The sequence below is a fragment of the Patella vulgata genome, chromosome 8, assembly GCF_932274485.2.
Source record: "Patella vulgata chromosome 8, xgPatVulg1.2, whole genome shotgun sequence".
Taxonomy (NCBI): Eukaryota; Metazoa; Mollusca; class Gastropoda; family Patellidae; genus Patella; species Patella vulgata.
The window spans coordinates 16858277-16980172 of record NC_065886.2 but is presented as its reverse complement, the minus strand read 5'-3'; the positions used below and the strand labels follow the sequence as shown (position 1 = coordinate 16980172).

The window sequence follows — 121896 nt, the reverse complement described above, 5'->3', positions numbered from 1 at the left end:
TAGCTTTTGGGCCTAGAAATTGGCACAAATGGGTCGAAACACATATAATAATGTAATATGAATTTATATAAACTTTTTTACATTCAATCGTTTCCGTTTTACTGTGACTTGTCATCAGTTATGTTCGGCGAAATACGCCAGAAGTATCAACGGAAAGACAGTTTCTAGCGTCCGGTTATTCCAGTCAACACCGATAGTATATTTTGCGCATGCTCTCCAAATAAGAATATGGCATCACCGTTTGACATGACTTGTGGAATATGTCTAGCCTCATTCTTCGAGCAACTTGTTACAAATGGCGCTGAAACGCATTATGGTACACGATTCGTGTACCAATGGTAAAATGTTTATTTTGTCTTAAATATTGGATATCAGAAGCCCATCTTTTCCAGGTAAGACCACAACACCAATGCTGATTTAAATTTTAAAAAAAATTGTGTTTTCATTGTCGAAGATTTTGGATGATATTGAGTTTCATCACTTCCACGGGAATCAAAACGTATCGAAATGGACTAATGGATTAAGATTCATAACTTATAAAAACAATGTAAAACGGTGTCTAGCGCCTCTCCAGAGCAGTCACCCTGCTTTATGCGCTACATTTTATTTAGAGCAACCAATTCTACTACCTTAGTTATATTCTCATGATGACGTAGTATAAACATACCACATTGAATATTCAGTTTAAAACCAGACACTATCAGGTCCAAAAATTATTCATATTGATAAGTTAAGTTCTAACCATTTCACATATTTGATGCCTTAGATAGATATAGATCACCCGGTGGAAGCCGACGTTATAATTTTTACGTCATATAGCCAGCGGTGGTGTAGCACCATAGGTCCTTTGTCTGACGTGGAGAGCGGGCGTAAATGTTGGAAAACCGGTCGCCACATCCTACGTACGACCCATGCATCTTTTCTTACTACATATTTTCTGTAGACTTGTGATCGTCTAGAATTTGTCTCTAGCTGTCTTTACTTCTGCTTCACGTTGTGTATTTACTTCTTACAGTTTCTTAAGACGTCTGTCTTACCAGGAATAACAATGCAACAGTTTGCTTCTACATATTTTATATATATATATAACTGAATACAGGTATACAAGCATAATAGATAACGATACTAGCTAAAACCATTTCTCTACCCTAGCCAGCCCCGCGGCTGTCTAGGAACTCAGATGTAAGCTCTCTGGAACCTAATAGAAGCCTGGCGAATTCTCACCAGTATCCTAATTTTGTATCTACTGGTTTTGGACATTCAATTATCCAATTGGTCAAATATGATGTAAATAATTATAGAGATTGGTTAATTGAGCCCAATGACGTCGACAACCCACCCTTATATGGTGGAATGGAATTTTACTGAAGAATATTCTCATGAGATATCTGTTAGTATGTTGTTGACATAGAACCAGTTATGTTATGGCTCTACAAGTGTTTTGATATCACAATATGTCATTCAAACCCTAAGTTGATTTAAATATTTTAAGTACATATCACATATTATGCGAATATGTTATTTCTCGAGCAAAAATTCTACTAAAAGTATTACAGTGGATCCAAAAGAGGAACAGGAGTACCACTCTAGTGAAAACCTTTAGGTATATGGTAGAGAAATGTATAATTTTTGGAGGCGGTTAGATTTATAGCAATACTTGACACTTGACAGCCATGGCTAAATGAAATGAAATGAAATGGAGTTTAACGTCCTACTGTTCTGCTCCTAACCTGGGCTAATGAAGACGGGCATACGCCATACAGTGTGCTATGAGGGAAATTTTGCCCGGACAGCGGCACTACGGCCTACTCTTATATCGAATTTCAACTGCCAAGGGATCTTTTACGTGCACGCCAATGTGTACACGGGACCTCGGTTTTTCGTCCCATCCGAACGACTAGACAGCTTTCCTTGTCAGCCCCTCCGTCCTGCATCACTGACAAGGGAGAACCACGCCGGAAAATCTGGATGAACTTTCTCGGCCAATGAAGGGATCGAACACCCGACCTCCAGGCTAGCGAGCTAGCGTCTTACCCACTTAGCCACGTGATCCCCCAGCCATGGCTAAAGGGCAAATTGTATATACCTACATAGATGTTAAGAGGGGCTAATCTTCTTTAGATTTGGCCAAAATAAAATATTGAATTTGATTCACCTGATGTGTTATTAATGATTGGTAATCTTTACACAATTCAATTTATGTTTCTAAAGATTGAATCTTAGTTTACTATGTGGACAAAAACACAACACTGGCTTAAGCTTTTTATACATCCAATAAAATAAATCAGTACATACAACCACGTGACATGTTTGACATAAATAGGTTACCAATCAGAAATTTATAACAAGATAGTTAGTCATCATGGTGTTAATAGAACATGTATTGGGGACTGCCCAGAAAACTCGACGTTTCTAGGTAAATAGTTGACACCTAGAAAACTATACTTGTGATTTTTCCCAAATGGCACCCGGTGGAATATATACTCCAAGAAGCGATATCAAACGCTTGAAACCCGGTTGACAACTATTCTAGACCGCCCATAATTAGATAGGAAATACTAACCGGCACTATTATATATCTAATCATAATATAGGAATACTACTTACAGCAGCCACTATAATTATAATACAGGAAAGAATTATAAAGATCTACTATCCAACGTTGAATATTCTTGCTGTATAAGTATAATCACAGGAAACACAGTGGGGTTTAATATTTATATATCTATTGTATGAAAATATAGGAACAAATTATAAAGATTGGCAACAAGATGTTATTTGTATAGGTAATATTGTAACATCTACAAAGATATTTGGAATTAATAATTTCAGTATGTTAAAGTACAATAGTATGATTATAATGTAGGAAAAGACCGCAGGGGTCCACAGCTGTTATTGTTAAATATATTCTTGGTAACTTCGATATATCAGGCATCTCGATGGTAAGGGAAGCAACTTTTGTCTCTTGCCATTGTATAACGTCCGCTCCTCCTGGCGATGTTCCTAAACTGACTTCATAATACAGGTTCTTCCATGGGGACGTAAATAAATCTCTCCATGACATTTCCATAGATTTACCATCAAATGATCGGGCAATTAATAATTTTGAACCCGCTGAAATATATAGAATAGTAATAATAGTAACTTTATTCATTCAGAATATACCATTCAATATAAACCAGTAGTCACACTGCACAGTTCATTCAAATAATATTAAGAAAATGAGCATATTTCTAAAAACAGGGCCAAAACATCCGGTTAAACGCGCTATCGTTGCAAATTTACAGCTGAATAGTTGAACTAAAGTTTTTTCGAACTCCACTTCATAAACGAAATTAAAGATGCTCAAACGAAATCCAATTTCTGACATAATCCAATAAAAAAGTAAAGACTTTTTGTAACCCGTGGATAATTTTACACATCATAGATCAAATTTGAAATTTTTCTATTGGCAGAATGACTTATACAAACCTTGTAAAATTGGAGGTTGTGCTACAGATGATATTACTGTTGATATAGAATTGTCTTGTCTTCCTAATACATTAATAGTAGAAACACTAACATTATAGTTAGAGTTAGGTTGTAGTGATAAACTTCTTAATTTAGCCTGGTTATAACCGATCTCTGAAACTCGAACTTCCTTATCTAATTTATAACCTGGACCATACACCGATACCTGGTAATAAAAGAACATAAATCTAATACTTGTAACGACCAATGTAAATCGTGTAAAGAAGACAATCATTTTCACAGAGGATTACAAAATTTTTCCAATAACTCTGTAAATGATGACTGCTTTCAACACCTGACGTCACATCACACGGCGTCAATCATTGGCTCAATGGTGCGTGCATTGTTTACATAAGACATTTACACTAAATAGGACATATTTTTCAAAAACTTTATTTATTTTTCTAAAGCTTAAAACAGATGTTCAACAATTTCATTTGCAGAACAAAAAAGTTAATCTGTGGGGCCAATTAAGCAGCATCGATGTAGCAGCCTGGCTAATATCTACGGCTAATCAGTTTTTCAGTCAGGGTGCTTATTCTAAACCGAAACACTAACTCGTTTTATTATGAAAAAAGACACTGCTAATTCTTGGCGTTCAAATGTGCACAGATAAGATTAAAAGTCCATTTGTCTGGAATTTCTCATTTTCTTAAAAATTGAATACCTGTATAGACTTGGTACCAATTCTGGTATTTTCGAAATCCCATTTTAATCGTAAACTATTAGTCAATGGATAACAATTATCCTTCACCGGATATGCAGATACTCCATCTTGATGAATAGCGATTTGCCCCTCTGCTATGGTAGCCATTTTGTTTATAACCAGAAGAACGCCATCAGTAGTAGCTGTAGTTGGTAACCCAGCTTTATTATAACATCTTACAGTAGAATAAACTTGTTTAGAGTTCTGTATTTGATCAACGGGGAGTTCTACTTGAGCAAATGATTGTTTATCTGGTACAGGAGTAAATGGCTGTATATCAACACCGCCATGCGTTGAACCTAGTATGTAAAACAAATGAATAAAGGTGCCAATAATTAAATAACCCCCCGCCCCTGCTCAGCTACATAAATTTTTTGTAAATCAACACTTTTATGAGAAAAGTTTCTCGGCCGTGTGCTTTGTCCTTTATCGTCAGATGTGGGACAGGATGGGCACTTAAAGCACGAGATAATGATATAAACATTATGTGATATCACAATTAATGCTTTGCATCCATGAGATTGAATCACAATGTCATTGTATTAATTCATAATAAAAATTGACGTCAAACGAGGTGTTGAATTTCTCTGTTTAAAAAGCTTAATGTGTATGTATATACGCCCAAATGACGATAGAGACCATATGGTGGGGGGGATACATTGTCTCAGGAACCTGGCAAACCCCCTGCTGCAAAAATTCCTGGATCCGCCCCTGCCTACATGTTCTCTTGTTGATACAAATAGTAGATTGTATGTTGTAGAAATTAACAATAATTACAGCCAACCGTCGAATTAGGTTACATACATAGAGATACGGTATTTGTTATATGTTGTAATGCAAAATGAAATTGGATTTAACGTCCTACTGTTCTACATTTGGTGGGCTAATAAAGACGGGCATTCGCCATACAGTGGACCACGAGGGGAATCTCGTCTATAACCGATTAACAAATTACGTTATTCCAACGTTGAAAATAGTGAAGTATTACCTATAGCCCATTGACAATATTCTACTCCTGATTCTGGATCTCCTACTTTCCAGTTAACTGATATGAGTTTGGTTAGCTGGAAATTTACATCATCCTCTAAAATGATCAAAACATATTTAAATCAACAAAAGAGAAAGACAAACAAGAAACACTCGAGTTGATGCGAATTCGTCCTTCAGAGTTCTGATGACAAAGGTTACGTGGTTTTGATCAAATGTTAACTGTGACTGGCTTAGTAAACAGTAAAAAAAACTGTCATGTAATAAGCAAGTTTTAACCCTGAACTTGGTGTGGATAACCATTCTGATAATAACATAGGCTTCTGTCAATTTTATTTATATAGCTGATTTTTCATTGTGGTGGGCAGTAATATTTTCCATTAAAGTACCCCACAATCAACATTTAATTTCTTACCTATACCATCGTTCATCTCTGATATTATTGGTGGAGTCATATCGGCAACAATACTCTCTGATTGGCTGACAGTTGTTAGTCCGGCGCCATTGGTTGACATCACCGTCAAGTAAAGTAATGTATTATGGGCTAAATTTAGACCAGATGCTGTAGCTTGCTGATTTCTGCCAACACTTGTGAACGACTGAATCTGGGTTCCACCTTTCACAGTTCCTGAAATTAAAATGATTGTTTTGATTGAAAACCGTTGTCAAAACGATTTAGAAAATAAGAATGCTCCCTGGGTAATTTTCCAAAGTAATCAGTAAATATATTTGATACCAAAATCAACTGGATTGCTAAATAAAATCTACAAAAACAGGAAATGTATTGCTATAACTAAATACCTACATGATTTAAACACTATTGTATTACTTATAGTCACTGATATATTTACATACAGTAGTACATGTATTCAAGCTAAACTTACCTAGTGCCCACTGATAATCTGTAATAGGACTTTGATCATCTTTAAAATGCCAGGTAAGATGAAGAGATGACCAATAAGGTCTAAACACTGTATGATGTATTAAATGATTAGAATCACTTGTTATATCTATATAATTAACTTGTTGTACATATACATCATCTACAGCTAATATCATATGTAATTTATTTGTACCAATTCTTATCACTTCTCTTGCTTCTCTTGGATAGAATACATACGTAAATTTGTTCCATAATATTAATGGCTGTTGGTTGATGTCACATATCCCCCGACATCGTTCTGGGTCAAGGCTGAAAGTGTGAGTTTCCTGTCCGAATTGCACGAAACCTTCCACGTTGTGATGCTGAATGCTACCATCATGTGGATATCCGACATGTACTATAACATGATAAGCACTTTGGGTGTTTAAATCAAAAACTGTTTGTTGAATATGACCTTTCACTTTAATATAGGTTCCACCCTCTTTTGAAACGGAAGGTTGTGATTGGATGATTTTAATACACGAGGTGGAGTCAATATACCAAGGAGCTGGTGGTTGGTCATCACATTCCTTATTTGATTCTGTCACGTCTTCTTCAAATGATGGATTGGCGATGAGATTTTCTCCAATATAATCTATATCAACCGGTACTGGGGGCGTGATATCAATTGTAATACCACCAGACACTGATACATCAGATTTCAACCCACTTCCATCTACAGCATACACTTTATTATAAATTTTCATACCTATAACAATAAAATACAGTAATGGTATTTGTTACGGTGGGACTAATACTTTGATAATAATATATCACATTTGAAAACAAAACACTCAGAAATTCATTCTTTGGAAACAGATGGCTTGAGCCGTTATGGGATGGTCTTGAGGTATATTATATTTGAGGGGACTCTTTCCAAAGGCATTTGAAGAGATAAAAAAAACTGTTTTCATTATCTTGCACACTATACTACAGTAAGGGACCAGTATCACACGTGTCGGGGCAAGACAAAAATATGACGAGTGATATATCCCTACTGTAGTATAGATAATGTCACGATAATGACTGGATTTTTATTTAATACTTCAACTCTTCATCTAATCGAAATTGAGATTCGATTTTATTCAATTAATATGGAAAGTTTAGAATGCCTACCATGATTTAAAGGCGAGGTTAGGTTTACAGACACTCTAGTATTTAATCCTACATTCTTCCAGTCGTGTATATTACACTCTGTAGTACTAATACCAGTACCAATACACCAGTAATATTTAACTATACCAGTACCACTATCAGTAAAACCATACCACGATGATGATATAACTGTTGTAGAGTTTTGGTAATCTTTATCATAGATATCTGTACAATATGAAATAGTAAGAGACTGTATCCCCCAATTTATCATGGTTGTCTATAAAAAGCATGAAAAATAAAACTTATCACTGTTACCACTGTTTGTCGTGTATTTTGTACACGGTGAACAGTCCATTTGCTGATTACACCATTTTGCCTATACCGTTTATTTAGGACCTCGAATTTTGTCTAATGGTTTGGATTGTTCGTACTTGGTTTTATCTTATTATTATAACAAATCATGAAATTTCTTAGGGAAATGTCATGAAAATATGTATCAGATTTAAAAGATTAAAAAATTGAAATCGGCTAAAATAAGTCTATGAGTAGTGTTGGGTAATCTAAAGGTGGCCGCAACGTCCCCCCACCCCCAAGAACCCACAAATCTTTGAATAACACTGTTGATTGTAATTTTTCTTCTTGGAAAGAACATGACTTTTGTGCAAAGCGACCAAGATACCATGATCGTACGCAGACCAAGTTCAAGAAGCTGTAGGATTTAATAAAAATTTTACGGTGTTCTGTTTTTTGGGGGTGCCACTCTATATTCAATAATTTCAATAGTTTACTTACCATTACCATCATATATAATACCAGAAGTGGGAGTTGTATTGTCTATTAATATTCCATCACTATTGGCCCAGCTCAATAATCCTGCTTTATTATAAGCTAGTACAGTACTATAATATTCTCTATTCTCTTGTAGATTTAGATTAGTAGCTGTATATACACTAGTATTTCCAGGTACTCTTGTAGATGACTGATGAACGTTGTGGCCTACATTTCAGGAGAAAAAAAACCAAGACCGCTATTGATTACATTATTAAAGATGCAATATGTAAGATTTAGATAAATAGATAATGAAACAGCAATAAAAAAAATATATTGAAAATTGCAGTTCTCTATTTTGAGGGAAGTTGTCAGTGTTTGAGGTTTTGCTTAGAATAGCGTAGTCTCGATTTTTTTTTAATGTAACCATTGTTATCGTATTTCAAATCTTGACATTCCGATGGCCTAGAGAGTTGATTACGTGTTTTCTTGTGAATAAATTTCTAATAATTGATATAACATTTGAGGCCAAAATAAAGTTTTGCAATCTTTAAGACTAACTATACTTAATAATGAGATTGGTCGGGACTGGTTCAAAAATATCTTTAGGAATGGAAACATCAGTTTAAAAATGTTGTCATACAATTAATTAATACATGTTTCCGTGAAACATTTAATGTGATTATGTTAGTATTAAAACCCACCTTGTGGATGGGTGCTTATATAAGGCTTAAAATAATCGAATCCATGAATTCCTCCTCTAAATTTATTCTTCCAACCAACAATAATTTGATTGCTGGATGTTTGGTAATCTAAATCCTTAACACTTAATATAGTTTCTAATTCTTTTATCTGGATAAAAAAATAAAGAAATATCTCAAAATCAAATCAATAATACTATTTAAAATAAGTTAATCTAAACGGAAAAATAGTCGATATAATGACAGTTATAATTATTAAATAGCTTGGTGTTTTTAACTTATTTTTAAGTACTTACATCAGCTCCCGCTATGTGACTGACACTCGGAGCAGACATCAGTGGTGTAATACCAGGAGACTTAAATATCGCATATTGATTTGCATTATACCATACCCTCACAAATACACTATATGGCACAGACTTATCTAAAACTTTAGCTGTAATAAATAAAATAATATTACGAAATTACATGTACTAGAAACACGGTGGGACCTTAAGCCGATCTCTGTGACACACCTTTACAAGCAAGAAGATTTTTGTTTATAGAGCTTTGTACGTATGTTTCAATGTTTATAGTTGAATGTATTGATAAGGTATCCTACTGTGACTGAGTGAAGTTTGTGTGATTTGTTAATATTACATACTAATAAATATACAGTATTAATAATTGTTTCTTGAAAGAAATGAATAACATTTTTAAAAGGTATACCTGTAGGTAAAGTAATTATAGTTTCGGTATTTTCACCAACATCAAACCATGTCCTTTCTGTATCAGTGTCATATATTCCACTGGGTGAATTTTCACCGGAATGTCCGGCACTGCATTCATATCTAAAATACCATATGCTGAGTTTGAATTCAGGGTAATTGCTATGTAGTTAATAATGAACTAAACTGGTCTTGGCAGGCTGAAGCCTAGAGCACCATGATCTAGCGGGCCTGCGCCAAGTTGTATGATATTTTTGGTTTATTAAAGAGGTTTAATTTATCTTATAGATGAGAGGCCGTGTTGGTTTATTAAAGAGGTTTAATTTATCTAAGTTTAAATTACCTTATAGGAGAGATGCCTTGTGGGTTTATTATCCTCCATCTGGCAGCTAGAAAATTATCAGACGATGTGTAGTAAGACTGTGCAGCATCAGATGACATCAAATTAGTCATGTCTGTAACTTGGATAATGTTATTTGGATTCCCTGCAAGAATGAGTATAAATAAAACATTCAATCACATTGCGGATTGCATAAAATATACAAAAACATAGAAATACAGTAATAGGGTGGCATATAACATCTGGAATTACTTAAGGTAGACTAAACACGGTGGGCCATTACTGTGGCGAATGCCAAGGAAAAGCTGGCAGAAAAATTCACAAAGAATTAATTAATTAATATGAATAATTTTAAAGATACATTATGGGAGATTTGATAACGAGTTGGCAGTTTTCACTATAATAATTAAAAACTAGATAATGTAAAGGCAATTTGCTGAATTTCATTCAAATTGATCCACTATGAACCGAGAACTAAGCGTTTGAAATTTTCGCCTAGCCTCTCTCATCATTACTAAAGTCAGTACGATAAACAGCATAGACTCGATTATCCATTTAATCGTTAAATCGTGAACGAAAGTTATGCAGTAAATCGGCTCATAATCCACTTAAGATCACAGGCTAGCGATACCATCTTGAGTTGATTATGGTCTGGATCGGTTAATTAATGTCTAATTAATAATTTAGATAACATTTCAGGCCTAAAGAAAGACCTGCAATAGACAGATTTAGCTCTTGCATAATGTATGTTTAAATAAAGTTGATAGATATATACCTGTTGAGATGTCTCTACAGTTGTCAGCATCTGAACATGTTTTGTCTTGTGCAGCACAAACACAATGTCCAAGACAATTATACGGTTGACATCTCCTGGCTAAATCTAACATTCCTCCTTCTACAAGTTCAAATTCAGAATGAGCAGGTTGACTTTTTAATCCAACCTATGTCAAAAATAAAAATGAAATGATATGTAACATAAATAAAACGACTAGAAGTAAAACATATTGGTAGTTAATAGATACGGATACTGAAGTGGCAATTTTGCCTCAGTCTGATACATCCGATTTAGAGGTGTAATTTCTCTTGTTCTACTGTAGTACATATATGATATACTAGAAAATGATTAAATAGCAATAATTACCCCGTTAACAGCCCATACAGATATGAAAACAGAATTGCCCATATGAAGTGTCTTGGTAGTTATTGTAACTGATTGTACCACTCCTTCATCATTAAAATTATCTCCAGCCACATGTTGAAACGTGGTTTGTTGATAGCCCTGTTAAAACATTTTTTCATAAAAGAATTTCGTGAAGTAAAAAACAATATGTCATATTACCTAAGATTAATTGCAGACCGAAACCAAGCATTTTATTTATAAGATTTTGGGTGTTTGAATGCTGCTAATTTACGCCAAAAATTGTATTATGCTCAAGAATACCACATATTACCGTAATTAGAGATACTTGCCTCGTTGAGATCTGTAAAGAAAGGTTTGCTTCCAACACTGACTTTATACTCGGTTATACCAGTATGTAGATCGGCAAATCCCAACCATGCTAACTTAATAGACGTAGTAGACCAGTGGTTCCAGTTATTCCTATCTCTGTTTAAGTTAGCGGCGTGGTCAGTATCAATGGCAAACATACCTGAAACAACATTCACTAATTATTTCATTGGGGAAGATACACAATTTGTAATATGGTAAAACTTTAATTCTCCAAAATGACCAGAACAAAAGCAAAACGACATCGAGTTCAGATTTTTCATAATTATCAGATTACTTAGTCATTTTAAAGTGGAAAACAAATAAAAAAAAATGAAAATTAAAATTGCCTGTTTTCTTAGAGTACGTGGATTTATTTAGATCAAGAATGAGTTATCAGATATCATGACATTTGTTCTTATATAATGTTATATAACTATTAGCACTTTTAATCGATACAAACAATACACGTACCTCTGGTAGGTGGTGTAGAATCAACTGTTATATCATCTGTAACACTCGACAGACACAAACCAGCTAAATTACAACCAATCACTTTAACTTTATATTTACTCCCATCGTGTAGAGGTAGACCAGAAAATGTAAACTCTGTTACCACACTAGGAATCTGAAACAAAAATAGTAATATATTCTCTAAAACTAAAAGTATTACAACTATACAATTTAACTTCGTCACCGTTCGTTAGACAAACCCGTGAAACCACTGCATTTTTAAAATAGTAATCTATCCCTTAAAAGTTTTCCAACTATGCAATTTTACTCAGGCACTGTCCAGTGGACATCCTCGTAATGCCACTGTATTTTTCTAAATTACTGAATTCATTATAGGCATGCTTATTTTTTTATCAAAATGTTTCATTTTTCAAAAAACAAAATATGTTTAAAATTATCGATAGGACTTACCTCCATAGCTGAAGAATTAAAATCTCCCAATAAATGAGGTGAAATAGAAATGTATTGTCTTTCTATATCTGATTCATCATCAGTAAACTTCCATTCAATTTTAATACTAGATTTTGATATGGTAGTTGAAGGTAAAATAGAACTAAACGATGAGACGGGAACTGCCCTTTGTACTTCTACTGGTAATGTTGTATCGATCTTAAAACCATTTGATGTACCTTCGCTGTATAAACCTAATAATATAAAATCTAGGTGCAGTGGCGGCTTTGAAATACACAAATAATACAAACGATGATGATATAAATATAATAGTAATCCTATGCAATTTTACAAAAGAAAGATGTCGATTCGTCTACAATGAAGCCGGGTCTAGAGGACATGCCCTCATGTTTCTATATTCTATCCCGCAAAGGGGTAATAACTCTAACCAATTTTAGAAAGGGAACATATTTCGTGTACGAACCCTTTTACTACTTATATTGCGAATTTATACATTGGGTCCACAACAGTAATGCTTGTTCAAGTAAGATATAACTTAAATTATTGTTTTTGTAAGCATCATTAGCGTCATTAAAATAATTTGAGTCGTACCTGCTTTATTGTAACATCTAACAGTAATATAAATTCTAGTATCAATAGGCAATAGCTTATTATCAGGTAAATTAGATCTATAGGCCAGTTCGACCACTGGTAAATCTTGAGGGCTAAGTAACTCTTCGCCTCCAATGGTTGTTCCTACTCTCCATTCATATCTCGCTATACCAGATTGTGCATCTTTAAACCCATGCCATTTGGCACCAACAAAGTTTCTGAAATCAGGATGACAATCCTTAAAAATTGCACACAACACATTATATTAACTTATTCAGTAGTAGAATCTGATTCTGGAAGATAATAATTGCAACACTCTTATATAACCCTAACTGCTAAGAACCAATTTATAAATGTCAATCATCTAATTAAGATAAGTTCCCAGCTAAATCGTTCGGGCGATCGACAAGGGTGGTAGCATATGAGGTCATTTACAGGACAAATTGACGAAATTAAATATTGAATAGGCTTCTTCGTTTCACTAGTTTAAATGATGCATATCAACATCATACAGATAGGATTGTAACCTTTGTTAAATAGAATCTTCATATCAATAATGTAGGCATATAATATCAATTTTAAAACAATCAGTTGATAAATGTAGTCTTTAGAGTGTTCATAAGAAATTGTGGACGGACGGACGGGCGAACGGGGGCGATTGCAATATACGACCACAATATATGGCTTATTGTAAAATGCCTTCTAAGACAATATCTACTGCAGCGGTCCCATAGCAAAGGAGACTCGATAAACGTGATCCAATCATATTCGTGGATCCTCATGTCTATTTTATAGTTTGTTCTGAAAACTAAACAGACTTGATAATCGTGTTTCAATTACCTGGTTGCTTGGAATTCTACATCTAAATCTTTCGTTCCATCTAAAACTCGTCCCACGTCCGGTGGTGTCACGTCAATTATTACCCCGTCAGAAATGGCCGACGTACACATGTCAGCCATATTGCACCCTGTTACCATGGTGATATATTTTGTTCCAGGAGTAAATTTGGACGGTGGAAAAGTAAAATCTGAAATATGTATCGGTTTTTAAAATTTATTAAAAGATCTACTTAATTTATTTGAAAGAGAATAGTCCATATTTTTACAATAAAACTTAACTAAAATCTGAAATATCGGTTGTTACGACATCTACCTATTTTATTTTAAAGAAAATAGCCCCTATTTTTACAATAAAACTAAACCATATCATCAATAGTTCTATGACAGAAAAGTTGGATTGTGCTTTGTAATAATATTTTCCTTACGTGTAGATATTCCTGTTTTGATTTCTGGAATTATGTCATCACAATCATCACAGGTACCAACTTTAACAGTATAGTATTGCATGGATGAATGGGGATCGTGGAATCCTTGCCATCTAACAGAAAGTAGTGTTTGGTTAGTTATATAATCTACGTCATCTCCGGTATTGTTTGTATTAAGAATATCGATGACATGTCCTGTGGTAGGAGGAGTTGTGTCTACTGTCACTGGATGAGATATTAATGTAGTAGATAACCCTGCACCATTAATGGCCTGAAACACCACAATAGACAAGAGTTATTGTAAAATTGGTATATAGAATACAAAGATAACCAGCATATAGCATGAATTTGAAAAATTTTCTATTGGAAATTACATCAGATATAAGCATACCGTCTTAACGATTAGTGTCAATTTCTTTGAAATAATTAAGGGATAAATAATAAAGCACAATGTTTATTCCCAACTTATCTATAGTTACATCAAGCATAATTCATTAAACTTTTTTTCTATCTAAAAACGTAATGTAAAATTACAACAAGAGATATACCTGAACTGTTACGTAATAAACGTGTCCATCTTGCAATTTGTGTTCTAGGTTCGCTTCATCACAATCATTATCGGTTATCATATAAGCCCTAATGTTTTCATGACCTGGTCTAGTACCTATTGCCCACCGATACTGACTTATACCACTTTCGGTGTCTTTAAATGATCCACTCCAACTGTAAATAAATCAAATACAATGATGGCTCAGGCTCTTTAATACATTATTTACAATTAATTTCAACATCCTTGTGCTATGAGGGGAGACTTCCAACTGCCAAGGGATCTTTTACATGGGATCGAAACCAAGGCATTCCGATCTATAAATGATAAAAGGTATTGTACACGTGTCGAGGTAGGCTTACTATTTCACGCCTTCAAAAACACCGGTAACCAAATACTTTGGCTGGGGTTAATGGCTTTCATTTTATTTTGTTTACTAACACTAGATTCTATATAAACCTACCACGCAGACAATACATCATTTGACTGTATATATGTATTAGTAAATTGTATAGGTTTAGATGTAGTTTCTGGTGGACTATTATCAATTATGAAACCTTCAGATGAAACGGTTTTTGTCCTGTTTACAAAATCAATTGCTGAAAAAAACAACAAAAAAAACCAATAATAGCACTAAACAAGCAATAGTGGAGCCAGCTTATGGAACCAGGGGATGAAAGACATGGGTGAATTCTAACAAACGAGCAATGTTGCCAAGCGGGCAATAAAAAATCAATCTATTTTCTATTGAAGATTGGGGTGTGTAGGTTTATAATTAATTACACGACTTTAATACATGATTAACAAATTTAATCTAATGGTTTCTATTTGCTTTTATTTAAGTTATACATTTTTTATAGTTCTAATTGTGAAACAGAAACATGAATTTATACCTACCTTCTATAGTGACGTAATAAGTGTGGCCATTTTGTAAAGAAAGATGGTGTAATATTTTATGATTTATCAAACCAACGTTATGTTTAGTTACAATATCTTCACCTCCCTCTATAGAACCTTTATAAGTAAAAGAAAATTTACAGAATGTAAAGAACAGCATATTTACAGATTGACAATAAGGTATGTTCGTTCACTTTTAACTTGTTGATTCAGCGATCACTGTCGTATCCTTGAAACAAATTAACCTTACCGATATATAAATGATATTTTGATATTCCACTTGGATGAACAGTTTTTCCACCATTTTCTTCTACGTCAAGAAAACTATCCCAGTAAACAGCTACATCACTGTCGGATGACTGAAATAATATATTGGTTATTCATATAAAACTATCACAAAAACATTAATTCAGTACTGATGTAAAGTTTATTAAAGCAGCAATAATCAAATACTAGAAACAACCGATAGCTATATAGCATGTTATCCGAGGATGGAACCATTATCCCGAAACACTATGAATCGGGCTAACAGGGAATTACAAGGAATGAATGACGCACCAAATATTATACGTGTTCAAGTATGCTAGGATAGAGATAATGGGGATCGACTATATTTATATAGAACTATTTACCTGGTATTTAAAATCTTTCAAGTTCTCCACCCACACCCGACCACCATTTGGTGGAGTCAAATCAACAGTTACACCATCACTACATGCGTTTACTTCTTCCAAATCTTCCGTCCATTTTTCATGACCAGCAACAACAGCATCAGCATGGATACAGATATAATACCGCCTTCCGTGTTTTAAAGTATTTTGAGTTAATACATTGATGTATTCGTTTTCTGTGAAAAGAAATATAAAGAAATGCGGTAAAACTGGAGTCTTAATGATGAAGTCAACGAAGACTCCTTCAAAGTACGTGTTCATATTATAGTTGTTAGGCTTAAGGAAATGGCACAAGGAATCAATGGAATAAAGCCTTAATGACATTTGAAGATTACCGAAACTCCCTCACCGGTTTGTCCACACTTTATAACATCTGGATGTGAACAAGGATCTCTTATCATCATCTTCGGTTGAGTAAAATGTGTTAGAGTAGAGAATGCTGGGTCTTCCAGTAAACCCCAAGTATAGTTTCTATGTCTTAATGTGGGCCATACAGCTGATATAATATTTTTATAAGGTGTATAGTCCACATCTGGTTTAGACCAGACTGCGTTCTGATCCAGAGAAATTGATGTTCCTAGTTCATTTGTGTTGGGATCTGAAATACAAAACAAACAACATATTCAAATTATTCAAACGCTACTCATAAAAGGGTGGACATGTCTGCGATATCACCTCGGTGGAAGCGGACGTAAAATATAACTAACTAACAAAATGAAATGAAATGGGGTTTAGCGTCCTACTGTTCTGCTCCTAACCTGGGCTAATGAAGACGGGCATACGCCATACAGTGTGCTATGACGGAAATTTTGCCCGGACAGCGGCACTACGGCCTACTCTTATATCGAATTCCAACTACCAAGGGATCTTTTACGTGCACGCCAATGTGTACACGGGACCTCGGTTTTTCGTCCCATCCGAACGACTAGACAGCTTTCCTTGTCAGCCCCTCCGTCCTGCAACTAACTAACAACAACATAATTATTGGATCTGTCACAACTGCGAGTGTGTATGGGTGTGTGTGTGTGTGTGTGTGTGTGTGTGGGTGTGTGTGTGTGTGTGTGTGTGTGTTTATTTCAATTTCACGATATATTCAAAGAGTACTTGCCGTTATTTAATGGCTGTCCTATAGCATCTATAATAATAGCCGGTATAATTAATACCGGATCTACAGATGAACAGTTTTTAATATCCGACGATATTATTGTTGATAAACCAGCTTTATTAAATATTCGTACAGCCAATCTTCTGCATTCACTAAAATCAACTTCACCATCTAAATTAATTCTAAATTGAAACTAAGAAATAAAAAAATATTACATGAAATAGTTTGTCTTTATGGCACAATTTCGAACAAAGGTTCGCGTGGTTGCATAGTTATCATGTTGAAAAGAACCAATGTTTTTGCTTCAACGCAACATTTTGTGTGGTGCTTACCACCCCTTTTCTGTCTATTGGTTTGCCTAAAATCTGTAATCAAGTTTACTTTTTAGGGCATTTTCATAATGTATACAGCTGTAACAGATTTATAAAAACATACAGACAATCTTAAAATTTAGATTCTTACCATTGTCTCACTGATTTTCTGCACATTGTTTACTTTACTCCATTTAGTTAATAAATGACTATTGTGTTTATTATCTGTTATACTCCACATATATTTATCTATGGTAGACTCCACAGAACACACTTTATCTTCGGTATTACTCTTGTAAGTCAAGCTAACATCTAACTGAGATATGGAATAAAACATAAAATGATAACCGTATTATAATAAATCAAACCTTCATATCAGATTACATTTAGTAGCTCATTGGCAGATTTTAAGTTCATACCGTGTTAATTGTATACTTCGTTAGGTTATGCAGTCGCTGTGCTCATTAATGTGTTGGTACAACGTTACATTAACGTAAAGTTGATATCTGGGTGATTGTGTTATCATTCTGCCAGCAACAATTACTATAGTGAGCTGCAAATTAAATATTTGATTATATATAAATATTGGACATATAGAAAAAAACCACCTTAATTAGTTGGATTATATTATTTATATTTGAATTACCTGGGAACCATGCATCTTTTTGTGGAGTATATCTATATGTGGCATATCAGGTTTGCTCAACACTGTTACACCATTACTGACTACAGGTTGAGAACAAACTTCACCCGAACAGAACCTCACACTACTTCTATATGTTTTACAATAATCTAATGCTACTGGTTGGAAGATTTGACCAGAATTTGATAGAAACTTCTTATCTTCTACATTGTGCCATATATCCTCTGTTAAACAATGAATAATAATTTAATAATAACAACAATAACATTCTAATATCAGTTTGCCGTGCAAAGTTCTTTATTTTTATCAACCATACAATTTATGTAAATTTTAACAATCAAACGCTACTACTCTACAGATTCTATTTTTTTATTCTAATTATAAATATATCCAAATGCTATAGTCAACAATATCAACCCATACCAATGCATTATATTCATTTATTTCAAAGTAATTCAATCATTTATTTCAAAGTAATTTAACTATTTATTTCAAATTAATTCAATCATTTATTTACCTGTGTTTTTCTGTCTCATTTGTAACGTCCATTTAATATCAGGATACATATGTTTATATGCATTTGATATTGTCCAATGTGCCATGTAATAAGATGCTGATATTTGATAGTCAATATCCGACTCACAATCTGAGCTTGAATTCTGTGTCAGAAAAAAAATGGCCTATAATCTTATATAATTGAATTCATTATAGATAAGTACATGTATATGAAAAATGACAATACCAATAACTGTCAATAACTTATTCTTCACGAACATAATGTAACGTACAATTAAAAATAAGAATTACAAGGCCAATAAAATCAATATTGTACTATTCTTAGCTTACCAATAATAGGAAAATAGTTTACCTGCTGCGAATGGTGGTTTGGTAGCCAGGATAGTCTTTCTATGTTTGTTATTATTATAAAGTGAAACAAAAAGTAATATGGTATAAGGATAGGCATATCATGTGATGTTTCATTTGAAAAAAATTAAAACAGTGCAACTCGGATTACAATTAGGAGTAAAATAGCTTGATAGCCATATTATGATCATGCAGTGTACATTGTCAGCAGTACTTAACATCAAATGCAAGAGACATAAATGTGCCCCTTGCTGATATATTGTTGATGTCAATTATTTATATCTACGAGGGTAATTTGAATTTAATCATCAATACAGTATTTACGAGGTAATGTTTATTCTAAAAAATATGGTTCTGGGGTAATCTTTATTCGTAAACACTGTAATTATGAATAAAGCTGTTTATTAATTTACCCTTTTGCTGACAATCAGAGCCATCTTTTATCCGAACTTCATTATTCAGGTTAATATTTTTCTGAACTATAGTGATACCATTAGATGATGCCTTTGTTGTTCCAGCGTCACTCCTAGCTGTTACCGTTACAAAGTATGTCTATAAATAGTAACAGTATTAATATCGACAGGATAATACCAATACATATAAATGTTGATTTCTGTATTTGTGCACGGGTCTGAAAGGGGGTATCTATGGATAGAGCAATAAGGAGGGTTTCTTTTCTGAAAAACGAATATCTTGTAGCTTTTGTATACACATGTTGGATTAAAAGATCCCACATACCTTGTGCAGCTGTAAATTAAGCCCCAGAAACGTGTGCTGGGTCTTACTGTCAATGTTTTCATCTTTTATATCACTAACGAGTGGTTGGGAGCCAATACCAATACTGTATGTCACGTGCTCGGCCATATCATCAGATTCAAACCCAAACCATCTTGCTTTTAATTTACTGGTGGATAGTTGAAAATTATTGTCTTCTAACTCCTAAAGGGAACATTATATAACTATAAACAAATGTGTTCCAATAGCGAAATACAACCGCAGATGAAAGCCTACACGAATTTTAGGTATTTTGTATCAATACCAGCGCAAATGTTTACCATATGGTTGACTATTAACGTTATTTAGTCTATGAATGTGACAACGGATACACTTAGAAAGAGGGAAAGGTATTTTTTAATATCGGTTTAGTGGAATCTGAATACACTGCTTATAAATGGTTGAATATTGCCCAAAGAGTAGAGGGTTCCTTTAACCAGCTATATAGGTTGCAATGTTTGAGAAGGAGAAGAGTCCCTGGTCCAAGATGCCAAGCCTGATGTGATATTATATTTAATTTTAACCAAGCTACCCCACTGTCACAATACTACCAACTGTCCATAAACTGAGTGTTAAATTGTACGATAAACGTGATGACTTTGACTTTCCGATTGTTAACTTTCCATTTATTAGTAGTAACATTCCAATATCACCAGCTTATGGAGTGTTTGTGTCCCAGCTAATTCGTTACGCGAGAGCTTGTTCCTTTTATTCTGATTTTTTAAGTAGATCGAGGCATTTGTCATCTAAGCTTCAACTACAAGAATACTTGCGCGCTAAACTTATTAAAACCTTTAGAAAGTTTTATGGCCGTCATATTGATTTGATTGGTAAATATAACGTGTCTCTCTCGGCTATTATTCTAGATATATTTAATTGACACATATACTATTACTATCTCCCTGATAATATCTACTACATCGTTAACACACTTCATCGCGTGCATTTTGCATACCGATAGTTCATTGGCCAATCACTCTATTTTACCGACATTTCGCCTAATAGTTTGGATGCAGCTATGGCGGGTGTGGCGCCAGGCAGGGTAAGCTTACTCTTCCGGACACCTGTTACCACTGTTTGTCGTGTAATTTGTACACGAGGAGCAGGTTTTATTTTATTTATCCCAAAGATAGCATGACAATACCATTAGGTTATTGTGTGCATTAAACTATCTGTTCCATAGAAATGGACGCAGATGAGCCTTGCAAACGAGTCCGCCATAAGCATAATATATGAAAAATCTTACATTAACACCAAAGTCATCTGCCTCATCAGGTAGAACAACTTCCAATACAACTCCCTTGGCTGGTTTTCTGGTATTATGAATATATGGATTAGATGTGAACACCCTGTGTAATCCAACTATATTTTCTACTCTTATAGATACATAGTAGGTAAAGTTGTGATGTAAATCCCAATGAAGGTCGTCCATGGAAAAAACTGTACAGTTTGGTGGGTTAGCTAACATACAACTTCCGCCAGACGATAAGGAAGAATACGGATAGACGTCTTCAGTTCCCGGTGAACTACCTGTAAAATGAAATACTTCGCTTCTGTATATTCATGACAAAGAACAAACTTTCCGTTTTTCAGATCCAAATCCAATTATATGACTGCTATTCTCAAAGCAGAGTTCCGAATATCTTCCTTGATTGGCATTTAGTAATTGAATAGTTGCCAGATTTGACCCTATTCCCGAACACTATTAACTACTAATTAAAAAGTGTTATCTTCTTTAATAACTGGTTTTCGCGAAGGCGACACTCATACATAAACTTACCTACGGCTGCTGTAAAGGTAAGTTGCGTCGAGTCGGGATCAGATACAGTTGCTGCTGACCAATCGGCCTCCAATATCTTATCCTCAAATAGAACCAATACCTCACCACCAAGAGTAGGGGGAATAGTATGAACTAAGATCGGGCCCAATCCCTGGAAATAATTATAACATGTTTTATGGGTACCATAAGTCTTACCGAAATATTCTAACGTTTTAAACTTTTGTAGAAAAATAAACCGATATTTGATTAAAGTACTAAACTCATGAACAAGCGCCACCAACCTGAACAGTTTCCTTTCCAGCTTTGTTAATTGCCTTAATACTGATGTAGAATTCGGTTCCATCACTAAGTTGTGGGTGGTAACCACGGTACCAAGAATGGTGATGGGTTGATGTAAATGGTAAAATGTCAGGGGCAGAAACTGAACTTTCGGCAGATGCTAGACCAAATTCATAATTGTAAATTTCTGTATTCATCAAACTACCCTTAGCAGTCCAATTAACATATAACTGAAATAAAATTACTGTTTGTTATGTTCTTGTTTTGTTTTTAGATTAAGAACAATAAAAATGGGACTCAATCCGGTAAAGAGAACTTGATAAAGATTTTTTACTGCGTTACTAATTCTGATTTACTACAGACGTGACCAGAATGCCTCCCAATTCCGAAAATGATCACACATTTACCGGAATCAGCTGTATCTTCCCAGTGGAAATTGCTTGCACAGTATTGCCTATATGACATTGCATTATACCGATTGCTATTCGTCCAAAAATCAGATTGCGTCAATATTATCAATTAAGACTACAAATAATACAACGCACTGGCCCCTTCAACTCTACTGGTAGCCGAGTGGTTAATTTGGGCATGATAAACTCACAAATCTAAATAGTATATGTTATTGGGTTTATCTTTTAGTTATGGCTGACCTAATCGGAACAGAACAGTAGGGCGTTAATGACATGTTTTGTTTAGGAGAGTCCAAATTCTGAATTCACCTCTGAAAAAAATATACGTACATGAGAATGCATTGCAAGATACATCTTTGAAAAAAATACATCTGTCATTGGGTTTTCACCACAAAACATATTTGCTGGATATGCATGTATTGTACCATTGGAAAATCTCTCAATGGGAAAAAGATCAGTAACTTCGACCATTTTGGCCTTTCTCCTGAAATATATTGATCTATTCTGTTAAAATAGCATTCTCGTCATTTAATTTAGGAATACTTCGAGGTTAAAATTTATCGAAAAAACTCGTCCTATTTTAAGCTTCGTTTGGAATGAAACACTTTACTTTACCACATTTATAAAGATTTAGTAGCACTTTAATTATTTTTAGCTAAAATAGTTTAATTTGTTTACTTATTCTAATGTTTTGTAGATATAAATATGAAGATATTATCAGATTAGGCCTTTTGTCAGCTGAGAATTTGCATTAGTTGAAAAGGTATCCATGGGTTGGGTTACTATATAAAAGGATTTATTTTAATGAAATATATTAAAAATGTACAGAACGGTTACTACTGATGATATTGACAAAAGAAGGGGTGGATATATGAAACTATAAGAGACGAATGTAAAACGGAAATCTGCAATTGTAAATATTTTATTTACTATCTCAATTAATGAGATAACTTGTATGATAAATACATGGATACAAGATGTTTAACGTGATATTTTTAATATAAAAAAATGACTTCAATTAAACATTGCACTTACATACAAGCTGAATCTGGATCTTTAAGTAAATATTTGCGTCTTGTATTTGATATATAATATACTTGATTATTTTCTTTTATTAAACCACCTTTAATTCTAGCCCCTTCTATATCTATTTCACTTATAGTAGGTAATGTCCTATCTACAACCACTCCATCAGAACAAACTGGTATAGATACTTCTAAGGCTCGGTTATATGCTACCACGGTGATGTAATATTTACCATCAGACGGTGCTGTCCAAGACGCATGCGTAGATGTAGTCTGTTGAACATCCTAAGAGTATAATAGTATGAGATGAGCCCTTATAAATGTTTTATCATAAATCTTACCAAGGACAGATATATTGACTTTAAAAAAGATTCATTTTATTTGTTTCATTTCATTTGCGTAGAATTACCTGTCTAATTACAAGATTCAGTTGAAAATTATTGGCAGCCAGACAAGACGTGGAAAAACCATACTGATAAAATTTCACTCCACTCTCTCTATCAAAGAAACCTTCCCAGTGTGCAAATAGCTCCAAATCTGGCTGAAAGTCTACTTCCGGTGTACCATATTTACCGTCATGCACCATCCCTTGGTGCGGTGGACTAGTATCAATTGTAATCTAAAATTAAACGAGACTATAATGTAAATACACAGTTAATAATTGGTATATTTACCAGATGCAGCCCTGTATATCACCATGTGTTCATTAGCGGAGTCGGAGCAGAACAGTAGGACGTTTAATTCATCAGATGCGGCCCTGTATATCCCTACGTCTTCATTAGCCCAGTCGGAGTAGCACAGTAGGACGTTAAATCCCATTACATTATATATTATTTCTGTATACCCCTCTAAAGTAAATATTTTAGATTGTTAAATCAAACATAACAATGCGCCCTGGAAAATCAAATTATTCGAAATATATAAAGGCTCACCCTAAAAAGATAAATTTGCTGTCTTAATATATTGATAACAATTTTACACTGTTTAATTATCAAGCAAAAATAATAAATCCAAACAAATCTTGCATGCGAATCATTGTAGTGCATATTTGTGGTTAAGACTCCATTTTAAAAATCTAATACATGCCTGTTTAGTTAGAGTTGTTTCTAATTTAGCTTGGTTCATCACAGTAACCACAATACGATAATCATGATCATGTGTACCAGTATTTTTATTGTTTAAGATGCCTTCACCGGGTGTAGCAGTCGTAGGTGGTTTTATTTGAAAATGGCGATGATAACATGTACTAGTAGGAATGCAATAACAATTGGCTCCTCTGGCATTATTAGAATATTTACTTTGACATTCTTCAATGTTCTGAAAGATAAAATCAATACAGAGCAATGAGTAGTACTCATACGGCTTGTGCGCGAAGAGTTGTCTCCCCTGTTGCATTGTGAAGCCCTCGTCCCCTCTCTTTAACTAATATTCAAGTATTTTGAAATACAAAATGTAGTGTACTCGTTTTTGTTAGAAATGAATTTAAACAATTCACGATATTCACCCAGTTTCGCTATTGGTATATAAAACCTTTCTTTCATTGTCGTATACTCACCGATGTTTCGCCTTGTGGTGGAATACGCTGAGTTCCATGTTCTACTTCCGTTAAATGATCCAATATCTTCCATTGTACTGTTTCTATTCCACTATGATCATCATAGGCTACCCATTCTATGCTGTAAATCATATAACGGTATATACTATCACTATTACATAGCATATATAATTTCAATACATGTTTGTTTAAAGGAGCAAAATCGCTAATATTTGGGACCTAGAAATTGACAAAAATGGGTCTCAACGCATATAATAATGTAATATGAATATATACTATTCAAAAAAAGTAGGGGATATTTGATTTTGGGGGCATAATACTAAAATATGCAAATGACTACAAAAAAAGTCACTATAGAACCTAACAGAAGAAACATTTCTAGTTACATGTGACGCCCAAACGCACCAATAGCTACCGCATGGAATGCAGGTGATGCTTTGGGTCATCATGGGGGTCCAACCCAAGATTTGCACGACTCTGACTTTGAATGTTACAGTCATTGTGGCATTGAATTCCAGGGTGGAAACATCAGTTTAATTGTTTTAGTGACCAGAAAACAAATTTTGATATGCGTCGGCTTACCCAAAATGAAAGGTTACGTGCCCTTGGCATGCTACAGATCGGCACAACACAGGCGGTTGTGGCGCGGACGATGAATGCTTCTCAGTCTGTCATAAGCAGGTTATGGTCCAGATATCGTGATACACAATCTGTACAGGACAGACCACGCTCAGGTCGACCAAGGGCGACAACTCAAGCCCAGGATCGATTTATTCGTACCTTGGCCTTGAGAAATCGTGTCATCACAGCAAATCAGATCAGCGCTCGTCTTCAAACAGACACTGGTGTGAGAGTGAGTGGCCAGACGATTCGGAATCGACTGCATAGGGGTCACCTTCGCGCCCGACGTCCTCGCGTGATCCCTTGTTTGAGAGATCATCACATTCAGGCAAGACGTCGTTGGTGTAGGGATCGTCAACACTGGGATAATCGACGCTGGGGCAATGTGATGTTTTCAGATGAGTCTAGGTTCACTGTTGATTTTTTGGACAGACGTAGGAGGGTGTGGCGTCATCGAAACGAGCGCTTCCAAGACGTTAACGTCATCAGACATGATCGATTTGGGGGTGGTTCTGTTATGGTGTGGGGAGGCATCACTGTTGCTGGAAGAACGGCTTTACATGTTGTTGCAGGGCGTGTTACAGGCCAGTACTACCGGGACAACATCTTGGCAGTCCATGTTGTGCCGTTCGCACGACGTCATGGCCGCCGTTTCATCTTCCAGGATGACAACGCAAGATGTCACAGGGCCAGGATCGTTACAGGTTACCTCCAACAACAGAACATCACCACATTACCTTGGCCAGCACTGAGTCCCGACCTCTCCCCCATCGAGCATGTCTGGGACATGCTTGGACAGAGGTTACGTCAACGTCAACAACGTCCTGCCAATGTCCAAGAACTTGCTGCTGCGTTGCAACAGGAATGGGTCAATCTGGACCAAAATGACCTTAGACGTCTCATTAGGAGTATGCCACGTCGGATCAATGCTTGTTTGGCAAACAGAGGAGGATTTACCCGTTACTGACTTGGTTGTGATGCTGTGGTAACTTTGCTGTTTGACCCCGGGTATCATTTTACCCTTATAATGGTCAGTCTGTGCCTTACTTAGTCTAACGATCATTTGGAATAAATCGATGAATGTGAACTTCATTTCATTTTGTCATTTGTTTCTTCGTCAGTTTCATTAGGTGACTTTAATAACACTTAAAAATCAAATATCCCCTACTTTTTTTGAATAGTATATATAAACTGATTTAAATTCAATCATTTCTGTTTACTGTAATTTCTAATCAGTTATGTTCGGCGAAATAGGCCAGAAATCTCAATCGAATCGCAATCTCTAGCATCTGGTTATTCCAGTATTGTGGATGCTCTCCAGATAAGAATATGGTTTCACTGTTTGACATGACTTGTGGAATATGTGTAGCCTCGTTCTTCGAGTCCCTTGTTACAAATGGCCCTGAAAAGTATTATGGTACACGATTCGTGTACCAATGGTTTAAATTTTCCCAGTTATATCACAACATCAGTGTTGATTTAAATTGGCCAGTAATTCGTGTTTTCAATGTCGAAGACTTTGGATGATATTGAGTTAGAGACTTAGCTACTTTAATATATAATATAATTCCATCTTTGCTATTAACCGAGACATCTAAAACATACTGTTAATCATTCTTTGAGTTTGTCGATATGGCGTCAACTGTACAGATAAACTGGACAGATAAACTGAATGACAAAATACAAAATGTAAAGGAAGTATTCTACTTAGACATGTAAGGCAATTATTCTGTAATTACTATTAAGTAATTAAAGTTTGTAACCTCGTGTTGGTACCCCAAGGTAATAAATGACCCATACGTTAAATATATCGTAAATACTTAATCTGTTACTTACACCATTTTATCAAGTTCCTCAAACCCATGAACTGCTAGATTAACCTCATCACCTTTTGTTAACCATAGATTTTCAATAACAGGTGGAGAACTATCAAAATGGACGATCAACGATTCTTCCTTGTATTGAGACAAAATATCGTAAGCTCTGATAAAATATCGTAAAGTATCGCCATCTTTCAGGTCCGGTGTTATTGTCACTTGCTGTCCAAGTCCTAAATCTACGAATTCACTTTCAGAAGGCTGGTTAATCAAACTTCCTCCAGAGTGGTCCAGTTTGTACATGGTTTTAATAGTAACAATTCCTAAAAGATTAAATCCAAATTATCTAATATAATATCCAAATGTCAAAGCTAAGATCACACAACAGGCTGTAAAAATGGAACAACCCATTAGGCTTTTTTCATAAACTTTATATGTATTTGATATAATAACAGAACGTAGTCATCGAGGTCCAAACTGTGCGAATTGCACCTTATTTCGCCATACAAGATTACCCAAGGAAGCGGCTGCAGAAGTTGGTAAACTAACAGTCATACCTTAAAGCCATAATTAAACCCCTGTTACCTTGTACATTGCTGATTGTCTCTGTTGTTCTAGAACCATAATTATCATCATATTGAGACTCTACACCAGGTTCTGGTTTAACAGCTGCCAGAAAACGACCATTATGATGAACAGTGTTGATATATCTATTAGTCCAACAGATTGTAACAGAATTTAAATTAGTCTGCCATTTGTAATTGGTGGAATTAACAGCAGTTGTCACTCTCAGCATACTGCCAGACATTGTTGTTACAGCAGACGTGTCATCAAATATAACCAATCGTCTAGCCTTCTTATAATTCCCAGCTTTATCATAGGCGGATAAAATCATGGAATACACCGCGGGATCGGGGAATGTCACATCAACACTTTTCTGAAAGGATAAATTGTTTATGTTTCACAAGGACAAGTATACTAATCTACAAATACATCTTTATCTTCATATTCCAAAACCAAACATTTTAGTTTACACTTCATTTTGTAGTCCTATTTACTATGATTTTAAATATTTCGGTTTTTATGTTGTATTCGTAATCAGGGTTTATCTGACTTTGCTTTTATTGTATCTATTATTGCTTTTACAAAGTTCACACTCTCCCACAAACTTTCGTTTACCTACTTTTTTATAAATGATGTTGGTGATATGAATGAATTTAAGACTACTTTATTGGATGCCGGAAGCATTATTTTGTTATTGTAAATAGTGTATATGATACTCACTGACGTAGTTTTCGAGTCCGACTTCCTCGCCTTGACGCCAAGTTCATTACCAACACGATGAAGTTCAAACAGTTCATACTCGTATTCTTTAATCCCAGCATCTACATCCACCCAACCGTCCCATGAAAAGCGTTGAGTACGCTAGACAAAAAATAATTTATGATTAAATAGAAATGAATTGATTTAACGTCCTACTGGTTTGTTCCTGCTGGGCTAAGGAAGAGGGGATTAAATAGAAATAGTGGTATCGTATGCAGACTTTATTCTCATGTCGTGCCACTTGATACTATATAGCTGGGAATTGTATTTAAATAAAAGAAATATGTATTCAAAAAGACGTAGAAATATAATGGTTTGATTCCCATCAATCTAAATGACACTAGCCTGGGGGTTAAACTATTAAATGGCAAAAGTTCCACCAAATTGTTTAGAATCAGGTTATTCCGTACAACTTACTCTAAAGGGTGCATTTGAAGCTGTATTAAGAAGGATAATAAATATGTGGATGAGATAAAGTATCTCTATGCGGATTCACATTGATATCGACCTCCTCGGAAAATCAAGGCGTTTTTACTACTCTGAGTAGCCTCTACCCTACTCTCTGGTTGAGACTGGTGAACGCCAGTCACATGCCCAAATTCCCAAATGCTTCAAATTCTCTGAAAAATCTCAACATCACAAAGCATGTCTAGAGAACATCTTGATTGGGGTTACAATAAAATGATTTACACGTGGAATGAATTGTGATATACAATAATACGTGTCTTAGCTGGACAATATTCTATTCAAGGTCTACAATAATATTGGTCTAGAGTATATATGTACCTCTTTAGATAAGTCTACATCAGACAGCATATCTAGAGAACATCCTGACTTGGGTTTACAATGGTATGGATCTACAGTGTCAAACGTTATAGAAAATTTATTGGTTTGCGTCAATCCTTGCAGGTATGTAGTTTCCATCGAGCTTGTTTCTTTATTTTCAATCTTAACAAATCCACCATTGGCAACTGACATCGAAAACGAGAGTCTAAAATGTACAAAATGGTAAACTGTAAGCAATACAGCTTGTTTTAACTGCAGAATATCAAATACTGGCTGTTATATCTGTATAAATACATCTGTCAACAGTGTAAATTCATCAACCTTCCTTGAAGTTTAAAACGGAAATAATCTTAAACAGAGATTTTTGTCTGCGATATCACCTCGGTGGAAGCGGACGTAAAATACAACTAACCCATCATCATCAAACAGAGATGACAGTAACTTTATTCTCTATTGCATTCACAAGATTCAGCACATATAAATTTGTCTGACGATTATTATCAGAATTATTTCCAGCCTATTACATAAAAACAGTTTCGCACTTTAGACAGCACATCTTGGTACTTTACCCAAGCCTTCTAGCCTTTAGGGCAGATAATTGGGGTTTTACTGTCTACCCCCTTGAGCATAATAATTAATTGTATGGGAAGTAATGCGCATACACAGGATTATGTGCTTGTTATGTCAAAAAAATCAGACACATTTTTATTCTGTAGTTCACGTGTTTTGTAATATCATGCTAGTTTTTTTTACGAAAACTTACACGCATGCACAATATTATGTAATGTTTTTTCTTAAACAGATCGAATAATACTTTTATCGTCTCGTCCATATGTTTTGTGATATCATACGAGGTATTTACCAAAACTTACACATCTGTGTGATTAAATGGTAGAGATAACTGAGATAAATCTGTTAATGTCTGTTCACAGGTAAACACGCCTTGATTAGGATTACTTCTACTCTGTGTTCCACCACAAGGATGAGAAAGAATATTAACGACATCTGAAATAGAACAACGTATTCCAAGAACATATGAAGCAATCTGAGACTAGCATCAAGTAAATAAAAGTTGGTTTCAATCGAACGGTGTGTTGTTAAGAAATGCATTACTAAATAAGAAAATTAATGCAAATAAAAGCAAAGCGAATAAGAAATTACAGGTTTGTGTTGGATTAAGACGGTGGCGTGGGATGTATTTATGAATAAATATTATAAAGACCTTTACCCCTTTCCAGACGTAAACCCGCACTAATAATGCCAACTTTAGAATCGTTGACATACGCCTGTCGAGAAGGCACAATTGGTTGGTAATCTGCTGTAAATCTAAAGTGAATATTAACAGGATTAACCATATTAGTCCATACAGTATCTTGAACTGGTCCTATATTTGTATTTCCTGGTGCATCAATTTTACCACCATTATTAGCTGCTGCCAGACTTAGTATATTCTCTTTAATAGAAGGCTTTTCAGTTACTGAAATAGATAAATTGTCTAGTAACTGATTTACGTTTACGGTACTCAATAATAATATATAATAGGAATTTGTGACTAGTTTATTTATTAGTAACTTAGTAACTGTTCTTTGAATATATTTCGAATGCGTCACTGCTAATGTGAATGCCAATGCCGCGGATAACACGAGACCAAGTTGGGTGCTTGTGTAAATACCATTGCTGTATAATCGCAATATGCAATGTTGCAAAATAAACATGAACAAGCAGTTGTGAAGAGAAAAGGTTACTTTTACTGCTGTTGATTTTAAAAGAAAACGGCAGCGATACTTACTTTTATCGCATTTTGAACCTGTAAATCCTGATGTACATATACAATTTGATGCTAGTTCATTAGCACAGCTTCCAGGATAACATGGAGTACTGTCAGATCGCCAGGAACACGCCTCTGTAATAATAGAAAAGTAATTATACTGTTGACCTTAGGTTTATTAAATTCCTGAACCACATATATATAACGGCACATACAAACGTCAAACAAAAGTTAGTCAACTCCGTGATTCTATTATGTTCTTGAAGCCAGGTTGGCTAAGTGAGTAATACTCTGGCTGTCTAGCATGGAGGGTGCAGGCTCACTCCCGGTGTCGGCCCAGAAAGTTCATCGGGTTTCCGGCGTGGTTTCCCCTTCTCAGTGGTACAGGACAGAGGACCTGACAAGGCCAGCTGTCGAGTCGTTATGGTGGGACGAAATGCCGAAGTCCCATGTACACATTGGCGTACATGTAACAAATACCTTGGCAGTTTAAATTTGATATAAGGGTAGACCGTAGCGCCGCTGTCCGGACAAAATGTCCCGCGTGGCACACTGTATGGCATATCCGTCTTCATTTGCCCGGTGGAAGTAGAACAGTAACCCCCTTTCGTTTTATTTTTTCATTATGTTCTGGAACGTCTGCATCAAACACGACGACCGTCGCTACATATTGTGACACAATGGTTTGGACCTGGATTTCAGAAGCCGGAGACCCCTGGGTAGAAGATAACCTCTACACCACATGTCATCATCAGAGAATTTCGATTTATTTATTTCAAATTCATTGGTCGAATGTAAGTTGGCCACATATTATAGAATATTGATACCTGTACATTAAATACTAACTTGTACAACGTTTTTTATCACTGGAAACAACATAAGCTCTAAAGCCAGGTTTTTCATCTAGTACTCCTTCACATCTAGAACACATCTGGTTTGATGATGATGTACACGTTTCCAGGTCACAGTTTGCAATAGCTGAGCACACTATAAAATTTTAATAAAGGGAAGTTACTAAATCATACTACACTATCAAGGACAAACGTTAATAATTATTAAATGACTGATTACTATTGAATGTGGATGACTGTTTACAATATCTTTCAGAGTGGCTTACCCTTTTGTTTTTATACAATTTGTTGTGACATTTGGGTTTAGTGTATGAAAAGACAGTAGATATATAAACATTACTGACTATTGTAAAAGACACTCTCGCATTGCATTTGTTGATCAGAGTCAGGTTATCCACGCTCGTATCTTTCTAAGTCAATACCAACTTCATTTAGCATTTTAAAAAATACAAAAAAAACAATAAATGATAAACAAGAAATTTATAAATACGTACTCTCACACGTCGGCCCAGCTGAATAAAAACCACCTTTTGTGCAGTCACATGGTTCAGTACATGTACCATATATATATCTTTGAATACTACCATCACTATATATTATATGTGAGTTGCGGGGATAGCAATCACAAGCTGATGGGTCAATCTTGTTATCATATATAGCTAGAATATAAAATATACTCCGTTTAATGTGTAATAACCATATTGTAATACCAATGTCAGTTCCACATAATAGTTACTGGCCTTTCTCCTTATACACGTCATTTCTTGGTCTATGACATTTAGATTTTTTTGTCTCTGAGAAGTCATAATAATGTATATGCTGTGACGTTTTGTTCCTGGATGAGTTCACTTTTACGCGGACATTCCACCTCTAATTCATGGATATTCAGTAAAGGGAGAATAAGTATAAATAGACGAAAGGAATTCGCCTATCATGAAATCAGCGGGTATGGTTGCCGTTCTGAAATTCATAATATACCACCATCCTTTCTCTTACACCCCCCACCTTTCCATTAAGTGACCAGTCAATACACAACCTCCCTGCCCTTTAACCATCTAGACTTTCATTTTGTTCTTAAAATAACACATGAATTAAAAGACAAGCAAATTCAAAATATCAAATAAAAGAAAAACTCTTCTTATCAAAACATACATCATTTCCACGAATTAAGTAGTAAAAAAATCAAAATTTAAATAAATTTTATAAATTCAAAAATAAGAATTACGAATTTAAAAAAAATCTTCAAATTGAAATATATACTGAGCCCCATGGAAAACGCATCAATTAGTTTTTCGTATAACAAAATAATCCTGTAAACATATCTTATTTATTTTGCTTCTTATTGTGAACAATATTCAAATGGGAACACATCAATAACAACACATTTGTACACTTATGGATGTTTAATCTGTAATCAACGGTACAAAGTCAGAGGGGTCAAAACCAAAAGTACGACACAGATGTCAGTAGCGTGTGTGTCCTCCACGGGCTCTTACGCACGCTGTGCAGCGACGTCGCATGGAATTTACCAAGGTAGAAAGGGCAGTTTTAATTGAATCCACTGCTCAGACATCCTCATGTATTATATCTTTAGTTCCTTTTACAAAACTGATTTAATAAAATGTTAAAATGTGTTTTGGAGACATTCTGTGGATGTACATCCATTAAATCTACTTTTTTGAGATTCAAGTTTGAATATCGAAAAACGAGTAGCTCGTTTTTCGAGATTCGCCAATATCAAAAAACAAGGAGAAATATCACTTTTATGTGAATCCACTGCTCAGGCATCCCCATTTATGATATTTTTAGTTCGTTTTAGAAAACGTATTTAATCAAATGTGTTTTGGAGAGATTCTGTAGATATACGTCCATCAAATCTGCTATTTTTAAGATTCAAGCCTGAATTTCGAAAAACGAGTAGCTCGTTTTTCGAGATTCGCCAATATCAAAAAACAAGGAGAAAGAGCAGTTTTTATGTGAATCCACTGCTCAGGCATCCTCTATTACGATATATTTAGTTCGTTTTACAAAACTGATTTAATCAAATGTGTAGACATTCTGTAGATGTACTTCCATTAAATCTGCTTTTTTGAGATTTAAGTTTGAATATCGAAATTCGCGAATATCAAAAAACAAGGAGAAATATCAGTTTTATGTGAATCAATTGCTCAGGCATCCTCATTTATGATATTCTTAGTTCGTTTTAGAATACTTATATAATCAAATGTGTTTTGGAGACATTCTGTAGATATACATGATTAAAATCTGTATTTTTGACACTCAAGCCTGAATATCGAAAAACGAGTGAATACACTGCTCAGGCATCCTATATTACGATATATTTAGTTCGTTTTACAAATCAAATGTGTTTTGGAGACATTCTGTCGATGTACATCCATTAAATCTACTGTTTTGAGATTCAAGCCTGAATATCGAAAAACGAGTAGTTCGTTTTACGAGATTCGCCAATATAAAAAAAATAAGGAGAAAGAGCAGTTTTTATGTGAATACACTACCCAGGCATCCTTTATTACGATATATTTAGTTCGTTTTACAAAACTGATTTAATCAAATGTGTTTTGGAGACATTCAAGCCTGAATTCGAAAAACGAGTAGTTCGTTTTTCGAGATTCGCCAATATAAAAAAAATATGGAGAAAGAGCAGTTTTTATGTGAATACACTACTCAGGCCTCCTTTATTACGATATATTTAGTTCGTTTTACAAAACTGATTTAATCAAATGTGTTTTGGAGACATTCTGTCGATGTACATCCATTAAATCTACTGTTTTGAGATTCAAGTTTGAATATCGAAAAGCGAGTAGCTCGTTTTTCGAGATTCGCTAATATCAAAATGTGAATCCACTGCTCAGGCATCCTCATTTATGATATCTTTAGTTCGTTTTAGAAAACGTATTTAATCAAATGTGTTTTGGAGACATTCTGTAGATGTAATTCCATTAAATCTACTTTTTTGAGATTCAAGTTTGAATATCGAAAAACGAATTTTCGACATTCGCCAATATAAAAAAAACAGGAAGAAAGAGGATTTTTTACGTGAATCCACTTCTCAGGCATCCTCTATTACGATATATTAAGTTCGTTTTACAAAACTGATTTTATAAAATGTGTTTTGGAGACATCCTGTCGATGTACATCCATTAAATCTACTTTTTTGAGATTCAAGTTTGAATATCGAAAAACGAGTCGTTTTTCGAGACTCGCCAATATCAAAAAACAAAGAGAAATATCAGTTTTATGTGAATCCACTGCTCAGACATCCTCATTTATGATAGTTTTAGTTCCTTTTAGAATACTTATATAATCAAATGTGTTTTGGAGACATTCTGTAGATATACATGATTAAAATCTGTATTTTTGACATTCAAGCCTGAATATCTAAAAACGAGTTCGAGATTCGCCAATATAAAAAAAACAAGGAGAAAGAGCAGTTTTTATGTGAATACACTGCTCAGGCATCCTCTATTACGATAAATTTAGTTCGTTTTACAAAACTGGTTTAATCAAATGTGTTTTGGAGACATTCTGTCGATGCACATCCATTACATCTACCTTTTTGAGATTCAAGTTTTTGAGATTCAAGTTTTTGAGATTCAAGATGCTCAGGCATCCACATTTATGATATATTTAGTTCGTTTTAGAAAACGTATTTAATCAAGTGAGTTTTGGATACATTTTGTAGATATACATCCATCAAATCTGCTTTTTTGAGATTTAAGTTTGAATATCGAAAAACGAGTATGAAAAAAACAAGTATAAAGAGCTTTTTTATGTGAATCCACATAATTTGTTTATCAATAGTCAGACAGTAATATTTATGGCAGTGTGAAGTTAGCTCGATTTTCGTTTTTCGATAGCTAGTTGTTTTTCGTTATTCGCCAATATCGAAAAACGAGTAGCTCGTTTTTCGTTATTCACCAATATCAAAAAATGAAAAACGAAAATTGAGCTAAGTTCACACTGCCATAAAGATTACTGTCTGACTATTGATAAACAACATTTGGTCCATTCAATTATAAATTGCACTCTATTTGTTGGTCAGAACACATCGTTGAACTTCGTTACGCTTATTGAAGGGGATTCTCTAAGCTTCCTAGCTCGTTTATTCCTAAGTTAATTCCAAGTTTGTTTAACATTTAAAAGAACCCAACAAAATAACAATAAATGATATATAACAAAAAGAACACGAATACGTACTTCCACACACACACTATCCAGTGAGCCAACAAACCATTCCATATATCAAATAAAAATAATTTTATAGGGTGATTTTATCGATATTTTATCAATACACAATATCACAACCATGGACAAGGCAAGGCACGCCAAAAATGTGAAATAAATATGTTTACCCTTTAATAAGGGTGAAATGAAGTGCGATTTAACGTAGTACTTTAGTATACCGACTGGCTTAATTAAGACGGTTTACTAAGGGTAGTTAACTCTATTAATTTGTATGAGGAAGTGCATCTTTACTACCGGCAGGTAATAGACCTAATAATATAAAATATATTTACCATGATCACACGCCAAATCAGAACCAATTGATTTCCACCCAGTGCAACAAAAACTTCTAGTCCTATATTGTGCTCTGGAAAAAAAATTTCAACACTGTCAATCGTATAAGTTCGTACAGACAATTTTAACCGTATCACGGGATATTATAGCATCCTGTCCCTTCTAATAACTGGATCATTATAATAATACCTAATTTTCCATAGGGTGGTAATACACAAAATGTAACTATCTATATGAATAACGTAAACCTGGTATGACATGATTCCATTTCGGATATATTCTTCTTGTCCAATCCATTCGGAAACGTAAACAAAAATGCGCTGATCTACGATTTTTCTGGGGGGGGGGGAGGTGGCGTTTTATTACAACAATGTACCGCGAAGGGCCCCAGATCTGCTTCTTATTTTGAAGTTAGCTATGTCATTGCCTAATTTACTATGGATAACTGATACTTCTAGTTTGTTAGGACTTTGATAGTCCTCTTACTGTTTACTCGCATTTGTTCTTCGTTTTATTGACGCTTTGTCTTTGATTATCGCTTATAATTTGCATGTACTTTTTGTGGTACATATGGAACACAGCTGTCACATTTCTGACCTAGTCAAATAATAGTTGTAGTAAAAATGTAACCAGCAATACTGGCTTTTTTTATCATTAAAACCTTAACGTGGTATCATGTTCAATTGGTAGAACCAGTTCTTAAATGATAACCATTGTAGTAAAATTTGTTTAGTACAGGAAATTCAGCTAAAATACAATCACAATATCTTACCTATATTTTGTGCATCGCTTCCAACCAGTACCCAAAATCCCACAGTTTTCATCGTATTTCTCTTGGAAGGATTCTAGTGCTGTACAAACATGGCTACTGCAAATGAAATAGAAAAGATCTAGATTCCACCGTTTTGTAATATAGTTATAAAAGTCCGATAACATCACAAATTTTAAGCGCACGGTACCAGGCACGGCACAGTTATTTTGTTTGTAGTGTAAACGGGTCAAACATAAGCTTGCCGTACTGAGTATCATGAAGTGAGGTAGTCTCGGTAGGGCGCGGTTAATTTTCATAGTGTAAATGCTATCCGGTCTGAGCACTGTTTGAGTACGGATTACTACTTATGCGCCAAACGAACCTTGACCTTTTTTCCCTCGAACTTTGACAGTTCTGTCATCAGTTCTGTCAAAATGGCTGCTCAAGCTAAATCAAGCAACATAATGGTTTTCATCCGGCTAATTTGCGTGGGGATTGAAATTAACTTTTCTGTGATGAATTCCTCATTTGGTGTGTCAGGCACGGTTCCTAGATCGGTTATGTTAGAGTAATGTAAACGGGTAAATTTCTTGAAATTTATCGCTGCCTGATACCGTGCCGGGAACGGCACGCTTATCGCGGCCAAGTGTAAAAGGGGGTTATAGATTTAAATGCGCGAAGTTCCCCTTCCTGCTACAAGGCCCTTCCTGCTAAAGAAACTACACATTTGTTTAAAGCTTATAACACCAGGAATACAAATCCCGAGAGTTCCAAGCAAAATGTTTGCGCAAACTCGATTTAGGGCCAGATTATAATTTTGATAATTGTCAAGTAAATGCTATATTTATAATAAATACAAGTGTGAAGTTGGCATGAAATTAAATATTAGCGAAAACACCGGATGCCTTCATCTGGGGTAAAGAATATGGTCTTGCTTAAATTTTGATTAAAACCAAAATGCAGAAAACTTAATAGTAAAGGGAACATTAACGGTAATAGAGAGTTAACTAAATTTCGGAATTTAGTATTTGTTTTAATGTATTCATTTTCCTCCATATTAAGAAAAACACTTCGAAATAATAATAGTAATAATAATCCTCTATTTATATAGCGCGATAATACTAAAACAGACGTTTCTATTGCGCTTTTCAAGTTTTCTCGATTGAACTACGTAAACGCTTCTGTAAAAAGGAACTTCTTTAGCTGAGCTTTGAATGCATCTAGGGAGTCAGTGGTTCTAATGTTGTAAGGCGGCGAATTCCATAAGAGAGGAGCAGAGAACGAGAAAATCATTTTTGTTATTTTAAGATTCACTGATGGTTGATACAGAAATTGTTTATCCGTGGATCTAAGAGTTCTTGTGGATTTATGTGGGGTAATCAGATCTTTGATATACTTTGGTGATAGATCATGTAACGCCTTGAAAGTCAACAGTATTATTCTAAACTTGATTTGTTGTTGAACTAGGAGCCAATGTAGATTTTCCAGGATCGAGGTGATGTGGTCAGATTGTCAAAACTCTGGGGGCAGCATTTTGAATTCGTTGAAGGTGTTGAATTTGATAATTTGGAAGGCCAAAAATAATTCATTTTGATAGTCTAATTTATTTGTATTGAATGAATGAATAAGGAGTTTCACTGGGAAAGTAGGCGTCACTTAGAGTATAAAGCTATTTTGAACGTTCTGCGACAATGCGAAATGTCCAAAATCACAGAAGTTGTCGTTTTTTAAAATATTGCCGTAATTTTAACAATAATCGTCGGATTTTAAAATTTGATACATTTTAGCATAGCCGAAGACATGGCACATGGCTACGGTTCTTTAGATTTTTGATATTTGACCAATCTTCGGAAATATGAGGCGCCAAGTTTTGAAAATTTAAATTTTGACAAAAGCATTTTTTATTAATGAATATTTTTATGCCATGTTACCCAGGGTTAAAGGGTCGTCTGAATTGAGCAAAAAATGTTTGTCTCGATATTTTGTCTAGGCCGCTATTGGCTAAATCAGTTTATCAGTTCTAGATTCATTATTTATTGTCCGATTGGTATAAAACAAAGTTCATGTGTTCCATGGTGCAAATTCTGATTTTTTTATTTCCGATAGAGTTTTCTATCGGCACCGGATGTGACGCAATTTTGCTAAAAACTCTAATTTTTCGAGTCGGAACTTTATTTCGCTAACAAATGTTATTTTTTGCAAATCTAATAGAACAAGATAAATGCCCCTACAAAAGGCGCAAAAAAGTCGGACTCAGTTTCTTTAATTTCGGTTTTGTTTTTGTGCCATTCCGATTTTGCATCCATCTTATAACACGTGTTCAATGCCTATGTGGAAATCAGTTAAACGGTTTCATTTGAATCGGAAGTGACATAAGTTCAAGGGTAACGAGGTACCGGAAGTGACATATATAAGTTCAAGGGTGAAACCCGTCATTACTGCATCGCAGTTCTGGTTATTATTATTATTGTTATTATTATTATTATTAACAACTTATATGATTGGAGCTCACTGAATGAGAGTTTGATATTATTGAGGATTGAGATTGTACTTGTCTGTTTAATCTACATTGTTATTCAAATCAATAAATAATAACCAATAATAGGTTTTATATAATTCAATTTCAATATTAATTTAACCGAGTTGCCTTAAGTGCGACAGCGCCCCCATGAATCTTAATCCGGCACTAATTGCGGCTTTTATAAAAGATGGAATAAATTTTTCTTTTAGTAACAGCTAATTTTTAAAAAATGAATAAAGACACTGGTAAATTTGACAAAGGACTATAACTATTGTCTGGTATCTGTTGACAGATAAGAACTAGAAATATGTTAAGCTATTGACTTGAAGCAATTGGTTTGACTCATTGTAACTTTTTGGTCTGATATTGAACTTGATCTGCCTGCAAACAATTGCCAATTATTATTACGAGACAATTTGTGGACGGATAGATTCGATAAAAAGAAACGAATTATAAATCTTTATACTACTACGTAGATTATTTTTTAAATCGCTTTAGGAAAAAGTACATATGATACAGAATTAAACTCTATATTATCTGAAAGGTATTTAGTTCAAACGCCTTATATATCTAAAAGGAAACTCTTTTATTATTGATCAATTTTATGCGGTGTTTGTCAATTGGTATAAGTCTTCAAAATCAACAAGTTCTGTCCATTATAGAATACGGCCTCTATCACGCATGTGTGCCAACCAATTTTAAGCTTAAAATTTAAAACGGTAATTATCCTGTTTCATTATTCAATATTGTAATCCCTAATAAGGAAACACTTTCTGTTTCGTTATTCGGGATTCAAATATTTCTTATACCTTTTATACCGTTATTATTCATTTGTCAAGTAAACTTTGACAGACACAAAAATACATAATTTTGCTAACACTGTGGTAGGTCTCATTACATCGTGCAGGAATGAATGAATGAACTGGAGTTTAACGTTCTACTTTTCTGCACCAGCCAGGCTAATGAAGACGTGATCAAACAGGAAGCTGAATACATAAATATAAATAAAGCCGATTCAAAAGAGATGTATGTTGATTAATTATTTGGATTTTTAGTAATGAAATGTTTTGCTTTCAAAAGTAAATTATTTTTCATATTATTTAAGTAATCGCGAAATACAGCAGTAGAACAAAATCTAGTTAGCTGGCTTGATTCTTCGAATAAAAAGTGGTTTCAGGTGATCCGAGTTGTTTGGCTTGTTAATTGACACCAAGTTATAGGCCTCGAAATATTGCTGTCATCTGTCCGTTTTTAAATATCTAGGCATCGATCCCGTGAATGCAAACTTTAATGAGATATGCTAAAGTCGATAACAGCACCCCACCAACAAAGAGTTCTCCTACCAATATGGGAGTGACGTGCAAACGCTTTTTCCCGAATTTAAGGCTACACAGTTGATCGCTCCACGGGAGCAGTACGATGCCACCAAGTGGGCTACTAGGTTCCGGTTCTATAAAACCTTATCTAAAATGTGTGCCTTATTTTTGTAAATACATTTGTAAATAATTAACACTGTTTTAATTTGGTATAATTTAACTTTTCTTTGCACTAATAAAATGCAGTGAATGTCCTTCAGTGTTCAAGTCACTGGGCCTATTAGTTTGATGATGGTGATCTTGATATTTTCTACTCGGGAATTTCAGCTACTAAACTTCTGGTATAAACTATCGCTCCAGTTATCTAAAAGTATTGACGGGTGTAAAGAACGGTGAAAACTATGTCAAATGGTCTAAAGTCTAAGGCGTGCGTTGTCTCATAAGGCCTGTCATTGAGTCAAGTGGTGATGTTTCGATTCTCAGATTGTACATGACAATCAGTAGGGCCGTCTGTCAAATCTCGTGGATTTTCTCCAGGTCCTCTGGCTTTCCTCCGCCGCTAAATTGCTAAACACCTCCTATTATTTTTTCTGTATAATCCCATCTTCAGAAAAGTAGTGCTTAAACCTCAGTTCATTCATTCATTATGTAATTAGACCTGCAATAAATGAAAGACACAACAGGTCTTTATATAGTGTTCTTAACTCCTTGATTGTTATTTATTCATTTGTTATCGTATTTCGACACTTCGCCGTTTTCTGGCGAGCCGACGAATCTGAAATATTTAAGTATTGAGAATTATGCGTTTGAAATTTGCGCTCTGTTGATTGATTGAAGAAAGTTAACATTATGTCCATGAAAGTACATGTAGAATTCTAACGGTTTAAAGTTGAAAAATTTGTTAATTTTGTTACAGATTTCCACCATTAAAATACCCTTTTAGATGAGAGTTTTTTTTTTTCCTTTGATTTTCTACTTTTTACTTTTGACTTTTCATTTGACTTTTCATTTTCTACTTTTTACTATAGATCGCATTTTTAGCCCGATACCCCGCCATATGTAAGAAGCCATATTAATAATGACACCATTATTACTTGATTGAGTAATTGACAGGTGTACATATTGGCATGTGTGTGAAAGAATCCATGACGGTGTAAAATAGAAATGAAATGGGGTTTAACGTCCTACTGTTCTGCTCCTATACTGGGCTAATGAAGACAGACATACGCCATACAGTGTGCTATGAGGAAAATTTTGCCCGGGCAGCGGCACTATCGCCTACTCTTATATCGAATTCCAACTGCCAAGGGATCTTTTACGTGCATTCCAATGTCAGTTTTTCGTTTCATCCGAAGGACTAGACAGTTGTCCTTGTCAGGCCCTCCGTCCTGCATCACTGACAAGGGGAAACCAGTGTAAAATAGAAGAAGAGGAGGTGGAAAATTTGCTATCCGGGAAAACTTGCCCTAATTTGCATTACACACTAAATATAAAGCATTTTTTTTTCTGAAAATGACCCAACATTGTGTTGAAGAAACATTAAATGTACTACCACCCTTTTCCTGTTAAATTATAGTACCATCTATGCGAAATGGCTTGCAAATTCAAGTCCAACAAAGGTCTCTAGATGCCCTTGTTCTTGGACCTGCTCCATGTTAATATCAATAAAACTATTAGATACACATTCAATTAGAGACTGTTTACGATAAATCTTCGGTTGTAATAATCACTGTAACAATACAATATTACATACATGTTAAAATGTTAGATTTATAATGTTGATACAATCAAAGACAAAAATAATATGTGCGATGAAAGGTAACAAGGTAAATGGTGTAATATACGACACCAGGAAGTTCTTGTTTGAACATGTATGTAATATGAATGAGGGGTTCTAAGAATTCATAATGTTTAAAACTCCCGTTTGTTATGACTTGAACTAATGCAGGTAACGACTTTGTTCTCATGATACTGATTTAGGTTATCCGAATAAAGATCCTGGTCACATGACATGCAAGTACTATTTTAGAAAGTGATACTACGGAGGCCCTTAAGTGCACGATAGCACTTTTATATGCGGAGCCCCTTCAGTTCACGATTCCACTCTTATATAATTATATATGAACGATTTATTTATTTCGTTTCAAAGAATTATTTATTTCGTTTCAACTATTTACGATTTAACACGTCGACGAATGACCAAATTTAAAAATAAAATATGTTTTTAAAAAAACAATCGTGGTCTCTAGCTTTATTCGCTTAAACGAATTAATATTTCGTTTAAACTAATTGATATAACGTTTAAACGAAATAATTATATAAGAGTGGAATCGTGCGCTTAAGGGACTCCATAGCTCCGTATATAAGAGTGGAATCGTGTATGAAATAATTATGTTAGAGTGGAACAGTGCACTTAATGGGCTCCGTAGGTTCTCTTCCTATAACCGATCTTGGGATGTCAAGTGGCTATATATTTATCTAAAATAGTTCAAGGGGCCCGACGTGTTACTACAGAACTCCTGGTGGTTTGAAGTGGCTATATATTTATCTAAAATAGTTCAAGGGGCCTGACGTTTTAACTAAAGAACCCTTGGTGGTTTGAAGAGGATGTAATTTCTACCTAGAATAGATCTTGTTACCAAGGCTTGTTACTCCTATAGGAATATCTTTGTAAAAAATCCGCGTGCTTGATCAATATTTATTTCTTAGTCGTGAACGACAAGGTTTGCATTACTTTCTTTTGAAACTTTGTTGCATCAATTAGAAAATAATGAAGAGAATATATTAGTTGGTTTACGGTCAATATTTACGCCCAATTCTTTCCAATGAAACAAGTTTAAAGGACTTAAGTCCGTAACTCAAAATCCTCCAAAATCTTCGACATCGAAAACACGAATTATTGGTCAGTTTAAATCAACATTGATGATGTAAACTTACCGGGAAAAGATGAGCTTCTGATATCCGATATTTAAGATAAAATAATTTTTTAACATTGGTACACGAATCGTGTACCATAATGCGCTTCAGCCCCAGTTGTATTGAGAGACTCGAGGGACGAGGCTAGACACATTGCACCAAATCAAATGGAGTTATGTAGACTTGAATAACTAGACGCTAGAAATTTGAACTCGATTGAGATTGCTGACTTATTTCGCCAAACATAACTGATTTGAAATTGGAGTAAAAACGGAAACCTTTAAATGTAAATCAGTTTATATACATTCATATTACAGTATTATATGCGTTGCGACCCACTTTTGTGAATTTCTAGGTCCCAATGTTAGCGATTTAGCTCCTTTAACATAGTAAACGATTGATAAATTAACTTAAATTCTTTCTCATGAAACCAATTTTACATGGCAAACGTACTGAAACCGTCGTTGTAATGTAAAATTTTATACTTTTCCTAAAGACAATTAAAGTCAAATCTTTACATATAATGTATTTAATACCACATTACCATACCATATCCAGTGTCATAGGATAGGTTTGTTTGATAGTAAAAAAAAGAGTTTTGTTGTGTGGGGTTTATATGTGACAGGCTGTAGCGTATCCTGGGGAGAGGATGGGGGCATTATTATTTATTATTAATAAACTCTTATATACCACATTATTTACAAATGAAAGTATATAAGATACATACAATCTGAAAACTTTAAAATAATACACAATGATACATAATATAAAGATAACATTTTTTGTGGGTTAATAACGTGATTTAAAAAACCCACGCTCACTATCTATTACTTTCTCTGATACAAAATGGGACCTTATTCAATAAGACGTGACCTTAAAAACGTAAGAGCGTTCACCGTTTGGGCTTCCAATTTTATTCCACTCTCTTATACTGGATGGAACAAATGATCTGGACAAAGGGTTCAGTACCGTAACAGATTTTATTTAGTTTATCTTCATTTCGAAGTGTATTATGTATATGTTGGTTCACCAATTAATAAGGTGGAGTTAGAGTGTTTATGATTTTGTATAAAGTTAAAGTTTCTGTCTTGATAGGGTTAAATTTCACCGCTGCACTTTGGATACCAGAATAAAAATGCCTCTGGAATTCGAAGATGTTTTATTTATCATAAAACATTGTTGTCGATTGTCAAGAAAGTTCTTGAACCACAATAATAAATCACCTCGGACAACAGTAGCATCCAGTTTGAGGCAACTTCGGTATACCAGACTCTGGTAAAAGCCTAGTACATATAATGATTATGGTCAATATTTTGACAAAAAAAGTGATTTAGATCTATTAGTTGTAAAATAACCGAATCACCTGGAAGGAACACTCTTTGGAGTGTTAGTACTGAATTGTTCTTTAAGAAGTCAAAGACACACTGATATTTTGTTATTGCGAATTAAGTTTTATTTTCGATCTGCTCACAACATACATCGGCAGTTTGAACAAAGCTTAACATTGATTAATCGTGTAGTACGCGGGCGTTATCGTATCTTGTCTGTTTAGTGCACTAGGGTCATTACCTACAATTGGTTGACAATTAGATTTGGAATTAATTCATATCTAATATTTAAACTCGGTAGTGTAATACTATAAAATTATCATTTCTAAATTAATTCCACGAATGCAATAATAATATATAAAGGATATTTGTCGTTTTAGAGTGAATAATATATTTTATTTCATCGAGAAGCAAGAAAACTTATATTTTCACGAATGCGTAGCATGAGTGAAAATATAAACGTTTTCTTGCTTACTGATCATAAAATAAAAATCAATATAATTTTATTAATAGTCTGACATAAAGTCGTGATATACTTACCTAGCCTGTATTTCATAAAAATAAAAACACAAAAGTGACCCCGCAATTAATCCTTTTATAACATTTGCCATTATTTACTTCGGTTCATTGTAGCCTTCAGTTAATAAATTGTAGATAGATGTTGTGCTATGATATAACCTTCTCGTGTGTGAAAAAAATTCTAGAAATAGTAAAGACCCTGATATTTGATTTAAAAAATTAAAATCGTCTTAAATAAGTTTATGTACGGTGGCTGATAAGGGACAGGAAAAATAATATCAATTTTAATATAATTTGTTTTTTTTTATAATTTTCACCCAAGTCAATTTTAATTTCCACCCAAGTCATTTGTAATATAATTTTATTTTTATAATTTCCACCCAAGTCAATTTTAATATAATTTTTTTTTTTATAATTTTCACCCAAGTCAATTTTAATTTTCACCCAAGCCATTTGTAATATAATTTTTTTTTTTAATTTTCACCCAAGTCATTTGTAATATAATGATGGGCCATTTTGACCGGACTTTGCTGGTCTTGAAAGTACCGGGGGAGGGGGATTCTTTCGGGTGGGAAAATAAACGTGCAGGAGTCGACACAATCTTAGTCGGGATCTGACAGTGAAACGCAATGAAATGAAATGAGGGTTTAACGTCCTACTGTTCTGTCAGGACTGGGCTAGTGAATGTAGTATGCCAGAGGGGAAATTATCAAAAAAAAACCAAATTATATTAAAATTGACTTGGGTGAAAATTATAAAAAACAAATTATATTACAAATGACTTGGGTGGAAATTAAAATAGACTTGGGTGAAAATAATAAAAACAAATTATATTAAAATTGACTTGGGTGAATATTAAAAAAAAATAAATGATATTATTTTTCATGTCCCTTATCAGCCACCGTAGATTTGAATGGACTAAGCGTACTTATTTATGTTCAGATTAATTGAATGTCGAATGCAATATGTTTTCATAAATAGCAACGCCTATTCTTAAGCCGTTTTCAAGTATTGGTAATTTGTCTACAGTAACTAAAACTTGTATTTTATTGCTTTCGATTAACAAAGTCAATACCCGTAGCTTAAAGATGGACTTAATTTATAAAGTAAATTTAAAATGTGTTGTTAGCCAGGTAATATATATATATATATAATGATAATATATTTGTTATGTCCATATAAGCTCTGTATTTGTTGTTGTGAATGTTTACGCCTCCCTGTAGATGTCATTTAGTAGTTATTGATGTGGGTACTACGTCCAGATCACAGTAATATGTAATAACGTCGGTGGAAAGGTTATGTAGTAATGCCCACTCAATTACATTGCTCATTTTCATTTTAATATGATTTTGTACTTTCCTCCAGTTTAAACCCTCCCTCAATCAAGTCCCTCGGGGTTTGAGTAAATCAACGCTAAAATGTCACGATATTACCCTTTTGACAACTCTGTACCCGGGGGCCACGGTGGTTCAGTGAGTAGGGCGTTGGCTCACTAACCTCTAAGTCGCGTGTTCGATTCCTACGTGGGTTGGATGGCTGAATTGTAGCACGTGCGTGCTGTATCATAAAGTCTGTCATTGAGTCAACTGGCGTGGTTTCGAATCCCCGGTTGTACGTGACAAGGAGTAGGGTCGCCTGTCCAACTTCGTCCTCCGCGCAAGCGAATTATGGAAATAAAATTCAACCATATGTTAGTCCCGAAATGACCTAGTTTGTGTCGAGTGGGCGTTAAACCCCATCTCCCTCTCTCTCTCTCTCTCTCTCTCTATCTCTCTCTCTCTCTCTCTCTCGATTCCTACGTTCGCTGAGAAAATTCATCGGGTTTTTCGACTTGGTTACGGGTGCCTGGTATAACTGTTCGGGTGGCATGAACAATCGAGGTTCAGTGAGTACGTAAAAAAAACAGGAGAGCTGGAATTTGAAATAAAAGTAAATCACAGCGCCGCTGTCTGGGAAAAATTTCCCTCAAAGCACACTAAGTGGGGCATTCTGGGTCCATTAGCCCAGTGGGTGCAGAACAGTAGGACGTTTAACCTCGTTTCATTTCATTTCATTTCAAATCCGTGCAAATCACCTTTAAATTAGCCGACAGGACATGTACTGGTATGTTTCTATTCAACGACTTTACTTTCTTATTGTATAGGCCTATTCACAAATGTATGTAGTTATAGGCATTTGAGTTTTATCTAAGTACTGTAATACAACCCTGTTTCCTTTTGTACTGAATTGACCTGGGTTATACCATTCGGACTAATTCGCTTTGAGTGACATTTTTCGGACATCGATCATCTTTTTTTTCATCAATTTTTGGAAATTGAAATTTGATTAAATTGACTAAAGAATTAAAATTTAAATTTCTTTTATTAAAACAGTGTCTAGCGCCACTATAGTATAGTCACCTGTTTTATTAGCGACATTTTATTTGAAACATTCCATACAGCAGTTATATTTTCTTGATGACATAGTAAACATACCACATTAATACAGTTACATTTTCGTAGTGTTAACGCTATTAGGACTGAGAGTGAGAACGGTTCTCAGTACGGATTACTGCGCATGCGTCAAATGAACCTTGACTTTTGTTCTGCTACCGGTGTTCTAAAGGATACTAACTTAGCCTATGATTATTGATTATTTAATAATTTCCACATAAAAGTAAATTCGCTTCGTAAATTTTGAAAATTTAATAATTTTCACATAAAAGTAAATTCACGAACGATCTAACGGTGCCCATTTGTCCATTGCGAGTGTAGTTCTAATATCCAACATTATGTCATTCTTGCAACGACAAAGAGCTGTCCCTTCTAACTTTCGGCCATTTAGTGTAAAACCAGACACAATTAAAATTTATATATATATATTCTTTAAAAATAACAAACTGAAGATTGGTCTTCATATAAATTCATTACCAACCGGTTTCACAACATAGTGATCATCAGGGTAACTTATACATTGTGTTGCTAATGGTATAGCGTTAACAATGGCAAGGGACGTGATTCATGGCGTCATACGCAGTAAATGTGACGTCAACATGAATTCATGTTAGTTACAGTTTAAAGATACATTATGGAAGATAAGATAAAGAGATGGCAGTTCTCGCTATAATAGTTAAAAACTAGATAGAGTAAAGGTAATTTGCTGAAAATTTCAGTCAAATTGATCCACTATGAGCCGAGAAAGAAGCGGGTGAAATTTTTGCATAGTCTCGGTCATCATTACTAAAATCATTAATATAAACAGCATAGTCTCGATTATCCACTTTTATTGATTTAATTATCAATGGCCGTTAGCGGCATATAGGAATCTAATCCAGCCAACATCGAAGGCTAGCCTTGACATCGAGAGTTTATTATGGTCTGGATAAGTTAATTAATGTTTAATTGATAATTTAGATAACATTTCAGGCCTAAAGAAAGACTTGTAATAAGCAGATTTTGCTCTTGCATAATGCATGTTTAATTTAGGGGTATATCCTTCAATAAAGAATCGTTCTTTGATTTTCCTCAGCTCTTCATTCTCCGTGCGCATTTTGTATATAGGACAGATTGTGAACTGGGGATTGCAATTCTTTGCGCATTCATCTATATGTGCGCTAAGGGGTATACATCTATAATAGATCTATAATAGATGTATACCCCTCAGCGCACATATAGATGAATGCCCAAAGAATTGCAATCCCTAGTTCACAATCTGTCCTATATACAGAATGCGCACAGACAGATTGTGAATTGGGGATTGCAATTCAATTGAATTGGGTTGACCCGATGTGTTATTTCGATTAGTAATCGGTAATCTTTGCACAATTAAATTTTTGTTTAGGAAGATTTTAGCGGAAGTCGATTGGCTTACTAATTTTAGTTCGAATTTTGGTTTACGATGTCGACAGTTGAATACAAAAATACGACACTGGTTTCGTGACTATAAACAATAATCCAACATAATAAGCTTAAATAATACGAACCCGGACCTTTGGATCCGACACGTGTATGCGGGTAAAACCCACAGCAAACGATCTATTAAATAACAATAAAATGAAAGAACAAGGAAGAAATTGTAAATAGGTCACGTATGCAGTAAACTACGTCTTTTATGGTATACTCGTATATCAACATTTTATTAATATATTATAAATTATGGAAAATCATTGAATACTTAAAAAAGAGTGTGTAAACAAATCATAAATGTACTTATACAATCAGCGATGGAATAGAAAATTGGTCTTAAATTTTACGTTCAAGGGAAATTGGCTATCTCCGATGCAACTATATTTTCTAATGACGTCAAATGGAAATTATAACAAGATAGTTCAGTCATCATGGTGTAAATAGAAAAAGTATTGAGAATGGAAAAATATGCGTTTCACACTGTACAATATCGACAATCATAGTGCGGCTATCGGCCAAAAGAATGTTAATGGCTGTGAATCTGAGAGTATATAATTAATAGAATGTGCGTTCTAGGGTAGACACCAGGCAGATTCTAAGAGAGGAGAGACCGTTGAGGTTCAAGTGACACCAATGCGCTACACAATACACACTGCAACCTCTGTCGTGTTATTGAGTCAAATGTTGATGGATGGACAGACAGACATAGGTGACGACATAATACACCCTTTCTGAAATGTGGGCGTGTAAAAACAAGTATGCAAAACGAATTATTTAGAACGAGATTACTCGGGGCTGGCATTAGACACCCATATAACTATTCTAACAAAAGATGGCTTCGCTCGTCACAGCTAGGATTACTCTAGTTAAAAGTCCATATGCTTGACACACCGAAGACCTTTGTAGATACGACAAAATCCATCAAAGAACTGTGAACTATTCTAATTCAATCATTTGCCTGCGTAACGTACTGTCTAGTTAACGATTTCGGCGGCTTGATCTGTCCTTTGAAGAGATTACTCCCGTTTTTTTCCCAGTAGATACCACTTACAGCATTCTAGAAAAAAGATTACACCTTATAGACACCACGTGGAATATACCTGGATAATTAAGTAGTTGACTCTGAGACTACTTGTTACCTAGTTGATACCTAGAAGCTTATTCCAGAATATGATTTCTCCCGCATGGTACCCCGTGCACGTACTATTATAGTTAAGTTTTCCAGCCGCTTGATACGCCGTGGAATATATATTCTTATACGTCAAACGCTTGAAACCCGGTGGACGACCGCAGGACTCTTCTAGACCGCCTCTTATATATAATTAGATAGGAAATACTAACCAGCACTGTTGAATATATTCAATCATAGTATAGGAATACTATTTACAGCAGCCACTACTTGGGTTATTAAAAAAATCAATAATAATAATGCAGGAAAGAATAATAAAGATCTACGATGACCAACGTTGAATATACTTGCTGTATAAGTATAATGACGGGAAATTCCAGTGTTAAATATTTATATATTTATTGTATGAAAATGTAGGAATAAATTATAATGTTTGACAGCAGTGTGTTAAATATATTTTTTAAAAATATTGGGGAAACAAATCACAATCATTTGCATTAGGTAATATTGTAGAAACAATCTAGAAATAAAATAAAACCAAGTACGAACAATCCAAACCATAAGACAGAATTCGAAGTCCTAAAAAACGTTATAGGCAAAATAGTGTATTCAAGCAAAATAGTGTAATCAGCAAGATATTTTGAAATAATAATATCAGTATGTTAAAGTACAATGGTATGATTATAATGTAGGAAAAGGCCGCAGGGGTCGACCGCTGTTATTGTTAAATATAATTCTGGTAATTCCGATATATCAGGCATCTGGATGGTAAGGGAGGCAACTTTTGTCTCCTGCCATTGCATAACATCCGCTCCTCCCAGGGACGTTCCTAAACTGACTTCATAATACAGGTTCTGCCATGCGGACGTAAATAAATCTCTCCATGACATTTCCATTGATTTACCATCAAATGATCTGGAAATTAGTAATTTTGAACCCGCTGAAATATATAGAGTAGTAATAATAGTAACTTTATTCATTCAGAATATACCATTCAATATATAAACCAGTAGTCACATTGTACAGTCCATTCGACGTGGTTCCACTGCATGATAAAATTCAAATAATATTAAGAAAATTAGCATCTTTCTAAACACAGGACAAGAACAATGTTCATCTGGTTAAATGCGCTATCGTTGCAAATGTACGGCTGCAATGTTTCCCTAAAGTGTTTTCGAACTCCACTTCATAAACGAAATAAATGATACCCCAAACTGAATCCAATTTCTGGCATAATCCAATCAAAAAAGTAAAGCCGTTTTGTTACACGCGGATAATATTACACATCGTAGAGCAAAAATGAATGTTTGTATTGGCAGAATGACTTATACAAACCTTGTAAAATAGGAGGTTGTGCTACAGATGATATTACTGTTGATATAGAATTGCCTTGTCTTCCTAATACATTAATAGTAGAAACACTAACATTATAGTTAGAGTTAGGTTGTAGTGATAAACTTCTTAATTTAGCCTGGTTATAACCAATCTCTGTAACTCGAACTTCTTTATCTAAATTATAACCTTGACCATACACTGATACCTAGTAATAAAATACATAAATCTAATACTTGTAATAACAGTCAGGGTGGTTATTCTAAACCGAAACACTAAATCGTTTTTTTATGAAAAAGTGCCAATTATCTAAAATATCCCCTTTTCTTAAAAGATATATACCTTTATAGACTTGGTCTCAACTCTGATATTTTCTAAATCCCATTTTAATCGTAAACTATCAGTCACTGGATAACAATCATCCTTCACCGGATATGCAGATACTCCATCTTCATGAATAGCGATCTGACCGTCCGCTATGGCAGCCATTTTGATTATAACCAGAACGCCATCAGTAGTAGCTGTAGTTGGCAATCCAGCTTTATTATAACATCTTACAGTAGAATAAACTAGTTTAGAGTTCTGTATTTGATCAACACTGAGTTCAACTTGAACAAATGATTGTTTATCTGGTACAGGAGTAAATGGCTGTATATCAACACCGCCTTGCGTTGAACCTTGTATATAAAACATTAATTGATAAATGTATACACGTGTGAATAATCCAATAACCTACATGTAGTCTAGTTGATACAAATAATAGATTGTATGTTGCAGAAAATAACAATAATTACATTCGACCTTCGACTTAGAGATACGTCATTGTTATATGTTGTAATGCAAAATGAATGTGGATAACGTCCTACTGTTTTACACTGGTTGGGCTAATAAAGACGGGCATTCGCCATATAGTGTGCTACGAGGGGAATCTTGCCTATAACCCATTCACAAACTACTTTATTACAACGTTGAAAATTTTAAAGTATTACCTATAGCCCATTGACAATATTCTATTCCTGATTCTGGATCTCCTATTTCCCAATTAACTGATACACGTTTCGTCAGCTGGAAATTTACATCATTCGCTAAAATGAACAAAACATATTTAAATCAACAGCAGAGAAAGACAAGTTAAAGTAGCCAAGTCTCTAACTCGATATCATCCAAAACCTTCGATAATGAAAACATGAATTATTTGTCAATTTTAATCAACATTGGTGTTGTGATCTTACCGACAAAAGATGGGCTTCTGATATCCAATATTTAAGACAAAATAAACATTTTACGATTGGTACACGAATCGCGTACCATAATGCATTTCAGCGCAATTTGTAAAAAGCGACTCGGAGAACGAGGTTTAACATATTTCACAAGTCATGTCAAAGGGTGACCTCATATTTTTATCTGGAGAGCATGCGCAAAAAATACTATCGGTGCAGACTGGAATAACCAGACGCTAGAGATTGTCATTCGATTGAGACTTCTGGCATATCCGAACATAACTGCTTTGAAATTAAAGTAAAAACGGAAACGATTGAATGTAAATCATTTTTTTTACATTCATATATAATTATTATATAGGTTGCGACCTATTTGTGTCAATTTGTAGGTCCCAAATATTAGCGATTTAGCTCCTTTAATATATTAAACAAGAAACAATTTTCGGTGCCATCACGTGGGTGTGAATTCTTCTTTCACAATTTTGATGACACCGGTTATGTGGTTTTGATATAAACCAAAGCTTAAACCTTCGACAATGTTAACTTTGATTGGTTTAGTGACGAGTAAAGGACTACCAAGTTACAACTAAGTTTTTACCATGAACATAGGTTCTTTCAATTTATTTAAATACCTGATATTTCATTGTGGTGGCCAATAATATTTTCCATTAAAGTACCTCACAATAACCATTTAATTTCTTACCTATACCATCGTTTATCTCTGATATTATTGGCGGAGTCATATCGACAACAATACTCTCTGATTGGCTGACAGTTGTTAGTCCGGCGCCATTTGTTGACATCACGGTCAGATAAAGTAGTGTATTATGGGCTAATTGGAGACCGGATGCTGTAACTTGCTGATTTCTGCCAACATTTGTGAACGACCGAATCTGGTTTCCACCTTTCACGGTTCCTGGATTTTAGAAGAGAAGAATGCTCCCTGAGTAATTTTTCAATATAATCGGTAAACATATACTGATACCAAAATCAACTCGATTTCTAATAAAATCTACGAAGAAAGGAAACGTTAGTTATAAATAAATACTGATATGATATAAACAATAATGTATTACTTAACTAGTAACAGATATATTTACATAATATAGTAATAAATGTATTCAAACTAAACTCACCTAGCGCCCATCGATAATCTGTAATAGGACTTTGATCATCTTTAAAATGCCAGGTAAGATGAAGAGATGACCAATAAGGTCTAAACACTGTATGATGTATTAAATGATTAGAATCACGTGTTATATCTATATAATTAACTTGTTGTACATATACATCATCTACAGCTAATATCATATGTAATTTACTTGTACCAATTCTTATCACTTCTCTTGCTTCTCTTGGATGGAATACATAAGTAAATTTATTCCATAATATTAATGGCTGTTGGTCGATGGTACATATCCCCTGACATCGTTCTGGGTCAAGGCTGAAAGTGTGAGTTTCTTGTCCGAATTGCACGAAACCTTCCACGTTGTGATGCTGAATGCTAACGTCATGTGGGTATCCGACATGTACAATAACATGGTAAGCACTTTGGGTGTTTAAATTAAACACTGTTTGCTGAATATGACCTCTCACTTTTATATATGTTTCGCCTTCGTTTGAAACGGACGGTTGTGATTGGATGATTTTAATACAAGAGGTGGTGTCTTTAAACCAAGGAGCTGGTGGTTGGTCATCACATTCCTTATTTGATTCCGTCACGCCTTCTTCAAATGATGGATTGGCGATGAGATTTTCTCCAATATATTCTATATCAACCGGTACTGGGGGCGTGATATCAATTGTAATACCATCAGACACTACTACATCAGATTTCAACCCACTCCCATCTACAGCATACACTTTATTATAAATTTTTATACCTATAAAAATAAAATACAGTAACGGTATTTGTTACGGTGGCAGTAATACTTTGATAATAGAAGATCGCATTGGAAAAAAAGCATTCAGAAACTTTCTTCTAAAGAAGAGATGGCTTGTGGTATAATATATTTGAGGGGGGCTCTTTCTACAGTTAATTGAAGAGATAAAAGAAACCTTTTTCATTATCTTATTCTCGTTCACTATACCAGTGCAGGGGACCGGTATCGCAATTGTCGAGTCAAGAAAACAATATGACGAGTGATATATTAATCCCTACTGTAGAATCCATAGTGTCACGATATTGAAAGGATTTTTATTTAATTAATCCAATTCTTATCTGACGGAAATTGGGATTCAATTAATATGGAAACTTTGTATTAGAATGCCTACCATGATTTAAAGGTGAGGTTAGGTTTACAGACACTCTAGTATTTAATCCTACATTCTTCCAGTCGTGTATATTACAATCTGTAGTACTAATACCAGTACCAATACACCAGTAATATTTAACTATACCAGTACCACTATCAGTACACCCATACCATGATGATGATATAACTGTTGTAGAGTATTGGTAATCTTTATCATAGATATCTGTTAAATATGAAATAATAAAAGACCGTATCCCCCAATTTATTATGGTTGTCTATAAAAAGCATAAATAATAAACTTATCACATAAAGGAAAATAACTGGGAAATATGTACCAGATTTAAAAAATTAAAATCGTCTTAAATAAGTCTATGTGGGTGAAAATTATACAAAAAAACAAATTATATTAAAATTGACTAGGGTGAATATTAAAAAAAAAATGATATTATTTTTTATGTCAGTTATCAGCCACAGTATCTATGAGCTATGTTGGGTAATTTGATATATATTCAATAATTTCAATAGTTTACTTACCATTACCATCATGTATAATACCGGAAGTGGGAGTTGTATTGTCTATTAATATGCCATCACTATTGGCCCAGCTCAATAATCCTGCTTTATTATAAGCTAGTACAGTACTATAATATTCTCTATTCTCTTGTAGATTTAGATTAGTAGCTGTATATACACTAGTATTTCCAGGTACTCTTGTAGATGACTGATGAACGTTGTGGCCTACATTTCAGAAAAAGAAGTCAAAATCGCTATTGATTACATTATTAAAAGACGCATTATTTAACATAAAGAGCTAACAGTACTCGCTATAATGGTTTCAAGATAAATAGTGAAAAGGCAATATATTGAAAATTTCAGTCAAAGTTTTCTATTCTGAACGAAGTTATCAATGTTTGAAGTTTTGATAAGAATAGCGTAGTCTCGATTTTCATTACTACCATTGTTACAATAATAAACAATGTCTCGATTATCTCACTTCAAATCATCAAATTCTGATATTCTAAAAAGTCGAGTATGGGCATTCTTGTGAATAAATGTCTAATAATTCATATATCATTTTCGGCTAAAAGAAAGATCTAGCTGTTATATAATGTATCTTTAAGATACACTAAACTAGAAAATAAGAGTGGGCGGGACTGATTAAAAGTGTCCTTAGGAATGGAAACCTCATTTTAACAATGCTGTCATAAAAATAATAAATACTTGTTTCCTTTAAACATTCTGATTCGCAAATGTCATTCAATGTAATTATGTTAGTATTAAAACCCACCTTGTGGATGTGTGCTTATATAAGACTTAAAATAATCGAATCCATGAATTCCTCCTCTAAATTTATTCTTCCAACCAACAATAATCTGATTGCTTGATGTTTGGTAATCTAAATCCTTAACACTTGATATAGTTTCTAATTCTTTTATCTGGATAAAAAATAGAGAAATATATCTCAAAATCAAATCAATAATTCTATTTAAAATAGGTTAATCAAAACGAATAAAAAAGTAATCGTTCTAATAACAGTTTTAATTAAATAGTTTTGTGTTTTTAACTTATTGTATGTACTTACAGCAGCTGTCGCTATGTGACTGACACTAGGCGCAGACGACAGTGATGTAATGCCGGGAGACTTATATATCGCATATTGATTTGTATTATACCATACCCTCACAAATACACTATATGGTATAGACTTATCTAAAACCTTAGCTGGAATATATAAAATATTATTACGAAATTACATGTACTAGAAATACAAAGGGACATAAAGCCGACACCTGTGGCACACCTTTACAAGCAAGAAGATTTTTGTTTTATAGAAATAAAATGAAATGAGATGGGGTTCAAGTCCCACTGTTCTGCTCCCACTGGGCTAATGAAGACGAGCGTATGCCATACAATGTGCAATAAGGGAATTTTTGCCCGGTCAGCTGCACTATGGCATACTCTTCTATCGAATTCCAACTGCCAAATGATCTTTTACATGTACGCCATTGTATGCGTGGGACCTCGGTTTTTCATTCCATCCGAACGACAAGACATCCGTCCTTGTTAGGCATTCCATACTGCACCACTTTAAATGTTTCAGTGTTTATAGTTAAATATATTGATGAGATAGTCTAATGAAGACTGTGTGCATTGTTAATATTGCATACTAATAAATATACAGCATTAATGATTGTTTCTTGAAAGAAATGAATACAATTTTTAAAAGGTATACCTGTAGGTAAAGTTATTATAGTTTCGGTATTTTCACCAACATCAAACCATGTCCTTTCTGTATCAGTGTCATATATTCCACTGGGTGAATTTTCACTGGAATATCCGGCACTACATTCATATCTAAAATATATGCCGAGTTTGAATTCCTAGTAATTTCTATAGCGTTCATTAATAAAATAATGAACTAAAATGGACTTGGCAGGCTGAAGCCTAGAACCTCAGTCTTACACACCCGTCATCATCATCATCATCATCAACTGCGTTTAAAACATATATTCAGCTTCCTCTAGTCATGAAGGTTAGGGATGTTTAATTTACCTTTTAGACGAGAGACCGTGTTGGTTGATTAAATAGATTTAATTACCTTTATATTCGCAAGACCTTGTCGGTATAATATACTTTAATTTAATTTACCTTATAGGAGAGATGCCTTGTGGGTTTATTATCCTCCATCTGGCAGCTACAAAATTATCAGACGATGTGTAGTAAGTCTGTGCAGCATCAGATGACATCAAATTAGTCATGTCAGTAACTTGGACAATATTATTTGGATTCCCTGCAAGGATGATTATAAATAAGAAATCAATCACATGGCCGATAGCATCAAATATACAAAAACATAGAAATACAAGTATAGGGTGGCATATAAAATCTGGAATTATTTAAGACAGACTAAACACTGTAGCGAATGTGAAGGTAAACCTAGGAGCAAAGCTCACAAAGAATTAATTAATATGAATAATTTTAAATAAAGTTGATAGATATATACCTGTTGAGATGTCTCTGCAGTTTTCAGCATCTGAACATGATTTGTCTTGTGCAGCACAAACACAATGTCCAAGACAATTATACGGTTGACATCTCCTGACTAAATCTAACATTCCTCCTTCTGCAAGTTCAAATTCAGAATGAGCAGGCTGACTTTTTAATCCAACCTATGTCAAAAATAAAAATGAAATGATATGTAACACAATAAAACAATTAGTAGTAGAATATATTCGTGGTTGTGTTGATAGGTACTGATGGGGAAGTGGCAATTTTGTCTACGACAGTATTATTTGACAGCTGTGATACATTCCTTGGGTTTAACTAATTTCTCATCTTATACTGCTTATAATACACTAGAAATCAATAATTACCCCGTTAACAGCCCATACAGATATGAAAACAGAATTGCCCATATGAAGTGTCTTGGTAGTTATTGTAACTGATTGTACCATTCCTTCATCATCAAAATTATCTCCAGCTACATGTTGAAACGTGGTTTGTTGATCGCCCTGTTTAAAACAATTTTCAGAAACGAATTTAGTGAAAGTATAGAAAATATGTCACATTAACTAAGATTAACTGGAGACCGAAGCCAAGTATTTAATTTAAAAGGTGATGTGTGTTTGAATGCTGCTAATTTACTTCAATTATTATATTTTGCTCACGGATACAACATATTACTATAATCAGAGATACGTGCCTGGTTGAGATCGGTAAGGAAAGGTTTGGTTCCAACACTGACTTTATACTCAGTTATACCAGTATGTAGATCGGCAAATCCCAACCATGCTAACTTAATAGACGTAGTAGACCAGTGATTCCAGTTATTCCTATCTCTGTTTAAGTTAGCGGCGTGGTCAGTATCAATAGCAAACATACCTGAAATAACATTCACAAAATATTTCTTTGAGAAGATACACACTTTGTACGATGGTAAAACTTCAAAAATCTGCATGATGACAAGTAAAATGAGATGGAGTTAAAATCGTTTATGATTATCATATCACTAAAAAAAAATCATAAACAAAATGGTCTGCAAATCGACATCGAGCTCACATTGTTTATAAATATCAAATTACTTACCAATATTAGAGTGGAAAATAAATTAAATGAATTAAAATTGCCGGCTTTCTGTTATGTATTTGGATTAACTTTGATCGTGAATTAGTGATCAGGTATCACGACCTTTGTTCTTCTATGCATGCATAACCATTAGCGCTCTCAATCAAAAGAATCAATACACGTACCTCTGGTAGGCGGTGTAGAATCAACTAGTATATCATCTGTAACACTCGACAGACACAAACCAGCTAAATTACAACCAATCACTTTAACTTTATATTTACTACCGTCGTGTAGAGCGAGACCAGAAAACGCAAACTCTGTTACCACACTAGGAATCTGAAGAAAAATTAGTAATATATTCCCTAAAATTGAAAGTATTCCAACTATACAATTTTACCCTGTCACTGTTCATAATGTAATAATATAGGGGTTATTTTAGTTCTATGAAAGGTGTTCTGTTTTATATATTAAAGTGGTTAAACAAATAGGTGATAACGAGAAATGGGCTAAGTAGGTATTTCGCAAAATTTCATTTTCTTAATCTCACTCACTGACAGTTATGCCAGTATCCATTTCTGCAAAGGGGTTACTATCGTCTAGACATTTGATGCACAGATCAGTACAAGTAAATAGAATAACGCTGACGTTAAACAGCAGCCATACGAAACACTCACCCAACAATGGTAATTGTCCCGTCCTAATAGCTGACACATCTATACTTTCTATATAAGAAAGAGCAAGGTTAAATGTCCCTTCAGAGATCATTTTTAGAGATCATAGGAAAGATATCTTTCGGGGTTCCTAGGGGAACATCATATCCACAACCTCCTCGGCTTAGAGGCCGGAATGGCTCTCGCCACAGAACACACGCTAAGTGAGAACAAGCTCTAAGTGCTAGATAACTTATATTTAGCTTATATTTATTGTCATAGCTGGTGTGTAGCTGCCTGTATGTAACCTGTGCATTGTGGATATTATAAAAATATAAAAAACATAGTTAACCAACAAAGTCTTCCATAGTCAATTGATCCTTGAAGTTTTATCCTAATTGACTGTAGAGGCACAATAAGACAAAGTGGTAATGGCACTGCATTTTTTTTTAAATAACTGAATGTAATATAGGTATGCTATTTTCTTATAAAAATATTTCATGTTTTAAAAAACAAAGCATGTTTAAAATTATCAATAGGACGTACCTCCATAGCTGAAGAAGTGAAATCTCCCAATAAATGGGGTGAAATAGAAATGTACTGTCTTTCTATATCCGATTCATCATCAGTAAACTTCCATTCAATTTTAATACTAGATTTTGATATGGTAGTTGAAGGTAAAATAGAACTAAACGATGAAACGGGAACTGCCCTTTGCGCCACTACTGGTAATGTTGTATCGATTTTAAAACCATTTGATGTAGCTTCGCTGTATAAACCTAATAAAATCAAATCTAGGTGCAGTGGCGGCTTTGAAATGCACAAATAATACAAACGATGATGATATAAATATAATAATAATCCTATGCAGTTCTAACAAAACAAAGATGTGGATTCGTCTGAAAAATAAACCCGGGTTTAGAGGAGATAACGCTGGCACCTTCTCGAATCATACTATAAAAGCCTTCTGGATCCACATTCCATTTCAACGCCATGCTAAATTATAGTTTGTGTTTGTGAGGTCACAGGATAGCTAAATGACTAATAGGCAATTTATGTAACACACATAACCAATTGGACTAACCCAGAGGTTGCCAGGCACGATATGCCCACATTTTGCAAGAGATGAAAAGAAACCAATGCGATTTTGTACAATCAGGGGCCATAATGCGATACATGCCAATTTCGACAGGAGCCGGGATCTGTGGGCGATAGACCAATATGTCAAGTTTCATCAAAATCGGATAAAAATTGTGACATGTAGAGTGGTGAAAATGTGGGCGTATAAAAAGACATCAGTTGTGATCAATATCCATCTCCTTTACATATTTAGTCTCGAATTGAAATAGTTTGTATTTAGTGGACGTTAAACCCCATTTCTCGCTTTATCTCCGTTGTGCTAAGATTCTGTGGTAAATCAACATGACCCAACCCTTGTATCAAATTCAAATAAAATTGACATCATGCGTTCATCGTGTTCACCATCACCCATGATACCATAGCCCGCAAAGGGGTGATAACTCTAAACAATTTTAGCAAGGCAGATAACCTTCTTTTGACTAGGACTCTATTTATAACTACTTATATAACAACAGAGCCGTCCCTAAAGCCGACTAGAGCACATCCTCGCTATATCCCCAGTGGTCTCATTCCGTTCTACTCCATGATACCCTGGCTTAATTTCAAATTATCTTCCCTGGCCTTGATTGTGGCTAAATTCTACGAAACAATCAAAAAACAGTTTACAGACCAGTCTTACTAATGACACGACCCTCGTTTCGCGTTCGTAGATAACCCATTCATGTCCATCTACTGAATGATTTATGTAAATAATCTATATATTTTTAATTCATTTATATTTAATTGTATTATCAAAATCTGTAGTACGTTCCGTTGATTTCAAATATGCAAAGCATCTATTTTTACTATCCATTCTTTGTCTGAAATGTTTCATTCTGTTATGTCCGTCTTCCTTAATATATTATATAATAATTGGTGTTAATAAATACGCATTAAGTATAATTTAGGCTACATTCTGGCTAATAATAACCCTGTCTCTTGAAGGGGAAGCCCTAGCGGTTTTGCTTACTTTATCCGATGAGAGTTACTTCCCTTTGCAAACTTCCTTTGCAATTAACAATTTATGGGATTGGTCAATAAAAATAGCACAATCGACAACTTGAAAACATGCCCCCCCCCCCCACCAATAGATTAACCCAGGGGTTAGTGTACCGAGGATGGCTACAGCATATTGCGGACTTTTATATTGGGTCCACAACAGTAGTGCGTGTTCAAGTACGATGTAAATCAAATTATTGTTTTTGTAAGCATCACTAGGGTTATCAAAATAATTTCAGTCATACCTGCTTTATTGTAACATCTAACAGTAATATAAATTCTAGTATCAATAGGCAATAGTTTATTATCAGGTAAATTAGATTTATAGGCCAGTTCCACCACTGGTAAAACTTGAGGGCTAAGTAACTCTTCGCCTCCAATGGTTGTCCCTACTCTCCATTCATATCTCGCTATACCAGATTGTGCATCTTTAAACCCATACCATTTGGCGCCAACAAAGTTTCTGAAACCAGGATGAGAATTCTTAAAGGTTGCACATTATGTTAACCTATTCAATAGTAGAATCCGATTCTGTAAGATAATAATAGCAACACCCTTATATAAAACTACGCAAGCTGCCCATTTCCGCTTTAAGAATGTCAAGCATCTAATTAAAACGAGTTACTGTAAAATGCATTTTAAGACAATATGTACCGGTGTGGTGTGGTCTCGTATAGCGATAAGAGACTTGATAACCGTGATCCAATAATATTCTTGGATCCTTATGTCTATAAAATAAATAGACTCGATAATCGTGTTTCAATTACCTGGTTGCTTGGAATTCTACATCTAAATCTTTCGTTCCATCTACAACTCTTCCCATGTCCGGTGGTGTCACGTCAATTATTACCCCGTCAGAAGTGACCGACGTACACATGTCAGCCATATTGCACCCTGTTACCGTGGTGATATATTTTGTTCCAGGAGTAAATTTGGACGGTGGAAAGGTAAAATCTGAAATATGTATCGGTTGTTAAAATTTATTAGAACATCTACCATATTTGTATAATAAAACTTAACAACATCTTCTTGGAATACCATCAATAGTGCAATGAAAGAAAAGTTGGATTGTACTTAAAAAAAACAACATTTGTAATAATATTTCCTTACGTGAAGTTATTCCCGTTTTGATTTCTGGAATTATGTCATCACAATCATCACAGGTACCAACTTTAACAGTATAGTACTTCATTGATGAATGGGGATCACGGAATCCTTGCCATCTAACAGAAAGTGGTGATTGGTTAGTTATATAATCTACGTCATCTTCGGTATAGTTTGTATTAAGAATATCGATGACATGTCCTGTAGTAGGAGGCGTTGTATCTACTGTCACTGGACGAGATATTAATGTAGTAGATAACCCTGCACCGTTAATGGCCTGAAACACAACAATAGACAAAAAGTTATTCTAAAATTGGTATATAGAATACAAAGGTGACCAGCATATATAGCATGAATTTGAAAATGTTTCTATTGGAAATGACATCAGTTATAGCATACCTTCTTAACGATTAGTGTCTATTTATTTGAAATAATTATAGGACAAATAGTAAAACACAATGTTTGTTCCCAACTGATCATTACATCGAGCATAATTCATGAAACTATTTTTTCTATCCAAAAACGTAATGCAAAATGAGATATACCTGAACTGTGATGTAATAAACGTGTCCATCTTGTAATTTGTGTTCTAGGTTAGCTTCATCACAATCATTATCTGTTATCATATATTCCCTAATGTTTTGATGGCCTGGTCTAGTACCTATTGCCCATCGATACTCACTTATACCACTTTCGGTGTCTTTAAGTGATCCACTCCAACTGTAAAAAAATCATGTAAAAGGAATGATCCACTTGAACTATAAATAAATCAAATAAAATGACTCTTTAACACATTATTTACAACTAAATTTCTGCCAAGGGAAACCGAAGCATTCTGTTCTTTTACTTTTACATCAGACCTCTCTGTGTTATTACATCCAAACGACCAGATCCGGTAATTTGCTGGGCCACCCGTCTTCGTGAAGTCCAAAGCATCGATCCATTTAGCTATAAATGGTAAAAGGGATCGTACACGTGTCAAGCTCGGACTACTATTTCACGCCTTCAGAAACACCGGTAACCAAATACTTTTGCTGTGGTTGATGGCTTTCGTTTTGTTTTGTTTACTAACACTAGATTGTATATACACCTACCACGCAGACAATACATCATTTGACTGTATATATGTATTAGTAAATTGTACAGGTTTAGATGTAGTTTCTGGTGGACTATTATCAACTGTGAAACCTTCTGATGAAACGGTTTTTGTTCTGTTTACAAAATCAATTGCTGAAAATAAAAAAAATAATAAAAATATGGAACCAACGAGGGTGAAGGCGGTTGGGAGAGATAAAATTGTTTTGATGATATTACTAACGAACGAGCAATTTTAACAACCGGGCAATACAAGAATGGTATATAGCTTTATAATTAATTACACGAATAAAGGGCAATAGAAATCAATTTATTTTGTATAGTAGAATGGTATATAGCTATATAATTATTTAGACGAATGCAATACATGAATAAATTCAATTTAATTGTTTCTGTTTGCTAAGCCAGAAATTGTTTTAATTATGAAACAGAAAGACGAATTTATACTTACCTTCTACAGTGACGTAATACGTGTGGCCATTTTGTAAAGAAAGATGGTGGAATATTTTATGATTTATCAAACCAACATTATGTTTAGTTACAATATCTTCACCTCCCTCTATAGAACCTTTATATGTAAAAGAAAATTTACAGAATGTAAAGAACAGCATATTTACAGATTGACAATAAGGCATGTTCATCCAATATTATATTGTTGATTCAGCGATTCCTGTCAAATCCTTGAAATAAATTATCCTTACCGATATATAAATGATATTTTGATATTCCACTTGGATGAACAGTTTTTCCACCATTTTCTTCTACGTCAAGAAAACTATCCCAGTAGACGGCTACATCACTGTCGGATGACTGAAATAATATATTGGATTATGCATATAAAACTATCACAAAAACATTAATTCAGTACTGGTGTAAAGTATATCAAAACCGCTGTGTGCATAAGAACTACTTAATAAAATGATATATTCATATATATTTCGAACTGTATAATGCAAAAGACTTACTAATCAAATACCAGAAACAGCAGATAGCTAAACAGCATATTATCCGAGGACGGAAACATTACCCCGAAACACAATTAATCGGGCTAACAGGGAATGAATGACACACCATATGTCATGTGTGTTCGAATATACAGGGATCGAAACATTATCCCGAAAAACAATTTGTACAAAGTATATTAATACCGCTATAAGTTATATAAAACAAAAGGTGGGCTTAACCAGACTTACTAGAAACAACGGATAAATACATCACATATTATCCGAGAATTGGACCATTATACCGAAACACTATGAATCGGGCCAACAGGAATGAATGACACACCACCTATTATAGGTGTTCGAGTATACTGGGATGGCCATAACGGGGTTCGACTATATTTATACAGCAGTATTACCTGGTATTTAAATTCGTTCAAGTTCTCCACCCACACCCGACCACCATTTGGTGGAGTCAAATCAACAGTTACTCCATCACTACAAGAGTTTACTTCTTCCAATTTTTCCGTCCATTTTTCATGACCAGCAACTACAGCATCAGCATGGATACAGATATAATACCGTCTTCCGTGTTTTAAAGTATTTTGAGTTAAAACATTGATGTATTCGTTTTCTGAGAAAAAAATTATAAAGAAATGCGGTAAAATTTAAGTATTTATTAAAATGATGAAGTCAACGAAGAATCCTTCAAAGTAAAAAAAAATAGCACAAGGAACCAATGCTATTTTGAAGATTACCGAAACTCCCTCACCGGTTTGTCCACACTGTATAACATCTGGATGTGAACAAGGATCTCTTATCATCATCTTCGGTTGAGTAAAATGTGTTAGAATAGAGAATGCCGGGTCTTCCAGTAAACCCCACGTATAGTTTCTATGTCTTAATGTAGGCCATACAGCTGATATAATATTTTTATAAGATGTATAGTCCACATCTTGTTTAGACCAGGCTAGGTTCAGATCCAGAGAAATTGACTTTCCGATGTCATTTGTGTTGGGATCTGAAATACAAAACAAACAACATCTTCATTGTCGTCAAACGTTTCTAATAAAAGGATGTAAATGTCATTATCGGGTCTGTCAAAACTGCGCGCGCGCGTGTGTGGGTGTGTGTGTGGGGGGGCGTTTATTTCAATTGCACGATATATTCAAAAAATACTTACCGTTATTTAATGGTTGTCCTATAGCATCTATAACAATAGCCGGTATAATTAATACCGGATCTACAGATGAACAGTTTTTAATATCCGAAGATATTATTGTTGATAAACCAGCTTTATTAAATATTCTTACAGCCAATCTTCTACATTCACTAAAATCAACTTCACCATCTAAATTAATGCTAAACTGAAACTAAGAAATAGAATAATATTACATGAAATAGGTTCGTGTTGAAATGAAATAGGGTTTGACGTCCTACTGTTCTGCTCCGAACATACAGTGTGCTATTAGGGAAATTTTGTCAGGACAGCGGCACTACGGCCTACTCTTATATCGAATTCCAACTGTCAAGGGATCTTTTACGTGCATGTCGATGTGTACACGGGACCTCGGTTTTTCGTCCCATCCGAACGACTAGACAGCTGTCCTTGTCAGGCCCTTCGTCGTGCATCACTCACAAGGGGGGAACCACGCCGGAAAATCTGGATGAACATTCTCCGTCAATGCAGGGATCGAACACCCGACCTCCAGGCTAGTCTTACCCACTTAGCTACGTGATCCCCGAAATAGGTTCGTGTAGTTACATAGATATCCTGTTGAAATGAAAAACAACACACATATATTTTTGCTTAAACGCAACCATTTTTTTGGGTGCACATCACTTATGCTGAGAACCTGATACATTTGGTAGTTGCGCATTAACACAGTTACATTTTTTTGTTCTTTCTTTCTATGGGTATGCCTAATATCTGTAATCAGGGTTACGTTTTAGGGCATTCCCATAATGTATACAGCTGTAACAGAATTATAAAAGCATACAGACAATCTTAGAAGTCAGACAATTACCTTTATCTCGCTTATTCTCTGTACATTGTTTACTTTACTCCATTTAGTAAATAGATGACTATTGTGTTTATTATCTGTTATACTCCACATATATTTATCTATGGTAGACTCAACAGAACACACTTTATCTTCGGTATTACTCTTGTAAGTCAAGCTAACATCTAACTGGGATATGGAATAAAACATGAAATGATAACTGTATTATAATCAATCAGAACTTCATATCAGATTACATTTAGAAGCTCATTGACAGATTTTAGGTGCATACTGTGTTAATTGTATGGCTACTTCGTTAGGTTACATGCCGTCACTGTGCTCATTAATGTGTTGGTACAACGTCATATTAACGTTAAGTTGTTTTATGGGTGATTGTGTTGGCATTCGACCAGCAACTATTACTGTAGTGAGCTGCAAATTGAATATTTGATTATGTATAAATATTGGACATATACAAAGAAATCATTTTATTTAGTTGGATTATATTATTTATATTTGAATTACCTGGGAACCTTGCATCGTTTTGTGGAGTATATCTATATGTGGCATATCAGGTTCGCTCAACACTGTTACACCATTACTGACTACAGGTCGAGAACAAACTTCACCCGAACAGAACCTCACACTGCTTCTATATGTTTTACAATAATCTAATACTACTTGTTGGAAGATTTGACCAGAATTTGAAAGAAAATTCTTATCTTCTACATTGTGCCATATATCATCTGTTAAATAACGAATAATAATTTAATAATAACATTCCAATATCAGTTTGCTGATTAACCTTCTTTATTTTTAACAACCATTCTATTTTTTTATTCTAATAATAAATATATCCAAATGCTATTCATTTCAAAGTAATTCAGTCATTTATTTCAAAGTAATTCAATTATTTATTTCAAAGTAATTTAATCATTTATTTCAAAGTAATTCAATATTTCATATACCTGTGTTTTTCTGTCTCATTTGTAGCGTCCATTTAATATCAGGATACATATGTTTATATGCATTTGATATTGTCCAATGTGCCATGTAATAAGATGTTGATATTTGATAGTCAATATCCGACTCACAATCTGAGCTTGAATTCTGTGTTAGAAAAAAATGGCGTATAATCTTAAAGTGTTCTAAATTGTTGTTTAAACGATTAATTTGACATTAATGATTTTATCCAAACCATAATCAACTCACGGCGTCATCTTATTGTCGGATTTTTACTGGATTTGAATCCGATCTGCTGCTCAACGCCCATACATGATTAAATCCAAATATGGATAATCGAGACTATGTTTTTATCCTACCAACTTGAGTAATTATGATCGAGGCTATGCTTAAAATTCAAAATCCAATATATCGGTGGAGCAATTTGACTAATTTTTCAATATATTCTATTTAGGTTATCTATTTCTTTAACAATTATAGCGAGAACAGTCAACTCTTTATCTAATCTCCAATAATATATCTTTAGTGTACAATTAAAAATAAGAATCAAAACGCTAATAACACCAATATTGTCCTATTCTTAGCTTACTAATATTAGGAAAATAGTTTACCTGTTGCGAATAGTGGTTTGGTAGCCAGGATAGTTTTTCTATGTTTGTTAATTTTATAAAATGAAAGAAAGTAATATGCTATAAGGACAGGCAAATAATGTGGTGTTTAAAATGACAAAATATCAACAGTGCCATAGACATATTATGACCATGCATTGTACATGGTCAGTAGTACTTAATATCAAATACAAGAGACATAAATGTGACCCTTGCTGTCGGCCTACACCAACTATTGGTTTTTGAGATGATATATTGTTGATGTCAAATGTTTACATCTACGAGGTAATCTCAATCTAATTATTAATGCAATATTTATTCGTAAAATATGTGGTTGTGAGGTAATTTTTATTCGTAAACACTGTAGTTATGAATAAGGTTGTGTATTAACTTACCCTTTTGCTGACAATCAGAGCCATCTTTTATCCGAACTTCATTATTCAGGTTAATATTTTTCTGAACTATAGTGATACCATTAGATGATGCTTTTGTTGTTCCAGCGTCACTTCTAGCTGTTACCGTTACAAAGTATGTCTAAAAATTGTAACAATAATAATATTGAAAGAATAATAACACTACATACAAATGTAGATTTCGGTATTTGTGCACGGGACTGAAAGGGGAGCATCTATGGATAGAGCAATGAGGTTGTTTTTTTCTGAAAAACGAGTATCTTGTAGCTTTTGTATACAATTGTTGCATTAAAACATCCCACCTACCTTGTGCAGCTGTAAATTAAGCCAGAGAAACGTGTGCTGGGTCTTACTACCAACGTTTACATCTTTTATATCACTAACAAGTGGTTGTGAGCCAATACCAATACTGTAAGTCACGGGCTCGGTCATATCGTCAGATTCAAACCCAAACCATCTTGCTTTTAATGTAGTGGTCGACAGTTGAAAATTACTGTCTTCTAACTCCTTAATAGTACATTATATAAACATAAACAAATGTGTTCCAATAGAGAAATACAAACGCAGATGAAAGCCTATGTTAGGTACTGTTATCAATACTAGCGCAAATGTTTACCATATGGTTGACTATTAACTTTATTTAGTGTATGTGTGTGACAACGAATACACTTAGAACAGTGGTTCTCAATCTACTTAGCCAATGGTTTGGGTGCTTTTAATTTAGTGGTTGAGAGTTGAAAATTACTGTCTTCTAACTCCTAAAGGGTACATTATATAAACATAAACAAATGTGTTCCAATAGAGAAATACAAACGCAGATGAAAGCCTATGTTAGGTACTGTTATCAATACTAGCGCAAATGTTTACCATATGGTTGACTATTAACTTTATTTAGTGTATGTGTGTGACAACGGATACACTTAGAACAGTGGTTCTCAATCTACTTTGCCAATGGCACACCTTGGAACACATGAAAGAATGGCGGCACACCTGGTTAAATATATATGAAAAACATTTGAATTTTGCAAAATAAAAACATGGCAAGTCAGACGGCATACAACCGTAGACAGAGACTAGTCGTAGAAACATAAAGGAAAACACATCTATGAACTTATCAGCGAATACTCAACTGGGATCATGTGGTTTTTCGCATATTCTTAGGGTTCCTAAGAAAATTCCGCGGCACATTTGTGGAGATCTCGCGGGCACACCTGTGTGCCGCGGCACACTGGTTGACAATCACTGACTTAGAAAGAGGAAATGTATTTTGCAGTATCGGTTTTGTGGAATCTGAATACCCTGATGATAAATGATCTAATATTGACCAAAGACTAGAGGGTTCATTTAACCAACTATGTAGGTTGCAATATTTGAGAAGAGTCCCTGGTCCAAGGTGCCAAACATGATTTGATATTATACTTAATTTTAACCAGGCTACCTCACTTTCACAATACCACCAACTGTTAAAAACAGCTAACACAAAGACAATACCATTAGGTTATTGTGCGCATTTAAACTATCTGTTCCATAGAAATGGACGCAGATGAACCATGCAAACGAGTCCGCCGTAAACATATATGAAAAAGCTTACATTAATTCCAAAATCAACTGCCTCATCAGGTAGAATAACTTCAAATACAACTCCCTTGGCTGGTTTTCTGGTATTATGAATATATGGATTAGATGTGAACACACTGTGTAATCCAACTATGTTCTCTACTCTTATAGATACATAGTAGGTAAAGCTGTGATGTAAATCCCAATGAAGATCATCCATGGAGAGAGCTGTACAGGTTGGTGGGTTAGCTAACGTACAGCTTCCGCCAGACGATAAGGAAGAATACGGATACACGTCTTCAGTTCCCGGTGAACTACCTGTAAAATGAAATACATTGCTTCTGAATATTCACGACACAGAACAAACCTTTGGTTTTTCAGATCCGAATTCAATTTTATGACTGCTATTCTCAAAGTAGAGTTCCAAATAGTTGCCAGATTTGACCCTATTCCCGAACACTATCAACTACTAATTAACAATATTCTATTTTTGAAACCGCCTTTGAGCGAAGGGGGAACTCATACATAAACTTACCTACGGCCGTTGTAAAGATAAGTTGCGACGATTCGCGATCAGATACAGTTGCTGCTGACCAATCGGCCTCCAATATCTCATCCTCAAATTTAACCAATACCTCACCACCAAGAGTAGGGGGAATAGTATGAACTAAGATCGGGCCTAATCCCTGGAAAATAGTTATAACATATTCTAACTTTTTAAACTTTTGTAGAAAAATAAACCAATATTTGGATTAAAGTACTAAAATCATTAACAAGTGCCACCAACCTGAACAGTTACTTTTCCAGCTTTGTTAATTGCCTTAATACTGATGTAGAATTCGGTTCCATCACTAAGTTGCAGGTGGTAACCACGGTACCAAGAATGGTGATGGGTTGATGTAAATGGTAAAATGTCAGGGGCAGAAACTGAACTTTCTGCAGATGCTAGACCAAATTCATAATTGTAAATTTCTGTATTCATCAAACTACCCTTAGCAGTCCAATTAACATATAACTGAAATAAAATTACTATTTGTTATGTTCTAGTCTTGTTTTAGATTGTTAAGACTTATGTAAATGGGACTCAATCCGGTAAAGAGAATTCAATAAAGATGTTTTACCGTGTTTGTGATGTAGCCTCCTAAGTAAATCGAATTCTGATTTACTAGAGATGTGACAAGAATGCCTCCAAATTCCAAAAATGATCACGGACGCTAAACCTAATTTCTATTAGTTATTTTGAAGATTATTAACCGGTTTATGACAGGCTCTGTTTTGGAGAGACCAAATTCAGAAACGGAAATACTTACACGAGAATGCATTGCAAGATACATCTTTGCAACAAATACATCTGTGATTGGGTTTTCATTACAAAACATATTTGCCGGATATGTATGTATTGTACCATTGGAAAACCGCTCAATAGGAAAAAGATCAGTAACTTCGACCGTTTTGGCATTTCTCCTGAAATATATTAATCTATTCTGTTATAACATTCTAAGATTTTAAGATTTCTGAAACGATTATAAGAAGGTAAGCTTCGTTTGGAAAGGTTACATTTACTTCATTTATAAAGTTTTACTAGCAAATCAATTATTCCAACGGACTCTTGTGTTATCTTTAGTTTGCATGTGTTAACAATATGACATGTTATAACGTCTTTATTTCCAAGCTTGATAATATTAATCCGACCTTCTACTGCACACAATTGATCGCAGTCGTCTTCTGTTTACTCAATGACTAACAGCCATTGTTACTTATTAAGCTAAGGTCCATTACCATTTTGTATTGTTACATAGTTTAATTTGTTTACTTATTCTGATGTTTTAAAGATATAAATATGGGGATCTTTAATAATGGTTAAGGCGAGGGACGGAGATATTGTCAAACTAGGTCTTTTGTCAACTGTGAATTCACATTAGTTGAAAAACGTCTTTTAAATGGGTTACCATACAAAACGATATATTTTAATGAATCAAATAGACAAGCGGTTGTCATACAAGATACGCCCACATTTTGCAAGAGATGGACACCAAACAAGCTAAAAAAGTGACTTTTCGTACAATCAGGGGACATAATCCAGGAAGTTATGGCTCGATAGTCGCGAATATCAAAAGGAATCGACATCTCTGAGATATAAACATATATTTTAAGTTTCATCAAAATCAGATAAAAAAGTTGACCTCTAGAGAGATTCCACAACCTTGGTAGTACATACTTTTACAATATATGCGTACAAGGAGTTTCCATTTTGTCAAGCAGTTTTGGTCTGATTTTCACGAAATTCGAACTCAATCGCCATTAGGTTGTAACACTGATATATTTTAATGTTTTTAAAATAGGATAAAAAATTGGGACATCTAGTGGGTCCACAACATGGATATTACATACTTTAACACTATTTGCGTACATAACGTTATATTTTATATACGAAAATCACTTAAACTAAAGATTGTACTTACATACAAGCTGCATCTGGGTCTTTAAGTAAATATTTGCGTCTTGTATTTGATATATAATATACTTGATTATTTTCTTTTATTAAACCACCTTTAATTCTAGCCCCTTCTATATCTATTTCACTTATGGTAGGCAATGTTCTATCAACAGCAACTCCATCAGAACAAACTGGTATAGATACTTCTAAGGCTCGGTTATATGCTACCACGGTGATGTAATATTTACCATCAGACGGTGCTGTCCAAGAAGCATGCGTAGATGTAGTCTGTTGGACATCCTAAAAGTATAATAGTACGAGATAACTCTTACCAAATACATTTACTTTAAAAAACAAAAGATTCATTTTATTTGTTTCACTTTATTTGCTTAGATTACCTGTCTGTTTGCAAGAGCCAGTTGAAATTTATTGGCACCCAAACAAGACGTGGAAAACCCATACTGATAAAATTTCACTCCACTCTCTCTATCAAAGAAACCATCCCAGTGTGCAAATAGTTCTAAATCTGGTTGAAAGTCTACTTCCGGTGTACCAGATTTACCGTCATGCACCATCCCTTGGTGCGGTGGACTAGTATCAATTGTAATCTGAAATTAAACGAGACTATAATGAAAAGAAGCAGTTAATAATTGATATGTTTACCAGATGCATCTCTGTATATCCCTCTAAAGTAAATTCAACACGTGAATGCCCCTTGACAAATCCAACAAGCCAATAGTGAGCTTGGTGTCCCCTGCCGAAATCCCAAAATAAATAGATGATACATATCAATTAATTTCACAATTCTCATTATCGAGCTTAGTCAAGGCAATGATATAATGAATCTATACTCGGAGTTTCATCACTCTCACCCAATTGGAACTAAAGTTATCGTGTTTCAAAGTCGAAGCCAATTAAATTGCTTATCTCTGCTTAGTAGAAAATGCGCATGATAGACCTCTGCCAAGGAATTCACCTAATAGACACATACACCACGTTTGAACATTCTAGCACAATTAGAAGGAGCGTTATTGTGTTCCAACGTCTCGACAAATTAGATCGAAGTGCTCAGCATCTAATTTCGTTAAGGTATTGATTTAATGAAACCATACACGAAGTTTCACTACTATCACTCAATTAGAATCAAAGTTGTCGAGCTCCAAAGTCTCGATCAATCAAATCGCTTATCGTTCTGCTTACCCAAATTTGAAAATGCTCCGGTATTGATATGGTGAAACTGTACACAAAGTTTCATCACTTTCGCTTAATTATAACCAAATGTATCGTATCCCAAAGTATCAAACAATCAAATTGCTATCCCTGCTTACCCTAAGCACAAAATGGTCATCTTCGAACACCATCAAGGTATTCATCTAATATACACCTACACCAAGTTTGAAGATTCTAGTTCAATTAGGAGGAGAGTGTGACGGACAGACGGACATACCCATTTTAATAGTCGAAAGGCAGGGGACCCTAAAAAGTTAAATTTGTTTTCATAATATATTTATAACAAGCTACACTGTTTAACTATCCAAACACATCTTGCATGGAGCAAGGATGGATGTAAAGTGTGAAACATTGTAGTCTATATTTGTGGTTATGGTTTCATTTTAAAAATCTAATACATGCCTGTTTAGTCAGAGTTGTTTCTAATTTAGCTTGGTTCATCACAGTAATAACGATACGATAATCATGGTCATGTGTACCAGTATTTTTATTGTTTAAGATGCCTTCTCCTGGTGTAGCAGTCTTAGGTGGTTTTATTTGAAAATGGCGATGATAACATGTACTAGTGGGAATACAATAACAATTGGCTCCTCTGGCATTATTAGAATATTTACTTTGACATTCTTCAATGTTCTGAAAGATAAAATCAGTACATAGTATTCAATAGTAGTCAGAGGAACTTGTGCCTGAGGAGTTGTCTCCCTTGTTGTACTTTGAAGACCCCATCCCCTCTCTTTAATTAATATCCAAGTATTTAAAAATACAAAATATAGTCTACTCGTTTTTGTTAGAAGAGTAACGAATTTAATAAGCAATTCACGGGATGGTATTCACGCAGTTTCCCCATTGGTATATAAAACTTTTCCTTCATTATCGTCTACTTACCGCTGTTTCGCCTTGTGGTGGAATACGCTGAGATCCATGTTCTACTTCTGTTAAATGATCCCATATCTTCCATTGTACTGTCTCTATTCCACTATGATCATCATAGGCTACCCATTCTATGCTGTAATGGGTACATTAAATCAATACATGTATGTTTAATATATAATAGGTTCATAACAAAATATAATGCCATCTTTGCTGTCAATATAATCAACTTCAAACAGAATCTGGACAGAAAAGAGAGAGAGAGAGAGAGAAATGGGGTTTAACGTCCACTCGACACAAACTAGGTCATTTCGGGACTAACATATGGTTTAATTTTATTTACATAATTCGCTTGCGCGTGGGGGTCTTTAGCAGTGGGGGGAAACCGGAGGGCCCGGAGAAAACCCACGAGGTTGGACAGGCGACCCTACTCCTTGTCACATACAACCGGGGATTCGAAACCACGCCAGTCGACTCAATGACAGACTTTATGATACAGCGCGCGCACGCTAACCATTCAGCCATCCACCCCCCACCCCACCCTGGACAGAAAAACTGAATGACAAAACATAAAATGTAAAAGAAGTATTCTACATGGAAGGAAACTATTCTGCCTATTCAAGTTTACTTAATTTTCAATCTCGTAATTGTAGTCTCACGGGTAATATAGGAGTCATATTTTGAAGATATCGTAAATATCAGGGTGATACTTAATTCACAATCTCGTGTTGGTGTCCCCAATGTTATGTATAACCCATACGTTAACGATATCGTAAATACTTAGTCTGTTACTTACACCATTTTATCAAGTTCCTCAAAACCATGAACTGCTAGATTAACCTCATCACCTTTTGTTAACCATAGATTTTCAATAACAGGTGGTGAACTATCAAAATGGACGGTCAACGATTCTTCCTTGTATTGAGATAAAATATCGTAACCTTTGATAAAATATCGTAAAGTATCGCCATCTTTCAGAACTGGTGTTATTGTCACTTGTTGATCAAGTCCTAGATCTACGAAGTCATTTTGAGAAGGCTGGTTAATCGAACTTCCTCCAGAGTGGTCCACTTTATGTATGCTTTTAATACTAACAATTCCTGAAAAATTAAATCCAAATTATCTAATATAATATTCAAATGTCAAGGGTAAGATCATATAACAGGCAATAAAAATGGAGCAATCCCTTAAGATTTTTCATAAACTTTATATGCATTTGATATAATAATAAAACGTAGTCATCAAGGTCCAAACTGTTCGGATTTTGCTGATTGCACATTATTTCGCCATTTAAGTTTACCTAGGCTGTTGAAGGTGGCGCACCGCTGATTTATCAATATCATGTCTGGTAAAACTGTTTGACGGCCTACAGTCATACCTCCAAACCATAATTAAACCTCTGTTACCTTGTACATTACTGATTGCCTGTGTTGTTCTAGACCCATAATTATCATCATATTGAGACTCTACACCAGGTTCTGGTTTAACAGCTGCTAGAAAACGACCATTATGATGTACAGTGTTGATATATCTATTAGTCCAGCTGATTGTAACAGAATTTAAATTAGTCTGCCATTTGTAATTGGTAGTAGGAACAGCAGTTGTCACTCTAAGCACACTCCCAGACGTCGTTGTTACAGCAGATGTGTCATCAAATATAATCAATCGTCTGGCTTTCTTGTAATTTCCAGCTTTATCATAAGCTGATAAAATCATGGAATACACGGCAGGATCGGGGAATGTAACAACAACACTTTTCTGAAAGAATAGAGTTTCACAATGACAAGCATATTACTAATCTAAACATACACTTTATCTTCATCTTTCCGAACTAAACATTTTAGTATACACTTCATTTTGTAGTCGTATTTACTACCATTTTAATTATGTCGGTTTTTATGTTGTAGTTGGTTATTGGGTTTTATCGGACTTTGTCAACGATATCATTTAATTGCTTTTATTACATCTTTATTCTTTTTTTCTAAGTTCATTATCTCCCTCAAACGTTCTTTTCGCTACTTTTTATACACAATGTTAGTGAAATAGAAAACTTTAAAAGTTCTCTAATGATGCTCTGTTTAAGGTATTGGAGTCGCTACCTACAAGTGACAACAGGAACTATTCTCCACTTTCTTAGACTGACATTTCTGCCACAATTTATTCCTCGACGTAGGTTACTGATGCCCAGGCATCTCGTACAAAGATTAGTCTAATTGAATAAACAATGTTGATGAAAAGGGGAGCTCAAATGAAACACTTAACCAAAAATGGTAATTGCCCCGCACTAATAGCTAACGTATCTATACATTTTATATAAATTAAAGGGCGCGGTTAAAACGGGGTTTATTAGAAGGCATGCTCACAGCCCCCTCGGTTTAGAGGCCAGGATTCAGACATCATTCAGTGTTCCTCGGAATAACATCATTTGACGTTCCGGGTGCAGGGTACTCTCTGCCTCTGGCTAGAGGCCGGTGTAGAGACAATATGTAGCGTTTCAGCCGTTAGGTCTGAGTTCTAGGCTTGTTAAACTCTGACTGTAAATATTATAATAATTCATAATGTACTATCATATATGTTGTAATTTCCAGTATTTCATATAAACATAGTTATAACAACACAGTGTTCCATAGTTAATTGATCATTGAAATTCTATACAAAACGTAAAAGTCCTGATTAGAGAAGTGTCACCATAGTGACACATACTGAGGCTTTTGGAGACCGCGGCCAGGATAGTCACAAAGTCCGCTCTGCGGTGCCGTTGTCTTGGGATACGGGACCAGGATAGTGTCACAAGACTACTTTATTGAAACTTTGATGTCGGAAGCATTATTTTGTCATTGTAAATATTGCATATCATACTCACTGACGTAGTTCTCGAGTCCGACTTCCTCGCCTTGACACCAAGTTCATTACCAACACGATGAAGTTCAAACAGTTCATACTCATATTCTTTAATCCCGGCATCTGTATCCATCCAGCCGTCCCATGAAAAACGTTGAGTACGCTAGTCAATAAATAATTTAGGATTAGATAGAAATAGTGGCTGTAGACTTTATTCTCACGTCATTCCAGTTGATATTATATCGCCGTGAATGGTATTTAAATAAACGAAATGGTCTTATTCCCAACAAACTAAATGGGTTTTCAGGAATAACAACGTCATCGACGGAGAAATACTTATGAAGCACTAGCCTGGGGGTAAAAATTAAAAAGTGGCAAATGTTCCACTAAATTGTTCAGAATCGGGTTATTCCGTACTTACTCTAAAGGATGCATTTGAAGCTGTATAAGGTAAGATAATATGAGGATGAAATAAATAATGCATCGTTGGGAATTTACAATGATATAAACCTGTTCGGAAAGTGAAGGCATTTCTTAACATAGTAAGTAGTGGGACAACTGAACACCTACTCTGAGTTCTCTCTACGCGCTACTCCCTGATTGAGTCTCTGGTATACACTAAATCCATTGTATGCCCCCGCCACCCCGACCATCCTCATCCCAGCCATATGCCCAAATGCTTCAAATTCACTTAAATTGTTCTGCGAAATCTCAACATCACAAAGCATGTCTAGGGGACATCTTCATGGGGTTACAATTAAATAGATGTACACGGAATGGATGTGATATAGAATAATATGTGTCTTATCTGGACGATAATCTGTTTGAGGTTTACAATAATATTGGTCTAGAGTATATGTACCTGTTTAGATAAGTCTACATCAGAGAGCATATCTAGAGAACATCCTGACCTGGGTTTACAATGGTATGGATCTACACTGTCAAATGTTATAGAAAATGTATTGGTTTGAGTCAGTCCTTGTAGATATCTAGTTTCCACCAAGTTTGTTTCTTTATTTTCAATCTTAACAAATCCACCATTGGCAACGGACATCAAAAACGTGAGTCTAAAATGTACATCATTGTAAACTGTGAGCAAGACATTTTGTTTTAACTACATAATATCAAATATTGGTTATGATATCTGTATAAAGACATATCTGTCAAATGTGTACATTCATCAATCTTCATTGAATTTAAAAAGGGACATAACTGTGCGAATAACAGTAACAAATTATTGACAGCCGTTGTTGTCTGGATAGCTACTTCTGAATATTGTATGTAAATCTTAAACAGAGAAGATAACACTGTATCCACTGTTGTATTCACAATGATCACGAAAGTGAAATATGTCTGTCAGTTAGCCCCAATCAACCCAGCTATATACAGTTACATAGAAACTGTTTCGCACTTTAGACAGCACATTTGGGTACTTTGCCCAAGACATTAAGAGCGTAAGGCAGAGAATAGGGCTTTTACTGTATTCTAGCCCTTTGAGCATCATAATTAGTGAAAAAGAACAAAAAACATTTTTATTCCATTCTCTCGTGCATGTGTTTTGTAATATCATGCTAGTTATTTAAAACCCTTACACATCATTATGATTAAATGGTAGAGATTATGATTATGTTCTTGGTAAGTCAAAAACAATCGAAAAACGTTTTTATTCTCTCGTGCATGCGTTTTGTAATAGCATGCTAGTTTTTTGTGCGAAAACTTACACATCCTTGTGATTAAATGGTAGAGATAACTGAGATAAATCTGTTAATGTCTGTTCACAGGTAAACACGCCCTGATTAGGATTACTTCGACTCTGTGGTCCGCCACAAGGATGAGAAAGAATATTATTGACATCTGAAATAGAACAACGTATTCCAAGAACAAAGGAATCATCTGGCATCAAGTAAATATAAGTTGGTTTCAATCGCCCGGTGTGCTGTTAACAAATGTTTGTCTCTCAAAAATATGAAAATCCATGGTTTTTTTTTTTTACTTTACTTACTTAAACATACATTATGCAAGAGCTAAATCTGCCTATTGCAGGTCTTTCTTTAACCCTGAAATGTTATCTAAATTATTAATGAGACATAAATTAACTTATCCAGATCATAATCAACTCTCGGCGTCATCGCTAGCCAGCGATATTTACTGAATTATGATCCAATTTGCTGCTCAACTTTGATTCATGATTAAATCATGAAATGGATAATCGAGACTATGTTTTTTATCCTACCGACATTAGTAATAATGACCGAGACCAGGTAAATTCTCGGTTAGAAGTGTATCAATTTGACTGAAAGTTTCAGCAAATTGCCTTTACAATATATAGTTTTAACTATTATAGTAAGAACTGCCAGCTCTTTATCTAATCTACAATAATGTATATTTAATAATATATGCGACACTATGGTAACACTTATGCAGTGTCACGGCGCCAAAAAGACAGACATTTCACTTTCGTGTGTCGCTGTATCCAGACTTTCACATTAATGTATTTTTTTTAAATGGATAAAACCTGTGTTGTTATAATAAAGTCCTTGTTTATATATGAAATACAAGAAACTACAACAGCTATGATAGTACCTATAATATCTACAGTCTGAGTTTAACAAGTCTAGAACCAGATTTAACGGATGAAACACTACGTGTTGTCTCTATCCCGGCCTAGGCCGAGGCGGCTAATGGTACGTCTCCCTTGGAACGTCGTTTGATAATCTCCATCCCATAAGCCAGGGGCCCTGGGTACGTCCTTCTAAGAACACTACGCGATGTCTTTAAAACACTTATCGCGCTGCATGGTTTAATTTATATATAAAGTTTAGGTACGTCAGCTATTAGGGCGGACCATTACCATATTTTGATAAGTGTTTTATTGGGCACCCATTTACGTCATCCCTATTGTATAAAATTGGTCCAATCTGTACTATACCAGATGGCCGGAGACCGATGACCTAGTGTCTGTCCATTAACGTAATAGTCATTGACCGATTTTAATCGACAAAGTACCTAATTATCCCAAAGCTTAGAAAGCTAGCTATCACCAATTTGTAGTTAACGACTTCAATACATTAAGCAAAACACCATTCAGAGAACTTAAATAACCCCTATAGATATACAGTATTGCTTATGGTTCATAGGGCATTAAGCTATAGGATTAAGAACATTAATACTAATGCAACCAACGCGAATAACGTATAGAAAATTACAGTTTTGTGTTGTATTGATACAGTATTAAAAGGACCCTTACCTCTTTCCAGACGTAAACTCGCACTAATAATGCCAACTTTAAAATCCTCGACATACGCCTGTCGAGAAGGTACAACTGGTTGGTAATCCGCAGTAAATCTAAAGTGAATATTAACAGGATTAACCATATTAGTCCATACAGTATCTTGAACTGGTCCTATATTTGTATTTCCTGGTGCATCAGTTTTACCGCCATTATTAGCTGTCAGACTTAGTATATTCTCTTTAATTGAAGGCTTTTCTGTTACTAAAAAGATATAATGGCAATAATAGCTATTAATTTACAAACGCGTTTTACTAATCCGCACAGGTTTTAGTACTGACTTAAGTTTACTACACTCCTTAATACTGCATTTTAACAGTTTAAACAAACTCAACCAATAGTGAATACACTTCCTTAACAGCTTTGCAACACGCCATCTGAATTAGTTACTAATGAATAATTCTTTATTGTGAATATTACAAAACGCCGTAGAATATTATGTTTACAGTAATTTTATTTAGAAATTTTAACACAGAATGGGGGAGCAGACTAGACCTAATGACACGGTTTTTTTTATCAAATCGATGTCGACAAAACCCTACTACAACCGTTTGTGTGATTATATCGCTAAAATTTTAAAAGACAGTGGCAACACTTACTTTTATCGCAGTTTGATCCTGTAAATCCTGAGGTACATATACAATTTGATGCCAATTCATTAGCACAGCTTCCGGGATAACATGGAGTACTGTCAGATCGCCAGGAACACGCCTCTGTAATAATACAAATACAATTTATGCTGACCATACAAAAATGGCTTGGATTGATTGAATTCCTGGACCATTGACCTCTGCCAGATATAACGACACATACACACCTCAAACACATGTTAGTCAAATATGTGAATGGATAACGTTGTTTTTAGAACTGGGTCGAAGATAAGCGCTATACAGCATGCATCTTTATTTCAACATCAAGGGCCGAATTTATGTTGGTCATATATTATAGAATATTGATACCTGTACATTAAATACTAACTTGTACAGCGTGTTTTATCACTGGAAACAACATAAGCTCTATAGTCAGGTTTTTCATTTCGTACTCCTTCACATCTAAAGCACCTCTCATTCCATGATGATGTACACGTTTCCAGATCACAATTTGTAATAGCTGAGCACACTATAAAATTTAATGAAAATACGTTACTAAATCATACTACACTATCAACGACAAGCGTTAACAATTATTAAATGCCCATCTACTATTGAATGTGGATCACGGTTTACAATATCTGTCAGTTAAGCTCACACTTTACTTTTCATGCCATCTGTTGTGACTGTCGCATTTCATATATGAGACGACAGTATAATTATTACTATCGGAATATTTATAAACGACATTCGGTCCATGCATTTTTAAATTACATTCTATTCGTTGATCAGAACAAAGTAACACATCGCCGAACTCGTTACGCTTAATGAGGGTGATTTCTATGAGTCCCACGCTCGTATATTGCTAAGTCAATACCAACTTTATTTAATATTTTTTAAGAATAAAATACAAAAAACAAAAAAATGATAGATCAGAAAAAAGATAATACATACTCTCACACGTCGGGCCAGTCGAATAGAAACCATCTTTTGGACAGCTACATTGATCAGGATTTGGACATGTACCATATATATATCTTTGAATACTACCATCACTATATTTTATATGGGAGTTGGGGAAATAGTTATCACAAGCTGATGGGTCAATCTTGTTATCACATAAAGCTAGAATATAAAGTACACACAGTTCAATATGTAATAGGCCATAACGTAATACCAATGTCAGTTCCACATAATAGTTACCGGCCTTACTCCTCATACTACCATTATATGGGAGTTGGGAAAATAATTATCACACGCTGATGGGTCTATCTCGGTGTGACATGGCTTGAATATAAATTACATACAGTTCAATGTGAAATAGACAATCATGTAATACCAATTGCAGTTACATATTAGAGTTTAATTGTCTGACAGAGAGAGAGAGAGAGAGAGAGAGAGAGAGAGAAATGGGGTTTAACATCCACTCGACACAAACTAGGTCATTTCGGGACTAACATATGGTTTAATTTTATTTCAATAATTCGCTTGCGCGTAGGGGTCTTTAGCAGTAGGAGGAAACCGGGGGACCCGGAGAAAACCCACGAGGTTGGACAGGCGATCCTACTCCTTGTCACGTACAACCGGGGATTCGAAACCACACCAGTCGACTCAATGACAGACTTTATGATACAGCGCGCGCACGCTAACCATTCAACCATTCAGCCATCCAACCCCCCAATGTCTGACAGACCATAATCTAATACCAATAACAGTTCCACATAACAGTTTCTAATCTTAGTCCCGATACATCCCATTTCTTGGTCTGTGACATTTCATCACATGTTGCTAATCATCTCGATTTTTTTAACGTGTCCAGACTGAGGTATATGGATAGTGTACAAGACATTGGGGGTTGGTGGATTACCAAACAAACAAAAATATGAGGTGCACAAACAGTATACATACCTATCACGCGCAATGTGTTGAATTTCGTCAAAATCAATCGGACGCAATTGTTCATTAATACACCCACCCCCACCCTCACCCCGTCCCCCTCAATTCACACCTACCAATTACGTAATTAGCTAATACAACCACCCTATCGGTAACCATCTCATCCATGTAAAAGTTTATTCTATTTCTAAAAAGTTTATGAAATGAAAAAAAGACTGCCAAATTTCAATAATTTCTCCAAATCGAAACATGTCATCAATAGATAAAATTTCTGCAAAATCTGTAATCTAAACAATCTTAAGAAAATCTTTTAAAAAAATCTTCAAATCAATTTATTCTTTCTTTCTAGGAATTATGTAGTTTAAAAAAATCCAAATTGAAATGTAATTATTTAAAAAAAAAACCCCAAAAAACCCAATGAAATAAATTAAAAGCATTAATAATTTTCTCGTGATTAGGCAACCTCAACAAATTTTTCAAATTGAAAAAAATAAAAATAAAAATAAAATCAGGATAGGCGGACATTGGCGAGTTATGGATCGATGTGCAGCAAGGTTGGATATTACGCGTCCGGTCAACTATCAAGTCTTCTTTGTTAAGTCGACACACACTTTCCAGTAAGTCAGCAATCCACTCCATTAATTGTACCAAATTAAAATCAGCTGGCACGTCACGAGATGATGTGATCGCCACGTTTACTGCACTCCATTCCAGCCATAGACCCCATTCCAATACATTCTCTAAGGCTAGTTAACTCTTTTCCTTTTGTGAGAACGTACAACCTTACTACCGGCAAAAAATACAGATATGAAATATATTTACCACGTTCACAGGATTGACCAAAACCAGCAGTTGTCCAACCAGTGCAGCAAAAAGTTTTAGTCCTATATTTAGTCCTAGAAAATACATATTTCACTGCATATTACTATATGTATGTATATCCATCATTGTCAAACAGTTAATGGAGCTAAATCCCTATTCTTTGGCTCCTAGAAATGAACACAAATGGGTCGCAACGCACATAATAATGTAATATGAATGTACCTAAACTGATTTACATTCAATCGTTTCTGTTTTTACTGTAACTTCTAACAGTTGTGTCCGGTAAAATACGCGAAGAGTCCGAACTAATAGGCAGTCTTTGCCGTCTGGTTTTTCTAGTCTACACCAGTAGTATTCTCCTACATGGGTTATGTTTAGCTTCGTTCATCAAGCCGCTTCATACAAATGACGCTCGAAAGCATTCTGGCAGGCGATTCGTCTGCCAATTTTAAAAAGATAACCCCATCAATGTTGATTAAAATTGACCAATAAGCCGTGTCGTCTGCAATGTTAAAGACTTGCCTCCTTTAAGTTGGTATGGTGATTTTTATTCCAGGCGTTTAAACTTTATAGAGAGATAAGTTTAAACTCATGGAATGAAAATCACCGTACCAACTTAAATGTTTGACAATGATTGAATTACATACACACAATGAAATAAAGTTGGGGCAGTGCATACACAAAGTCAGAATTAAGTCAAACTTAGGATAGCGTAATGTCGTACACGATCCTAAATCTGTTTATTATTTCAAAGTGTGGGTTATGATTTTATTGGGTGATGCTTGCGTGTCTGGCCATGGCTACACAATCATGGACAATTGTTATACTATTAGCTATTACATTTTGATAGCATACACATATGAAGTAAATAAAATAAAACCAAGTACGAACAATCCAAACCATTAGACAAAATTCGAAGTCCTAAAAAAACGGTATAGGCAAAATAGTGTAATAAGGCAAAATAGTGTAATCAGCATATGGACTGTTCACCGTGTACAAAATACACGACAAACAGTGGTAACAGGTGTCCGGAATTATAAGCTTACCCTGCCTGGCGCCACACCCGCCATAGCTGCATCCAAACTATTAGGCGAAATCTCGGTAAAATAGCGTGATTGGCCAATGAACTATCGGTATACAAAATGCACGTGATGAACAGTGTTAACGATGTAGTAGACACTTGTATTATTTCCAGTGGTCGAACTAGCTCTAGGTCTTAAAGGATTACTATTTCTAGAACAATTTGTTTAGTATAATCAAGTAAGCTTAAATACAATCACAATATCTTACCTATGGTGTGTACATCGACTCAACCAAAGAAATCCACAGCCTTTAGTGTATTTTTCTTGGTAGGATTCTTGTTCTGTACAAATATGGCTACTACAAATCAAATATAGAAACATATAATAATGAAATGTAATAACAAATCTGCAAATAATCAAGATCCTACCCCTTTTTCAAATAAATTCATAAAATTCTTCCCAGGTTGAATAACCTGTCAATTATACATTAATGTATCATAGATATTGTACATAGCGCACATTTATGGATAAACAAACATAATACAACACAATAAACGTATATCATTAGTAGACAAAATAAAAATTCGATCTAATAATGTACATTTCTGTCTTACACCATGATATAATTGTAATTTTGTAACACTATTATGTGTAATACTTTTAAATAGACAAACATGTTACAACACACACAAAAACGTATATCATTTGTAGACAAAATAGGGAGAGAGACAGAGAAATGGGGTTTAACGTCCACTCGACACAAACTAGGTCATTTCGGAACTAACATATGGTTTAATTTTATTTCAATAATTCGCTTGCGCACAGGGGTCTTTGTCAGTGGGGGGGGGAACCGGAGGACCTGGAGAAAACCCACGAGGTTGGACAGGCGACCCTACTCCTTGTCACGTACAACCGGGGATTCGAAACCACGCCAGTCGACTCAATGACAGACTTTATGATACAGCGCGCGCACGCTTACCATTCAGGCATCCAACCCCCACTTGTTGGGAAAATAAATATTCGGAATAATATAGATTCCAGTCTTACACCATGATCATGATAGTAATGTATCATTGTTAATTGTATAATTGTAAAATATTACGTTGGACATTTCATGACAGATAATATAATCACGTATCTCTCGATATTTTCATTTTGATATTTACATATAAAGCTATGTATAACGGTAATCGAAAAACATAATGTAAACAAAACTATATCTTCTTTACTTTGTTATTTAATTTGTTGCGCTAAAAGGGTAAAAATACAGAAAGTTTTCTGTTTCATGGATTCATAAAAGATCGAATATGAATTTCGTTTCTATAACAGCTAATTTCAAGTAATGATTTGACATAATGGTGTAGCACAAGAGGATAGTATAGCACTATTATCCTGACCACTCTCTTCAAAACGGCTTCAAAAGGAATAGGTGGTAATGACCTTCCTCACCTCGGCCAAATCACGTTTTGTTTTAAATAGAAATAAACTTTCACACGGACTAAATTGATTTGAATTTGAATAAATTGCTTGATACATGCAAGATTTTTAACGTTTTGGCGCGACATTGAACTATATCTGCTTTTAAGCAATTGCATTACAAAATTGTAATTACTATAAACTTGTAGGTGGCAGCAGTGAACAAATCTGTTGCATAGCATCATCACTAAATATGGTAACTATGTTCCTTTTTCCTAAAGATCGGATAGCTTCGATATAAGATCGAATTATTAAAGTTATGAGTCATTAAAACATTTATCTTCACAGTCTTGGTTTTATTGTTAAGTGTTTAATTTTATAAATATTAACTGAGTATAAAATCTGATAAAAACTGTGTTGTGGTATACACGGGTTATTCCGTGTCAAGTTGGACCGAATTTCGGAAAGTTGGGAACATGATCCCCTCCAAAGAAATTATATAAAAAATATATGTTATAGTATATGGCCTTAAAGGACAATAATGGTGTCATTCATTATCACATATGTGGTAGAACTCGTTAAATATAATTTTAACACAGAGATCATTGCTACGATAGATGTCTTATGAAGGTCTCAACAAACGGAAGTGACGAACGCAAAAGGAAAACACGACTTATCCTTCTACATAATTGACTGAAGTGATAACAGATACACGGGCAAATTTCTGCTCACAAATAATTCCCTCGAAGACCAAAAGTTGTTATGTAGGACTGTGAGAGTTTATCTGACAATTCAAAAACGTAATTGAATGTCACTAGATAAGATATCACATGATAATGACTGGCACCAATATTGTCCTTTAAGCTAACAAATCCAAAATTATACCTCTCTAGGTCAAAAACTCGCTGAGATATGGCCATTTGAAATTAGGGTGCTGAAACGGATCATGAATTCAGTAATTTCATTCGGGTTTTCGGGTGCTTTAAACTCACATTTCTAATACTATTACAGGAGTAGAACTCTCGAACTTTGTAATCTGAGACAACTTTTGGTGTAGATTTAGCATCACATGTGATGTGCGATTTACACAGTTCGTGCCACCAGGTGGCAAAATGTGGAACAAAATAACTATTCGTTTCTTTTTTAGGACTTCCACAGCCTCTGGCAAAGTCGCTATTGTATACACAACCTTCAAAATTGGCATAGATCACGTATATTTGTCTTTAATCAATTTACAAAAGATTATGAGTCGATGGGATATATACTTTTTCCAAATATTCAGCATGGAAATTCAATGCACACTGAAAACGTACAGAATATACCCATTTTCTCCTTCAATTTTGGCCATGTGGGATAGAGGTAAACAATTCAAAAAAATGTTGATAATGAAATTTCATTTACCCTACTATAACATATATTACAATCCAACTTGTGTATTCGATGGTTTATATTTTTAATTGTCAATCTGTGAGGTGATGAAGTTTTAATGGCTATTATCAAAATTGTTGACTTTTCACGTTGATTAATGACCTATACTCCTCAAGAGTGACGTTTTGCGTAGATTACAAATATGTATTCATTTTGGATGTACATTGTACAGCAATAGTCGACCCGAATTGTCTTGTTTAACTGTCAGTGAACTCCTCATTATATAGCGCCAGGGAATAGATACCACACATGGTCATACATGCAATTGTCTCTTTTATCTCGTCATGGCATGCCTACTGACCAGTGCCTATTCCTTTGAAGTCATATGCAGTTTGCAAATGACATACGGGATTGAGACGTGTTCGATTGTATTATCTCGAGCGCTCGAGATAATACAATTGAACACGTCTCAACTGATGTTTAAGCTGTATAATTTTGTGCATTATTGAATGATAAACTTGCAGAACAAAGATATTCATTTGTTCATTTTTACAGCCCATCCAAACTGCAGTGACGGAGAGGACCTGCCCCACTTAACGCTCCATCCCATGCTCAACACCACCACTAAATATTTCCCATTATGTCTACCCCCTTCCAAGTTAAGGAGTGAGTAATCTGGGATGTGGGAGGGGTTCCCGTACCGAAATGAAGTGTACACTTCCTCCGAAGTGTCCATTTCCAACACACTTCTATAGACACTTCAAACGAAGTGTTAAAAAAACTCCACCGAAATGTTCATTTCTAGCACACTTCCAAAAGATGGCCTGTTTTCACAACATTTCATCGTCACTTCTGAAAGATGGTCTTTTTTCACAGCATGTCATTAACACTTCGGGGAGATAGTCTTTATACAACTACATGCCTTTCACACTTCTGAGAGATAGTGAAAATAGATGATCATTTCATCGTCACTTCTGAAAGATAGTCTATATACAACTGCGTGTCATTAACACTTCTAAGAGATAGTGAAAATAGATGATCATTTCATCGTCACTTCTGAAATACTATTAAAAAATGATCATTTCATTCACCCCCATCGACCGGCTCCGCTCATTAACAAAAAAAGGAAAAATTGTATGGATTTTAAAACAATTCAGGCGGTAATTATATATATATATATATATATATATATATATATATATATATATATATATATATATATATATTACCGCCTGAACTGTTTTAAAATCCATATTCATTAGCCTGCTCGATTGAAACAAATAAGTGAATGTACTGAAATATGGCGTCTGTCTAAAAATAGGTCATTAGCGGGGTTCGCTCTTCACGGAGTCCAAGTACTAGATACGCAGCTTATTATTGCGATATCCCCCCTTTCTGTATCGAGGAAATGAAATCCTGTATTCATTATTTACACATAATAATTAATCATATTGGTGGTTATTCGCTGTTTCGCTTCGTCTAAAGTCCAGTGGTACGGAACTCGTATTATTTGACGGGGATATGGCCGGGTATTTAAATTAAAAATATGGGTCTTAAAATACAAAATTCCAGATGTCATATTACGTATCACTGAAAAGCACGTTCTTTGATCTTTTCAAATATGTAAATTATTTTCTGGCGCATTTATATTTATTTACTTTGAAAAACAATCAATGTTGGATGGTCCTAAAATCTATTACCATGTTTACGGAGAGGTACTTTGTGTGTTGTTGTCCACCAATATGGCGGCGTCCTGTATCTAGGTCATGTATCGGATACCGGTACGCTCTATATAGACATAGACTATAATAAAAATGGCCGACGAGAATTGAATGTTTTGATAGTTGAATTTCATTAGGACCTAATGTGGCTTTGAACACACGGCATGCAAGCATGCCTGCCTTATTTGACATTATATTATTTCAGATTATACTGCCACCATGGGCCGTAGGCGTTATATAGCGATTAGCGACGATTCCCGAATGATCGAGATTTACGGTCGGCATTTCTTTTATCAGGCTACCGCTTCAAAATGTACACAAGTGAATGACGAGTTTTATGTAGGCTAATCTTATAAATAAACTTGCTATTTCTATCAATGATTCAGGTACCTATAATAACAGACCATCACGTGTAGGCTACACGGTAAAAGTAAAAGTAAATTTGCTGGAAATTTGGTTATCCTTGTAAGACTTGATGTGTTGTGTAGGCTGCACGGTGCCGGTACATATTTAAAATATTTCATTCAATACCCGGTACGGTATTTTAAAAGACCAAAGCCACCAATAATACTCAATAGGCAATACATGTAGTTTTACATCTGACTGTCATAAAATTTTGTAAATGTATATGATAGCCTAATATTGCTGTGATATTTAAGCAAAACTTTATTAATATAACCAAATAATAAACTGGATCTTAGTAAAGCATCTAAAGAATGGGCTAATGTAAAGCAAATTAAGATTTGGCAAATAAAAATTCCATTTGGCCATAAAATATATAAACAATTTTGCATGTGAAAGTGATAGCTATAAATTGCTATATCCTATGTTTACAACATTATGCTGCTGACATTTTATTGTTGTTGAAATGAGTTAGTGCATATTGCTTTAAGCGCTGGACGTAGTAGCCGAATGATTCTGCCGAATGAATCCGCGCTTAATGATTCGCGAATCAAACATGTTTGATATATTCGCCCGAATTATACTTAATCACCAATCATATTGAGAAGTCACGTGATTGTTTGAAGACATGGTCGCTGCCATGTTTAATCATGCGATGTCAAAGGTGATGCAATCGACTAGTGAATCAGGTGGGAGTATGCCCACTTATTTGGCCGAATGATTCGGCTAGTGTATCCACGACAGACCTTGTGATTTCATGTGCACACATTAAGCACAAGACCATTCAACCCCCACATTGAAAAAATGAAATGAAATGGGGTTTAACGTCCTACTGTTCTTCTCCTATGCTGGGCTAATGAAGACGGGCATACGCCATACAGTGTGCTATGAGGGAAATTTTGCCCGGGCAGCGGCACTATCGCCTACTCTTATATTGAATTCCAACTGCCAAGGGATCTTTTACGTGCATTCTAATGTATACACGGGACCTCGGTTTTTCGTCTCATCCGAAGGACTAGACAGCTGTCCTTGTCAGGCCCTCCGTCTTGCATCACTGGCAAGGGGAAACCACGCCGGAAAATCTCAATGAACTTTCTCGGCCAATGCAGGGATCGAACACCCGACCTCCAGGCTAGCGAGCCAGCGTCTTACCCACTCAGCCACGTGACCCCCTCCCACATTGAAAAGAAAAGACATAAGCAAAGAACTAAATGTTAGCCCAGAAGTTACCCAGTTTGTGTTGAGTGGACATTAAACCCCATTTTTCTCACTATCTCATATACAAACACAAAATGTGCAGTGTGCTGTGGGAAATTTTACCTTGACAGCTGCCATATGACCTACTCTTATATCAAATTAAAACTGCCATGGATTCTTTTACATGCTGGTTTTGATTCCGCAGTTGTACGTGACAAGGAATAGGGTCACCTGTCCAACCTCGTGGGTTTTCTCCGGGTCCTATGGTTTCCTCCCACTGCTAAAGACCCCTACACGCAAGCGAATTATTGAAATAAAATTATACCATATGGAAGGCCCCAAATGACCTAGTTTTTGTCGAGTGGACATTAAACCCCATTTCTCTCTCTCGGTCAAACAATTTGGGAGAATGCATACACAGCGGTGCTATATGAACAGTATGAACAACTAGATGCTGTTTCTTGCCAGGACCCTTGTCCGACACCACTGTCAATGGTAAATTATTCCGGAAATCCTGAGTAATTTTGTTGACATGCCGGGATCCAACCTGGGATAATTGAAGCATTTATTCTTAACAAAAAAGAATTACTCATGCTCTTATTATCAAAAAACGTTCGAAAAAGACACCCATTACATATGCCATACAGTGTGCAATGAGGCACTAAGGCCTTACATGTATCTTATTTCAAAATCCACCTGTCCAACTTTTACATACACGCCAATGTGCATGTGTGATGTCGTTTTTTTTTTGTTGTGCCATCCGCACGACTATACAACTGTTTCCCCCTGGTCCCTATGGTTTTCTCCCACTACAAAAGACCCCTACAGCCAAATATACTATTCAAAAAAAGTAGGGGATATTTGATTTTGGGGGCATAATACTAAAATATGCAAATGACTACGAAAAAAGTCACTATAGAACCTAACAGAAAAAACATTTCCAGTTACATGTGACGCCCAAACGCACCAATAGCTACCGCATGGAATGCAGGTGATGCTTGGGATCATCATGGGGGTCCAACCCAAGATTTGCACGACTCTGACTTTGAATGTTACAGTCATTGTGGCATTGAATTCCAGGGTGGAAACATCAGTTTAATTGTTTTAGTGACCAGAAAACAAATTTTGATATGCGTCGGCTTACCCAAAATGAAAGGTTACGTGCCCTTGGCATGCTACAGATCGGCACAACACAGGCGGTTGTGGCGCGGACGATGAATGTTTCTCAGTCTGTCATAAGCAGGCTATGGTCCAGATACCGTGATAAACAATCTGTACAGGACAGACCACGCTCAGGTCGACCAAGGGCGACAACTCAAGCCCAGGATCGATTTATCCGTACCTTGACCTTGAGAAATCGTGTCATCACAGCAAATCAGATAAGCGCTCGTCTTCAAACAGACACTGGTGTGAGAGTGAGTGGCCAGACGATTCGGAATCGACTGCATAGGGGTCACCTTCGCGCCCGACGTCCTCGCGTGATCCCTTGTTTGAGAGATCATCACATTCAGGCATGACGTCGTTGGTGTAGGGATCGTCAACACTGGGATAATCGACGCTGGAGCAATGTGATGTTTTCAGATGAGTCAAGGTTCACTGTTGATTTTTTGGACAGACGTAGGAGGGTGTGGCGTCGTCGAAACGAGCGCTTCCAAGACGTTAACGTCATCAGACATGATCGATTTGGGGGTGGTTCTGTTATGGTGTGGGGAGGCATCACTGTTGCTGGAAGAACGGCTTTACATGTTGTTGCAGGGCGTGTTACAGGCCAGTACTACCGGGACAACATCTTGGCAGTCCATGTTGTGCCGTTCGCACGACGTCATGGCCGCCGTTTCATCTTCCAGGATGACAACGCAAGATGTCACAGGGCCAGGATCGTTACAGGTTACCTCCAACAACAGAACATCACCACATTACCTTGGCCAGCACTGAGTCCCGACCTCTCCCCCATCGAGCATGTCTGGGACATGCTTGGACAGAGGTTACGTCGACGTCAACAACGTCCTGCCAATGTCCAAGAACTTGCTGCTGCGTTGCAACAGGAATGGGACAATCTGGACCAAAATGACCTTAGACGTCTCATTAGGAGTATGCCACGTCGGATCAATGCTTGTTTGGCAAACAGAGGAGGATTTACCCGTTACTGACTTGGTTGTGATGCTGTGGTAACTTTGCTGTTTGACCCCGGGTATCATTTTACCCTTATAATGGTCAGTCTGTGCCTTACTTAGTCTAACGATCATTTGGAATAAATCGATGAATGTGAACTTCATTTCATTTTGTCATTTGTTTCTTCGTCAGTTTCATTAGGTGACTTTAATAACACTTAAAAATCAAATATCCCCTACTTTTTTTGAATAGTATATAATTGAAAAAAAATGTGTTAGTCCTGCTATGGCGTAGTTTGTGTAGAGTGGACATTAAACTTCATTTCTCTCTCTCTTCTTGCCAGGCCCTATGTCCTGCACCACTGGAAAGGGGGAACCAAGGCGTAAAATCTAGAAGAGCTTTCCTGGGCAATGACAGGATCGAACACGGGACGACTCGGATAGTGTGCCAACGTCTCACTCACTGAGGGGAGGTGGATGACCGAATGGGTAGCACGTGCTCGCTGTATTATAAAGTCTGTCATTGAGTCAACTGGCGTGGTTTCGATTCCCCGGTTGTACGTGACAAGGAGTAGGGTCGCCTGTCCAACCCTGTGGGTTTTCTCCGGGTCCTCCGGTTTCCTCCCACTGCTAAAGACCCCTAAGCGGAAGCCAATTATTGAAATAAAATTGAACCATATGTTAGTATGAAATGACCTAGTTTGTGTCGAGTGGACATTAAACCCCATTTCTCTCTCTCTCACTGAGGCACAGTGTCTCCCAATATCAAGCAAGAATTTTCTTTGATCTGACAAGCTGGATTATATTCAATATACATGTAAGAACCAGAATTGTTTTAATTTGAGACAATTTTTTTAGATGTCGTTTAAAATTATATTACATTCATTAAAGTGAAAAGAAATTGTACGACATGTACTTGTAAAGTAGTTTGATATATACAGCTTCAAAACAAATTTGGTTTTGTAAAATAAAAAGTTACTGTAGGCCCTATTGAAATTTTCTCTTTCAGTATTTGACCAAATTTGTTATTGATGCCGACAAAATTTGGTTTTGATACCATAAATTAATCTTCCAATACACCTATGTATACTTTTGATAATACCGGGGGTGGGTTTTGGATGGTGAATGGTTATCGTAAGGTCTGTTATTGAGTCAACTGGCATGGTTTTGATTCCCCTGTTACGTGACTAGGAGTAGTCGCCTGTCCAACCTTGTGGGTTTTCTCCGGGTCCTCCGGTTTCCTCCCACTGCTAAAGACCCCTACGTGCATGCGCAAATTATTGAAATAAAATTGAACCATATGTTAGTATCAAAAAGACATTAAGTAGGTCTGTAGTCTATATTAAATTTGCGAGAATCTGTCATTTAATGGGGGATCACGGTGGCTTAGTGGGTAAGGCGCTGGCTCGCTAGCCTGGAGGTCGGGTGTTCGATCCCTGCATTGGCCGAGAAAGTTCATCCCGATTTTCCGGCGTGGTTCCCCCTTGTCAGGGATGCAGGACGGAGGGCCTGACAAGGACAGCTGTCTAGTCATTCGGATGAGACGAAAAACCGAGGTCCCGTGTACACATTGGCGTGCACGTAAAAGATCCCTTGACAGTTGGAATTCGATATAAGAGTAGGCCGTAGTGCTGCTGTCCGGGCAAAATTTCCCTCATAGCACACTGTATGGCGTATGCCCGTCTTCATTAGCCCAGTTCGGAGCAAAACAGTAGGACGTTAAACCCCATTTCATTTCATTTCATTTCTGTCATTTAAAAAAAAAAGAGTCCTAGGCCTACGTAGGCCCTGAAATGAAATGAAATGGGGTTTAACGTCCTACTGTTCTGCTCCTGGTTTTGATTCCCCAGTTACGTGACTAGGAGTAGTCGCCTGTCCAACCTTGACGGTTTTCTCCGGGTCCTCCGGTTTCCTCCCACTGCTAAAGACCTCTACGTTCATGCGCAAATTATTGAAATAAAATTGAACCATAGTCTCAAAAAGACATTAAGTAGGTCTGTAGTCTATTTTGAAATTGCAAGAATCTGTCCTTTAAAAAAAAAAGGGTCCTAGGCCTACGTAGGCCCTGAAATGAAATGAAATGGGGTTTAACGTCCTACTGTTCTGGTTTTGATTCCCCAGTTACGTGACTAGGAGTAGTCGCCTGTCCAACCTTGACGGTTTTCTCCGGGTCCTCCGGTTTCCTCCCACTGCTAAAGACCCCTACGTGCATGCGCAAATTTTGAAATAAAATTGAACCATATGTTAGTCTCAAAAAGACATTAAGTAGGTCTATAATCTATATTGAAATTGCGAGAATCTGTCATTTAAAAAAAAAACAGTCCTAGGCCTACGTAGGCCCTGAAATGAAATGAAATGGGGTTTAACGTCCTACTGTTCTGCTCCTAACCTGGGCTAATGAAGACGGGCATACACCATACAGTGTGCTATGAGGGAAATTTTGCCCGGGCAGCGGCGCTACGGCGCTACGGCCTACTCTTATATCGAATTCCAACTGTCAAAGGATCTTTTATGTGCACGCCAATGTGTACACGGGACCTCGGTTTCTTGTCCCACCCGAACAACTAGACAGCAGTCAGGCCTTCCATCCTGAATAACTGACCAGGGGAAACCACGCCGGAAAATCTGAATGAACTTTCTCTGCCAATGCAGGGATCGAAAACCCGACCTCCAGGCTAGCGAGCCAGCATCTTACCCACTTAGCCACGTGATCCCCGCGTAGGCCCTACACCTATCATATTTTCAATGACATCGAAATTTCAGAAACTATAATTCATGAAAAGTTAAAATATTGAACAACAATGTTTTGATACAATAACTTCAACTTCAACTTCAACTTTTTATTTGCATATTACGTCCATTAAGAACATATTTGCTTTGGAAATGTTTTGATACAATAATTAACATTTGCTTTGGAAGAAATGTAAAAAGATTACAAAAAATGTTGACATTTAGACATTGCTAAAATTTGCTTATTATTATTATTTCTGTTTATTAATATTATACTATTATTATTATTATTACAGCATATTTATAGTGCTCAGGGGAACTTACAGAGTGACAATACAAAAAAAAACCAATGTTAACAGTTGTATTATAAGTTCCATGGTAATAATATACTAAAATACAACAGGGTCAGATAGAATCCTGTTTAAATTAAATATGTGTTTTTAAGTTGTTTTTTTAAATAAATATATAGAGATGTAGGCCTACAACATCTTAAACTAAATTTTTAATTGTAGGTCTAGTTGTAATTAAATTAGCCTATTAGTATTATCAAAATGGCGATCAAGTACCGGTATTTAAAAATATTGTTGACCTATTTATTTTTGTGGGTGTGTGGGTGTTACTGTGACCCAGATGTGAGATAATTAATACATCACAAGTCTCAAGCGAAATAGGCCTATAGCCCAGTTCATGAAAGTTGTTAAGATATTGGAAAACAATGTTTTGATACATAATTCCACATTTTTTTAGGAAATAGATTTATAACCAAACACAAACAAAAGAATTTCTGTTAATGTTAATGATACCGGTAGTAAAAAATGATTTTTAACTTTCAAATTTTTTTTTACTCGTATTTTCTAAAGATCGCTAGGATTGGTCAATAATGACGTAAGTGAAATTTAATCCAATCGTAGCCTTCGTCTCATGTTATGGGCGCCATTTTTCTTTTCGCTAACTTGATTGATACTATTTAAAACAATTTAAGGTAAGTTATTAGGGGGGTTGGGATGGCCTAGTGGTCTAGAGTTTCACGCTTCGACCTCTAGTTGGCCGGTCACCTCTGGCTTGCGGCTGTGGTTTCGATCCCAGGTGTGAGCGTATGTGGCTTGGAGATAGGGGCGCCTTCTCAACCTCGTGGGTTTACTCCGGGTACTCCGGTTTCCTCCCACAGCAAAGACCCCTGCGCGTGCGCTAAGATCATTAAAATGAACTTGTCTGCGATATCACCTTCGGTGGAAGCGGACGTTAAACGCTAAGAACAACAAGTTATTATAATATTTCTCAAAGTTTTAATTGTTGTAAAGACCAGGTTTTTGTTATAGCTAGCCAATTTAATGATTAGTTACGATTTATCACTAACAACATATGGATGGGAAGTTTGGCCTCAAGGTCAAAATCAAGGTCACGGCAATATTTACACCTAAAGGCCAATCCACTGATCAACACCAAATGGTATTTTATAGAAAATGGTGGCTTCGCGCAAAAATTAAAGTATACGAAAATTATATTAATTTTTATGAACTGCAGTGTTAGGCAGCTGGTGCAGTGTGTCGGTTTCCGTCTAAGTGTCTTGTTATTCGAGTCGGTTTCCGTCTTAGTGTCTTGTTATTCAAGTCTAATTAGTAAACAAAGCAAATGGCATCAAACGGATGAAGTTCTCTCTCGTTAGAAATTAAAAGGTCGGTAAAATAAAAAGTTATTTATCGATTCGGCTGAAATTTGGTGTGTGGTCATTGCTAGCCCCCCTTAACACCCTCTGAAAATTTCAAGTGCCTACGACCACGGGAACTGGTAGAGGTACGAAAGTGCAATAGCGCCCCAGTTGACATGTATTTTGATATTTGTGGACTACATAACTAGACTTTTTGTGTGGACGAGTTAACTGGCATTCATTTTGAATGATTACAGTTGTTTTCGGTAAATTTAAACTGTGGTACACTATATTGGTACTTGAAAAAAGGTGAATTTATTTCGTCTTTATTTTTTTTTTCAGAGGTTGTAAATTAATAATCCACCAGTGCGGTATGTGAAAGATGTGTCTAGACAAGATGGTAAATTGAAGTAAACTTATTCTGTCACCCTACATGTCTGTTATTCCATACATGGGCCGATGATCTGAAATCCGTTAGTTCAATGGTTCTTGAGGTTGAAAGTCAGATATAGAGATTACCCCTCAGTACTGCTGTCCAATAATCATACGTTCCCTACCTATTTCCCTGTAGTTTAAAGGCAGCTAATGGCCCGTAAATTTAAATCTTTCAACCTTTTATTCCGATGGTCCCAATATTGAATAATTTCTCAAAGTATCATAAAATCTGTCATTGAGTCGACTGGCGTGGTTTCGAATCCCCGGTTGTACGTGGCAAGGAGAAGGGTCGCCTGTCCAACCTCGTGGGTTTTCTGCAGGTCCTCCGGTTTCCTCCCACTGCTAAAGACCCCTTCGCGCAAGTGAATTATGTAAATATTTAAAAATTAAACCATATGTTAGTCCCGAAATGACCTAGTTTGTGTCGAGTGGACGTTAAACCCCATTTCTCTCTCTCTCCCTTGTTGCTGGAAAATAAAACATGACACATTCCTAACTCAACATTAACTTCTTAGGGCAAGTAGTTCAATGATTTCACTTGCCTGAAAATGAAACTGATTGCCCAAATGTACAAATTGCCTCAATTTTGCTTTGTGGGATAATTAAGTCATATAGGTGGAATTGTTTATGTAGTCTGATAAAAAAATCTCCAGTTAACTTTTAATGTCGCTCCCCAGTCCTTTTTATGTGGACGTATATTGTCGTCGCCCCTGTCCGTCCGTCCGTCCGTCCACAATTGCTTGTGAACACTTTACAGGTCACAATTCTTATCCAATTTCAACGAAACTTGAAATATAGGTTTATCTCCCCAAGATCTCGGTTCCTTTCGATATTAAAATTAGCATGTATCAGACCGTAACTTCGTAGATTATGGCCCATGATTGTACGTAAAATCGCGTTTTTAGGTCACAATTTTTATCCGATGTGGTTTAAACTTTAAATGTATGTTTATAACCCACAGATCTCGGTTCCTTTCGATATTCGCGCATATCGGACCATAACTTCCTGAATTATGGTCCCTGATTGTACGAAAAATCACGTGTTTAGCTTGTGGACCCCATAGAGGACACAATTTTTATCAGATTTAAAAAAAATGTGTGAATATATCACCGTTACACCCTAAGGATGGTTGAGTTCGAATTTTGTAAAAATCGGACTGAAACTGACGGACAAAATGGCCGCCCCTCGTTCGCAAATACATGTAATGTCAAAATATTGCGAATCAGGGTTGTGGACTGGAGGTCACAATTTTCATCTGATTTTGATAAAATTTGAAATGCATGTTTATAACCCACAGATCTCAGTTCCTTTCGATATTCGCGCATATCAAACCATAACTTCCTGAATTATGGCCGAAAAATCACGTTTATAGCTTGTGGTCCCCCTAGAGGTCACAATTATTATCCGATTTAAAAAAACGTTTGAATATATCACCGTTATACTGTAAGGATGGTTGAGTTTGAATTTCGTAAAAATCTAACCAAAACTGACAGACAAAATGGCCACGCCTCATTGTCAAATGGCGTAAAAATATGGTATATTAATGTTGTGGACCCTGTAGAGACTTGAAATGCATATTTACAACGCAAAGATCTTTCGATATTCGTGCATATTGGATCATAACTTCCTGAATTATGGCCCTTGATTATATGAAAAGTCGCGTTTTTAGGATGTGATCCCTCAAGATGTCACAATTTTTATCCGATTTAAAAAAACGTTTGAATATATCACTGTTACACCCTTATGATGGTTGAGTACGAAGTTTCGTACAAATTGGACCAAAACTGCCGGACAAAATGGCTGCTCCTCGTACGCAAATATTGTAAATATATGGTATATCAAGGTTTTGGACACTCTGGAGAGAGGACACAAATTTGATCAGATTTTGATGAAACTTGAAATACATGTTTATAACCCAAAGATCTTGGTTCCTTTCAATATTCATGCATATCGGATCGTAACTTCCTGAATTATGGCCCTTGATTGTACGAAAAATCACTTTTTTTGAGCTTGTTCTCTGTCCATCTCTTGCAAAATGTGGGCAAATCATGCATGGCAACCGCTTGTTAACAAATGTATGGGGATAGTTCATAAATTGCTGCAATTAAATTGTATCTTTTTCTCAAGGTCATGTTACAGAAAACTAAACTCAAACTTTTCAAAGTCATTTTTTGGACATTTGACCTTGACTTACGACCTTGACCCCGTAACCATTTTCGAAGGCTATCACCTTGGCTTGAATCATGGGCGTTTACCTTGGTCCTGTCGCACACTGCTCGGTCAGAAAACGGTCAAACGCAGAGGGGCCCGTGCCCGAAAGGAAGTCAATGGGCGTGGTCAATGTGAAAGTTCGTGGTGACCTCCACTAGTCACCTTTAACCATCCGTGACCTCGACTTCGACCTTGAGTCCGAACTTCCCATCCATCTCGGGCCCTTTGCGTTTATGCGTGCTGTGACCTTATTTCTTACTGTATTATCAAGGTCAAGCATTAACTTTGATAATACAGTTAGAAATAGGGTCACGGCAAGCATAAACGAAAAGGGCCCGAGATGAATAGGAAGTTTGGACTCAAGGTCAAAGTCAAGGTCACGGATGGTTAAAGGTGACTAGTGGAGGTCACCACGACCTTACACATTGACCACGCCCATTGACTTCTTTCGGACACGGGCCCTTTGCGTTTGACCCTTTTCTGACCGAACAGTGTGCGACAGGACCAAAGTAAACGTCGATGGTTCAAGCCAAGGTGATAGCCTTCGAAAATGGTTACGAGGTCAAGGTCGTAAGTCAAGGTCAAATGTCCCAAAACTGACTTTGAAAAGTCCGAGTTTAGTTTTCTGTAAGATGACCTTGACCTACGACTTTGACCCAATTATCTTTTCTGGAGGACGTCGTCTCTGCTTTCACCTCGAACATTAACTTTGATAATACAGTTAGAAATAAGGCCACGGCAAGTATAAACGCAAAGGGCCCGAGATGGATGGGACGTTTGGACTCAAGGTCAGAGTCAAGGTTACGGATGGTTAACGGTGACTAGTGGAGGTCACTACGACCTTTCACATTGACCACGCCCATTGACTTCCTTTCGGACACGGACCCTCTGCGTTTGACCGTTTTCTGACCGAGCAGTGTGCGATAGGACCAAGGTAAACGTTCATGATTCAAGCCAATGTGATAGCCTTTGAAAATGGTTACGGGGTCAAGGTCGTAAGTCAAGGTCAAATGTCCCAAAAATGACTTTGAAAAGTTTGAGTTTAGTTTTCTGTAACATGACCTTTACCTACGACTTTAACCCAATTATCTTTTCTGAAGGACGTCATCTCTGCTTTCACCTCGAACATTAACTTTGATAATACAGTAAGAAATAAGGCCACGGCAAGCATAAACGCAAAGGCCCCGATATGGATGGGAAGTTTGGCCTCAAGGTCAAAATCAAGGTCACGGCAATATTTACACCTAAAGGCCAATCCACTGATCAACACCAAATGGTATTTTATAGAAAATGGTGGCTTCGCGCAAAGTATACGAAAATTATATTAATTTTTATGAACTGCAGTGTTAGGCAGCTGGTGCAGTGTGTCGGTTTCCGTCTAAGTGTCTTGTTATTCGAGTCGGTTTCCGTCTTAGTGTCTTGTTATTCAAGTCTAATTAGTAAACAAAGCAAATGGCATCAAACGGATGAAGTTCTCTCTCGTTAGAAATTAAAAGGTCGGTAAAATAAAAAGTTATTTATCGATTCGGCTGAAATTTGGTGTGTGGTCATTGCTAGCCCCCCTTAACACCCTCTGAAAATTTCAAGTGCCTACGACCACGGGAACTGGTAGAGGTACGAAAGTGCAATAGCGCCCCAGTGGACATGTATTTTGATATTTGTGGACTACATAACTAGACTTTTTGTGTGGACGAGTTAACTGGCATTCATTTTGAATGATTACAGTTGTTTTCGGTAAATTTAAACTGTGGTACACTATATTGGTACTTGAAAAAAGGTGAATTTATTTCGTCTTTATTTTTTTTTTCAGAGGTTGTAAATTAATAATCCACCAGTGCGGTATGTGAAAAATGTGTCTAGACAAGATGGTAAATTGAAGTAAACTTATTCTGTCACCCTACATGTCTGTTATTCCATACATGGGCCGATGATCTGAAATCCGTTAGTTCAATGGTTCTTGAGGTTGAAAGTCAGATATAGAGATTACCCCTCAGTACTGCTGTCCAATAATCATACGTTCCCTACCTATTTCCCTGTAGTTTAAAGGCAGCTAATGGCCCGTAAATTTAAATCTTTCAACCTTTTATTCCGATGGTCCCAATATTGAATAATTTCTCAAAGTATCATAAAATCTGTCATTGAGTCGACTGGCGTGGTTTCGAATCCCCGGTTGTACGTGGCAAGGAGTAGGGTCGCCTGTCCAACCTCGTGGGTTTTCTGCAGGTCCTCCGGTTTCCTCCCACTGCTAAAGACCCCTTCGCGCAAGTGAATTATGTAAATATTTAAAAATTAAACCATATGTTAGTCCCGAAATGACCTAGTTTGTGTCGAGTGGACGTTAAACCCCATTTCTCTCTCTCTCCCTTGTTGCTGGAAAATAAAACATGACACATTCCTAACTCAACATTAACTTCTTAGGGCAAGTAGTTCAATGATTTCACTTGCCTGAAAATGAAACTGATTGCCCAAATGTACAAATTGCCTCAATTTTGCTTTGTGGGATAATTAAGTCATATAGGTGGAATTGTTTATGTAGTCTGATAAAAAAATCTCCAGTTAACTTTTAATGTCGCTTCCCAGTCCTTTTTATGTGGACGTATATTGTCGTCGCCCCTGTCCGTCCGTCCATCCGTCCACAATTGCTTGTGAACACTTTACAGGTCACAATTCTTATCCAATTTCAACGAAACTTGAAATATAGGTTTATCTCCCCAAGATCTCGGTTCCTTTCGATATTAAAATTAGCATGTATCAGACCGTAACTTCGTGGATTATGGCCCATGATTGTACGTAAAATCGCGTTTTTAGGTCACAATTTTTATCCGATGTGGTTTAAACTTTAAATGTATGTTTATAACCCACAGATCTCGGTTCCTTTCGATATTCGCGCATATCGGACCATAACTTCCTGAATTATGGTCCCTGATTGTACGAAAAATCACGTGTTTAGCTTGTGGACCCCATAGAGGACACAATTTTTATCAGATTTAAAAAAAATGTGTGAATATATCACCGTTACACCCTAAGGATGGTTGAGTTCGAATTTTGTAAAAATCGGACTGAAACTGACGGACAAAATGGCCGCCCCTCGTTCGCAAATACATGTAATGTCAAAATATTGCGAATCAGGGTTGTGGACTGGAGGTCACAATTTTCATCTGATTTTGATAAAATTTGAAATGCATGTTTATAACCCACAGATCTCAGTTCCTTTCGATATTCGCGCATATCAAACCATAACTTCCTGAATTATGGCCGAAAAATCACGTTTATAGCTTGTGGTCCCCCTAGAGGTCACAATTATTATCCGATTTAAAAAAACGTTTGAATATATCACCGTTATACTGTAAGGATGGTTGAGTTTGAATTTCGTAAAAATCTAACCAAAACTGACAGACAAAATGGCCACGCCTCATTGTCAAATGGCGTAAAAATATGGTATATTAATGTTGTGGACCCTGTAGAGACTTGAAATGCATATTTACAACGCAAAGATCTTTCGATATTCGTGCATATTGGATCATAACTTCCTGAATTATGGCCCTTGATTATATGAAAAGTCGCGTTTTTAGGATGTGATCCCTCAAGATGTCACAATTTTTATCCGATTTAAAAAAACGTTTGAATATATCACTGTTACACCCTTATGATGGTTGAGTACGAAGTTTCGTACAAATTGGACCAAAACTGCCGGACAAAATGGCTGCTCCTCGTACGCAAATATTGTAAATATATGGTATATCAAGGTTTTGGACACTCTGGAGAGAGGACACAAATTTGATCAGATTTTGATGAAACTTGAAATACATGTTTATAACCCAAAGATCTTGGTTCCTTTCAATATTCATGCATATCGGATCGTAACTTCCTGAATTATGGCCCTTGATTGTACGAAAAATCACTTTTTTTGAGCTTGTTCTCTGTCCATCTCTTGCAAAATGTGGGCAAATCATGCATGGCAACCGCTTGTTAAAAAATGTATGGGGATTGTTCATAAATTGCTGCAATTAAATTGTATCTTTTTCTCACTATACATGTAACTCATACCCTCGTATGTAGAACGGAGGGGCTGACAAGGAAAGCTGTCTAGTCGCTCGGATGGGACGAAAAACCGAGGTCCAGTGTAAACATTGGCGTGCACGTAAAAGATCCCTTGGCAGTTGGAATTCGATATAAGAGTAGGCCGTAGTGCCGCTGTCCGGGCAAAATTTCCCTCATAGCACACTGTATGGCGTATGCCCGCCTTCATTAGCCCAGGTTAGGAGCAGAACAGTAGGACGTTAACCTCCATTTCATTTCATTTCATTTCATACCCTCATCTTTGAGAAGAATCATCCCATCTGATCTAAAAAGATAATTTTATGTTTTCAGATGGTGAGCTTGTGACCCGGATGGATGAATGATGGAAAGACAAATAATAAGTGCTGTATACAGTATTTGGTATAAATCAGTCATTGAAAGTCATTACAGCTGAAGATTTTAATGACGCTTTGTACCGGTACTAACAATGTTGATTACAGTCAATGGAAGGTAATCCTTTGTATGCATTTACATTTCAATACAGTCATATATTTCCGTCATCCACTCCTGTGGTCTGTCATCCATATTTGTCTTAGCACAATACAGGCCTTAGTCTTAGTTAATCCCCTTTCCTTCATGGATTATAGCACCTGATTGTATTGAAAAAATCACATTTTGAGCTTGTGAAACCTCCAGGAATCACAGTTTTTATCTGATTTTAAAAAAAAAAGGTTCAACTTTATCACCGTTACATCTTAATAATAGTTGAGCTCAAATTCCTTGAAAATCAGACTGAAATTGCCCAACAAAATAGCCAAGGTTTTGGACCCATCTAGAGGTCGCAATTTTGAACTTGAAATGTATTTATATAACCCAAAGATCCCAGATCCTTTCAATATTCGCGCATATTGGGTCGTAACTCCCTGGATCTCATTTCCTTTCAATATTCATGCATATCAGACCATAACTTATAGATTATGGCCCCTGATCGTATGAAAAATTGCATTTTTAGCTTGTGGACCCTTTTGAGTGACAATTTTTATGATAAAACTTGAAATGTATGTTTATATCCCAAAGATCTCAGTTCATTAGAATATTCAGGCATATCGGACCAAAACTTATGGATTATGGCGACTGATTGTACAAATCACATTATAGAGATCACAATTGTTATCCAATTTTGATGAAACTTAAATCGCTTTTTGGGCTTGTTCTCTGTCCACCTCTTACAAAATGTGGGTGTATCTTGCATGGCATCTGCTTGTTTTCACTGTGTCTCTTAGTGTTTCCATGGGAATCTGGAGGGTTGGATGGCCATGGATTATGGCGACTGATTGTACAAATCACATTATAGAGATCACAATTGTTATCCAATTTTGATGAAACTTAAATCGCTTTTTGGGCTTGTTCTCTGTCCACCTCTTACAAAATGTGGGTGTATCTTGCATGGCATCTGCTTGTTTTCACTGTGTCTCTTAGTGTTTCCATGGGAATCTGGGGGGTTGGATGGCAGACTGGTTAGCTCATGTCTGTCATTGAGTTAACTGGCATGGTTTCGATTCCTCAGTTGTATGTGATGAGGAGTAGGGTCAACTGTCCAATCTCATGGGTTTTCTCCAGTTTCGAATTATTGAAATAAAATGGAACCATATATTAGTCCCGAAATGACCTAGTTTATATCGAGTGGACGTTAAACCTCATTTCTCTCTCTCTCCGCAGGAATTTAGTATTTTCTAGTAAGATTGGGTGTCTCTACTTTCCATATCCAAACTTACCATATTTTATTCGAAATAATCTCCCTATAATTACTTTTTTCGGAATGCATCTTTAACTGAACATTTTTTTTTGTTTTAATTTCAGGTTAATCAAACCTATGAATGTGGTCGAATAAGGTGTGGAGTTGATTAATAGCAACATTGAATGTGGGTTGAATATGGTGTGTTAAAGATGCAAGAAAACACACGAAATGTGTAAACTGTAATGGATTATAGCCTGGCGCTATCCAAATTACAAAACACCTGCCCTTGAGTCTATGAATATTTATTTTTTATGGCACCCACATATTCATGTCACTGCCTCTGTCCGTCCAGATGTACCTCCGGTGAAATTTGTTTGTGGTCACAATTATCCGATTTTAATGAAATTTAAATGTATTTATATTCAAATCATCTGGGATCGGATTCATTTTGAACTCTAACCTCATGGATTATGGCCCCTTATATTGTGGAAAAATTGGGTTTTTAGCATGTGGGCCCATCCAGAGGATTTTGGCATAGAATATTACACCTGATTGTACGATCCATTGTTTTTAACTTCTGGATCTCTAGAATTCTCAGTTTTATATGCCAACATTTCCCATGCCCGAATTAACCCCTCTTTGCTGAAGATTTGGCTTTCGAGTTCAGAGTTATGCCCCATAGCCAAAAACTTTGAATTTGATAGGAGTTACAGTTTTTAACCGATCCTTTTCAGATTTGGTGTGAAGCATTGGATTCATGAGATCACAAACCCCAACGATATGCAGCGATTCGAAGATAACCTTTTCAAAAAAGCTTGTGAATGTGATGAGGCTACAATGTTTTAATTTGCCGTGTAGCATTGGGACCATGAGAGGACAAATCCAATAAATTTCAGCAATCCACACTTAACCCACTTTTTTGGAAATCATGTGAACGTGATAAGGCTAGAATTTTTTTAACAGATTTTTTTCTAATTCTATATGAAACATTGGGACAATGGGTGATTAGCCTTATTTATATTCCTTATTCTCTTTTGCAATATGTGGGTGTATCTTAGATGGCAACCACTTGTTAATTGTATCAATTGTGTTGTAATATTTTGAAAACAATAATTAATAATAAATATCAAAGTGGTGTTTTGTTTCATATTTGCGGTTTTTCAGCACAACTAGGATTATTCAGTGTGCTATGAGGGAAATTTAGCCCAGATGTGGCTTTTCTGAATTGTCCTCTTTTAATTACACAGGTTTCTTCTTTTTACATGGACGACAATTTCTACATGGAACTTTGGCTTTTCAGCCCCATCACTATCACAACCAAACACCATCCTTTGCCAGGCCCTAGATCTACTGATCAGGCGAACGGTGCAGAAAATCCTGGGAGGGTGGAGTAACTTTCATGACTGACACTGGGATCAAATACAGTCCCCCCCCCCCCACCTGGTTTGTGAGCTAGGCCTCACACTGTTGAAGTCTGCAACCTTACTGTGTAGAAGTGATAATAACAACCAATAAGCACTGGGTTAAAGTGAGAAAAACACCCGATAAGCACTGGGTTGAAGTGAGAAAAACACCCGATAAGCACCGGTTTGAAGTGAGAAAAACACTCCATAAGCACTGGGTTGAAGTGAGAAAAACACCTGATAAGCACTGGGTTGAAGTGAGAAAAACACCCGATAAGCACCGGTTTGAAGTGAGAAAAACACTCCATAAGCCCTGGGTTGAAGTGAGAAAAACACCTGATAACCACTGGGTTGAAGTGAGAAAAGCACCGGTTTGAAGTGAGCAAAACACTCGATAAGCACTTGAGTTGAAGTGAATAAAACACTCAATAAGCGCTGGATTGAAGTGAGCAATACACTCGATAAGCACTGAGTTGAAGTGAGAAAAACACCAGATAAGCACTGAGTTGAAGTGAGAATAACACCCGATAAGCACTTGGTTGAAGTGAACACTTCGTTGAAGCCTAATTTGCATATTTGGCATGGCTTCTTCCTCACTTCAACATCATTTCTGCCTTCTTTATTTCATTGAAAATTTGAAGTGTTGTTACGGAAGTGTGGTAGAAATGAACACTTCAGATATCAAATTTTTCACTTCGAGCACGTCTCGGTTTAGTGTCACCTACACTTCATATGGGTGGCGTCATCACTTCATTTGCGTGAGGGTTGTCGCGTTTCAAGCTATAACTGGCCAGCTACCTCGAGATTGTAGTTCTGGGTTTGGTCCCTACAGGGTGTGAGCGTATGTGACTTGCCGTAGGAATCAAAATGCCAGATAAAATTAGAAACTCGGGCAAAATATTTTTGGCGGATTAGTCGCCCTCTACGAAAAACTACACTCTTTTGATAGAAAATGCTAAATAGTATTTTGTATGGAAGCCTATAACTACCATTCATAATGTCTACTTTTCGCCCCTTCAAAACACGAAAGTCGAAGAGTAGAAGTTACGACAAAATGTGGGGCGACAGCACGCTATACAAGCCAAAATCGACTCGAAAATAGGAAATTAAGAAATAATACACTGCGATAATAGCGCCCTTCGTTTTTTCCTAATTTCTTATTTTCGACTTGCATTTTGGCTTATGTGCCGTCTTGTCGACTTTCCACTTAGTCATATTTTTGTATTTATTGATGTCAGTAAGAAGGCGCCAACACGCATACCAAGCCATTTTGGCTTGCTGTCGAACTGGCCACTTTTCGAGTTTCGCCTCGGAAGTGGTTGTAGTTTTAAAATAGGCCTACATAATAAATTAAATTGTTGTAGCCTAAGGTGTGTTTTTTTATCAGACACTTTTGGCAGATAAAATATTTGACTTTGTGGAAAAAAAAATATGAATAATTCCTTTATATAAAAATTATTATCCATTTTGACGGGAAAAAATGAAAGACAGTGTGAGCCCTGATTGCACGTATTCAAATGCGACATGGTAAATTGAGACTACTACAACTACAATGCAAGTCAAAAATAAGAAATTAGGAAAAAACGAGGGACGCTATTATCGCTGTGTGTATAATATAGTGATTGTTATCGATAAAACTGTGTTGTGTTATACATGTATTGTTGAAATCAACTTACCCTTCATACATTACTGTATACCTTGTACACCAGCGAGTTTATTTTTGTTTATGACACGTTTCGGATCAAAGGAGCTACCCCAGATATCACGTGGCAGTGGCAAGATAACTAAAAACCATTTGATTTACTCACAGTCTTCAAAGGAAATAAATCGCTTAAATGTTTTCGTAGTTTTATGGTATTTTGAATAACAAACCACTGACAATTGTCACTTACAAACATATGATATTTGTGGGTGTGTTTCGGAATTTATAAAACGTGATTAATATTTTTAAAAGATGAATAAAAGAAGCTGTCAAATGTTAAAAGTATTTAACAAGTTTGAAACTAATCCACCAAATACCCAATGTTCCGATGTCTAGACTTGAATGTCAGCCCCATAGACCCTTTCAATGATACTTTGAAAATGCCAAGGTGTCACATTCCTTATTGGATAATGGCTATCTATCTCACTTAATTAAAATGATCTTTCTCAAGATAAAATACCTTTTGGCTCTAAAACTTCTCTGGTTTATGTTATTTTATTAACGTAAGCCTTCATTAAGAAATAATAATAAATTTGTGATATTTAAATTTAATGTCAAATAAGCCTATAACATTTTTCAACAAACACATTTGATTTAGTGATTTATCTTTTTACAAATAATCATAATCCCAAAACAATTTGCATATGGCATGTTTAGTATTATAGGTCTTTAGGCCTTCTAATACCAAGAAATTGGCCGTTTAAAACCATTCTACATGAAGATATTTTTATAGACAAGAGTGCTCTTCTTTCAATGACATTTCATATAGCTTTCTTTTGTTGCTGTTTTTTTTTTGTCTGTTTATTATTTGCAAATAGTATAATTTATACTTGAATCATATAGTACTATATAAAACCGTAACAAAGGGTTTTGTTAACTGGGGTTTTGGGTGTTTTTGTTTCTTGGGGTCTAATTTGGGGTGTCATCTAAATTCTTAAATTGCCTTACATTAAAATAGTCAGATGGACCGTAGCTGTATTTCCCATGCCATGAAAAGAAATGGATCAGAATTGTTTTTGTGAATATGATGGTATATTAAAATTATGGGACCCGGTTAATGGGCAATATTATCATTATTCTAAATATATCGCAATTGGTTGCCTGTTGAAGCTAGAATTGACTATAACATTCTGACAACTATCCATAAAGCCAAGTTTTCTGAATGCGTGAACTTTTTTCATTCACTACTCCTTTGTGACAAAATTTGCGATCTTCAGCAGATAAAACATTGCTTTCGGTTCCCAGATATAATAAATTGTATGGAAAATACTTTTTACCAGTAAATTGGTGCATATTTATGGAATGAGGTTCCTTGACAGATGGACACGACACTTCTATTTTCAAGTTTTAAATCAACACTAAAGACACATCTGTTTACCAAATGTTTGTGCAAGAACAAATAGTTGAACTCACTGTGAAGCGCTAAGGAATGACCCGCGGACATAATTTAGCGCTATATAAGACAATTTATTATTATCATTATTATTATTATTATTATTATTATCATCTAACAACGTAGCCATAACGAACGTTTGTTAATGTCTTGATTTAAAGTTAGGTGAGGATGGCAGCTGTCCTAAGTTAAAATTGATTTTAGTTAAAATTGTCACTAAAATAGTTTTGTGAAACACCACTATTTTAAGTTATTATTTTAAGTTATTATTTTAAGATTTTAACTCGTGTATCTTAAGTTAGGGTGAAATTTTAGTTTAAGACGATTTTAAGGAGATTTAAGTTTTTGTAAAACAGGACCCTATGTATTCCAGTTCAGTTATTAAATACCATTAATATAATTTTAATGTTTTATCATCAACGCCATTATAAAGTTAAGATTGGTATTTCAGACAATTTTAATTTGATTATGAGTAATACCACTGATACATATTCCAATAAAATCAAACATAACACTTACACTGCTTGTACTGTACATGTATATGTAAGAAACCATACTAATAATAACATAATTAATACATCGGCGTACACAGTTCTAACATAATTCCTCATATTCACAATTATATCGGTAAAGTCTCCATCGATACACAGGGCAACAGTGTTTAAGCAATGCGCAATAGAGGGCTTTTCACGCTACGGATACCTTACTATCACTTAGTGATGCGTGAAATCAACAAAAACCGGATTCCGTTTACGTATTTTTTATAAGTTAATGTAGGCTATACACTGTAACAAAAAAAAATAAATCTGTGAAAATACGTAAAAACTTCCAGAAACAAGTTTACCAGGAAAATGTTTATCCGTATATATTTGTTTTTCCTGTAATTTACAGATTTTTTTCCAATTAACATACATTCCCTTTTCAAATGCAAAAGAAAATCCAGTTAACTTTTGTTTCCAGAGTATTGAAGGGGAAAAAATGTCTATGACTTAGAGGCAATTAACTGTTCATGATATATAGGTCCATAATAAGATCAATATGTGACTATGGCTGTGTTGCTTTTGCGAGTGCAAATAAAACAGCTCTTGCTAAATTAGACAGTTTACAATACCAAGCCATAAAGATAGCAACAAAAGCCTCATTTGGTACAAAAAGGGAAAGTCTATTGCAGAAAGTTGGTGAAATATCATTCGAATTGAGGCGCAACGAACTGACATTAAGATACTGGGCCAAGTTACAGTATCTAGGGGACAGCTGTCCAACATTCTAGTGCACAGAATCATCAAGGAAGAAATTTAAAAGTAATGTGAAATCGGAGACTCATCCGTTAGGTCACAGAGCAAATGATTTATTAAAAGAACTAAGATTAGACGACTATCAAGTCACTGACAGGGTATTTTCTTATCAAGCTCCCTGGACTTTACTGAATTCAAACTACACGTATAATACAAGCCTAAATAATGTTGTTAGGAAAAAAGAAAACCCGCAACAAGCTCAAATGCTCTCGAGGGAGCGCTTGAACGAAAAATGGCCATCGCATGTGAAAATATACACGGACGAATCTCACGACCCTAAATATAAACAAAACTGCGTTAGGTGTCAGCATTCCCGAATTCAATGTTAATATATCAAAAAGGTTACAGCAGAATTAAGGGCAATATCGACAGCTCTTGAGTGGCTTGTGTCATGCACCGTTCAAAAAGCAGTCATCGTGTCAGACTCCATTAGTAGTATAGAGTCAATAAAACACGACCAAAACATTGTTCACAACATTCGTGCAAATGTTAACTCCCTCCAAAGGAAAAATAGAACCGTGGAATTTGCATGGATACCATCTCATGTCGGCATAGTAGGAAATGAAACTGCAGACACTCTGGCTCGCAAAGGGCCCAGCCTCTGCGAAACCGAAGACTTAAAATACAACGTTCAAGAATTAATTAGCATTGTTAAAAGTAAAATGAAATCAGAATGGAAAACTGGGTTGGCCAAAGCAAATACTTTTAGATTCAAATTAAATAAAGACCTTGTTGTAAAAACGGAGATCAATCACCCATCGCGCAAAATTTGTGGGTTAATCACAAGACTTAGAACTAAAGATTTAATTACCGACCATAAATATAAGCCAGTGAAGTGCGAATGCGGTCAAATTTTGACCGTTAATCACGTCTTCATTACATGCAATAAATTGGAAGATAAAAGACAACCTGTAATAAGTTTAATGGATGATGCCAAACTTCAATATATCCTTCAAAATGTCCTCTTCCCCACTCGGAAGATGTCATATAAAATGTATGAAGCGATCTCAAAATTCATAGAAGAATCGGGAATCAACTGTTAAGTAAGTTGCGGAAGAGAGCACTAGTCATGGAAAGATAACTGCTTGTGTAGAACAGTTTGGCGCCAAAGCCACCTAGGTGCTATAATAATATCAGAATAGGTTGACATTAAGATAGGGAACTACATATATAGTTACAAAGGAAGGAACTATTGTTGTAGGACAGTATGGCGGTCCAGTCTACTGCATGATTTAATATAATAATATAATCTAACAATAATGACAAAAGGAATAAGGATCTACACAACCTTTTATTAACAATGGCAGTGCATATAAATCTATATAATTTGCATTTAGTGTAATGTACTATTCTTATAAATGTTTAAATTGTTCTGTTCTGTGTTGCTGCTGGCTCTTCTTTAACTTTTCGGGTAACTTTTATCTGGGAAGAGTCACACACAAAGAAATATTTTAATGATCTGCAGAAAATAAATGATTTTAAAAACCGAAGTTGTGATGTGTATCAAAGGACTTTTTAACTAACTTTTATTATATGAGATCTGTGTTAAAGGATTTGTTTTAACTAACTTTTATTATATGGAAAGAACCACGCGGACATTTTTATTTGTAAATACTCCACGGATCCAGCTATGTGGTTTTTACTGCGAGAACTTTGCATTTCCACATTAAACAGCGGATTCTTTTTCCCACAGGGTTTTTTCGATCCGCTGCGATGGCATCAAACAGCTGGATCTCCTATTTTAACTTGTTTTCATTATGACAAAGTGAGAAGATGACCCGCCATCTCTTCCCACGACAACGATTTTAAAACGATGTTTTAAAACCGTGTTTTAAAGTGATTTTTAGATATACAAGAACTTTTTATTATTTTAAATCTGTTTTAAAGTGACTTTAAGCCCTCAATGTTATCTAAATTATTAATTTGACATTAATTAACTTATCCAGACCTTAAAGATACTTCCCCGTGTACAAACGGTGTTTTTTGATGTTCTCTGGGGGATACGGCAAGCTATAACTAAACCGTTGTTGGACGCCATATTTGTCACCTAACTTCGTTGAGGGAGGGTCCATTTTTCAGAATGTATTTTCCATTACTTACTGTCTATTTACCATACATATTGAGGCCTAAGTAAATTCTTAATTATTTTCTGTCAACATTTATTTCCACTGTTTAATTGCAGAGTCTCTTGAACGTTTACACCCCTGTTCCCCAAACCACCAAACCATTAGATAAAGAAAGAACAACCACTACCTCAGCCACACAATAACCTGACATTTTTGCCCATTGCTTGCCCCACGGGTGTTTTCGGGGAATCCAGCATTTTTCTAGTAAGATAAGGTGTCTATACTTTCCATATATACTTTTATTCGAAATAACCACCCGATAAATACTTTAGCCTGCAATATTTAGTGGATTTGAATACATTTTGTGATGAATAATAACGTAAAAAAAGGATAATCGAGACTTTGTTTATTATCGTATCAACGTTAGCAATGGGTCGATAATATCTAGGTTTCAGAATGAAACAATTTGACTGAAATTTGCAGCATATTCTGTTTTTATCATCTGTTTGTATTTCCTCGAAAAAGTGTAGTTGTAAAGAACTTGGATACAAGTCTGCACGTCTTTCACAATATTATCTTTTATTATATTATACGATTTTTGAAATTCTTGTGTAATTTACAGAATCGTTGATTTTTGTTGGGGGGGGGGGCGAATGATAAGCGTGTGTTTCGATTCCCGGGGTGTACGTGACAAGGAATTGGGTCGCCTGTCCAACCTCGCTTTCCTATTTTTAAATTAAATTTTTAAATGACGAACCGTTCTAATCTAGTTAAAATCTCGAGTATCTGATGCTATCGGGGGTTGATAGGTCTTGTTTTGTTAATAAATGTCTAATTAATAGTTTATATAACATTTCAGGCCCTAAAGAAAGACCTGCAATAGGCAAAGTTAGCTTTTGCATAATGTATGTTTAAAAGGTATATCAAAATCCAAAAAATGGTATGTACAAAGATTTTCCTTTCACTCCCCATCCTCTGACAACGATATACACAAGGGGGGCACTACGTGTAATATTTTGATGCGCCCCTTTTAATCCGATTAAATCAAAGGCCGTGACTACGTACAGATATCAATTAACTTAAATTTAATCAATTTCAACACGTTGAAAAATTAGACATTGTCCAAAAAAAAAAAAAGCAAATGACGACTATCGGCTTTAGATAGTTTTCTGATCAGCTGTAAAATGATTGAATTCGAATTTCCAACTTGCTGTTTAACTATAACATGTTATTTCTAATTAACTAAATGATCTCACTTTAATGTTTTACACAGGTCACAATTCTATGGAATACAGTTACTGCTTATTACTGAGCAATGTTTCAACAAGGCTTCTCTAGTCTTTCTCAAACAAATGATTAAATATAAAATGTAACTAAAGAATATATATGTAAAAACAATACATGGCCAAAATCTGTTTTGTTTTAACCCTTTTTTTATTAGTTCTTCACGTGCGAATAAATAGAGAATCTCCTACCAGTCTTTTTTGATATCAAAAAATATCAACACAAGTTGATAATGTAACAAAAAACGAGGCCCTGTCGAGTTTTCTTTTACTTTATCAACGAGTGTTGATATTTTTTGATATCAAAAAAGACGAGTAGGAGATTTTATTTATCACCCAATCCCTTCTTACATGCACAAATAGATAAATATAATTCTTTGCTGTAGATTTCACTTTTACTGAACATTACAGCGTAGTGATACATCATTTTTTGACAGCAATTCAACCATTGCAAGGTCCTTTATATTGGCCCACTGTTTCCATCAAGGTCAATTGAATAACAATAGTTCATTTTTGAAAAAAAAAGTTACTTTTAATAAGAAATGAACTGTTCTTTGAAAATAAAAAAAAAGTAGTTCCATTTCAACTGACCAATTAAATTCATGTAAAGCGATATCTTCTAAGGAGATATCGCAGTAGATTATGAAATATATCACACAAGCGATATCTACTGTGGAATGTAGTGTTGGGTGATAATCTTAATTAATCAACTTGTCAATAATATCATATATAATGTATTACTATTAGACGCAATAAACAACACCAACATACTATATTTGATCAAAGCTTGATAACAACTATATATTTTATCATCAAAGTGATTCTAAAGCAAAGACCAGTATTTCAGACAATTTTAATTTGATTATGAGTAATGCCACACATAAATATGCCAATAAAATCAAACACAAAATACTTACTCTGCTTGAACTGTACATGTATATGTAAGAAACCATACTAATAATAACATAATTAATACATCGGCGTAAACATTTCTAGCATAATTCCTCATATTCACAATTATATCGGTAAAGTCTCCATCGAGGCACAGTGGTAACAGTTGTTTATGCAATGCGCAATAGGGATCTTTTCACTCTGCATATACCTTACTATTACTTAGTGATGCGTGAAATCTCCCTTCGAGAGAACAGGCGGAGAATTAAGAGAGCAGAAGACCACGCCGCGAGAGGTCAGAGCGGGGACACGGTCTCGGACGCCACCCTTTCCCTTGAGCTAGGGACGCGACGACGGTTCTCTGGATCCATAATGTTTATACGCCCACCCATACCACACCACTTTAACTAATACAGGTACCGACTCGGCTCGCTTGATACTACTCTGGGTTATCTGAATTAAGATCCTGGTCACTTGACACCCGAGAACTATCTTAGGAAGAGATCCAGTCTGATTTACCCCGGGTGAAAGTCATCTCTTTCTAGACCAGTTTTCGGGGTGTCAGGCATCTGAATTTATTAATTCTATAATAGACTATATCTCGCAAGTGTGTTCAACGGGGCTTTCTTTTTCAAACGGCCTGCCATTTTGACCAGAGTACACCTAGTGGTGTCAGGAATCGACCATGTCAAGTTGTCAGATTCCCCTCCTAGAACCGTACTTGTCAAGTGGGTGGATTACCACTATCTATAATAGTGCAAAGGGTGTCAAATGGCTGTTTGAAGCGGATGTAATCTCTACCTAGAACAGGTCTTTGTTTACCACGACGTGTTAAGCCGAAGGAATGTCTTTTTAAAGAATTCGCGCGATTTATTAATGTTTTATTTCAATGACATAATTCAACAAATATCAGCGGTCGTGAATATATGACACTTCATGTATTATGTAAATGTTTACTTATTTACTTTTTATTGCTTTTGAAACTTTGTTGCATCAAATAGAAAATAATTGTGAAGACAACGCCATGTATTTTCGTGATATAATGTAGTAAACGTTTAGATCATATTAATACTAAATCTAAAATCAGTTTTACAGAGTGAACTATCAACAAATTAAGCTAATGAAACTATCGATAATTTTAACTAAATCCATTCTAATGAAATCAACAATTTAAACGAAATTTTTTCTAATGAAACAAGTTTTACATGGTAAACTTCCATAATTTAAACTAAATCCTTTCTAATGAAACAAACAGTAAACGTTTTGAAACGTCACTGTGAAGTAAAATATTATATTTTTCTTAGAGACAATTGAAGGCGAATCTTCACATATCCTGTATATAATACCATATTATTATTATATCTTGTTGACGTCGGCAGTGTCATGGATTTATTTGATACTAAAGATAGCCCATCATATACAAATGCTAATTTTTAAAGATACATAAAATCTTAAAACTTGAAAAAAATACACAATGATAAATAATACAATGATGCCATTTACTTTGAGCTGATAAGGTGATTTAAAGAGATACACTATAATATTCTCTTATAAAATATGGGGCCTTATAACGACGATTCTCGAGTAAAAAAAAACAGTCCGCCATTTGCCTCACATTTGCCAAAATGCGATTAAAAGTGAACGAGTAAGCATAACGTACAAATATAACTGAAATTTATATCGTTCTATACGGTACATAAAAATGACAAAAGGCCTATTGTACACGGAAAACATAACTTTATAGAAAATTGGCAATACTTGGATGAGATTGACGTGTAAATACTGAAAATATATTATGCAATACGGTGTGCAAATAGACTAAAGTCGGCAAAAATTAAATCTGATCGTAGTAAATCATCTCAAAACTGTACTAATGTATTATGTAAAGACGGATATTAAAGGTATGGTGTTGTATATTATACACCCACCGGTACTTGTTTTATAATAGTGTGGCGTGTGTTGGTGTAAACACAGCCCGGCGGTTCGGGATCTCATCGTATTATAAAGCAGACAGCAATCGGACATACAACATTTTATTCCAAGCGAAACCCGGGCTACACACCTCACCCACAAGAGCGCGGGGGAATTCCGCTTACCATAGTAACAGGTCACATGACCAAACATATATCAGGTGATCGTGCCACAGGGATAATCTGTCAAAGAGGTACCATAAGGGGGGTACATATAAGGAGATATTCTCTACAGTAAGCCTATCTGAGAAATAAAATTGTTGGGCGTTGTCTTTTTTATATTGTCGTCGCCCCTGTCCGCTTGTTTGTGGACACTCTACAGGTCACAATTTTGACGATGACGAAATTTGAAATATAGGTTTATCTCCAAAAGATCTTGATTCCTTTCGATATCGGCATGTTTTGGACCGAAACTTCCAAAATCACGTTTTTAGCTTGTGGACACTCCTGAGGTAACAATTGTCATCTGATTTCGATGAAACTTGCAATACATGGTGAGCGTGTGTCATTGAGTCAACTGTTGTGGTTTCGATTCCCCGGTTGTACGTGACAAGGAGTAAGGTCGCCTGTCCAACCTCGTGGGTTTTCTCCGGGTCCTCCGGTTTCCTTCCAGTGCTAAAAACGCCTACGCGCAAGCGAATTATAGAAATAAAATTGAACCATATGTTAGTCCTGAAATGACCTAGTTTGTGTAGAGTGGACGTTAACCCCCCTATCTCTCTCTCTCTCTCTCTCTCTCTCTTTCTCTCTCTCTCAGAATACATACCGTCTTCAGAGATAGTTATTCGGTAAGTAGCCAGGGTGCCCGATGCTGAATTCTGGGTGAAAGCTAAATCTGTGTGTGACCCACTTCAGAGACTTCACATTATATCTGAACAAATGTGTAGCGAAACTCACTGTACGACGTCATATATATATATATATATATATATATATATATATATATATATATAATATATATATATATGCCATTTTGATGAATTTACTTGGATTCGTCATGAAGAAACAGCTGGGTGAACCCACATTTATCACCAACACGAAGAGACAGTTTTCTGCTTATATGGAAGAGCGACTAGACGACAATGATTTCCGTGAAATGATGGAAATTGCTGCAGTGCTAGACCCACGACTGAAAGAGATGCCTTTCGTTTTGGGTACAGCGCGGAAGAATTCCTATACATTGGTGATGGAAAAACTTGTTTTGATGTCGAGGAAGGCCGGGGTCTTGTGTACAAATTGCCAGTTTACGTGAAAGATCCACTGGCAATTGCTAAAATATTATTTTCTGCATTGATCACGAGTTAACAGAGATTCCATGTATACTGAGCGCCATGGAAAACGCATCACTTAGTTTTTCGTATAACAAAATGATCCTGTAAACATATCTTATTTATTTTGCTTCTTATTGTGAACAATATTCAAATGGGAACACATCAATAACAACACATTTGTACACTTATGGATGTTTAATTTGTAATCAACGGTACAAAGTCAGAGGGGTCAAAACCAAAAGTACGACACAGATGTCAGTAGCGCGTGTGTCCTCCACGGGCTCTTACGCACGCTATGCAGCGACGTCGCATGGATTTACCAATGTTTGAAAGAAGGCCTGGGGCAAATTGTTCCATTCTTGGACAAGAGCAGCTTCTAAAGCAGCAATGGTGTGCATCTGTGGTCTCCGATACAGACGGCGTCCAATCTCATCCCAGACATGTTCTATCGGTGTCATGTCCGGAGACATGGCTGGCCAGTCCAAGACATTGATGTTGTTAGCAGCCAGGTAGTCCATACTAAAACGGGCGGTATGCGGACGTGCATTATCCTGTTGGAAGTGCTGAAGTTGTGGGTGCGCTCGAAACATCGGAACAACAATTGGTTGCAAGACATCATCACGGTAGGCTACAGCATTAACGCGACCCCTGCAAATGTGTAGGGCGGTCCGGTGATGAAATGTGAAGCCTCCCCACACCATTACACTTCCCCCACCCCATCGATTCGTTTCGAAGACGCAGCAGTCTGCAAGACGTTCCCCAAGACGTCTCCACACACGTTGACGGCCATCAACGTGATAAAGATGAAAGCGACTCTCATCACTGAAGAGCACACTTTGCCAGTCTACTCTTCTCCATGTCTGGTGTCCTTGAGCCCATATCAAACTCCGCTGACGGTGATGATCCCTGAGGATAGCTCCAACATAAGGTCGTCGTACATGGAGTCCTACTTCTCTTAGACGACGTCTTACGGTGTTGGCACTTACTGGTCCTTGTCTTCCGACGACTGCTGCACCTGTTCGAGTCGCTGGGCGGAATCTGTCACGCAGATGAGTGACCGGGATGTAGCGGTCTTGAGCCTGGGTTGTAACGCGTTGTGGACCAGGACGTTGACGGTCACGTGTTGATCCAGTAACTCGAACACTTTCCACCAACCTTACAATAGTGGACTGATGACAATTGAAGTGTCTGGCAATAGCACGTGTAGACATGCCAGCCCTAGACATTCCCATGGCTTCATTCCGTTGATTTTCAGTAAGTCTTGGCATCTCTAGCTCGATTCCTTCACACCTCCAACAACAAATTACGACAGATTGACGTTTCGATCACAGTTCATGTACTGCACATTAAGTTGAAAGCATGCTTTTAAA

At 35.7% G+C, this 121896-nt stretch overlaps 2 protein-coding genes and 8 long non-coding RNA genes across 12 annotated transcripts; 1 reads left to right on the top strand and 9 right to left on the bottom strand.

The window, feature by feature from the left end:
* Nucleotides 1-2704: 2704 nt before the first annotated feature.
* On the bottom strand, nt 2705-55334 carry LOC126830718 (uncharacterized). 3 transcript variants are annotated; one of them, XM_056102974.1, is made up of 6 exons: nt 54620-55320; nt 54187-54399; nt 5205-5300; nt 4178-4515; nt 3472-3676; nt 2705-3114 (listed from the first exon to the last, which is right to left on the bottom strand). In XM_056102974.1, exons 1-6 carry the CDS (start codon nt 54792-54794, stop codon nt 2837-2839), a joined length of 1305 nt encoding a protein of 434 aa, XP_055958949.1. In that variant the 5' UTR covers nt 54795-55320; the 3' UTR covers nt 2705-2836. The 3 variants fall into 3 exon arrangements, with proteins under 3 accessions (XP_055958949.1, XP_050417088.2, XP_055958950.1); XM_050561131.2 differs by lacking the exons at nt 54187-54399; nt 54620-55320 and adding exons at nt 5619-5831; nt 6088-6247; XM_056102975.1 differs by lacking the exons at nt 2705-3114; nt 3472-3676; nt 4178-4515; nt 5205-5300 and adding exons at nt 51416-51871; nt 52267-52471; nt 52606-52940; nt 53253-53348 and having other exon boundaries at nt 54620-55334.
* Nucleotides 7340-8832, bottom strand: LOC130014096 (uncharacterized). The gene is made up of 3 exons (XR_008789070.1): nt 8693-8832; nt 8013-8216; nt 7340-7445 (listed from the first exon to the last, which is right to left on the bottom strand). It is a non-coding gene; the product is annotated as an uncharacterized LOC130014096 (long non-coding RNA).
* On the bottom strand, nt 8996-11013 carry LOC130014093 (uncharacterized). Its single transcript, XR_008789066.1, has 5 exons — nt 10878-11013; nt 10512-10677; nt 9740-9881; nt 9398-9519; nt 8996-9125 (listed from the first exon to the last, which is right to left on the bottom strand). It is a non-coding gene; the product is annotated as an uncharacterized LOC130014093 (long non-coding RNA).
* LOC126830725 (uncharacterized) lies at nt 11226-12311 on the bottom strand. Its single transcript, XR_007683943.2, has 3 exons — nt 12147-12311; nt 11697-11850; nt 11226-11385 (listed from the first exon to the last, which is right to left on the bottom strand). It is a non-coding gene; the product is annotated as an uncharacterized LOC126830725 (long non-coding RNA).
* LOC130014094 (uncharacterized) lies at nt 12747-14130 on the bottom strand. The gene is made up of 3 exons (XR_008789067.1): nt 14002-14130; nt 13578-13764; nt 12747-12955 (listed from the first exon to the last, which is right to left on the bottom strand). It is a non-coding gene; the product is annotated as an uncharacterized LOC130014094 (long non-coding RNA).
* LOC126830727 (uncharacterized) lies at nt 14221-16709 on the bottom strand. Its single transcript, XR_007683945.2, has 7 exons — nt 16466-16709; nt 16078-16292; nt 15696-15804; nt 15446-15562; nt 15012-15147; nt 14550-14724; nt 14221-14272 (listed from the first exon to the last, which is right to left on the bottom strand). It is a non-coding gene; the product is annotated as an uncharacterized LOC126830727 (long non-coding RNA).
* LOC126830720 (uncharacterized) lies at nt 18989-22009 on the bottom strand. The gene is made up of 6 exons (XR_008789069.1): nt 21875-22009; nt 21594-21744; nt 21060-21343; nt 19778-19978; nt 19453-19591; nt 18989-19081 (listed from the first exon to the last, which is right to left on the bottom strand). It is a non-coding gene; the product is annotated as an uncharacterized LOC126830720 (long non-coding RNA).
* A 391-nt stretch (nt 55335-55725) lies between the features above and the next one.
* LOC126830715 (uncharacterized) lies at nt 55726-63915 on the bottom strand. The gene is made up of 14 exons (XM_050561128.2): nt 63685-63915; nt 63342-63528; nt 62820-63037; nt 61003-61235; nt 59989-60142; nt 59442-59620; nt 59113-59250; nt 58743-58908; nt 58388-58529; nt 57972-58093; nt 57321-57460; nt 57027-57174; nt 56273-56476; nt 55726-55961 (listed from the first exon to the last, which is right to left on the bottom strand). Exons 1-14 carry the CDS (start codon nt 63764-63766, stop codon nt 55726-55728), a joined length of 2349 nt encoding a protein of 782 aa, XP_050417085.2. The 5' UTR covers nt 63767-63915.
* Nucleotides 63916-75424: 11509 nt separating this feature from the next.
* LOC126830737 (uncharacterized) lies at nt 75425-76705 on the bottom strand. Its single transcript, XR_007683955.2, has 3 exons — nt 76592-76705; nt 75811-75931; nt 75425-75558 (listed from the first exon to the last, which is right to left on the bottom strand). It is a non-coding gene; the product is annotated as an uncharacterized LOC126830737 (long non-coding RNA).
* A 26443-nt stretch (nt 76706-103148) lies between these two features.
* Nucleotides 103149-108357, top strand: LOC130014091 (uncharacterized). The gene is made up of 4 exons (XR_008789064.1): nt 103149-103362; nt 105866-106024; nt 107375-107542; nt 107987-108357. It is a non-coding gene; the product is annotated as an uncharacterized LOC130014091 (long non-coding RNA).
* Nucleotides 108358-121896: the final 13539 nt, after the last annotated feature.

What these genes read in the sequence shown, in the direction of transcription:
- LOC126830718 (XM_056102974.1), bottom strand. Translation starts at nt 54,794, where the DNA reads ATGATATTAGCTGTAGATGATGTATATGTACAACAAGTTAATTATATA. An exon ending in AGAGATAAACGATGGTATAG is followed by an intron (nt 5,301 to 54,186) that starts GTAAGAAATTAA and finishes TGATCATTTTAG; the next exon opens with AGGATGATGTAAATTTCCAG. An exon ending in ATATTGTCAATGGGCTATAG is followed by an intron (nt 4,516 to 5,204) that starts GTAATACTTCAC and finishes TTTACATACTAG; the next exon opens with GTTCAACGCATGGCGGTGTT.
- LOC126830715 (XM_050561128.2), bottom strand. Translation starts at nt 63,766, where the DNA reads ATGAAGTACTATACTGTTAAAGTTGGTACCTGTGATGATTGTGATGAC. An exon ending in GTAGAATTCCAAGCAACCAG is followed by an intron (nt 63,038 to 63,341) that starts GTAATTGAAACA and finishes TCCTGGTTTCAG; the next exon opens with AAACTTTGTTGGCGCCAAAT. An exon ending in GTCACATAGCGACAGCTGCT is followed by an intron (nt 57,175 to 57,320) that starts GTAAGTACATAC and finishes TTTTTTATCCAG; the next exon opens with ATAAAAGAATTAGAAACTAT.